At 40.6% G+C, this 144179-nt stretch overlaps 2 protein-coding genes across 5 annotated transcripts; one reads left to right on the top strand and one right to left on the bottom strand.

Moving 5' to 3' along the window:
* Positions 1 to 3760: 3760 nt before the first annotated feature.
* On the bottom strand, positions 3761 to 43650 carry SS18 (SS18 subunit of BAF chromatin remodeling complex). Of its 3 annotated transcripts, XM_072329308.1 has the most exons (11): positions 43469 to 43650; positions 40444 to 40520; positions 39206 to 39290; positions 26661 to 26814; positions 22543 to 22764; positions 14122 to 14289; positions 13281 to 13385; positions 11078 to 11170; positions 10230 to 10352; positions 7472 to 7605; positions 3761 to 5478 (listed from the first exon to the last, which is right to left on the bottom strand). In XM_072329308.1, exons 1-11 carry the CDS (start codon positions 43535 to 43537, stop codon positions 5452 to 5454), a joined length of 1257 nt encoding a protein of 418 aa, XP_072185409.1. In that variant the 5' UTR covers positions 43538 to 43650; the 3' UTR covers positions 3761 to 5451. The 3 variants fall into 3 exon arrangements, with proteins under 3 accessions (XP_072185409.1, XP_072185407.1, XP_072185408.1); XM_072329306.1 differs by lacking the exon at positions 11078 to 11170 and having other exon boundaries at positions 43469 to 43629; XM_072329307.1 differs by lacking the exons at positions 39206 to 39290; positions 40444 to 40520; positions 43469 to 43650 and adding an exon at positions 38750 to 38862.
* A 19876-nt stretch (positions 43651 to 63526) lies between these two features.
* On the top strand, positions 63527 to 135320 carry TAF4B (TATA-box binding protein associated factor 4b). 2 transcript variants are annotated; one of them, XM_072328904.1, is made up of 15 exons: positions 63527 to 64072; positions 78024 to 78172; positions 78891 to 78998; positions 83877 to 84044; positions 84144 to 84269; positions 86401 to 86490; positions 90600 to 91178; positions 95881 to 96016; positions 96551 to 96656; positions 102120 to 102289; positions 105147 to 105277; positions 110341 to 110466; positions 111416 to 111472; positions 122549 to 122668; positions 133469 to 135320. In XM_072328904.1, exons 1-15 carry the CDS (start codon positions 63802 to 63804, stop codon positions 133634 to 133636), a joined length of 2505 nt encoding a protein of 834 aa, XP_072185005.1. In that variant the 5' UTR covers positions 63527 to 63801; the 3' UTR covers positions 133637 to 135320. The 2 variants fall into 2 exon arrangements, with proteins under 2 accessions (XP_072185005.1, XP_072185004.1); XM_072328903.1 differs by having other exon boundaries at positions 102117 to 102289.
* Positions 135321 to 144179: the final 8859 nt, after the last annotated feature.

Genomic DNA, 144179 nt, shown 5'->3' with positions numbered 1-144179 from the left:
TGGTGTGTAAGGCAAACATTTTATCCAGTTGGAAACAGCCTTCGGAAGGAACTGATAGGTGGAGTCAGGTAAGTGCCAGCCCTGTCTGAAATGGTATTACTGCAAACGGGGGGGAAGAAGACAAAAAACAAATAGACACATGGATCATTAATCTTTGAGACTGACACCTTACCAACTTGCCAAGAAGCCATCTTAACAAGTAAGGCCATTAACAAGTATTTAGATAGAAACTCTGAGAACAGTGGCAGTTGTTTGTACTGTAGCCCTGTGGAAAAGTAGCGGGAAGGCTCTGGGGTGAGAAGTGCTATTGCTGGGGAAGTGCAAAAGAAGGCTACTGGACAAACATTCCTCACTTGACTTGAAGTCCGATGAAAAAACAGTTTGGATATTGAACAGAAAGAACTTAATTTCACAAAAACAACGCCGCAGCACATGGCATTTTTCTAAAAGCCTCTCTATCTGCTATGGGGATGTGTCAAGGTGCCAGCGCACTTCTGGCAAGGCCAACCGCAGCAGGTGATTAGAATTTATGCTGTGTAAAATTATCTTCTAGATGAAATGAAAATTACGAACCAAAATGGAAAAGCATTTACACGGCAATCCACCTATACCATTTGTTGAAAAAGTGTCAAGTCCAGCCAATGTAAGGCAGTGTTTTGTAGAATTCATCGACATAATGGCTCTGCCGTTCCAGCAGCTGCCTTTCCATTCTCAAGTCCTTCCCACTTGAAACCTAAAGTGTAAAATGCAAAGCCACCTACATGCTGAACTACCTTTGAAAAATGATTAAGAACACACAAAACAAATGATGCACGGAGCAATTTCCCACCAGCCTCTGACTGATGCTCAGTGAGTTCCTGACGAGCAGCACTCCCTTCCAGCAGCTCTCCCCAGTTTTATTGCTGACCACAATGCCATGTGGACTGGGACATCCTTTGCCCAGACTGGGTCAGCTGTGCTGGCTTTGTCCCCTCCCAGCCCCTCATGCACACCCAGCTCCTCTTCACAGCACAAGAAGCTGAAAAGTCCCTTAACGTGAACGTTAACTGAAGTATCAGTATGTTATCAACGTCATTCTCATCCTAGATCCAAAACTGAATCCTAGATCTAACTGAATAGCTAGCGATGCCTGCTACATGGCTTTGCAGAACATGGTTCTGAAAATTAAGACCAAAAGGAAACCAAATACACTCCCAACACTTATGGTGCAAGAGAAATTTCTTCTTAACTCCAGCATGCTGCTTCTTGCATAAAGCTTGCTACACTCTTTCCAAATGAACAGTTTCATCTGATCTAATGCAACTGTGCATGCTCTAATACATAAATAACTACACAATACTTACTTTGTGATCCTACTAAACTCCTAGCCTCAACACAGTAGACTGAATCTGCAGTTGTGCACACACAATTGTGTTCCTCAGTATTGATTTTGAGAGTGTTGCCTTTCGTTTTCACGTTCTCTGCACCCTTGCAAAAATCAAGACTGCTTATTAGAGCTCTGGTTTTCCAAAATGCTGAGTACAAAACACTCACTGCAGTATACTGAACTGAGATAGGCTGGTACTACCCACAGAATTTCTCCTGCCAGCTGAGTAACTACATATGATGAAGACAGCATTATTCCTCCCTAAGCCTACTGCGTTGTGTTTGTAAACATAGACATAAGTTCTGCAACAGCCCATTGCATTTCCTCAAAGTTTTAAGAGCTGAACAATTTAAGCTGTGCTATTTCCTGTGACACCTTCAGACATATTCTTTACTCCATTGCGCATGCGCATTCTTTTTTTCTTAATAAACAAACATCCAGTATACTGTTTATAAATAAAAACATTTATCATTTAGTATAATGCTTTACATAAATATATATTTAACTTAACGCTACCGTACCCAGTTATTTTTTCACCCTAGAAGGGTTGTTTGAATCATAGAATCACAGAATGGCCTGGATTGAAAAGGACCACAAAGATCATCTGCTTTCAGCCCCCAGTGTTATGTGCAGGGTCACCAACCACCAGACCAGGCTGCCCAGAGCCACATCCAGCCTGGCCTTGAATGCCTCCAGGGATGGGGCATCCACAGCCTCCTTGGGCAACCTGTTCCAGTGCATCACCACCCTCTGAGTGAAAAACTTCCTCCTAATATCTAAGTTAAACCTCCCCTGTCTTAGTGTAAAACCATTCCCCTTTGTCCTATCCCTATCCACCCTTGTAAACAGTCGTACCCCCTCCCATTTATACACTTCTTTCAAATATTGGAAGGTTACAATGAGGTCTCACCAGAGCCTCCTCTTCTCCAAGCTGAGTTTGGACTCATTTCACAGGATTTCACCTTTATTTTACAGTACAGCAGCTGTTGCCTGTGTAGGAACATCAGCTATTCTCATGGAATTTCTTCAGGGCTCCTGGCTGAATTCCACCTGGACTTGATGATGTAACAATTTCCCCTCATTTTGTAAATTCAAGCATTGGCTCCTCGTTTGGCCATTTATTCATTTAACCAAATGAAAGTATGTTTCAGCATCCTCTGCAGTGAGAACTGCAGAAATACAATATTTTTGCACCAGGTCCCTGCACTCCTTTATCAGTAATATTTTCTCTAGAGTTAATTACTTTAAGCATTTTGAACTAATCTGAGGAAGACTAAAGTAGGACTGTTTGCCGAGAGATTATTTGCGCTGCTTCACAAAGGAGCATGCTTGCTTCCTTACGTTAGAACACTGCAAAGTCAATTTCATTTTGAACCGCGAGCCGACTTCTCCCTATTCTGAGTCATTCACACCAGCAGAAAAGGAAATACAGTCACCCGAAAAAAAAATATGATGGCAAAGATCACAGCACTACGACGATTAGAGATCATTTAATTCATCAACCACTCCTCTTTACTCTTCGGACAGTTGTACTGTTTCTGTACACAGAAATGCTCTGTCAGTCTCTCACTTGGCTCTTACTTTCTACACTCTGTATGCAAAATGCCCAACGTAACACCTTTTTCATTAGTTTGCTATCGGTTGGATTTTATTTAATAAATAATAATTACTAAAACAAACCTCGTTATCTTGCTGTTTTTCGTCACCACGCTCCCGTTGTGCACTCCTGCTTTTTGTTGTTTAGGGAAAACTGTTTCTTTTTTAATATATAGCTTTGGTAGAAACGCTCACTTTTGAATGGAGCGACCTCCTCTTGAGTTGTTCTGCTGGCATAATATCAGAGGAATAAGGTAATTTTTGTCACCACCAATTAAAAAGTTTTACGAAACAGGACTGTTATAAAACAATTAAACCTTGCAAATGCAGTAGTCTCTAGGAGGGAAACCCTGGAGGAAATTCTGCTTATTAAAATTGCAATTTTAGTTTCCATTAAAAAGGAGAATAAGACAACAGAAGATGGGCTGGCAAGACAAATTATTTCTTAATGTCAGTCGAGCTTATTTCAAATGAGATAACGTATCTACACCAGGTTGGGTTCAACACATTGTTGCCTCCTCAACTCATTTATCTAATTCAGTCATCTTGATTATAGCCTCATGGACCTTCATTTTCAGAGGAAGAATTTCGTAACAAACAACCTACACAACACGCTGATTACTGAACAGTTAATTCTAATTAACTTGGCTATGGCAGGAGAATTTTGATCAAGTCCTAGAATGCAAATACAGCTCGGTTATCCTGGCCAGATTTCTATAAAATCAAAAACTCACAGCAGAGTCTCCAGATGAGACATCAGAGTGATGGGGATCTAATTTAAAGAAACAAATGAGAAAATTAAAATCACAAATAATTTATTCTTCCGTTAGAACTGATGGAGTACAGTTTTAAATAGCAACGAAGTACACAGTGGTGGAAAATTGGCACAGAACCTACAAGCATTTCATTCATAATAATGCTCCTCATGCTGTAACTGTTCAAACCTTGATGTGTATTTCATAACAACCAACTCTAAGAAAACTGCATTTCCCTTAAAGAATGATGAACAAAATGAAAACCTTGTTTTCTGTCTCTACTGTCAGAGATATCAGGAACATCTTTTTGTTTTTTTTTTCCCCTTTTCCCCGACTCAACATGATCTCCAATTGAAAAAAATAAGGGTTTATTCCTGGGCTAATCGTAACTTTCGTCTTTTCTATAAAATTCCCCAGGAATTCCTGAACGCATACATTCCTGCACAAAAGAATATTCATTTATTTATCCGATATACAGTTGCAGGACAGTCCCAAAACCAATTTTTTTGTGTACTATGCTACTGATCAAGGTGCTGCCTCTATCTTGCATGCAACACTATAAGCGTTAATGCAGTTCAAAACAAAATTTGGCATTGACCTCACCAACAGGTTTTTATTTTTTCTGTTATAAAACATCCCTTGGTCTCATGTTAACCAATAAGAAAAATTGACACGCACAAAAAATGCCCCCTTCTCTAAAGTTATTAATTCCCAGTTAGGAAAGTTTAGATAGGTTTTACAAAGTCTTCTAGGCTATTTTGATACATACAAATTATAAACTAAAGGTTAAAATACACTTATACAATACAGTCCTGTCCTCCGTATTCTTTTTCAAATTCTTTGCATATTTAAGCCAGGTAAAATTAACACTTGTCGTTTTCTTTGTTATTGCAATTATTAAGAGGGATTACAGCTCGCTTATGCAAAGCTGCGACAAAACACTTGAGAAATACAACCCAAACATTTATCCTGTTACCCAAAAAATGCTGCAGAAAATTGTCAAACTATGTTAGAAATAGTTTTTACAAAAATGCTTCACTCAGAAAAATTGGAAAGCTTAAAAAATTAATCTTTGCACAAGACTATATTATACCGTCCTCAATTATGTTCCCATTTAGATAACTGGGATTCTCATTCTTTGTACATGAACCTATCAGTGATGTACAATGCTCTTCATCTTTTTTCACTGTTACCTCTCTCGTACACCATTTTGAGACTTACAGAATCAAGCACTTATCATGACCCTACCCATTTTAACAGTAGATTTTTTTATCCTGTCCAGCGAGTAGTGTACTGTCTTGCATATTCACCACAATGAAAAACATAATATACAAAATATTGCTGCTGTAAAAAGTGTGCATATCCCGTTCCCCCTACAAAAAAAATCTGTGGAAAAAATATTAAATTCCCATAACCTTCATAAACATACAAAGCTGTTCGCACCTTTCAGTCTGTAACAGTCTATTTGATATACAGTTCTCAACTCACTGCAAATTGCTATGTCACGTATTTTCTGTCCAATATTGCCATCTAGAGTAGAGATGTGAAATCAGCTTCTGAGAACCTACAGTCTTTTAACAATTAACCCATGAAGACCGCATACTGTAAAACAGCCACAAGATTTTTTCCAAAGCCTAGATGGAATGGGAGGTTTTCATCTCAGGAAGATGTCCACAGTGTTGAGAAGACAATATGGCTGCTAATAGATATTGCCTACCGGAATGTGAATACTTTTCACTGTTGGTAATTTCCATATTGACCCTAAAAAGGAAATTCAAAATAGATAATTAGACCACAAGGTATATTTCCCTGTATTAAAAGCTCAAGTCAGAACATTTTCCAAACAAACTATATGTTGAAAGTTGAACACAAATGACAACAAATGGCAAGCCGAGTTGAATGAGTACAGAGCTTCATCTCAGTAAAAATCATTTGTGTTTTAATACAACATGGTATCGATTTAAAGCCAGCCAACAAACCTGATCAGAATGGTATGACTCTGAATACACTGCTGTGAAATTTGCAGGACACCACAAAAAACAAAAGACAGAAATTACTGCCCACCTGGACTTCAAAACCTAATTTAAAAATATAAGGTCACCTAAATTCAAGTAATTCAGGAATATAACCTGTTTTCAGTGACACTTAAAAGCACTCATCCATCCAAAATCACAGAAGAGTGATACACGTAGCTCAAAAACCAAGGAATCCTGGTGAACACAACTAGTAAGCTTATCTTACGAGAATCAATTATTACGTATATCCAATTGACAAAATTAGCCTATTCTCTCTACTTCTTTTCACAGAGCATCACATAATGAAGAGAAGGCAGAAGTGAAAGCTTCATTGCTACAAGCCTACCGTGATCCTTCACCATAGCATTCAAGGTTTGCAGAAACAAATACTGCACTAAGTGCAGTCTCAACACTATTTCATGTTAAGTACCATCACAACGTGGCAATACTTTCAATTTCATTTTTACGTTGCAATATCAGTTTTTTCCATTGTAACATACCAATCAGGGAGAAAAATCTGAACAGCTGCCAGAGGAGAACTTAAGCAGCAGAATTCCTCTGAGAATGGCTAGCACAGAAATGAAAAGAGGTCTTCTATAATTGAGTTTTCCTGTCAAACTTAGACTGCACAAACTGGAAGACTACAGCATACCTACCTGTGCCATAACCAAAGAGTATTCACGCAGCTAACACTTTACGTATGAGAGTTACTGTTTTAGTACATACTTAGTTTATCTTTTAAATAACCAGGAAAAGTAACTGCATCTCTCCACAACAACATTGCAAGAGTTTGCCTATTTCTTCTTCGTTGTCTTTTTCAGTTTCTGTATGGAGGGAGCCAGCTGTTCTCCATTAGAAATGCAAGTAATTGGGGTCAATCTCACCTCCAAAAGCAAGTTCTTAAGAATTCATTTCTTATTCTACTGACATATCAGCATTTTTTTAAACACTAAAATTTCAACCAGATCTTAAAATATATTTAGCTATCTCAATTTTATTTATGCCAAGGAAAATAATGCTGTATGTTTCAACGACATTTCTGAACTTTTCATATTGCAAAAATTGTATTTTTATAGTATGTTCTATAGGAATAAAATCAGTTTCATTCAACAATTTTTACAGGACTCCTCAAGTACAACTTCAGCCTAGTGTTTTGATGGGTTTTTATTGTTTGTTTTAATAGAGATAGGAAAAGAGATAGGAAAGAAGCAGGTAATCTTCAGGTTACTTCTTTCTCACGTATTCCTTCCCACTCTTTAGAGGAAACCTGCACAAAAATGGTTTCCTATCTCCCCACACAGCTCTACAAGTAAGAAGGACTTTAGTTGGATGCCAGAGTTGCTTCTACAGCTTCAAGGACTACCAGATTTGTGTTTGTGAGAGAATCAATTAAACAATTCAGCATGAGATTAAAAGATTTAGGAACCTCAACTTTCAGATTTGTCATTTCATATTCAACTACAAAACAGATCAACTTGAAATTTTCAAGGTCTGCAAACATTGTCTGGAGAGCCTTACTTTGCCAAACTGCATTAAACTTTGCAAGCTCAAAATAGGCTATCTAAGCACACTTCTAGACAAACATTTCTGGATAACTCTACTGTTAATAAAACTCTTAAGAACTGTGCACACATGTCAGAGACTACATCCTCAAATTCATTAGATAACATGTCACAAGAAACCAAAATTATCCAATGAATGTTTAAGAATCACAACTTTCTAACTGAGTGAAAGAATACCTGGTCATATCCATAAGGCCTCTGCTGTGGTGGCTGCGGTGGCCCAGGCTGTGTGGGTCTGTATCCCCCATACTGCTGGCCTTGTCCTTGTGGATAATTGGGATATTGAGGTCCGGGGCCACCCTGGGAAGGGCCTAGAGAATGTTAAAATGGAAAAAAGAAAGAAAAGGGAAAAAAAATAAGACCACATAAGAAATCAGGAAGAAAATGGTACAAGTACTAGGTTTCACAATTGTGAAAAGAAGTATCTCTACTGTGAAATCAGGTCTTCTGTCTAAAAGCATTATCAGTGACAATGTCTCTCTAATCCTAGAAAGCACCTTAGCTGACAATGTCTGTTGTGCTCCAACCATAGAAAATTTACAACTTTTTTTTTTTCCTAATTACCAATGGATGTAGTTCCACACATAAGGTCACAGAACAGAGAAAAAACAAGATGTGACAAACCATAAACAAGAGCACTTTCCATGACTTAGGGAGGCTCACTCTTCTGCTGTATTCTACTCCAGTTCACAACTTCATAATGTGAGGAGCAGCCAAATGAACAACTGCCTTTAGTGACTGGACTGTCTGAAGAGACCAGCAATGCTGTATTGCCAAAAAGTCAGTTCTCAAACCACAGGGGGCAATCATAAATGAGATGTCAGGAAAGCAAGTTACATGCATGAAATGTGTGATGTGACAACCAGTAATTGCTACTGTTGGAAGAAAAAAAGGCACCACCTACATCCCAATCCTCTGTCACCTTAACTTTACAGGAACAGGATAAAGTGGCTTCAGCCTCTTTTGGTTGTAAAAGGAAGCAGCTCTTTTGTCAAGACAAACTTTCTGTCACAGTTCACAGAGACCAAGCCAGTCAACCAATGGAAGCTGTATGTTACCACCATCGGGCACTGAAGACATCTTTCAAAGAAAATCAAACTCATCCCCTCCTACCTTGGTAGATATGATGTCCTGTGTATTTCAGAGATACAAGCTACTTCAACACTGCCTGCTAAAAACTGGCAGACTCGGGAAAAGCTGTAACTCTGGAGAAGCGTTTTAGAAAAAACAGGTGTTTTTTTTTTAAATCACAAAAAACAAGTTACTTTTTATCAATAAGATGACTCAGTACAAGAGAGGGCTAGATCAAGCTACAGGCACTGGGTATTAAAACCACATCAGCCTGTAACTCTTTTGGTAATTGTGGATCTACAAGACAGTCAGAAAGACGACCAAGCAAAGATGAGTTCCTTAGCATATTACCATTCTCCTCAGGCCTCAGATCTCCTTGAACTATACAGCTTCTGCTTTGAACAGTGGAACAAAACCTTAAAGATTGATAATAATGACTGAAATGCTGATTTATTTTTGCAAATTAGAAAGCAATTAAATATTAAATTGAGCAAGGCTACTATATCCTAAAAAGTGCTGTGTTCATCTGACAAATGAAGCCTGGCTTTTATTTATTCATGGTAATACTTTACGGTTGATTTCTAAATATTCAGTAATAAATTGTATAAAATGAAATGGAATCTGTTAATTTGGGGCTTCAATGTCTATTTTTACTTTAAAAAAAAAAAAAAGAAAAAAAGAAACTAAAAGAGCATGATTTTGGGGTTTACAAAAATAGCTCCCACAGACTTCTTTATCCCTTTGCTCTAGTATTTCTTAACCAAAATACTCAGAACATTAGATTTTATTTCTTTACTTAATCAGAATAGAGAGCTAGACAGACCTTCATTCTGTTCCTATATTAAGCTTAGCAGAATATAAGTACACAAACGTTATTTTAGAACTATAATTTTTTCCATAACATCCAAAAGAAGGAAATTTTCTAAATGTCAGCGGATCTTCCTTAAAATTGTTTCAATGTAACTGGATTTGGGGCAATCTTGGCATTTTTCTACACAGCAAAGAAGTCACCCATGGACTTCCATGCATTTCCACAATGCAGGAAGTCTTAGCATGTAAACCTACCAGAAAGCTAAAGTTAAAACATATGTAATCAAGATTTCAGAGATTGCTTCTTAGATGTTGCATCTCTTAAGATAAATATGTACAGCTTTACAATGTACAACAGTAAGCAAAACAAGAGCAATATTTTTAGTACTATCTGCTGACTTAAAGTTTTCACAAACAGTTCACAAAAATTACCTACTATTACTTTCAGTTTCCTGTTTGGGAGTTCTCCTTGAATCTAAAGAACTTGTGGCAGATTTCTCATTCTTGCTATACTTTACACAGTTTGCACCATCAGCGCAAGCATTTGCAAAACAAATCCTTAGAAAACATCATAGGTAATGCTGCTGGTCATTTCTTTACTTGTAGGTACAAGAATTTCAATTGAATGATTCATTTGTGTTGGATGAATTTTAAATAGGGGTTTTGTTTGTTTGTTGTTTTTAAAGATTTTGTTCTAAATGCCATGTCCAGAGTTGAAGTAGTGTAGGTGAATCTTCGCCAACTTCATGCCCTCTAGACTGTGTTCACCAAGGACACAGAACAGAGCAGAGCTTTTCTAGTTACAGACACTTTTGAAAACAGAATGTAGACATGGCTCAGCTTTCTGTGCAACCAGGTTGTCCAAGCTTGCCAACAGATCTACTTCCAAACAGATGCTGTTCTCTACACTTTCTTGTTTTGATCCATAGAAATTGAGAGCATACAACTTCCTTGCACAAGCCCGGTCTTTCAACCCGGTAAAACCAGGTCAGAATAACATATGAAGACCTCTTAGTGTTATCTCCAACTACTGCCTGCACTGTCAGGTTCTTACCATAACCCTGCTGTTGTCCAGGATACCCCTGTTGGCCTGGATATTGCTGCTGTTGTGGTGGGTAACCTTGCTGTTGAGGTGGTCCTTGATATGCATCTTGCTGCTGACCATACTGTGAATTTCCTGTAAGATGATTGCGAGAAAGAAGAAACAACTGAAGGTGCTTACTTGATTAAATATTTTTCCTTTTAAGATGCACAGCCAACAACACAAGAACAAAATGAAAATGCAATATTGATTTCAAAAACTGAACAAAACAAAGAAAACTCAAACCAAACAGAAGGAATTCGGCCAAACAAACTGCAGTTAAAGCCAATTTTGCAAAGTTGAACTGCAGCACTTTCAGCATCTCTGCCAAAGGAGCACTGCATTTACTGGAACGTCACAGTCATAAGATCATGACTATACTAAATAAAATAAAAAAGACAAAAATTAAGGACAGCTACAAGAGCACAGACTAGCTACACAAGATCAGCAAGCTGTTTCCTAACGGCACTATAATTATACAAAATATATACACACACAAAAAGATTTAGAACTGAACCAACAAATTTATGTTTAAATAAAAATTTCCATTGAGATTAAAAAAAAATAAAAAAAATCTCTGAAGTGTTTTAGTCATTTTACTGTTGTTAGAAATGGCAAATTATGGTTATATATTTTAGGTGTTTGCAAGAAATTACTCTGAATGCTTCGAGTTCCCTGCAATTCTCAAGACAGCCAGCAACTAGTATTCTACAAGAGCTTTGCATGGGTATAAGTTGTGTTGTGCAAGAATTTTGGTTCCCGTTGCGGGTGGGGGAGGAAAGGGAATGTATGTGCGTATGTGTGTGAAGGTATATAGATACCTCCTTCGTAGTAATGTTGTGAGGAATCCTCATAAGGCCTATCGTAGCCTTGTTCAGGATACGACGGTTGCTGATAACCGTAATCATTATGACCTACATCAATTCGACAAGAGACAGGAAGAAACGTTAATGGCCTCTGAGTGAAAACCCTAAGAATATTTCATTTCTCAGAAAAATGAAAAAAAAATTTCAACTGGATATACATGAAAAATATTTTTCAATTGTATTAGCCAAAGTTTTATTAATATGATTTTCTTTCATATTGAATTAACATGTGACAGGAAAAAAAAAAAAAGCTTAAAGCAGTAGTTTTAGCAACATCACAGCAAAGGATGATCTTAACCTTCTGATAATCCTTGTTGGGGGAAAAAAAGTACTTTATCTTTCACTCAAAAAAAAAAAAGCATTTAGGCCTTTCACATGTAAATAACCTGAATTAAATTAGAATGAACAAAGAAAGCAATTATCATACTTTGTCTAACACCTGTTCTGCTGATCTCCAATTCGAAAGCATATGCTAAAAGCAGTGTGAAATAGAACAAATAAAGCTCAGCGAAGTTATGGATTACAGTCTACATTAAATTTTGCTTTGAAGTGACAGAAAAATAATATTCCCAAGCTCGATTTTTCCCTACAAATGTAATTCCTACAAGCCTTAGTGAACTTTTCCTCCAGTCCTGAGTAGAATCATTACAAACAAACTTTTCTATTCAGAGACAGTAGGTATCTCCGTTTATGGAACCAATACATGCAGTAAGCACCCCACCTGTTTGCTGCTTTAAGAGTAAGTACATGTGACAGATGAAAAAAATACAAGAACATATCGCATTGCTACTCTGGTAAAGAAATGAAGCTGAAATTTTGTTTAAATTCTGAATAAAATGAGATCAGGTATCTACTATAGAAGAAAACAGTATAAAAATAAGTGGTCTTTGCAATTACTTCTGGAACTGTACAATACTTCATGGAGGTAACCTAATAAAATACACAATCATTAACACAAAGCTTATAATACAATCTCTAGGTCAAGAGAAGTGTGATAAAGAGACAGTAATAAAGAATGAATCTTTAGAAGGAATAATTCTCAGTGAATTCTTCTGTTCTGCCACAGATCTGTCAGTGATTATGTCCAATTGCCTTCACTATAGTAAATATACTCTAATCATTTAAAGGTCACATTTATAACATGGAAGTTCAAAAACAAAAGTTTAATAATGATGAGTTATTCCCACTGTAAAAGAGCTTTGCACATATGTATCCAAAAATAACACATGTAAACTTATATACGCATGGCTTATTGTATCTTAAAATCTATTCAATAGAAATGAAAATTCAGACAACTAACCTGTGCCCTTTTATTTGCAATGAGTAACAGCTCTGACAATTACACTGTTTAGCTTTGTGTATGTTTGTGAACTTCTTAAGAAAGCATTATACTGCACATACTATTCTCACTGCAGTCATGACTCAACGTTTTTGTTCTCCCAGTCTCTGTTCAGTCTAAAAACAGGTCAATTGCGACTTTTCTAACTTAGAACAGAAAACAATAGCCTTTAGCACTCTAAACTCCAAGAGGTAGGAGGACAGATTTATGCAATTCAAAGTGATGCCCTTGCCTTGAAAGCCCTGGGGGGTGGTAGGGGACTTCTTAAGAGGATTAACAGTTACAAGATCCTCAGGGCAGGGACCGTTCAGTACCTTTGCGAAAATTACACTGAAGGCCCATACCAAGAGCAACAAGAACACATTTGAGCGACATGACAACTATGCACTACGTTAAAAAAATATTTACAGAAAAACACATTTCTTAAGCAAGTTTATCCATTTCAGTAGAATCTTTATTAAAAGGATATCACCCCCTCTTTTATTTATAACGAAGCTATGATTTAATTCATCTCGATTGTATCAGACATACTAAAGATCCCTCCTTTCAGATATACCAATTACAGATTGTTCACTTTGAAATATTAAAACTGTTGTTATAGCTTCAAATGGGAGTATTATAAATTACATACTCTAAATTGTAAAATTAATTACATATTGTAACTAAAACTTTAAGAACAATTCTGAATTTGGAAGCTTTTGTAAATGTGAGGTATAATATTCCATTACTGCTCTTGCCCCATTCCCTAATTTTGGGCATATCTGCATTAATATTGGGCAGGTATAGAAAATGGGAAAGTCAACATTTATGAGAGATTACCATCAGGGTAATATTGCTGGTTCATGCCTTCTGGAGGACCTTGTCCACCATGACTGTATTGGTCCCCATAATAGTCTTCCTGGCCTGAGTACTGCTGTGGTGGGCCTGAAAAACCACAACCAGTCAATAGGTAAATAACTTGTTTTCTCTATTATAAAGCCTGCTATTTTCTGATTTTATTATGAGAAATATTTCTCAAATGTACTCCCCACCCACACTGTTGCATTTCGGACAACATATGTAATCTCTTTGACTTAAAAAACAACAAAAACATCTCTATATATTTTACACACACATACAAGCATACAGTTGTTTGGCTGCATCAGATTGAGTACATATATATATATATATATATCAAACTTCAGTTGTGAGATCATTTTGGGAACACATGTATAACAGCACCAAGTGTTAAAAACAAAGTTACTCTTTTTTAAAAGGACTGGGGGGAAGGATAAAAAAGGAAAAAAAGAAAAAAACAAGGCTGCAGAACACTGTTCCCTTTTTACAACTGAACAAATTCAGAATCAGGCAGGTACTTCACTCCTTTTCTATACCCATCATTTTAATATTGAAGCAGAATCTGCATCAGCACAAGATGCAGTGTTCTAGATACTTTCTGTCAGAAAGAACACAAAACAATAGAAACACTTGCATTCAAGTTTAACTGCGATACCACTAACCTGTTGCTACAAGAAACAAAAAAAAAGAGTCTGCAAACAAAGTCTGTAACTGGAACACCCAATGATTCCACTGAGATTTGGTGTAAGCAAGAAAACGATTCAAAATAGTTTTCAGGCTGGTTATTTAAAATCAATGTAAGAACACTGAAGTGAAGTCCTACCTTGCTGTGGCGGTCTGTACGGAGGAATCTGTCTCTGACCCATCATGTGATTGCCTTGGTTAACTTGGCCCATCATTCCCATAGGTGGTTGCTGTCCCTGGTAATGCTGGCCACCAGCCTGTGGCATGTTGTACTGCTGGGAAGGAGGCTGCTGGTGCATCATTGGACCTATAAAAGAAAAGTAACAAATATGTCTTCTGTAACTCCACCTTAAAAAGCAGATCAAAAAAGTCTCTACTTTCAGTTCTTTCATGCACATCGGTTGTTTCTGCACCTACGCAAATACACACAATGAATTCAGTAACCAAGCTATGAAAGAACTCGTACTACATAGGACTGCTTTCTAGACTTCTTTTTCTTTGAACCACAGATACAAATTTACTCATAAGCGAATAACTGAAATTTCCTTCATTCTTCTATGTTTGTTTAAAAAAAAAATCTGCAAAGAGAATGTAGATATACGTATATGTAGTTATAATACCTGATGATGAAACCTTGTCTAGTTGTGGAAACGTTATTTAACACTACAAACTCCTTGGGGCACAGTTTTAATATACCTTTAGCTGTTGTTATAGTCCATGAACAAACCACCTAGCTGTTATCACAAAATAAACAATTTTATTTAGCCTTTAAAGACAAACTACTTGCATAACTGAGTCAGACAATCATGCAACAGGCATTATGCAAAAAGACCCACAGGAATATATGCACTGACCACCACACAATAGTCTCACACAGCCTAGTACAAAAATCTTTCAGTACCAAGCTGCTGAATCGCGGAATCACCAAGGTTGGTAAAGACCTAAAAGATCATCCAGTCCAACCATTCACCTATTACCAAGAGCTCCCACTAAACCATGTCCCTCAACACAACATCCAAATGTTCCTTATGTCCAAATGTTCCTTTCTAAATTTCTATGAGCCACAGAAAGAACATGAATGATCAAGTACTGCCCATGTTTTAATCAACCAAGAAAACCTGGTTAAGGCTGAATGTGTAGTCACGTTAACCAGTAATGAAAACAGACAGCTTAAGAGTGACCCACTGACACAGTACAGCAATGAAATGATAACTGAGCCATTTCATTTGAATGTAGGTTATGCTGAAAAAACTTTTAATAAAGAATAGCTTCTTCACTTCCTCAGAAGAGTTATTTCAGCATTGAAATACGAGAAGAGCTGTGACAAGGAACTAAAGTTTTCAAACAATCTATTTTCACAATATGCCAACTGAAAAAACTAATACACTTTGTAAACAAAATTCATTTTGTAAAGGTAACTGCACAACTGTATGGGAGATTGGTAATCACAGCCTGAACCTCTGATTAATCAGCTGAGGCAAGTGTGGGGTCAGCTGTGGGAGCACAGGTGAGAGTGATGTAGCTGTGCTCCCGGAAGGGGTGGAGCTCGACTCCACCTCCTCTGAGACCTCATTTAAGGGCTGACCCTCACTGAGGTAGCATCTCTTGGAGATTGCTCTCCAGTGAGGACTGCCCCAGCTTCTTCAGCTAAGGCACCACCACTGGTGAGTTTCCCTTTGCTTATTACTTCTGTATGTTTGTTACCATCTTTGCTACCATCTGTATATTAACAACCAATACAACAACAAAGAGAAATTACACTCACTGAAAAAAAAACAAAACATCAGACTAGACCAACCACACCTTGTCTCCATTTCAAGAGGGGAAAAAAGCAGTCATCTACTTGCACTGTATGCTAGTTTCCACCACTGTGTTTCTCTTTCACTATTTCTGTTGTTAACACGGTGCTAAAGCACTACAAAGTTCTATGTAAGACTGAAGTGCTACAGAACAAGCTAGGTACAGTCAGTGCCAACAATGGACTTACAGATGGAACGGAATACGAAGTCACTTAGGTCCTCTCTGTGTGGGGGTACGAGAGAAAGTTAAACCAAATTAATGGTATGAATTCAAAGTGTGTTAAAGCCATTAAACGCCTGTGTGGAATTTCTCAGTTAGAAGTGAAGTGGCCTTAGTTCCATTAAGCTTCATTTTCCTCTGAAGACAAATACTGGCCACTCTTTAAATGATCTCGTTCTGCTTCTACTCTTCGGGGTGACAGTTTCCATGTTCTGATACTAAAGTTTTAAAAAAAGGTTTATATTTTGGTACTATAATTATTTTTCACTTAAAAATATGTTCCATTTTGATCTTCTGAACAATGAGGTAATTTAGATCATTCCGTTTCACTGCTTTTCTGTTTAGAGATACAGAGAAAAATGAGGCAGCCTTTAAAAAAACAAAAAGTTCTTGCCATAATATTCCTGGATCTCAAGAAAGCTTGTTAATTAACAATATTAATATTAGTCACAATACAATGTGATAAAATGTGTTGGGTCCCCACGGTGCAATGTAGAGGTTTTCTGTTTGCTTTTTAAATTAGAACTTCATTAACGCTTTGTAGAGCCACAATGAGAATTCACTGCCCTGTATCAGTCTGTGTGTTGTGTTAATAACTGAGTGCCTGGCTTCCTTCCAGTTCGGTTCACAACTCCCTCTCACTACGAAGATAACTAGGAGAACAACCATGGTCTCCATCATCTCACACACCAAAACAATTTTATGCAGAAGTTTTGAGGGGCGGGGGAACGTTGTATTTTCTTTTTCTTTTGAAAAGGCCTAAAATGAAGCTACATTTATTCATCTACAATGCTTATATGACAAAAAAGCCTGACTAAAAAGATACAAGAAAATAATAATATTGTAGGGCCAGGGAAGAATGTGGCTAATTTCAAAAACACCAAATGTAGATCTATATCATGCTTACAGAGTGAGTGAATGTATGAAGGAAGTCAAACAAAAGGTGGAAACTGAACTATTCCCTGTAAAATTTAATTTTAAAATGTTATCAAAAGTAGCTTACATTATCAGGCTGGTCTGATGGTTGGCAACCCTGCATGCAGCATGGGGGTTGAAACTAGATGATCACTACGGCCTTTTTCAACCCATCTGTGATTTTAAGATGCTGCTCAATTCAAATAGTCTTCTGCACCTACCAATAAAAAGCCTGTTCCTATTCCAGACACATTTCATCAGGACTGATTTACAAGAAAGAAAAGGTATGGCCACTTAAGTAAATATAGGCTGGTTCCAGATCTTTTTAAAAATCCACCTAATTTTGGGGCAACTTCCTGACAAGAAACTACCTATGGAATCCAACAACCTAGCTATCGGACACACAAAGCAAATGGAGGAAAAAAGAAAAGCAAACCAGAAGCGGGGCTCTAGCTAAACCTAATAAATTTGGGAAATGCACTGAGGTGAGGATGAATGAGCTGCTGAAAAGTTTAGCAATTTAAAATGTTTGCTTAGCCACATTTTCTGCTGAAATTCAGACAGCTGGTGGCAAATGTTACAAAAAGACAACAATAACTGCTAGCATAGCTGAAACTTCTGGAAGAGAAGCAGAGCAATGAGGAACCACACTCATATGGCTCTGCTGTTCCAATCCAACAGCTAAGGGAAAGGCTGGCTATAATAGGAAAGTAAAACAAGCTGTTGTTTCTCCAGTCTTCAAAACTATGTATGTTTTGTTGCTAAAAAAAGAGTCCCTTCTTATGGCACTTCACTGTGTGCACAGACATCAATTAAGCTACTGGATAGTCTCATTCAGAGTATTAGCAAAGCACACCATGCCAGGTGCTAAATCTCACTTTGGAGTCCACTACTGGACAAACAAAACGTAAACCTAGCAATGCAGCAGCCCTCAGCAACATTTTGTTTGTTGTCATTGTTTTCCTTAAGGATTAAAAATAAATAAATACAGTAAATACTTACTTTAGAATATACATGTTGATAATTCTTGCAAAATCTAGGTCAGGAACTCTATCAAAGGGTAAATTCAGCATCCATTTACCTCAAGATTCTTGATAAAGTCTAGTTTCTCAAAGGACTTCCAGGATATATAGTTTATGCTACTCCTAATATTGGGCTGCAATTAAAAGCAGTCAAAACTTCTCCACACTTGCTTTCTCCACAAAGTTTTTCTTAAACTGAAACATTATTTAAGGTGTCATTTAAGGAAAATAAAAAAGATAAAAATGTCATAAAAAAAAAATCCATTAGTTACCACTGTTGCCTTTCACATCTCTTAAGGAACAAATGTGATAGAACTGTGACATCTGTTTGTCTTTTATTTTTCATGACAGGAGAACTGCAGTGTCATCCACAGCTAGACATGCCACAAAGCCAGCTGTAGCACACCAGCACTTCAGAGTTTAGAAGCCATTTTCTTTTTCCTGAGTACGTTATATGTCCAAAACTTTGAGACTGTCCTGCTTACTTCATGGCACCTGTAAAGCTACTGTAAAGCAGTTCAGGTACTGAAATGAACAGACTTTGCTTCTGTGGGAATGAACACACAGCAAGAAATTCATAAAAGCTCCTCAGCATCACAAAAGAGTTTATCCTGATCTGTCATATCCTGAATATGTTTCTATTTCAGATAACACTGGATGTTCCCATCCTTCCATTCCTTTCACTCTATGGACAATTAAAGGAGATACAGGATTCCACACCAGCCTAGTCAGCTGTCTCTGTGATCTATTCATATCCGCTTGTAATTCAAAGAGCTCTAAAACCTGATGGAATGTTTCTAAATTCACATAAATGAAAATGTCATTCAAAAAATCCCAGTGTCAGACTACACAACTGGTCTTCTGCAAGTGACTGAGTCAACACAACATTCTCACATAGGGTTCAGCTGTTAAAAGGAAACAAGCCTTGCTCTCACACCCCAAGCAACGTATAATGCTCATTAAATAAGAACTGAGGGAGTCTGGCACTTGATTCAAGCTCTTCTTGCATGGGAACAGGATCTAGCAGGATGATCTGAGAAATAACACTGCAGAGACTGTCAAACTATTACTTTGTTGGTCCTTACTCTTAAAGCATTTGAGCTATGAATCTATGACTGTAGAAGATCTTTTCAATATAACTAGGAGGAATTTCCATATTTGTTTTGGGATTGTGCTTACACCTCCCTTCTGAAAAGTCAAAAACTGGCAAGAGTTAAAGAACTGCATTCAACTTAAGTCGCTTCCCATACAGAAGCGGACATGCATCTACAAAGAAGCAGCTTTTCCCTAGTCAATCAGCTCCCGTTGCCTCCTGTCCTTTCTGAAAAGGTAGCCAATATTCCACGCATATGTCCCAGGCTGATACAGCAGCTTTCCAATCAAGTCACCTGCAGAATCTTCCCTTAAAACGTTCTTCTTCTTACATCAAATATTTTTTGTGTGTTATAGTGCCATCTACTACTATATGATAGCAGCCTTTTTTCTACAAGTCCTGGCCTCATTCAGTAACAGTAGATATTATGCACTGAAAAGCCATTCAGTATATTGTTTCCTCCTAATTGTTCAGTGTGAGATGCCATGCCAATTCAAATACTGCTCCAAAGACAGAATTATTAATTTACTCATGGGCTTTCTTACAGTATTTGTAACTAAAATGCCTAAATCTTCATAATGAAAATACTTTCACAACACTCCTGTGAAATGAGATGCTATCAAAATCTCACCATCCAACTCAGTCCTAATCAAGAAATCAGAAGTTACAATCCACTTACTAACTTGCAGGGGAACTGACAGATTGCAGCTTGAACTGGTGATAGAGGCTGAAGAGGCGTGCCTGGCCCAGGGAGCACACTGCTTGCACCTGTGCTACCAATGTGATGAGAGAACGTGTGGACTCAGGCTGTGCTTGTATAAAAGCCAGCCACTGAAGGGAGAGTAGCTCTTGTACCTCGGATACTTCCTCAGAAAGAGTGCAGCATGGCTAGAGAAACCCTTCACCAGCTGAGTGAGTTTAACTCTTCTTTCTGCATACTGACTGACACGCAACTGTTGGCCTACCTGCAAATACTGTGCCAGCTGTCACCAAGAATCTACCAGAAGCGCTTCTGATTCTTTGTGAACAGAATGTACCTTTTGCTTTAATTGCATCCCAATGCAATTCCTAGCTGCTCATTCACTTAAATCAGAAGCCTGCAGTGAGTTCATTTGGCTAAGGCCCTGTGCTTAGCCAGACTAGACCTTGGCCACCTACTTTAATCTACAGCTATCTCACCACTCACAACAGACTCGCCTGCCATTCTTTCCCTCCTGCCTAGGAGCCATAAGAGGGAAAACACAAAAGTGCTTCCACTAATTTGCCACAAAAAATCTCACAACAAATAGAGTAGGAGATAGAGAAAAGGTGTTAAGTAAACTTGTCTGGGAATATTCCTGTATCAAAAAACTTACTACCAGTACATTACAAGCATGCACAGCTTCAGACGCAAGGGCATTTTCTCTGACTGATATTCGAAATTTTACTGATTTAGAGCAGTATTTTCATTGAAACAGAAAATTAAACTGCCTGATAAATTATGCTCCATTACTAATGAACCAGTTTCAAAGTCTTGTTCTAAAGCAAAGGGTTGGACTGGCTGATCGTTACAGGTCCCTTCCAACACAAACCAATTCATGGTTTACACACAAAATGCTCTACTTACTAATGTTTTTATGCAACGCTAATATTTTAAAGAATGCAGCTTTTCACCCCGCTGTCCTAAATGGCTCTCCGTTTCTGTGGAGCTTCCACAAAAATTACAGCCTTAAAGTATTTGTAAAAACCTGAGCCTAAACAGACAGAGGGACTTCCTGTGGCACGCACAGGCACTACTATCAGCTCATGTTCTAACAAGATATTTTGCTCTTCTTCTTGAACCTATCATTTGGTTAGACGTTGCTCTATTCCCCAAAGCCACTTCAGTACTATTATTTGTTCAGAACAAAAACCTTTTAAGTACTTTTCTGCTTAACTTCTAATGAGCAACTTACAAGTTTGATCGAGTACTGAAAATGCAACAGGGGAATATTACGAGGAAGTGTAAAGAATACAGTTTTGAGATGGAATAATCACTAGTCCAGAACTGTGAGATAGTCACACAAAGTAAGTTGTTTTCTGTGGAGCAACTTAGTTGATGGCTCCTTCACAAAAACAGCTGCATATTGATTGTCAGCTCTCTGCAACTAAGAAATTTTAACAGAATATGCAGGGCTTTTATTAAGCATCCTACAATGCTTACAAAATTACTCCACTGGGTACTGCATAAGATGCACAGGTAACCTGAGAGTTCTGAGAGTCAAAAATATTCACGCTTGTAATGATTTCCTCTGTGACATACCTACCTCTTTTTGATTTACTATTACAATTTAAGAAAAATGACAGTAAGAATGTGGGCAACAGAAGAATTATCAGACTTCCTGCTTTCACTACTGCTAAGAAAGCTTCAGAAATAGCTGGTTTATCTCGACTTATTTTTGGTTTCATATTATTTTCATCTTTCCTCTGATTTGAACCTCCCAGTGACGTAATGATCAAACAGATTGGTGCAAATTGCTCTGTTTATATACCTTGGAAACAAATGGCATCTATGTAACAAAGTGGAGCCTACATCTCCAATGAGATCGCATTGTGATAAGAACCTGTATCACTGGAGTATTATTTTGTTTTTCCTCCAAATGACTAGAAAGAGAATCTTAAAAGTAGGGGAAAATGTATTCTACAGCATCAGGAGACGAAACACCTCATGTCATACACTTGAGCTAATAAGTCTGAAAGAGGGAAAACACCACACAAAACCCAACTTGTTGTAAGCCTTGCTTCTGCAGTACATATTCTATTGGGTCATCTGCCTAGATGCAGTATAGAAACAAATGGACAGCTAAGCAGAAAATACTTCTGTTTTGCTGACTTGAAGACATTCATACAAATAAGCAGTATAAATACATTTTAATAATTCGGTCTGCTGTGACTCTAGTACAGTATTTTAATTCTGTGATGTCCTTGCACTTCACCAAGGACCATACTGTCAACAGTTCGTCCTATGTAAATATCCTAGATACAAAATTAGTGTTGAATTTTGCTATATACACAAGGACATCTTCTGAAAACAGAACCAGAAACAATCCTCTGCTCTCTACTGAATTTTATTTCTTACGACTAACAGACACTCTGAGCTAAAACAGCATGCAGGAAAGAACAAAGATTAATTAGGTACAAAAAATGTGAGGACTTCAATTTTTCAACTCACCCAAGAGACTCAAGAGCACAGATATATTTTTTATCAAGTCAAACAATAATAACAGTTAGAAGTGTAAAGTCTGGGAAAGTTAAACTGTAGTTCAAATTTACAAGCTATGGAAGCAGATTTAATCCCATCTTCTCACAAAACACCAGAAAACAGTGTCTGCAAACATAAAAATTCATCAGCACACAGGAGAATAGAGATGCAGAGCCCTACAAACATGGGACATGTGCGTTTAGGGAAGGAAATCGACAAGAAGAGTTCTGTTAAGAAAAATCTGAGTGAGAAGCTTCATTTTTGGCAGAAGAAAACAAGCACCTCATTTACCTTGGTTTGGTTGCATGTTCATGTTTGGTCTGGGACCATAGTTGCCCATTGGCTGTCCCTGGCTCATGGTCATCTGATTCTGCACTGGCATACTCTGTGAGGATGGCACTGAGTGATTATAGCCGCCCATCGACCCGTGGCTACTTGAAGGCATGTTCATGGAACTGTTTGTCATATTGAGTTGGTTAGGTCCAGGTCCTTGCATAGGCATATGGTTCGGTCCTTCAAAAAGAAAAGCAGGGGGAGAAAAAGGGTTCTATATTAAGCACTATGCAACAGACAAATACAGTCACATCAAATTACAAAACTAAAAAAAAAGGTATTAAATACAACATGCTTAAGGATGTTTATCCTCTTGCTCTTTTCAAGACATCTTCCTGAAATAAAGAAGCAAGCTTATTTTATCAAGGAAAGTGAAAAGAGTAATAAAGGTTTATTGCTCCTGCAAAAGAAGATAAGCAGAGATTGCTGAATTGTACAAAGACAGATCCACCACAAATGCAGGAAAGTCAGTAAATAGGACGATGACCATGACAGAGAACTACAGTTAGCAATACTGTCCATTCAGTACTTCCTGACTGCGCTACACAGAGGGGCAGGAGATATCGCTAACCACGTGATCACTGTGCTGAAGTAAAGCCAAGGTGAAAAAAAAGCTCCAAACTGTGATAACAAGCAACTATTACAGGACGGTGAGAAGACTTCTTCCTCTTTTTGTTTCCTAAGAAAATGAAGACTCGGGATTGGTGTCAGAAAGTAAGGGGGTGGAAGTGGTTTGGGTTTGTTGTTTGTTTTTTTACATTTCTTCTTAAAGGAAGAAATTGTCTAGAGCAGATACTAGAGAGCTCACCAAATACACAGTGGAATATGCTTTGAAAACCAGTAATATAAGAAGTGGAACAGGGAAGACAGAAAGAGAGAAGTTGTTAAGCACATAAACCAGCCCCTCAGGGAAATTATTTTACACTTAATGTCTAGGGGAGCATCAGAACAGAAGAAAGCACTCAAGAAACAGTGGGCAGAGGCAATATCAGGCACATGTATTTCTGAGATCAAAACCTGAAGTTTGTTAGTGTGAAGCGAGAGGAAAAGGACAGAGGTAAAGCTGAGATAATAGTATGGAAAAAACCTTGAAAATGAAAAATTAGAACACATTTGAGAAATAACTTTTTAATACAGTGTGCCGATATAATTCAGGAGGTTCTCCTGCATGTAAGGACACAACAGTTAATTTTTCTTAATGAAATATGAAGAACATGAAATGAGGAATATGAATGAATGGGACAAGAAGTGACTATCTGTGATTAAAGTAATTGCTTTCAATGCTTTACTTATTAGATTCTGTGTTAAACTAAAGTTAGTGGAGTAAGTATCTCACCTAACTAAAATTGAAGTTAACTCTCAAATGCTAATAAGACAACATCTCCATCCTGAGACTAAGCTGTAAGTGCATTTGAGACTACTTTTGTAGGAAGTGAAGAAGAATTTGGGAGAACTTGCTGGAGACATACAAGCACGTATTATTCAGGAAGGACACCTACCACAGCCAAGGTAAAGGTCAGAGCTGGTCTTATCTTTCAACTTTCTACTTGCCAAACAGGCTGAAGAAATCAGGGAGATAATCTGACAGCAGCAAAAACCTTTTTATCCAAATCCATGCACTACCCTTAATCTGAATCACAAATTCAAGGAATGCAATTCTTCGCACAAGATTATTGTTATTATTATTTTCAGATAACACCTATCATCTGTTACAGGTACAGGTGCATTGAATTCCACTACAGGCTGAAAAAGGCTTGTCTTGACCGTCTTCACCGCTAAGAGGATACAGACGCTTATCTGTCAGGGGAGGCAATTAAGGGTCTCAGCAGTACTTCAGGCTCTTTATTAGCCAGAACACAAATGTAAGAAAAATCACCCTTTGCCCTTTAGGTAATGGGAAAGGTCTGTGGCAGAACTTTTCAGCAGCTCGTGCACTGTTACTAGAGAGCTCTTTTAATCATCCCATCAGCCCTTCCACCCATACTTAGTCCTCTGGAAGCCCCTACTCAGATGAGGCCTACCAGAAATCCTTAGCTGGCAATTTTAAAAGCCTAAATTTTATTTCTTCCAGTCAACTTGTGATTTTTGACCCTGGATTCTCATGTCTTGCACTGAACTCCTTTAGGACAGACCATCTCTTCAGTTAAAGTTTTGTAACTGACTTCTATCATAAAGCGTCTTATGTAATTTTACACTAATTGCCCTATGAAGAGAAAGCGAATGTATACATTGAATAAATAATTGCAAATATGTGCCTACAAAAATACAGAAAGACTCACAGGCAAACTAGCAAACATTAAAGGAAAAACAACATGAAGATATCCACTTAATGAGATGATTCTCTTTCCCCTTCTCCAGAGTGTAACTAGGAAGCAATTTTAGCATGCCTTCCCAATATTAGAGATGCCCTCATCCTAAGCTGTTTATCTTCACATCCTCAGAGACGACCTTAAACACAGACGGGAAGGAACAGACATTCAAAAAAGGTATATGTTGGGAAGAAAGGCTAAATTAAAGCTTAGTTGGAAACTGTTTTTAAGCATTTGTCTAGGTGAATACCCAAACAAACCTATTTACCTTTCACATATCTTCATAAACACTCTTTTCTTATTCTATCTAATTACAAAATATGTGTGTTTAAGGAGTGACTTTCCTCCCCTGTGGCTCTGCAGTGAAGTCATTATGCTCACATTGTGACTTAGTAATCCTTCTCCTTGGAAAAGATCATTATAATAACAATAATATGATTACACTAGAGGGTCAAAGAGACTGATTTGTGAGAAGCAATGCTATTCTCCATGGGAGCTGATGGATCTTAGATGGATAGAAGACTCCTCAACCATAATATCTCTGCCCTACTTAAGGAGCTAGCATATATTGTTCTTTCTACTTCCAAGCACAAACAATGATCAACGCATATGATGAAACTGACTTCTCCTCTAGATCTTCTATTATTTACTTATTTCACAAGACTTTTTGATGCCACTGAGCTACTCTTTTCTGGAAAGCTGCCACTATCAGGTCAATTTTGTCAAGATTTGAATGCAAATTAGAAACCTTAGCTATCTTTATATTTTTAGCTACGGTTTCGCTGTGTTGATTGTCATGGAGCTTATCCTTGTGACCACTAAGAGGTGACTATACAAAGATCCTTTGATAGCAGTTTCCTTTCCAGGAAGAATCAATACCCTGAAGAGCTTTTGTATGAAAAGGGGTCCAGAACAAAAGCAATCCTGGGAATGTAATTTTAAGTTGAAAGCCAACTCTCACCGAAGAGGCAGTATGACTTTATGAGTGGATATTCTGGAAAACAGCCTCTCTATAAAGAAGCATGCTTTTACCAGGGCTCTCTCCTTTCTGAACTGACTGCTGAAGGGAATAGTTAGCCCAAAGCCAGTACTGGTAGGCATAATGTATAATTTTATCATCTTGTTTCATTGCTTTGTTTTTGACTTCTCAAGCATTTTCCTTTTTATTACAAAACAGGATGGCATAAAAAAGACTTAAAATTTATACCTAGAACAATAATCTGGAGGCTGTTTCTTTACAAATCCCTTACCATTCAATGTCTTCAATAATAAAGAACACAGAGGATTAGTGGCAACTAGTGACTTTCTGTACAAAAGTGATCTAATTATTTTTTTCCTCTTATATGTACGGAGTGAGTTTTGAATGTGGGTAAAATGTATCTATTTTATTATTATCTAATTATTTAGTTGTGATGATTTCACATTATCTTTTTATGGAAGGATTTGCATTCACTCAGCCACAGGCCAATACCTTTCCCCAGTAAGCCTTCTAAAGCCAGCTGTACTGCATGGTTTCAAACAGACTAAATTTAGCCAGTTCTGTTCATCAGAGGAATGCTGTGTGTCAGCTACATCAAAGCCCAAGGGCAGCCTGATAAACACTGAATACAGGTCACGTAGCTCTGTAGCTAACAAACTCTAAGAGAGCTCGTACTCGGGGGCATTCAAAGCAGTTTTGTCATCAACAATCTAGTATCCCCTGAGCCCCCATGTCGTTCCAGTTGCTAAGCAACGCTGGTGTTAATGTCTTAGAGGAGAAAAACTTACCAGGCATCTGGCCGTTCATCTGGTTCTGCATGTGTGGCGCAGGAGGGCCCCCACCTACCAGTCCATCTGAAGACATGTTGTGCGAGCGCGGGGGCGGAGGGGGGCCGCTCTGACTCATCCCTCCTGGACCCATAGGCATATTCTGTGTGGGTGGCTGGAAGGAGACAGTTTAGTCAAACAAGAGAAGCAGTTAGGCTGACAAATATATTATATGTACATATGGTAAGGCAGTTGCCTATATCGCTAAGCGGTGTATGAAAAAGCACTGAAAAGGATTTCTCGCTTTTTTCCGGTATGTTTAACTCAGTATTAATTTGGGCAAAACATTTAGTATTTCCATCAATTTTACATGAAGTATTGCAAGCGGACAGCACCACGGTACCTTTGAGCATTGCTTTAAAATAAATAAAAACCAAATCAATGCCTCATTAAAAAATTATATCAGAACAGCCTAAGACTGCTAGAATTACTCCCTCCCACACAAAGCTTTCCCTCAAAGCAGCGTTTGCTCAACAGACAAATAGCTCTCCAGTTATAATTCTCTCCTATCAACAATATGCTGCTGTTAACAGACCTTGCACCAGGACAAAGCAGGTACAACCAGAGATGAAAGCCTCTAAATGCTCATAGACGAGCAAAAATTTGCACCTGGGTGTGGTAAAATGTTTGAGATCTCTTCTCCTCTCTCCCCTGAAGCACTGAAGGCCTAGTTCATAATTTTGTGCCAAACACCCCCTACAGACTGGAAGCACATTAGTGCTGGCCTCCAAAGGTCCAGAGACAGCTGCCTAGAAAGGATGTTTTTGGCAAATTTCCTAATGAAATTGTGAGGAAAATAACTGAATAACCTTGAGAGTTCAAAGAGGGAGAGCAAGAAAAACAACAAATACAAGGGGGAATTTACTATTAGGTTCTACACTCGGCAACGCAAGGAGGCACAGAAACTGCCAGTAGGCAGTTTCGTTTTCCTATTAAAATCTCCTGTGAGACTGCACTATTCTCCTCATGCACCTTAGCCAAATGCTTCCAGGGGAATAAAAATTATCCGAGTCAGTGAAAACGTTGGCCTCTGGCTTTTGAGAACCCTATCTGAAAAGTTCATGCAAACTCCATCCTGTAAGATAACAATGGGTGTATTTTTCCACAATTCTCTCCACAGAAAGAACCCAGAGAGAGAACTAAGTCCTTACCTAGTACAGCCCCCCTCATTGCTAAACCTACTCATGAGGATGTTCATAATGACAAAGCATAATATGGTAAAAAGAGCAAGTCTTTATACTCGAGTGTAAAGCAGGACCTGTTTTTTGTCTTGGAAATGGCAGAACCTGCAGAAAGAGCATTAAGCAGGAGGAGTCAGAGTGCTCCGGTAACAGCAACAGGATGGAGGGAATAGTATGGAGCTGCATCAGGCGAAGGTAGGGTTGGAGGTTAGGAAAAGGTTCTGCACCTGGATGGCAGTGGGCACGGCCCTAAGCTGCTGGAGTTGAAGGAGCATTTGGACAGCACCTTCAGAACTATGATTTGAATTTCAAGTGGTCCTGTGTGGAGCCAGGGGTTGGCTCAATGACCTCGTGGGTCCCTTCCAACATGGGATTTTGTATGGCTCTAATACATATGGTTAACAGAGACACGTATTCACTTCTTGGAGACAGGAAAGGAGGGAACAACACTGATCACAGAAAGACTATTCTGACAAAGAGGAAGGAAGGATTTGAAGAAAAATGCAAGTAAGTACATAGGTTGCTCTGAAAGTAATGCCTGTTGTAATGTTGTAATGGAAACTACAACAACTACAAAGAGTGCAGTAACATTCTTGACCGAGCAAATTCTCAGCTACGAAACAGTTTTTCAGCAGTCACCACTAACAGTCCTGCTCTTTTGCCAGTGATGAACAAGACCCTGTATGCCTCGCTTGAAAAAATCTACACCAGTGGAGGTCACCCACTCTTTCATAGCTGCTATGGTGGCGTTGTTGCTAGGAAAATGTCACCCATGGGGCCTGGTGTTATTGTGTTGCAAGAGAAAGGCCTCTTCTCTGGCCCGACTCCATAGGTTTGAGCCTTCAGCTCAGAGTGATCAGAATTGATGGTTTGCTCGGGTTCCAGGAAATCCAGAAGGATTGCTCCTTTCCTATCCTGCAAGACATAGAACATCACTTTACAGACTTTGGGCTGCATCTTCAACCTTTTTCTTCAGTGGGGAATTCACATCTCATCACTCCATGGACTGCTGTTCTGACTCCAGCTTATAGTGGTGACACCACAACTCATCACTGGTAATGATGTGATCCAGAAAACAGTCAACTTCAGCCTTGGTTGAATAGGTCCTGACAAGCTTGCAGACAATGTTCTTTCTGTTCCTGTGTGAGTGTTCTTGGGACCCACCTGGCACAAACTTTCTAATATTCCAACTTTGCCACTGTTGTTTTCACCCAACTGAAGACGATGTTCAGCTCCATGTACAGGTCCTTGGCCATAATTCACCAGCTTATGTGGATGAATTGATCAAGACACTCTTCATTTCACGGTGTCACAGTTCTGCATGGCCATCTGCAACATGCTTTGTCTGGCTGCATGTCACTGACACCACTGCTGAAACACACCACCCACTCCTCACTGTACTCACATCTACTGTTTGGTTTCCATAAATGTTCAGCAAGCATCAACAAATATCAACAGGTGCCATTTTTTCTGTATGCAGGAATTCAGTGACACACTTTTGCTTCATACACCATTCTGTCAGCCATCTACGACAATGTAACAAAACGTAACAGAAGACTGTTGGGAAGGTTCAACCCCTACCAATCAACAATATCACCAGTATCAGCCTCTGATGCCACCAGCCAACATAATTAAATAAGAGGCATTACTTTTGGTGCAGCTCTCATAATTTATCTAGAGGAGCATCTGTGTATGCCAACAGCCTGAAGACCTGTGTGAATCCATCTGAGATTCTTGAAAATAATGTAAAGGAAAGGTCCAGTGTAACCATTCATTAATATAAACTATTGCATGAGATAACCAGAAAGTAGTGAACACTAAGCTCTTTGCATAAAAGGTAGCAGGACTGATTCTAGGAACCACAAATCCCTCAGATTTGTAAACCTTGCTCTCCAAGCTACACGTATATTGATGAAACCAGAGAATGACAGAATTTCAAGAATGGAAGAGGTGAGCTAGTAAACTGTCAATACAGAGAAGTTATGTTTTTTTACTCTATTCAAATTCTTCAAAAATAAAAATAAAAAACATTTAGTTGTATATGTAACAAAAGCTTCTTCATACAAGTTTTTTGACAAAGCCTTTAGGCTAAATGCTGTATGTGGGTATATGCTTTCAGTGATCAGAAAATACCCAATGAGAAGTAAAAAGGGAACACGCAAAGCTCAAAGAATAAAGAAACATACGGAGATCTCTTGAAAATACATTAAGCACCAGCATTTAAAGATGCTGCAATATTAACTGCTGAATATTAAGAAAGAAAGAATAAGTAGAATAGTGCCAGGTGAAATTCAGTTGGAAAAACAAGGAAGACAATTACACTGAATTTTGAACCATTTTTTCTTCCAAAAGAACATACACTGTAACTGATATGGGGGGGGAAAAAAGACAACTACCTGGAGAGATTTGAGGGACAAATATAGACAAATTTCATTAAAACCACTCAAAATACATAGATCTATTCTCTGATCATCTTCAGTACTTGATTTAGCAAAAATCGGGTATAAAACACTAGAAATAAAATGCCATGGCACTTGTGATAATAATACATGTTTGGCTCAGGGAGAGCAATCGCAGAGAGATACTATAAAAGCAAAAGGACTCCAAAGACAGGCAACCAGTGATTAAAGACTTTGAATTTCTTTTACCTGAAACAAATCAAAAACGACAGATTTTTATTTTTACAGGGAAAGGAAATGAACATAAGAGGATATGTCAGAAATACAATTTAATGTATGATCTACAGAAAAAGTAGATCATCCAATTTATGTTTTAACAACAAAGAAAACCCCAGGAGAACAGTCAATAAATTGAGGAATAACATTAAACATATGAGACACCATATAAATCACATAAACCTGAGGAATTCATCAACACAAGATATCGGAACAAGGTTTAAATAGGATTTGGAGATAATTACACATACATGTATGCGATAGAAACAAAGTTACATTATATATAATATTTTTAAAGGGTGTTGTAAGCTTTCATGTCAGGGTCATAAACCAATCACAACCTGATAGCAATTAAAAAGAAGTGTCTCCGGCAGATATAATTATTCCCCTGTGAAATTCCTCTACAGCATCTCTCCACTTGCCGCAGACAGAAAGAAAAAGAAGAAAAACTTGTTTTAGAATGGCAATTTCCCTGTTCCTCTCACAGTTTTTCCATGCTTTGAGAGGTAACAACACTTCCTTTAAATCATCTTTAATTAAAAGGAAGTAAACCTGGGTCACTAAGCTTTTTTTTTTTTTTTTTTTCTTAATTGATTGTCCCTGTAATATGCAGTAACCACGAGAAAGACCTTCTGAAGTACAAAATTAGCACAATATCCAAAAGCTAAATACTTGAATAAAAATAAGAAAACAAACTAACAAACAAAACTGTGAAAGCAAGTGACTCAACTTGAACCCTATACATTCAGTCACTTGGGTAAGAGCACATCCATGCGTCATTAGGTTGGAAGTACCAAAGGAAAGGCTACTTTCTTCATTCTTCTGAATAAGCGACAAAAAGGAATGAAAACTAAAACCTCCCCTAATTTTATTCCAACTATGAAGTAGAAAATGGTAAACATTTTACTATCAGTAAGAAGTAAATCAGAAAATTAGAAATAAGATAAGCATTAAACATAGCTTCACTTGCTAAACACTGATTTTTGGGTCATGTTCCCAAATACTGATTGCAATTTACAGCCACTATAAGCATCTATAATTTATCAGAGCATGACAGGAAGTTTAAACTATGTTGTCTAACTCTGGAAAGCTGAACTAGAGGAAGACTGAAATTGGCCTACAATTATAAGTTAAAGAAGAGAAACGAGAAAAATAAACACTGGACAGTTTTCAACAAACAAATCTTAGAAGTTACTTGAAAGCAAAAACCCCTAACAACAGTTAAACTGCTTTTTATTGACCATTTTCTTTTAGGCAATAAAATAAATCATAGAATCACAGAAAAGGACCACAATGATCACCTGGTTTCAACCCCCCCGCTATGTGCAGGGTTGCCAACCAACAGACCAGGCTGCCCAGAGCCACATCCAGCCTGGCCTTGAATGCCTCCAAGGATGGGGCATCCACAACCTCCTTGGGCAACCTGTTCCAGTGCGTCACCACCCTGTGTGGAAAAACATCCTCCTAATATCTAACCTAAACATCCCCTGTCTTAGTGTAAAACCATTCCCCTTTGTTCTATCACTATCCACCCTTGTAAACAGCCGTACCCCCTCCTGTCTATATGCTCTTTTCAAGTACTGGAAGGCCACAATGAGGTCTCCCCGGAGCCTTCTCTTCTCCAAGCTAAACAATCCAAGTTCCCTCAACCTTTCCTCATAGAAGAGGTGCTCCAGCCCACTTGCCAGTGGCCCTCCTCTCAACCCGCTCTAAGAGCTCTGCATCCTAAATCAAATGCAAGAAATCAAACAAAAATGTGTCATGGTGGAATTGTACATCTGGAACTTTTATCTATCATTTCTTTCCCACCCAATGCCAAAAATACCAGAGTTTTCTTACCACCAATAGTAGGCTGAAAGTTTTGATTATGTATCATAATGATGGAATACAAACTCAGTAGTCAAAAAACTTAAAGCAGTAAAAACGTACAAGTCAGGAAATACAATTCAGCATACGATGAAGCAAAGTATTGCTAATCAATACACACAGCAATAGATATTTAAAGGACACTACCACAAATTCAATTTTCTTGAAATTCTCTCAGAATAACAATTACAAGCTACATGCAGTGCCAACATAAAAGTCTTCTAATCTTTCTAAGAGAGGCTCTAACTCAGGATTTAATCGATCATCTTTGTTTTCAGCTCTCAAATACCATTTTCTGCAAAGCAAAATATCCTATCCCAGGAGGTACTCTGGCCTGCTAATATCACGTTGCTAATAGCACAGCACCTGTCCCAGCCTCAAATAACAGCACCCAGACTAGGAATAAGTAAACCATAGGCATTAACTCAGAGAACCTTCAGCTACTGGTACCAGACTGTAAGTAAGAGGTGCTCTGTAGCTCCCCCATAAAATGCTGTTTATATCAGAAGATTTCAGTTTCATAATCATTAATCTTCTGACTTTTTGGCTTTTAAGATGCTTTAAGACCCGGACCAATATTTACAGGTTTCACTCGTGTTTATTAACGTAGGGGAAAAATTCCATCAGTACTTCAGCTAGCAGGCTTTAAGAAAACTCAATTAAAGCACAAAGAATCCCGGTGAACCTGATGTAAGTTTCATTAAAGAAACAGCAAAGCTGTACAGTCAAAAGGACTTGCATCTGTACAAATAACATTGATATTACCAGTGTGCTTTGTGCCACTCTCAGCAAACTGTTCGGGGCTGAGACAGAAATGTATTGTACAAATATTGTACTGAAGGGAGGTAAATCACATCTTCAAGCACAAGAATTACATTTTAGAACATAACCTTAATCAAATTGGTCGTTGTGTTTCAGTGATTTCTACATCAGCCACAGAAGTTGTAGGCAGTGTCAGCAGTTTTCTGTGCACGGTACACTAGCTCCCCGTGTGGACACACTTGATTAGCAATACATGCAAAGTAGTTTGCAAAAGTTACAGCCATCCTCTTGTTTCAAGTTGCCTATGAATCCACCCATAACATGGTAACAGCCCAAAACCCCACATTCTAGTAAGAATTACTGTTAAGTGCTGGCAGCACTCCTTGCAGCTGGTCTCCATTTCCTAATACTAACTGATCAGTGTCGCTGACAGTCATTTACACAGTCCCGCAGTTAACGTGCACTAATTCAGAAAGAGAATATTCCAAATATTCCCCTTCCTCCAGCACTGGCTATGTCAGCTTAACCAGGTAAAGGGAAAAACCATGACACTTGTTCAACACCCAAACTTCTTTCTGACATTTAAAAGCCCCTCTGGAGTTAAACCATCTGGAAAAGTGGGTAAGATGAGGATCCACAATCTGAAAATTCTTTTAGAAACACATCACATATAATTCACTTTTGCTTAAGAAGGATGACCCTACTGGCCCCAAAAGATACAGAGCAACTTCCAGATTTGGTGTTGTTACAGAGGGTCAACAAACAAACCAGGTGAGGAACGGCTTACCAAACCTATGTTATAGGAAATTTGACCCTTTGGCCCTCAAGTTTTCTAACAAGTTAGTAATACTGATAGCTTTACAAGACTTCCTACTCATGAAGAGAAGTTTCTTAGTTGTATTCTTCCACGCACTTGAGTGAAACAAATAGAATAAAATCTGATTATTTGTAAAACTAATTATTTTGCCTAATATTCCACAATAACTTTTTTACATATGATGAACACGTAGGCAATCAGTGCTTGTGCAGGGGTAAAAACATCCAAAACCTCATACAAGCAAAATGGAAACTTGTGCTGGCCGTGGAACAAAGTCAATTAACGGATGCAGACACACTAGATCTCTATTGTAAGGGCTCATACAGTCAGATGACAGCACACTGTGTTTATAGCTGGTTGTTACAGTCATGCCTAAGAACTAGGCTATTAACAGCAAAAAAGAATTACATCCCATCTCTAACAGACCCGTAATACTGTATCACTTCAGGAAAAATCTCCTTCATCGTTCCACTGAAAGTGTTTAATCTCCAAAATCATTCAAATACAGGGACAATGCTGGACTACTGGAATTGTGGTACTTCAAAATAAATCTAAATGTCCCCAGTTTCTCATTTCTTAGTTACAAAGCCAGCCTAACTAGAGGCTACAGACATCATCAAAGGGGTCATACCACTCGCACCTTTGGCTCACAAAACAGAGTAAATATTTTTCTGAGAGTTACAAAAAGATTTAGATGAAGGAACAACGTTCTTTAAGGAAGCTGGAGGCACAAACAGGCTGCTATTACCAATTCAAGATTTCCACTATCTTGAAAACTTCTAGTAACTATACAGAACACAAACCTTAATTTATCTATGCCAAACAGAGCTGCTCTAGTTGCCTCTCGTTCAAAGAACAGCTGGGAAATGGTCCTCCTGTTTAAGTTACTCTAAAGTGAAACTTCACACCAAACAGAAGCATCTAAATTTCTTGTTTTAAAGAGCACAAACACTGACAGAAATCCTCCTTGGAGTTTATCTGCACAGTATAAAGTTGATAAATGCCACACTGTTCCCTTTTTCAGAGATTTTAGCTTGGTTACTATTCCGCTCATCACCCCCATCCAGGGTTTGTCTTTCAAAAATACATTCTAGAAATTACTGTATTTTTGAAAACTGTTTTTTTAAACATTTAATAGGAGTGATCTTGATCCAAAATTCATGCTTTACCTCCAACTAATAGCTCACTTGCTTCATGAGAGGAAACACTGAATCTTCCTTTTACACCCTGATGCCTATTACTTCAATTTACGGTTGAACCTGAGTTACTTGTGGACTTCCGAAACGCTCATCCAGAATAACATACCCTTACTGCTTTCAGCCTCTGTTTGGAAAATAATTTAACCCTGTCATTCTCTATATGAAGAATTAAGCCCAAAGTTCAAAGATTTATGCCAGTTGTGAATGTGAGGAAAGAAAACAGCACTAACAGATTTTCCACTATCATACGATAGAAACTAGACTGTCAATTTTATGGCCAGAATGAAGGATACTTTAACAAACAAACAAACCAGAGCACATACTCTGCAACTTCAGAGCCTTAGTAGTTCTTAGGTCTCCAAACTGTTTCTATAAGCTAATAATGTTCCAAGTACATTAGCTGCATGGACTGAATAGGTTAGGCTGTGGTTGGACTTGATGATCTTTGAGGTCTTTTCCAACCTGGGTAACTCTATGATTCTATGAATAGTACCTATTTGAAAAGTGCTGAAGTGTAGACTCCCATTCAGTCACCTGAACTCTTAACTACTAAAAAAACCCTCCCCTCACCAAAAAGCAAAAAACAACTGTTTTCCAATAAGAAAGTTCATGGTCCCTTCCACCCAAAGTCATTCTGTGAAGCATGAGGAAGAGTTTTAGTCAGTTGCTGGTAGTGTTACTTAATTTTTACCTCTTGATTCTGTTTCTTTGGAAGTAATCTGTGTTTCAGTTTTTGTTGACAATGTGTGTTTAAAAAGATCACCATTTTATCTTAGAACTATTTAGTAAAAATAACGGTTTGGACTGTGACAAGAAGGGAACTACATTATGAAAGACGGATGGAAGAATCACACAAGTCCTATTGGCAGCTTTATTTTTGAGAGAAATTTCTCAAGCAAGAAAAAAAAATGGCTTTATTAATTTTATTAATGAACTTCTCAATATTGTGATATCAGGAAAAAAATTTAATGAGACACATACATTTTCTTGTAACTCAAGCACTGTGTTTCCTTGCAAGCCACTTCACACGCAGAATTTAGTTTGCTAGGGGAGTTAATTCACTTTAGTAAGAAAGTTAGTACAAATTATTAGCCTTCATTTTCATCACAATCCTGAAGTACACACACACACACACACACACACACACACACATCAAGAGCTCTGTGTACTGGCTGAAGGCAAGAAGCAGTGCATAAGAGAAACTCCAAGAAACTTCTGTGTTTAAAAAGACAGAAAGTTCCCTCTCTAATAATTCTTGTAGATCTCTCTATCTGTGGTTATAAAAACCACTAACGTGCACACACGTGTAGGACTGAACTGCCCCTCTATTTCTTTCAGAGAAGTTATCATCATGAGTTGCTCTCTCATGAATTCCCTGTAAGAAGCAGTGGGACAGAAGAGAAAAAAGGCCTGAACAGGTAAGTCTAATTTCATTCAACAGTTGGCAATAACCTTTTAATGCCATTCTCCCAAGAAATCCTAAGAACTAAAACAAAGGTTGGAGAGAGAAAGATGTAGTTTTAGACATCATGTAGTTTCAGATTTCCTTTTATGCTACTGTTCCTGGGGGGGGGGGAGGGTTGGAAGTCCCAGTAATGACCTTTAATTGCATCTTTGTTCTCAGCAGTTCAAGGACACCAATATTTTGGTGCGACTTCCCTTGAAAATAGACCAAAAGAAACCAAAAACATCTGTATAGCAAAGAACACAAGACCAGCTCTTGTTGGGAAGCTTACCCAGTACGGTGATGACAAACAGATTTTCCACTGCTGTCGAAGGAAAGCACCTGTAAACTTAGTAAGATGCAACAAAAAGTTGCATCAACTGCAGACTTAGCCACCACTCCCATCCTGTTCAGAAGACGCTACACTGAGCAATGCCGCTATTGACACTGCTGTGGCTGGTCAACTCAAGATTAACCTCATAGCTCCTTTGTATTCTAGTGTGCAGGCAGCTCTCTTGTAACAGGAGTCATGCATCATAAATGTTGATTATTACAATATACAACTAAAACAAGAACTTTATTACGACATCAGAATGTCTTTCCAGCTCTCTTTACTCACAGCCTGCAATGCTTACTTCATCTACTACAACTCTTAAGCCCTCTTAAATTATATGAGAAGCTACTGCAACAGCAATACCATGACATTTTTATATTCTACTACTTAAAAGAGAAAAGGAGGTGTTCACACACATTATCTTGCTTCATATTTCATTGGTGTCAGCCACAAAACTTGAATTTTACTGACTGTTCAAATGCTGCCACAGAAGTGTGGTGAACTGAAATGTAACGCTTCATAAGCTTCCTTAGGTCTTAAGTGAAAAAACTAAATGAAGCAGGCTTTTAGAAGTTTATCTTGCAGTAAAATAGCAGTAACTCACACGTTCCCAAATTCTCCTGACTAAACCTCATTGGGAAGATAAATTAAAGAATGATTTTTTCCAAAACCTTCAACAAAAAAGTTGTTCTTATCTGATTAAGTTACCCCATTTCAAGCAAATCTTCAACAGTTTTACTTAGTAGGTGAAAGCGTCTACACTTCGCTAAGACTGAACATCGAAGTTTAACTGTGTATTACTTTGTATTCCCTGTCCAGTTATTCAAAGCAGAAAAAATGCTATGCTATTTTGTCATTGATGGAAAATATTCCTTACACTGAGGAGCAGAAATGCACTTCAGTCCTGGTCTGCAAAAACCTTTCATGGCCTTACCCTCACTTTTTTCTTAAGAAGAGAATGTCACCACATTCAACTATAAGAACAGGGCTGTGCACCAGGGACTAGAATAAGGTCAAATTCATTTCCACTTGTCATCAGAACCAGGATATGAATTAAGCCTCCAAGAACATATTAGCTGAGTAACATACACAGCCCTCTTAAAGGTTTACCTCCCTTCCCCCACAGCTACAAGCTTGGATTTATAAAGAGAAGCCTCCACAGGCACAACAGGTTGGACATAACGAAGCACCGTTTCTATAGTCCTCTAGGTACCAACTTGAAAAGATGCTTCGCTAGTAGCAATGATTGGAGAACACTTCTCCAGAGACCAAAGAAAAAGTAATTCAATTTCAGTTGGTAAGAACTAGTATCTAGGAATGGCTGTTTTATAGACATTCTTTTTAGCTTCATATTACAGAAATGAATCAAGACTATATTAATTCAAGAAAAGTCTTATGACTAAAAAACAAAAGAACTTCCTTGTGTTACTCGCAGTGAACTCCCAGAGCTTTCTGATTAACACATAACCACAGCCAGAGAGCAAGTTACTTTAATGCTCATTGTATCTTTCCTTGCCACTCTACAAACAGCGAAAATCGTGGAGAAATTGGTGGTATCTTTTGAAATGAAAAGTTCAGTGATACAGATTCAGAGAAAATACAGATTATTTTTTAAAAACAAGCAAGTATTATCCAACAAATGCTTCAATGCCAAAGCTATGCAGTGTTTCAAGATAAACCCACGCAATCTTATTTCTCGTTCATTAACACTATCCACAATGCATAGAGGTTGCTTTACGATAAAGGAGAGAAGGAAAGAATAAGAGACTCACCTAAAGTACCTCAAAGCTGATATTTACCCAACCCCATTCCATGAAGGCTGAAGAATGGATGATATTCCAGCAGAAAACAAGAAGTAAAACAAAACTAAACACCTCACTTTTCCCTGATGTAGGGGGAAAAAGAGAGTACTGTTGTAAGAGCTGACCAAGAGCCACACCAGGAGACTTCTTAGTTGAGAAAAAACAAAGTCATCTGTAAGCCAAGCCAGTCATCCTGCATGCACAGCATGTTTAATCCCAGAATATAAGCCTTCAGTTAAATAACTCAGATTGTGAGCATAACATAAGCAGTGAGCTAATGAGACTTATATGACATGAAGAGGCATTCCATCTTGTATTCACTGCATAGTAAATTGCAGACTGTTTGGACAGTTTCTCAAACATCTCCCCCACCCCGTGAATCCAAATTACACCTATTTCCTCAGTGTTATGCTAATTTGTACTTACTGCTGGTAGCAGAGACTGCATGTTCTGGTTGGAGTCAGCTATAGTAGCTAGATAAACCAAGTTTGTGTGTAGCATCTGCTGGTATCTACCAAAACGAACAAAGGAAAAGAAGCCTTAAGTCACAGTGACAATCCTGGAATTTATCTCTATACGTGTCAAGAAACAACTTCCAACAACTTACAAGAGTACTGTTCTTAAACATCCTGCATGCTTTCCTCACATCTCCCTACTGACCAACCTTTCCCAATTTCTCTGCCAGATCTGGCTTGCTTGTCCTATACAGTTTCTGTATTGCAAATTAAACCTAAAACATGGTGACCTCAACTGTTTCACTTCCTACCCCAAACAAAGTCACAAGGAGGCATTTAGAGTACGTCTGTATGATGTAATTTCCAACAGAAATACTAGGGAAAGACAGCTCTTTTTATAATGTCCCTATATGCAAGGTATCATATCAAAATGAATCATGATGAAGAACAGCGTAAACATTCCATCAGGACCCTGAGATCTGGATATTCACTGTTCAACTTTTTTTCTGCTGCAGAACCGAATTCCAGAGTATCAACATCCAGCCCAGAGTCAAAAGAACATTGTAAGCGGGAGCAGAGTAACTACAGGCTTGCATACAGCTTAATATAGTAACTGTGTGTTACACTCATATCAATAGAAGTAATCCCCTGAAACAAAAATACCTACCATTCGTCACCCCAGCTTTCCTCCCACATTACCAGCCTCTTAGAAAGGGCCTCAACAGCCACATTGTGATAACCCATCTGTCATCACATGGAGGAATATCTGTCCAGGTCCACAGCTGTCTCACCCTCCAGAAACTCCATTAGACAACAAGTTTACAGGGTATATTCTGGCAAGTCAAACTTAAGGTGGAGCCTGTTTTTCTCAGGAGAGTGGTAAACAGCAGAAATAATACATTGTTTCGAAAGGTCTAAGAAGAAAACTACCTCCTTTGCAAACTGTAATTACAACACAGAGGTAGATCTCTCAGTTACACAGTCCCCATTTTTCTGTCATTATGCTACCAACTTGTACTACTCAAGTTGCAATGTTTCAGTGATGGAAGTGATAGTTACACAGTGAAGAAAAAAATTAACCACGTTATTTGCAGCAATATTTTTCTACTGTTCTCAGAGTGGTTCTCCTTCAAAGTGAGCTAAATAAATCAACAACTGATCTAGATGGAAATCCACCCAGTCCACAGTAGATTTGGATTAATGCCTTACTGAGAGCATTCAGATGTCTTTCCTTTGTTTTGGTAGTCCATTATACACTGAATAAGATGGTTATTTTCATCCAGCATCTGAAACGATAAAGAAATCTGAGGTAAGTGTAACATTCTTTATGGGAAAAAATAACTGAAGGTAACTACAAGTCTTATTCTTAAAAGTTTCATTTCTTTTTTAAAACAAACAAGATTAACAAAATTTAAACAAAATTAGTAATCCAGAAAGCCCTTTTTTAACCAATTACTTACATCTTTCGCTCTCCCTCCTTAGTTTTATAGGTTTCAGTACGAAGGTTTTAAGTCACTATTATAACTACCTTTATGATGTTCCCTATTTAAATACCTCTGTTTTAACTATGAGAAGTTCATGGGAAGTTTTCTGAGATTCCACGTAATCTCAACCAAAGAACAAACTTGAAAACTTGGGGCATAAATTTTCCTTCTCCCTCTGAAGCCCACAATTCAATAATAAAAGGCATTATAACAGTTAACTGATAGAAACTGAGTTTAACATACAAGATTGTTTCAAGGAAATGCCTTGAAAAGTAAGGCCATACTTACATTACAAATGTTCTGTATAATTACATACTCTTTAAAGCGTGGTTTAACCAGCACAATAGACAATATTTCAGAAGCATTTGGGAATATGAACACATACTAATTACTTTTCTGGGGAAAATAAAGTTCTAAAACCATGGGAAACTGCAGGTCTCATAGACTTCTCTAGGAAGTTCATGAAATAAAGATGTTCTATGCTAACAAACAGGAAAAAATAAACAGCCTAGTTTCCCAAACTTACACATCCTCACACTCATGTCTTTATCTTAACCACTAATCTGCACTCTGGTCAGAGAAAAGTTCAGTAAAACCAAGGCAAATCTGAGCTACCAACCAAGTTACCCAAGTCTGCTCAGCTAAGTGGAAAATCTTACATCAATTTCTTGGTTTCCTCAGTGGAAAACTAGTTAAGATCCTTGCAAACTACCAAGTGTCACATCCTAGATCTGCACAATCTGCACATCTGGTCACCTCTTTCCTCCTCTTACAATTTGGGCGTGACGCTCAGCTGCTGAATTTCACAAAGCTAATACAATCTTAATGATCTTCGAGGCTCTTCCCTTCTGAACACCGAATCAAAACATCTCAAATCAGAACGTGGCTGAGATTAGCCAAGTTGATGATTCTACAAGCACAGCACAAGCACTATAATTACATCACTTCCATTTCCATAGGGATCCAACTTTAGCAAATTCTACCAGAAAAAACAAGACAACTTCTTTTTTAATCCTTTTGACTAATCCACCTCTACTACAAAGGTCATAAGCCTTAGAACCCTACGCAGTCCACTCAGGATTTACATCCAGATAAGAATAAAGCAAAGAGTTGATTCTTCCTAAATTCAAACTAGCAATTCACCAAAATACAGGAGGAACAATCAGTGAGAAATGGTTCTTGCATGAAATTGCTGGACCTGGAAACATCATCCTTAAGCAGGAACCACAGACAGAACCAAGTTTCTGAACTCCTGACACCATGCAAAACTACATTTGCAAACTCCTAAGAGGATCCTGAACACACTCCTACACTGGCATACTTCATATGTGCTAACATCAAGTGCTAAGGAAACCCAGTGGCCAAATTCAACAGAAAAAGAGAAGGAGGAAAAAGCAATCAGTATGATTTATATAGTACACAGAGTACTTGTAAGGGAAGCCTCGAATGAAGGACCTCCTCAAAAAGTCTCCAAGCATCAAGAGAAAGGCAGCATATACTTAAAGCATGTTAGCACCTGGGATGGTGATGTGCTGAACAAGCTGCCCATAGAAGCTGTGGAGCCCCATACCTGAAGGTGCTCAAGGCCAGGCTGGATGGGAGCCTGGGCAGCTGAGCTGCTGGGTGGCAGCCCAGCCCACAGCATGGGGTGGGACTGGGTGGGCTTTGAGGTCCCTTCCAATCTAAGCTAATCTACAATACAGGTAGAATTTGGAACTGCCAACGAGATGGTTGTTCTCTCCACTGCTGCCATACAGGCTGGACATCTTTAGGGAAAATAAATAAATAAATAAATAAAGCTAGGAAGAAAGCAGAGAAAAGCAAACAAGAAAGAATACCACTGTACGCTTGACAGGACTGAAAGCACTGTTTTATACAATTTTTTTTATCATGCTGCTGCTGCTGGAAAACCAGTTCTTTGAAGAAGTTACAGACACCTGCCATCATGAAGGCACCTCCAAGACTCCTGACAACTTACATGCGCCAGTTACAAAGATTCTCCAGCTTTAGCTATAGCAGAGTTCTGTCAATACACTAACATCAAATTACTAGCCTGACTACAGCACAAGAAAAACCTAATTATCTACATTCTCCTCACTTAGGTAAGTGACCTGCAGCCTGCAGGCAGCTTTCTACCCGGTGGGTATGCATTTCCCACCTTCACTTACGAAGCACAGACTGTTACAGTAACTGTGCAAGGTTACACTGAAGTCCCAGGTCTTCTATAACGCCCTGAGCTGCAAAACCCTCCCTGCTGACACCCACATTCTTTCTTAAGCCACAAGGTGATTGTATCTGACGAGCTCCCACACAAGGAGCTTGCCATCATTGAGTGGGAGAGATTCCAGAGCAAGAGTTGCAATGGTGAGAGCGAAGGCCTACGGTTAAGCTCCAAAGCACAGCGCTGAACTCTCTCATCTCCGCCAACACGGAATACCCAGGGTTAGTACACACCACAGGCACGCTTCCCTCTCTCTGCAGCCCTGTCACGGCCGCCAGCCATAGCGCTTCCCTTTAAGCTTCAGGGGAGGAGCAGAGCGGGAGAGGGCCATCTTTCGCAGCGGCCCCAGCACTCGCCCCGCGTAGGCCGAGCTCACAGCTACGCAGGGCCCAGCTCGTTTTCCATGACGGCCTCGCACAGCCCCCACAGCGCAACCAGGCCCGCAGTCCTCCATCGCACCAAGGCTTCAGCCTCGCTCCGCTCCACCCCGCCGTCCCCTCACGGCGCGAAGCCCCGAACCCTCCCTCACCTTCTGGATGGCGGCCGGCGTGATCTCGCCCTTCCCCCGCTGCCGGGGGGCCGCGAACGCCACCGACATGTCGCACCGCCAGCAGGGCCCAACCCGCTCCCGCCCGCTCACGCACACCCCGCGGTGGCGGGAGGCGGCCGCGATCCGGGAACAGAGCTGCGCGGGGGGCGGGGCGGCCGCCCAGCGGGACGGCCCATCCTGCTCCCGCCGGGGAAGCCTAAGTTGGGCCGCGAGCTCCTCCTCGCTTTTCAGCAGCAAGAAGGTAACCACGAGGGGGCCGAGCCCTTTCACAAGCTTAGCCGAAGCAGCGGCATCAAAAGCTCGTTGCGCCGTTAGAACGCGGCCGCCCCGCGCCACGCCGATCTCCTCATTCCCCCCTCTCTTTATCGCAACGTTGGTTCATTCCGACCCCGCTCTGCTCCGCGCCGGACGGGCAGCGAAGTGGTACAGCCAGTAGAGGGGGAGGTGGGAGCAGCGCGGCTCTCGCGTTACACGGAGCTGCGCCGCTCCCCGCTTGGCGGCTGTTGGTTGCGGCCGAGGCAGCCCGCTGTGCCGGTGGGGCGGGGAGCGGCTCCTCGGAGCGCTGCCTGAACTGGCAGGTGGAGACACGAGAAAAATAGAAAGTTGCATGGGAGCAGCTGGTACCGCCTGCACGCGGCTGCGCTGTGTGGGGGCTGAGCGCTCCTCGAGCTGGATCCTTTCCCAGCCCCGTTTGTACTTAACAGGGTTTTTTCCCCTGTCTCCCACACAGTTTACCGACGTCGTGGCTATCGTGCTTGTAGCGCAGCAGAAGCGAGGAGATGGACGAAACCTGTTTTGCTCAAGTTGATAGCCATCGCGGTGACTCATGGTTACCATCCCCTGCTCTTTGAGTGAACTCAGTCACAGCGGCTCTGATTAAAATGATGAGTTTTTTTTAAGTATCGCAAACAGTGAGGAATCCCTAGAATGAATCGCAGGGTTGGAAGGGACCCTAAAGCCTTCCCACGCCCAACCCATGCCGTGGGCAGGGCTGCCCCCCAACAGCTCAGCTGCCCAGGGCCCCATCCAACCTGGCCTTGAGTGCCTCCAGGGATGGGGCACCATAGCTTCTATGGGCAGCTGTGCCAGCGCCTCACCAACCTGAGTGAAAAACTTCCCCCTCACATCTAACCTAAATCTCCTCTCTTTGAGTTTAAAGCCATTTCTTTTGTCTTATTGTTATCAGACCACATAAAATGTCAGTCTCCCTCTTGCTTTCTTCAAGTACTGGAAGGCCACAATGAGGTCTCGCTAGAGCCTTCTGTTCTCCAAGCTAAACAAGCCAGCTCCCTCAACCTGTCTTCATAGGAGAGGTCCTCCTGCCCACTAGGAATGAAGAATGCAAGACAGCTGTAGAAAATGCTATGTCTTAGCTAGCTGCAAATAGAAAAACAAGGACTTCACTCTTTAGCAGAACTGTACGCATGGCTCTTGGGAACTGGTGAGGTGGGAGTGTGTCCCAAGGCAGCAGGCCCCTTCATTAACTGGACGGTAAGTGTTCTCATAAAATACACTAAGCACCAAGAACTCAGCAAAATGTTTTCCTGTGAGTATAGCTTATCTTGCTCTCATCCTCTGCTTACCCAGCTGCTGTCTGCAGAACGTTTTGCATAGAGGTATGTTGGTGATCACAGTATTGCAGAAAATAATGCTATGGTAATAATGGTAATAATGCTTCTATGGTAAATAGAAGTACTGCTTTGAAGATCTAAATGTTGCCCCATGTTCTATCGCATTTTCATCTTGATGATGAGTAGAGGAGAAAAAATAGGCTTATGAGATTCTACAGATGAGAAACCTGAAAATTAACGGAGTAACTGGCCATCGTATTTTGCAAAAATTGTCCAAATTAAATATGAAAAACTTATGAGTGCCTTCCTACTTCCACGCAAAACATGGGAGAATGGTGTATAGAATACAACTGATATGTGTGTAAAGTCATTCGTTCCTAATAATTAAAACCACATCTCTTTCCTAGTTTTGTCAGGCAGTTAAATTAAATCCATTTATTTCCCTTTTCTTTCTGTCGATTAATCATTCCTATTTTTAAAATGTTGGACTTCTGTATTCATAAATAGCCACAGATCTAAAGAAACACTGGAAAAAGACTCCACAGCTCTACTTTAAAAACAACATGTAAATAATGGCACAGATGCGTACAAGTAAGGAAATAGATAGCTGCAATGGAAATGTGCCACATGTCTCAGAACACATAAGCACAACAGGGTGTCTCTTTTATGACTTTCTTAATGCATTGCAATGTGCCTAGATATCAAAGGACATATGGTATATTTTCTCTTTAATTGCATATTTATTTGCTCTTGTGAGTTACTCACAACTTTAACATTATTTAATTGTAATTTAGATGCATAAATCTAGATCATCACCAAGAGCTTCAAATGCAAATACGTTTCAATCAGATCTTTCTTCCACTTCTGTTCTAAGTTTCATCAATGCATTTTGTGCAAAAAAAAAAAAAACCACTTTTCTTACTCTAGAAAGTATGATAGCTCTGGACTGTCTGCTAGTAGGATGGAAGGTTGAATTACAGCCTTTTTTTTGGGGGGGGCACATCAGGGTGTTTCTGTGTGTGTGTTTTATAACATCAGCCATACAATCAGATAACAGTTACAGCAAATCCCAAGTAAGCACTTTGTTTTGATAGATGAAGATAGAAGGTAGCAGGAGAAATAATTACTGTTGTTGGTTTGGTGTTCCTTTACCAACTGAACTTGCTGTCACCTCATGACTTTGGTGGGATTTCCTACATGCCCAGTCTCCATGGGCATTCATGTTGCTGCAAAATGGAGCTAGCGTCTGTCTGTTTAAATGGTCGAGTCTTAAAAATGATTTAGATCCTATTTGATAAGCAGTAATTTGTTATCAAAATGCACAGCAATATTAATGTGAGGTTAAATTATGGTTTTCTTGCTTCCAAAAAGGGATTGCACTAATGTAAAATTTGTCTTGAATTCTTTCAGCTTCTTGTTTCATACATTCAGTTTTGCCATTTGTATTTTGCACTGGCTATTGTATAGAATATTAATAAGAAGTAGCACCTCAAATGCAAGCCTCTACATATTGATGAAAAGCAGATTACTCAACCAGCATTGCACACGATAGTTATATTGGTGGCTCTGCCATGTTCCAGAGGGGCAATAACAAAACCACCAAAAATCAACATGGTGATAATTTTTTATTCTAGTGTCTGTCATTTTAGTCTGAAAATATAAATATTTAGAATAAGGGCGCTTGCATCATGTTCAGCAGTTGGCACTAATGGGAGTAAGTGCAGCAGCTGCATAGAGAAAATCTTTCTGTGTCCTGATTTTATTCTTCAAAAGGGAACCTCCAGCTAGTAGGAATGTACGCTATAAATAAGGAATAGCAGAACATGTAATTTAAGCCTCTTTGGAGTGGAAAATTCTTCAAGAATTCTTAGATGTTAATATTTTATTTTAGAACATGGCAGCGAAGTTCAATAGTTCCTGATTTCTTTGTTTATCAAATGTCAAAAGCAAAGCAGAAATGATAAACCTGAGATAATACTACCGAGCAGCAGTGAAGAGAGGATATCACTGTTCTTGAATATAACTTCATATTCTTATCTGTTTAAGGCAACTTTGACAGTTTGCAATGAATATATGTACTTTTCTGGAAATGCTTCTGGAGACTTTCACTTCTGCATCATCCTCAGACTTTTGAAGTCTCGTTAACGAAAAGGACAGAGGAGGAGTCTGTGCAGCTACAGGATAGTACTTCTGCCTTGTCATGGGAATTCTAATCAACCACTTGATGAAGGAATACAGAAAGATAATTATAGTTTTCTTTCTCCGAAGAAAGACTGATCTCATCACCTAATTAAGACCTCGCTCATTCCTGTTAGTTTCTCCAATACTGCCCAGGATGCCCTTGTTCTTTGCCAAAAGGGCATATTTCTGACTCACACTCACCTTGTCCACCTGGATCTCCACAATCTTTTCTGCTGGGCTGCTTTCCAGCCAGTTGGCCCCTAACGTGTACTGGTACATGTGGGTTTATTCTTACTGAGGTGAAGTACACTTCCCTTTGCTGGTGGCAGCAGTCACTCCTCTCAGTTAAGCAGTATTGGCCTTCATTCTGACCCCCGAGGGTGGTCACTACTAACTGTCCTGCTGGACTCCATACCACTGACAAGAACCTTACAAGCATGACAGTTCAGCTTATTTTCAGTACACGACACTCTATTCTTACCTAATCTGTACTTTATCCATTTGTCTATGAGGATGTTATGGGAGATACTGGCTGAAGTGTCCTAAAGGTTGAGATTAAAATAGCCAGTATTCTTCCCTCTTCTGCCAAGCCTGCTGTCTCTTCACAGAAGGCTATCAAGTGGGTTACTATGCAGTTTACTCTTCAGAAATCCATGCTGACTATTCCACATCACCATCTTGTCCTTAATATACTTAGAAATGGTTTCCAAGGTAATTTGTTCCATCACCTCCCCAGGGATCAAGGCGAGGATGAATGGCCTGTAGTCCCCTGGATCCTCCTTCTTGTCCTTCTTGATGACGGGTGCCTCTCACCAGGCCCCATGGACCTATGTAAGTTCATTTTGCTTAAATATTCCCTAATCTAATTGTCTTCCACCAAGTTGTCCTTGCTCCAGAATGTCCCACGAGTCTCTAAGAGTGGTGGTTTCTGAAAGCTGGTTTTAAGGATTGAGGCAGAGAACATACTGAATACTTCAGCTTTTATGCTGTCCATTCTCACAATGCTGCCACCCCATTCGGCACTGGCCTCACATTTTCCCCAGTCTTCCTTTTGCTGCTGATAAACCCATGAAGTCCTTCTTGTGCTTCACATCCCTCACCAGATTCAAGTCCAGATTTGCTTTGGCTTTCCTAACTCATTCCCTGCATACTCAGACAGCATGTATATTCTTCCAGGATTCCTCCTCTGTTCTTGCTTCAACTGTTTTTATATTTGAGTTCTATTAGGAATTCCTTGTTTATCTCTGCAGGCCTTCTTGCTCAGTCTCCTGCTTTAAAGGTAGGCCATTCCTGAGTTTGGAGGAGCTGGTCTTTGAAAATTGGCCATCTCTCATGGATCCTTCCTCTCTCTAGGACCACAGTGCAAATGTGAGACCTCTACCAACTGTCTGAAGAAGGCCTTTTACATATGATCATAGAATCATAGAACCATAGGATATCCCAAGTTGGAAGGGACCCAACTCCTGGCTCCACACAGGACCATCCAAAATTCAAATCATATTTGTCCATAGTCCAAACACCCCTTAAACCCCAACAGCTTGGGGCTGTGACCACTGCCCTAGGCAGCCTGTTCCATGCCTACCTCCCTCTGGTGAAGAAACTTTTCCTAACCCACACCTGACCCTCTCCTGATGCAGCTCCTAGCCTTTCTCTCAGGCCCTGTCACAATCACCAGAGAGCAGAGCTCAGCACTGCCCCTCTTCTCCTCTGGTGAGAAGCGGCAGGCCATGATATAGCCTCCCCTCAGCCTCCTCTGCTTGGGGCCAAGCAAACCCAGATACCTCAGCCACTCCTCATATACCTTGCCCTCTAGACCCTTCACCATCTGTGTAGCCCTCCTTTGGACACTGTCTAATAGTTTTATGTCCTTCCCATATTGTAATGCCTAAAACTGCACACAGTGCTCAAGGTGAGGCTGCACTGGTGCAGAGTAGAGCAGTGTGGTTGTACTTCTTCCCAATCGAGTACAGACACAGAACAAGTTCACCAGTGCTATTCTGCGCCACTTGTTGTCACTGAGGTGCTGTATAAGAGAAATGGCACCACTGGTTATTAACAGTGACAAGACTGTCTCTAATCTAGTTTTGGACAAATATAATTGAGTTGACTCCTCATCCATCCCAGGGCAGAGATCCATACTCCATTTCTGCTGTGGCCTCACGGAAACAGTATTTGTTTTTGTTCTCTTCTCTCCGCTCATTTTTTATATACTCTATATATTGCTCTTTAAATTATAGAAGAAAAATAACATTGCCATTTTAAAACTATGTTCTTTAACTTTATATATGTAAGATTTCTCAAAGTCACCGTATATTTTATCAGAAGCTCTTCAAGACTAATTCTTTTGGTAAATAAAAAGCAATAAATTATACCATGAAATACAAATCAGGGAATACAGTTTTATTTGTCCAAAAATAGATGACAGAGAAAATCTTGTCACTCTTAATAGCCAGCAGTGTAATTTCTCTTATACAGCACCTCAGTGACAACAAAACACAGCAAAGAAACTATATACTTAGATTCCTGTAAATAACATCTGTGAGTATTACTGTGCATGAAACCAATTTGGGAAAATATACACTAACTGAAATCTTGTTGTATTGAATGTACATTTGTGGTTCTCCACTTTTAATGCCTGGTATTCTTTCTGCTTGCTTGCTTTTTTTCTATTTTCCAAGTATTTTCAAGGATAGAATTATTATGACTGTTGATCCGTTGCAAGGTGAGGGTCTTTAACACTTCTTACACACACTGCATATATATTTCACTCTTAGCTTGAAATGAGAGATACAGAATATTCATATTTTATAATATTTTAGAAGAAACAGGCATATACTTATATCGAAGACATATTGCATCATTGTTTGTACCATGGTATTTGTCCTTCCAGAAATGTCCTGTTTCCCTTTGCCCCCATTTCTGTATTTCATATGTGTCTAGTCATTTAGTCTCCAGGACTATGTAAAGCACAGGACTCACTGAAGGCTAAATCTTATTTCCTTTGAAAGCTTACTCATTTATAGCTTTCTGTCCTGAGTAGTTCCATCATCAGCGGAAACAGAGTAGGTATGTATTTTCAAGAGTCAAAAAAGACTAAGATATTCTGAAATGTTTCCTTTACCTACTCCAAATTCCTAACATAGACTGTGCAGGAACAGGGAAGGGTAGTTTGACATGGTAACGTCTCCAATCTGTGTTACTCCTTCCATGAAGAAATTCTTCCTAACATCTAATCTGAACCTCCCTGGTGCAACTTGAGGTCATTTCCTCATATCCCAGTGAGGAAAAACTGTTTGGGTACTGCCCTGGTGTGCAAGGTGTACTCCTGCATGCCCAGGAGGACCTGCCTGCGTGCTCGCAGGAGCAGGCCCACCAAAAGGTGCTGGGAAGGAATAGGAAAAGCAAGTAGCACACACGGATAGATTTTGAGAAAGCAAAGGAAGGGACACTTATGTGCTATTTCAGTCATGCTTGAGACTTTCAGCTCAAAATCCTAGTTAAAAGCTGATCACTGACATCATTTCTTTTTTTCTTCATCCCATTGTCAGACCTGACAAAGCACCGCTCACAATTTCCTTTCCAAAATTTATAGATTGATATTTTCTAAGAAAAAAAAGTTTTATGAGAGGAAATACTAAAGTTCAAGTCAACTACTAAAAAAATACTTTATGCTCTTTATCAAGTTTATCTTCTGATCAGTTATTGAGCTGTTGACCCTAGCATCCCATCCATTAGTCCTAAGTTTCCAAAGCTGCAGTCCTCATGTTTTTTTTTTCTACCAACACACATGGAAGGAGCTTCTTATAAATGTCTGCAGTACGTTACTGTCTACCTTCAAAACTTTTCACCACAGAAATAACCACAAAACCAGGGACAGCGCTTAAGTTGCAATTTAGCATTATTCTGTAGCAAAGTGAACCTCACAGCTAGTCACTCTCAAGAGCCATGTTTTCCTACAGCTACTCTGCACTCACCTGTGGTCACATGTTCTCATTTTGCCTCCCGTGCCATCACTGTTACTCATGTGATCTTGTAATGAGATGGCTAAAAAAAGCTAAAATATCAGAAAAACAATTGCTTTTTTATATGAGTAGTTTTAGGCCTGCTGTATCTCATCAATTGGGAGCAGCTGAGTTTCGGCATCAAAGCAAGGGAAGACAATGACTGGGGCAGAAGAATTGAACAGAATTGCCCTTCTTTGTCAGCAATTAACTTTTAGATCAGCTTAGCCATGATTGCAGCTACAAACACCTAGTGCACTCAGAATACTGGTTATCACTTTGATCTGTGTTGTCTTGCTATCTCCCTGCAGCCACGTGTTTGTAACCATCTTATTTCCTTTAATTTCTACTGTGTAAGTGTTCAGGGGCTGCATCTGTATTGACTTTGTAAACCACAGCGTCTGCAACTTTGCAACTTTTTGCTGTGATGTTTACCACAATGTATTTTTTTCCCTTCCTAACAGATGCTAGACATGACTATTTATTGCTTGGTGAGGATGACACAGCCTTCACAGAACTGTATGTCTAGATAATTGTGAAAAGGCTTAGTATTGTAACACCTCAACGTAATGTAAGTTAATCTTGAAACTCAGAACAATGTCTTTAATGTAATAGTTTGGAATTTTAGTGCTGGATACAACTGTGTTGGATGCACACATGTCAACATCCTTCAGGAGAAAAGAATTGTAAGGAAAATGTATACACTTGATGATCACATCTGTTTGACCTTTGCAGGTATGTTTCCTGGTTTTATTACTCTGCAATATGTTCTGTTGCAGGTTTGGGGTATGAAAAACACTGCATTTGTGAAAAGCATTGTGATGATGGATGCAGTGGTTTGGGAGCTTGATATTAGGAAATCACAGAATCATGTCAGGGATTGGAAAGGACCTTGAGTTCCTACATAACAGAAGAGTTAGGGTTAGGGTTCTAAGAGAAGCAGAAGGATTCTTGTAAGACCTGTGCAAACTGTTTTGATCTTTAACATTTTTTGATCCTTTGTTACTTTTTTAAACCATCTTAGATGAGTCTGTCTGCACCTCATCTGTCTGTACAAGTCTGTTGGAGAATAGAAGCAGCTCTGGACTGGCTGCAACTGCAATAAGCAGACTGGGGTGGGGGGGAGGAAATTGGGGGTGGTGGTGGAGAAACTGGACACTGGAAATATCATCCACTGAGAATTTGAAGATAAGTATGGGATTGAATCTGTGTTGCTGTCCTCCTCTTCTGCCCTAGGAACTACTTATAGTCATTTCCCTCTCATTTATGAAACACCTGCACCATACGTGAAGTAATCCCTGTGAACGTTTCCCTCCCCAGATATTATATTTCTTCAGATGAGGACTGAATTTAGGGAAGGCTGCATGGAAGCTCAGCAAACTGATTAGCAAAGCTGCCTGGAGCATGCATCTCATCTCAAAGTAAGTTCCATGGGACCTCTAAACTGCCTGGTTGTAGCTAGTTGCTACTACAAGACAAAGGCTATGCTCTTCCACTGTCATAACTGAGGTGGTTTTGCTGCCTGGCTAAGGTATGGTAAGACAGGCTGGAAGCAAGACCAGGAAGGATAAGCCAAGAAGAAAAGTTTTCCATCAGGGTCTCACCCAGGCTGGGCAAGAGATAGATCATACACAGGGAACTTGTATAGCACTGACTTAGGTAGGCCTGCACTCTCATGCACATGGTGCCACTTTTTCCTTCTCTGTCAATTCTAAGATAGGTACTTGCATTTTCTCCCTGGTGCTGCCTCTGATGCTTCACTGATGAAAACTAACCTCAGGTTGTAAGAATAAATAAATAAATAAATAAATACATCAGTTATGAGTTGGGTCAACACCTGGATCTGGCCACAGATCAGCTTTTCCTGGCACAGAGAGAGAAGAAGGTGTAGTTAGGGACAGGAATTGGAGGAATTTCCTCTCTTGATAGTGATGTGGTCTTCGGTTGGCTGATACTGATCAAGCTACTCCCCTGGAAGGGTATTCTAAGGGACAGGAGTAATTGTCATCTGTTTATAAAAATTGGCTCAGCAAAATGAGCATTTTATTTTTTTTTTAATGTATGTTGTAATTTTGGAAACCAGGTATTTGCCTCACAAGCAGGCAGATTTGCAAAAGAATGGGAGGATGAAAAACTATACCAGTGAGTGGATAACTGAACCATACACCTTTTCAACTGGCTTTACTTTTAGGCAAACTAAAATGTGAAATTCTGCCTTGGGTTTTCTACAGTTGTTTGTAACTAAGAAGAATAAGGATGTACCTCAGCAACTCTCTTTTGTTATGTGCTGTAATGGTGCTACCAGCCCAGTTTCATGGTGCAGTGGTGTGGAAGGAGTGGTGCAGTATAAAAAACATGATGCGTGGTACAGTAGGGAGCCAGCTATTTTTTATGTGATTCTGGAGGGTCTAAGTCCATATTTAATTCCATAAGTGAAATTCCAGTAAATTTCAGAAAAACAACAACAAAACTTTTATGTTTATGAATTTTACTTCATGATTCTGAGAAATTTTATTTGCATGCCCTTTTAAATTTGTGTTTGTCTTCACCTGTATTGCTTTTTCAGCAGTTTCTGACTTAAAGAAACCTTCACAATAATTTGCTTGTTGAATTTCTTAACTAATGAAATAATCATTGTGATTTCTTTAGCATTATGCTTATGTTGTCGGCAAATGTTGGACTGGTGGTTTGTAGCATCATAAACTGTCTCAAAAGGAACCAGAAACACTGGAATACATCTCATACAGCATTGCAACTCTTGCAGGTATGCAGTTGGTCACTTTTAGTCTTCTGTGTAAAGGCTTCAGGTGATCCTTAGTGTTTGAATTGTCTTTACATGCCTTCTTTAAAAACTGTTTCTCACAAGAAAATACTAGCTGTTATCAGCTTTTTTTATTTTAAAGAGCACCGACAAACATATCTGTTCCTTGTGTATAAACATGGAGAGCTTTCTTGTGTAACCTGGAAATGATGATGCAGAGAGAAGAACACAAAAAAATACTGCTATATAAAAAAGCTAAGCTGAAACTGTAAACTTAAAAACAACAATAAAATCTCTTTCAGAAGAGAGCAGTGTGAACAGCCAAACTGAAATGAAAACTAATAGATACGTTAATCATTTCTAATGTTGAAGACCAGTGCAACACCTGTAGTGAGCTGATTGATTGCAGCCATCTGAGATACTTCTTTGAATCTGTTCACATCTGTGCCTGAGGTCCTGTTAAAGGATAACCTAATTAAGCCTTACTTTCTGTAGTCTCTGTGATTTTCAGAGGGAGTGGTTATCAATTCTACCTCTGTTATTCCTGTGTTACTTGAGTGGATTTGCTCAGCTGGAATGCTTTCTATGAACTAACCTCTGATTATCAAAAATAATCTCTTGGTATATGAGAAATTAATAGATCTGTGGTAAGCATCCATATTTAACGTTTTCAATTCTGTGTTTTTCTTGTATATTAGGCTAGCATCTTAATTTTATGGGGTGCCAATACTGGTCAGTGTCCTCATGGTTCCAGCCATAAGGCACTGGCTGTAGACCTTTGGGTATATCTGTCTTGATTGTGGATTTTGATAGCAGTGGGTGTCCTGGGTTGTACCATACAGATTTATCTAGTACCTAACAGTTTTGGAAGGTGTCAATATTATATATATATATTTTTTATAGAAACTTTTCTTTGTGGATGCTGAAAATTCTCGTGCAAACCGTATTTGAAGGGATGCAAAAGCAACTAAGACATTGCAAGAGGTTTTGTGCTAGTAGATCTTGAGTCATACCTTGCTCTTGATCATGGGTTTCTCAACTTAGTTAAGCAGGACTCCTTTGCATGTAGACTGCAAATGAAAAGATCTCCCTCTTGGAGGTGCAGCTGTGCCATTGGAAAGAATAGCGAGAAAGCTAATTTGGGTGGTTATACTCAGGTTTCTAGACCAACTAGAGGGAAACTCTTGAGTGTATTGATTATTCATGGTAGCAGTGTCCAAGAGTATGTATTTTATTAATTGTTGTTAAAGGAAGGCAGACTGAAGTAGTTTTGGAAGCACTCTGGCACTGAAGAAGTGGTTGCACCTGGCGACAGCCTGTACTTTGTGCTCAGATTATTTACCACTTTAATTTACTGGAGTAACTTCATGGCTGGCTTTGTGCCTACTGGCTGCTGAAGGCTCTTACAGTGCATGAGCTCATGGGGTTCATCTTCATTACTGAAGGAGACTGCCAAAGGCCAATTTCTGTCCCCAAGAGCATGCTTTTTTTACCAGGCTCTCCTTATCTCTGGAATCAACCATCTGTATTCTATCTAACTTTTCCTGACTGCAACTCAGGCATTGTCTAGGGAGGACTACTTAGGCTGAATGAGAGGATGCCATAGACTACTGTAGCAGTAGAGATAATCCAGCTTTAGTGTCTCGATCCATGGACTGATAAATTTTCTTGCATAGAAGACTGAAAGCTGCTGTAGCAGCAGATTGATCTCTCTACCACAGACAGAAGCAGCACCCACCTATTCAGAATGCCTTGGCTTAATTCTCTTGAACAGTATGGTATGGGTATCTTTTGCTCTTTGTAGGACAAGAGGTGGGAGAAAGATAGTCAACATATTTTAATACTGTCTGTCCTTTCTTGTGTGTAAAGTGGAAAATACTAATTCCTTCCCTCCCTCCTTCCCTCCCTCCTTCCCTCCCTCCTTCCCTCCCTCCTTCCCTCCCTCCTTCCCTCCCTCCTTCCCTCCCTCCTTCCCTCCCTCCTTCCCTCCCTCCTTCCCTCCCTCCTTCCCTCCCTCCTTCCCTCCCTCCTTCCCTCCCTCCTTCCCTCCCTCCTTCCCTCCCTCCTTCCTTCCTTCCTTCCCTATTGCGTGGTTGTTTTTATATATTTTATTTTCCCCAAGGTGAGTGTACAGTAGCAGAGCTAACTTACTGATGCAAGTGGTAGCATTTTTGTTTTACAATCTGTCATTTTGTACTGTGATGTGCCGATCACACCTTGCTTTTGGTTCTCTGTCCTGCTGGGAACATCCCGTAGTTTCTTTTTATTCTTTATTTTTTGCATCAGGGGTGTAGTTAATTGGATTACAGTGCATGTTCTTTGCTTGGTTCTCAAGAGCAAGAAAGCAGAGAAGTCCTTAGCCACCATCTGCTTTTCCCCTATTGTGTGGATTTCTTTCATCTCTAATGAACTCAGACCAAAACACAGAACACTGCTCTCATGAGCTACCATAATACTTCAAAGGAAGTCTCGCTGGACAAGAATTTTGGGACATAGAGATAGACATTAAATAGATCAAGGAATGAGCACCAGAAAAGCTAAGGATTTACAGAATCCAACAACCATCTTACTGATCACAGTGTTGTTAATGTGAAAAAGATCCACTTACTTGTTCCACTGTAAACAGTTCAAGGCACCATTCTCTCCGTTTCATTGTAAGTTGTGAAAATGTTGATGGAACCTCGATCGCAGGATTGGCAGTGGTGTGTTGGCAGTTGGGCAACAGTTGATTGATGAAGTAATGGTATGGGTAGAGATATCTGTAATCAGCTCTTCCATAAACTCAGATGAAACTTCTGCCCACCGTTTGATTTCCTTGTTAAAAACAAACCCTAATGCTGGGGTTTTACTATCTGTATGCTTTTTTATTATTTTAATTATTTGGTTTTATTCAACTTTAAAGAAGGGAAGACATCCTGTAGTGATCCTTGAATCACTACAAATATTTATTTATGAGGTATTGCAAGAAAAGGCAATGTTGTAAACATTAGAAACCAGCTTTGCACATCAAACTGCACAGACACGCTTCAAATCACCGAGAGCTCCAAAAGTATTTTATATGTCAGTAAAACTGAAAATAGTTTTAAATTCCTTTTGAGGAAAACCCAATTAACACTTTAAAAACCAGATATAAAGAAACCAACCGTGGCATTTGTAAAATCCTGAATACAGCTCTTCACTGGTTAATGAAGTCTTATACATCCTGCTTACTCAGAATGCTTTTCTCATAAGCAGAACTTGAGTTTACTCAACTGTTGTTTGTGGGACTGTGTTAAATAGTTTCAAAATGCCTGTCCTTCTCCTAGCTCTGCGTCAGAAGAAGTTTTAGCAAACACAAAATAGCTCGTGTACTCTATTTAACAAAAAAGATGCGTGGCATGAAAAAGTTGAGAACTGCTGTTCTGAAGGAGTATCTGGGAACATAATGTTGAAATGTTATGAGATTTTAAGTAGAAGTAGTGAGGGGAAATCTCTGGCAGAGAGGCAATTTATGAACTGTATATTGCATGGTGATGTTGAGAGAATCCCATTATGAAGTGTATACAAGTCTTTCTGAGATTGACTGCAGCAGGTAAATTTGTTCATGTTGTGGTGAGATACTGTCCTTTCTGTATTCCAAAGACCAATGTGATGCTAAATGGTATAAGAGTTTTTGGAAGAAGAAAGCTCATAAGGATACCATCAAAGACAGAAGTAAGTTATGTAAGTAATGTAGTACAATGCACGTGGTAAGTGCTTGAAGAAATGCTTGGATTTATTTCCGCTACAAAGTTGTAAAGTGCTTGGTTAAACCTACTTGGTTTAATGATTTCATTGTACGTTGTGCTGTGAAATGTGGTGGAAAATGACACTGAACTTCCTATACAAATGAGAAACCAACCACTTACAGGTATGTGTTAATGACTTTATAGGAAACAAGTATAAAACTTCATACAAAACCTTCTCATGGCAATTACTCCAGGTGACACCTGTGCATTCAGTCTGAAATATGAAATGTCTCCTAACATCTGGTGGTACAATGTTAGGTGACTTTTATAGTGCCTCTGTAGATTAATAGTGCTGGGAGCTTTAGTGATTGCTGCTGATTTGTAATAGAGTAAGACGCTGTTGGGAATGTTTCCTACAGGAATGAATGTAGGAAGGTGTATGGCAACGTGTTATTCTCATTGGTTATAACACATTATCATTACTTTGGAAAACGATGGAAGTACTAGGAATGTTTTATCCTGTAGTAATGTGTGTCGCAGCATTTCTGATATGCTGTGGTCATTTCATAGCTTCTGTTTCAATAACAAGTAGGAAATGTAGACTTTAAGATATGTACAAAAAATTAACATTAAAAATATCAGAATGTGTGTAGTTCGTTTTGGTGCTTCTTTATTATTGTATTTTATTTTTGGAACAGCTATATTTTCACTACTGACTACATTGTGTGACAAAAGGAGAATGCATAAAATGCTGAGCTATCTAGGACGTTACTGAGATACTAAACAAACTCATCAGTATCAAATGACCAAGTATTTTTGTAGCTTGTAATTATTTCTGCTGTGTCTTGAAGAACTCCCACTCTAGTCATGAGACGCGATAAATAAAATATTTTGACTGTTCAGGAGAAATGCATGTTGTCCTTTCAGCAAAGGAAGCTCATGGTACCTCAGGCCAAGTACTGCTAATGCCATCGGTGAGGCCACATGTGGAGTGCTGGATCCAGTTCTGGGCTCCCCGCTACAAAAGAGACATGGACATGAATGTAGGCCATACAAGTTCTGAAGGATCTGGAGCACCTATAATGTGAGGAGAGGCTTAGAAAGCTGAGGGTGTTCAGTGTGGAGGATAGGAGGCGTGGGGGATATTCTCATCAGTGTGTATATATGCTTGAAGGAAGGGTATGATGGGGATTGAGGCCAGGCTCTATTCAGTGATGCCCAGTGACAGAACAAGAATCAGTAGTCACAAACTGGAGCCCAGGAGGTTTGCTCCGAACACCTGAAACCACTTCTGTGGAGATGATGAAGAACTGGCAAAGGTTGTCCAGAGGCTGTGGAGTCTCCTCCTTGATGATCTTTGGAAGCTGCTGGGACATGGGCCTGAACATACTGCTCTGGGTGGCCCTGCTTGAGCAGGATCTCCAGAGATCCCTTCCAGATTCAGCCTGAGATTCTGTGATAGTAGTGCAAGTAATCAGAACATCTTTAAAACCATGTTAAGTGAGTGTGCTTTGAGACCTGCATTTCATCATACATTTGATCCTAAAACAATATGATAAGTGACTGTGACTTGGATGTTTAGGAAAATAGCATAGAGAAAGCGGGGAGAGGAGCAACAGTTAAATGACATCTGAACTTAGGACTGTTCATGCTGTTTCCATCTACAGCAACAGAATCCCAATCTCTGATTAAGGATGTAGGAGAACAATGCAATTTTGATTTATCTGTACCCAGAGTTCAGATATTAGCAGAGTAATTTGTTACAGTTTTTGCTGTAGCCTCATCAGCACTAGGATGCTCCTCAGTGAAATGGCTGCTGGTTTGCAGCATAACGCAGGGCTACATTTGCTTCACAGTGTTAATGATGGGAAGGAGATATAGTCCCATTTAGTCTCTCAGGTAACTCTTCTGTTGGCTGCAGGCAGTACCTTAATTTGCCATCATTTGATTCTCATATCAGAATCAAGAAAATCTGATTCTGATGGTTGGCGTCATTTTGAAATGCTTCACAAATATTTTTCAGCACTGTTTCTGCTATAGAACATAATTGAATAAATACAGCACAGTGCATTTAGTTGCTGAATAAACTGGCTTCTTAAGCTGAGCTCTGTGAGCTGCAGTTATGCTAATCCCAATGTGCTTGTTCACCCTATACAGTTGAGAGGCCTGCCTATTCTATTTTTTTCTTGCACGCGTTGTTTGCCACCAACATTTATTAACACGTTTTCTAGAAGCTGATGAAAACCACTTTCCCTCAGTGAATTCCTCTGGAAAGCAAGTGGCATCCTTTATGACCTTTTAATACAGCTATATAATACTTAAAATGTTATTTGCTTTAAAACCTTGCTTGTGAGATACATGTGCTTCCCTGACCATCCAACTTCATCAAGTCATGTCTTGTGGATCATGATGCTGCTTTGGGTTCCCCACACCAGCCAATGCACTTGCAGGTAAAGCTTATTTCTGTTTTGTATGGCTCATCTTCTGCCTAAGCTCTGTGCTCAGTAAAGCTCACGTGCTCTTTGTAACTCAGTATGGTCAAGCAAACTTCATAGCTCAGAATGATATACAAGTATAAGCCTAGTTCTTTTGTTCTACCTTCCTGCTGTACTTTTGAATGTTTTATGAGGTTTAAAGCTGCAGTGCACTGCACCTCACGGAACAAAGAGTTTGACTTATGTAAGTGTAATATTTGCTTTGGCATCTGTCAGCCTGAAGGTTCAAAAAGAAAAAGACATCTCTGCAGAAGATCATCAGTCAAGAAAAAAATAGGGCAGACTGTGACACCGACTATCAATTTTAAAAAGTCTACTGAAATCACTAACATAATGTAAAGTCATGGTTATTTAAGGATATTAAACATCCAGTCATAGTTTTACTTGTCCATTTTCATTAGTAAATAAGTTAACATTTGCAAAAGTTATCCCATTACTTAATCTTTTTGGTCTCATCTTCTACTCATTAATTTCCAGCTAAGTCATTCTCACTCTTCCCATTTTTACTTGGTGCGAAATTTTCTCTTCTCAGATTCCTAATAGTCTTATCTACAACATCTCACTTCTTTCAGCATCTTTCTTCCTAAAAAGCTCATCTCCTTCGTTAATACTAAACATGTTTCATGGTAAACCTAGATATGACCTTTTCATTTCTCCCATTAAAATCATCTGTTTTAACAAATGAAATGAAATGTTTGCAAGTATTTCTTTCCTTTGTTTTGCATTTACATGCTTAATTTAATTCTATAGTGATTCCAGGTCTGTCATTTAGGAAAGGCTTAAGGCAAATATTAAAAGTTTCTCATTGCAGTTGATTCACTGCTTGTACATAATTGATAATTTATCAATCAGAGGAAAAAATGAAACTTTTGTACAGAGGATTTACTGCCAGATTAAAAACACTGAAGCATATTAGATGGTTTTTATAGGGTTGTAGGAAACTATAACAAGGTATTTGATGTCAAAGTGCCTTCTAGTTTAAGGAGTTTATAAAAGTCCATTGTTTGAAGACTGAAAGCTTGCTGTCTGGGCAGGAATTTTGTGTTATTCAGTCCTTTAACATAATATACATTTTCCATTATGGAGAAAGAACACTTATTTCTTGTGTAGTTTCATAGAATAATAGATGCATCTACTTTGTTTGGAGAGGGTGCTTATGGCACTTCAACATAGCGCAGTATTATTTTATCATTATTATTTTTAATAATCTCTTAATTATTTTTAACCAGCTTTTGTGCATATTCTTTGACTTCAGCTTTTTCTTTTGGTCTCGTCCAAGTATGATTTCACTCCTGAGCACTCTTGTGGTGGTCTCAGGGATTCCTTCAGGAGATGAATGGCCCCAAGAAAAGAAAGCTTGGACTTAAGTAATGAGCCTACTCCATTCTTCCCTCAAGTCCCAGCAGAGTAGAACTTGTTCTGTGCACAGCATGCCTTTCTGTGCATCGTATTCCTTCTGTCACCAGTCACTATTGGTTTTGATTGCTGGAACAGAAATTTCTCCATCTTCTCTGGGCATCCTTCAGCGTGTGGGAAGTAACTCATGCCCTGTTTGTTACCTTAGGCATGCAACATAGGCCCATACGCATAAATAATTGTGATTTAATTTGCTTAGACTTGGAAGATCTGTAATGTGTGTGGAGACTGCCTCCTCCATGATGTACCCCATTGCCTCCTCTTCCTGAGTCCTCTTCATCCATCTTTGAAACTGTAACCATTCATAGAATCATTAAGGTTGGACCACCAAGATCATCTAGTCCAACCACGAATCGATCACCACCATGCCCACTGGCCATGTCCCTCAGTGCCACTTTCTGTCCTGTTCTTGAACACTTCCAGGGACAGTGACTTCACCGCCACCCTGGGCAGCCTTTTTCAATACCATACCACTCTTTCTGTGAAGATTTTTTTCTGAATATTCAACCTGAACCTTTCCTGGCACACCTTAATGACATTACCTCTTGTTCTATTGCTATTACCTGGGAGATGAGGTTGACACAACCTAATTTCAGGTAGCTGTAGAGAGCAACAAGGTCTTCCTGAGCCTCCTGTTCTCCAGAAGCTGCTTTGTTGCTGCTCCCTATGTGGGATTTTGGTCTGAGTTTCTTCTGGAAGAACAGGGGAATGGTTGAGGCCAGAGGAACGAGCTGTGGTGATGAGGGCAAGGAGATGCTGTGCTTAGACCCCAAATAGTTAAGATCCTGAAGGTAGGAATGTATGTATCTGGCCCCTTGTCTGACCTGATATGTTGCAAATAAAGGTGGTTACAGCTACCAGTGAAACTATGGTGCAGGTAGGGTAGGATGATCTTGAGGTGTGTAAATATCAAGGCATTTCCTCAGCCAGCCTCTCTGGTGTGTCTCTGTGCTGCTGCTGCTGCCTGTAGCAGTTCAGGAGAGTATGGCTTGACCTTGCTAGATGTGAAGCTGTGACCACGTGTTAGTAGTTCTGAGCGCTCTGTAGTGCTCTGTTCTGTTTCAGCATCTGCTGGCAGCATTTTAAAGCAGTAACACCATGAAATTAAACAAAGTTGTGAGTGGAAACGGTTGGAGAGTGTTTGTCTTCCTCCTGCAGCGGGATGAACTACGAGCAGCAGTACACGGAGCCATCTCTCAGGGCACAGAGGATGGTTTGTAGGCTTGTTTATTTGTTTTTTTGTATTCTATTCACGTTTCACATGATTTTCGTTGTATTTTTAAGGGATACATCTGAGCAACCAGTTCTAGTAGAGGAAAAATGTTGGAAAGGATGAGTAATGTGAGTTGAAACGAAACTTCCTTTTTTGCCTTTCTTGCTCACTGCTGCTCGTTGTGCTTTTTGTACTGCACACAAAGCCCTGACTTTTGCACTCACCTTGAGCAGGTGAGCAGTGCTCCTTCAGCTTTATGGGCATAGGCATGCTCCAGAACCCAGTGAAACAGCCCTAAAACAGCTGAAGGTCACGCCGACATCCCTGTGCAGAGCAGCACAACCTGCCGGCTGCCTTTTTGAGACAGACAACTTTCAGCGTGTGGCGGGAAGTGCGATTAAGGGCCGCGGTTGTTTCCCGAGGGCAGCCGTCAGCCTGTCCCCCTCTGCCGCTCCTCAGGCCGGGCGCAGAGATCGGAAGGGACGGCTCTGAGCTCCTGCTGGGGCCGGGCAGGTGGCAGCACGGGGCGCCCTGCTGAGGGCAGCAGGCAGCATCCCAAACCTCCCCCCCCACGGGATGCTTCCAGCCCCGCCCCGTGACGCGGCGCGGCCCGGCGCGCAGCCTGAGCGCCTGCGCGTCCTCCGCATGGCGCTATAAACACGGCGGGCGGCGGCCGGGCGCGGGCCCTGAGAGGCGCGGGGCAGGGCTGGGCTGGGCGCCGCCGCAGTAGGACGAGCCAGCGGCCCAGGCCCGCCCTCCGCCCGCCCTCTCTTCCCTCCCGCCGGCAGCAGAGGCCGGGCCCACGTGGGGCCGCTGAGCGGTAGGAGGCGGCGGGGTGACCATGTGTGTTGGGCGGCGTGCCGCCGGCTGGGGCAGCGCCTGAGCGCCGAGCGATGCTGCGGGGCGGCGCGGGGCCCTACGCGACCCGGCCGCCCCCTTCGCCTTCTCTTTCGCCTTCTCCTTCTCCATGAGTGCCCCGGCGGCGGCGGCGGCCCCCGTCAGGCTGATGCCCGGCGGGCACCCGGAGCAGCCGCCCGCCGGCTCTCCCGCCGGGGGCCCGGCCCCCGCGTGCGGCAGCCCCGCCGCCAAGGTGCCCGGCTGCCCGGCGCTCTCCGCTCCTTCTGCGGGGCCCCCGGCGGTGCGGGCGGCTGCTGCGGGGGGCCCGCGGCCAGTGGTGGTACCCAAGGGGCCGCCTACCGCCACCATCCAGCTGCCGGCCAACTTCCAGCTGCCCCCAGGTGAGTGCGTGCGTCGAGCCGCGGGGGTCCCACGCTTGTCCTCCCGCCTCGTCGCTCCTCGTGGGCGAATGGGAGCTCAGGCAGCTGGGTGAGACGGGGAAAGTTGGGATGAGTGCTCCGGGAGTTGAGAGCGGGTCGCTTTTCTGCCCTGCGAGGTGGGTGGGTGAGGCGAGGTGTTCGCCTGTCTTGCGGGACGTGGAGAGCACAGGCGGCTGGAGTCAGGCACTGATAGGGCTGCTCGCAGCGCCTGAGGCGGATGCGGGGTGGATGTGGAAGCCTTCGCAAAAGGCGACTTTTCACGTTCCACGTGAGCTGTTACAGTGGAGTTCTTTCTGCTGTGGTGGCTAACCAGGCCCCTGCGAGCCCTTCGTGGATCAAAGTATCGCTCTGTGTAAGGTGTGCAGTGAGAATGCTCCAAGTTCCTTCAAGCACACCTATGTGGGAAATAAGTTTATGGATGTACTTCAGAGCTGAACAGCAAAGAGAACACTGGTGCAGCACCCATACAGCAGTGGTAGCAATGACTTGGGATGTTACCAGGGACTGCCCAGGTGTTCCTACCTGCACTACGATGACCGATTCCACTACTCTTAGTCTACTGAGGTATGCAATTGCCTCAGTGCTATTATTGCTGCAGTTATTTTCTGCCAGGACAGCTCCTTTGTTGGAGCATCTTTCTCAGTTATTTCCAGGTAGGACGCTGCCTAAATGGAGGTCTGGCTATGTTCAGTCCTGCGCTGCTGCTGCATGCTTGCATTTCCTCATTTTCGTTTCTCTTTCAGTTTTCATTCTTTACTTTTTCCTCATCTTTTTCAAAGACACATGCCTCTTTAGGATTTGTCAATATAAGGGGAAAGAAAGTGTTTAATAAGTAAGTTTTGCTTTGGGTTTCCCAGCACTCATGTGTTCTTGTAATGTCTGGGTAAGTCAGCAGTCAGGGATGAGTCTAACTCCTTGCCAACTTTCCTCTGAAATGAAACAGGGTGAAAGCTGTTTGTTTCTTTATTATTTAATAGTTGGGACTACCCAATTTTCAGGTTATTTACCTATTTTGACCCTCTGCAGAGTGCTGGCATTCAGTTAAACATCTTCCCATGCTGGTGAAGGCATGTATGAGTAGCTTGTAGTCTAGGAAGTGCAACTTAGCAATACTTTTTCTTTCTTTTTTCTCTATTATAGCTTAGTATGGATATATGAAAGCATAGCGCTGGGTATAAACTAGCTGGTGTTGCGGCAGGAGGCAGTTGTAACAAAAGCGGTGTTACCCTTCTGTTGCATCATCTTGTTTTCCTTGCTCTTGGGAGAAAACTAAGATAGAAGACTTTGCGTTGAAGGTTCAGAGGTGCCGTTACTCTATAACATTTTGAACTAGAATTTAGTACTCCAAAAAGAACATCAGAGATGTTGGATTTCCCGTGAATCAGTGACTGTCTCCAGGGAATGTTTCAAAATGATCATCCTAAGGACAGTTTGAAAGATGTATTCTTGCTTGGTAACGTGTTCATGGTCTACCTTTGCCTTTATTACTCATTAAAAACTGAATTGATGTAAAAATCATCCAGGTGCTTAACCATAAAATGGTATAGCATTTGAACTGTAAGTGTTGGACTACTTAGAAAAGACAGTGGAATAAAATACTGAATCCTGAAGCTTGCAGAGTTTATTCCAAAGAAATGATAAAACCGAGCCATACAACCTAAAATGAGTTAGGTAGGGAGAATGCATCTGGCTTTAGAACAGGGGCATTCAACCTGCAGTACCTGTGAAAGCTGGTAAGAAAAATGCATGTGAAAAGTATGCTCTCTCTGCACTGCAGTTGGAGGCATTGGAAATGGCTTTTTTTAAGAAAAGGTGGGTGACAGCAGCACTCTTATCAGTCATTTTGCGGTACTTGTGAACTTGCAGTCTAGAGCAGTTTTGCTCTTTTAGAGTTCTAGATAGTTTCTGTTTGCAGGAAAGAAAGGTACCAAGGAACGCAGAACTTGACTCTGTTGTTTGGGGGGCAGAAAAAGTTCTTAAAAGTCATGGATTTAGGCTGTTCTTTCTTTTTCACCTTCTGCTTTTCCCTTCCTTGCCCAGAGTAAAACCAGGAGGTGGGAAAGGTAATGTCCGATGACCAGGTACTTCACTCCTCTGAGCTTGGATTATATTTCTGCCAAGTGCTACTTCACTTTCCCACAGAAGGTTGTTGAGCTTCATAAGTTCTGCATTGCATACAGAGCCCAGACTTGTTCATGACTAACAAGCATTTTTCATCATTTTCCTCTACAAAATGCAGGTCTGGGACTGAATAGCCAGACCAGTGCCATGTTCCTCTTTTGTCCTTCGAGTATCTCCTCTACCAGCAGTCATGAGGTGGGAGACCTTGTCTGCCTGCCTGTACTAAGTTTTCATCCAGGGACTGTTTCCCACACCTTCAACAGGCCAGGTTCTACTCTGAGGCTTTGGTTGTTGTGTTTTGCCCTTAAAATCTATTAGTTCTTAGACTGCATGGTGGGCCTGTCTCTTTCTAAATAGAAGGAATATCTATGATCATCAGCTACTGTCTTTGTTAACAAGAACACTTTTGCAGCATTTCAGAGTTTTGTAATTGATGAACTTGTCTATATGACTGGTGAAGACCAGGTAAGCACAATGAGTGCAGTGCTGCCAACAACATATGCTTCTGACCACAGCTCTGGGAGCTGCGTGATCTGTGCTGTTCCTCCCCAGACTGCAAATGTCTTATGTCATGGACCACATTCTTAACAAGGAATTGCACCTTTGGTTAACTTAAGTTTCCTACTGCAGGAGGAAATTGTTGGGCTGTGCTGTTAAAAGGAGGAAGTGGGTAAAGGTTTGGGAAGGAGTAGGAGTGGTGAGGTTTCTAGTAAACCTTGTTGCATTTCTGACTCTCCTTCATTATAGCTGAGTATTGCAAATACTGAAATACTAAATAGTGTTGAGTAATAAGAATGTTTTGAAGGGGCCATGTGAAATGTTCATAGCTCAGTTTAGTGTATTTGGGCCTGTCACTGGTTTGGGCAAGTGGGGAGTAGAGAAGTAGTGTGAGGACACCCTTTGATTTCCTTTTTTCTTAACTTTTCTTGAATGCAGTTCTGTGTCTGCGTGGATTTTACGCTGTCCCTCACATTGCATGCAGGTGTTGGAAGTCAGTCATACTTGCTTCTCTCCTGAGAGGACAACACATTGCCAGAGCTCAGCTGGCTGCTGAGCATCCTCTGTTGTTACCTCTGGACCTGCTTGCTGTGGGAGAGAGCTGATCTGCCTGGCTCTGGTTGGTGCTGATGGTCAGCCAGTACTGCTGGAGGTGTGTACTTCACACATCTGGGCTTATGTCCTGACTCTGCCTTACTTCAGGCTAGCATGCTGGTGTTAGCCTCAGCTGCTGCACTAAGGCTCCTCTCCATCTGCCTTGGAGGCAAAACAGTGACAGGTACAGGTCCTTGGCTCCTATTTGCAGCTCAGTTGTCTTCACTTGTGTATTTTGGCCTGTCCCTGGCAAGCTTTCCTCTGCCTGCAGCTTATCTGGGCTGATAGCGGGTAGCTGTTGAGAAGGCACAACTGAGTGTCGTGGCAGGAGGCAGGTGGACAGTGAAGCAGGCACCTGCAGGAACGAGGAGGGAGCTGAAGCAATGTCCCCATGTTTCTCCTAGTTGTGTGGGCTCTAAGGTTGTTTGTGTAGGTGAAGGCAGACAAACATCCACCTCTGCAGCTAGCGTTGTCTTTCCTGTACTGTACTCTGAATCGCCCTTGTTCCATTCTGGTGCTGTTTGAAAAGCTGTGTGAGGGTTTCCATGTTTTCATAGTTGGATCAGTCCTTTGCTTTGGAATAGAAGTGCTAATTTTTAACTTCTTATTTTATGTTCTGATTATTTAGGAAGTGGTCAGTCAAAATGTTCTTCCAGCACATCAGGAAACCAGTGACTTTGCTTCAAGGTCATGGATGTGGACAATTTCTTGAATTCTTAGCATAGAACTTGTTCTGTAGATGACCAGTAGGTGCTAAAAGATGCATTCATTCAACCTTTAATATCCCAGTGGTGTCCTCTGCTTAACAGGCTTACCTCTTCCTTAGATTGGCTCTCTTTAAAAGAGCCAGTGCCAGTCAGCTTTCCTGAGGAGGGATCGTCAAAGCTGTGGCAGACTTGAGGAACTAATTCCAATGTAACAGATTGTGAGTAGAAGTCTTCCATTGCAACCAGTAGAAATTTCAACTGCTCTGTAGGATTTGATTTGACTTTCATGACTGAATGTGTCTAGCAAAACAATGCCTTCATATCATTAAACTGCCCTATGGGAATTGGGATTTAAATCTTGGCAGTAGATTTAAAGGTAATTTCTAGATTTACGGTTTTCACATAAAAGCAGATGCGCTCTGAATACTGAAGCTCTGAAATACAACTCTTAGTAAAATGAGTGTTTTAGGCTGTTCCGAATTACACAGAATTACAGTTGTTGATTGGTGAATGTTTAACTTTTTATTTTAATCCCTAAAAAATGTGAGCCTAACTTCTATTGATTTTGCAGTACTTAAACGACCCTTTAGGTTATGGCAGCAAAAATAGCATCATCCATGCATAAATGGGTGAAAAAATACTAAAGATAATTCGGTATTACTTTCTCAAAGACTGATAAAGTAGATAAGCTTTGAGTTGCTTATATTGAGCAGTTTGAAATAATAGCCTTCTTTAAGTTCTCTTGCAGAACCAAGTATTTACTATGCCATGTGGTGGAAATCTGTGGTTTCCTCATTGAGTAGAAATGCATCTTAGAGATACTTATGCAAAGCTTGTGAAAATACCACAAGAGAGGCAGGTAATCTATTTGTTATTCGGATTGTGATGATTAAGTCCTGCCATTTCTGTCACCTTAAGAATGGCAGATCTTTTGTACCAGTATCTCAGGAAATTACTCTGTAATCAAGACTGAAGTAGAGAAAACACAATGGCAGATAGACAGTCTTTGTTACTAATGAGCAAATCTAGTTTCTGTTAAGCCTGAAGAACTCACGATGCTCACTGTTCTTGCTGAGTAACTTTGTGGAGCAGATGGATGTTATGATGGCACTTGGTTTTCATAGCTCATGGTTGCAGGCTTCTTCTAGTGCACAGTTCCAGTTTGTTGGAGGCAGAAGAGATGGATTTGTTAGTATTAGCTATTCCTAGGGAAGTTTCTTGTGTGGGATATTCAGGCAGAATTGAAAGGTGGGTGATGCAGTATCCTTTGGTTGGCCCGCCTCCTGAAGGCTTTCACCTGCAGCTTGCCAAGTGGCAGATGCCAGATAGTTGAAGTGGAGACAGAGACCACAGGAAGCCAAATCTGTCTGACTGTTTGATGGTGTACTACTAGGGAATCTTTGTGTTGAAGGAGTTAAGTGTATTCATAGCATCATTAAGACTGGAAAAGACCACCAAGATCATCTAGTCCAACCATTGACTCATGTCTGTGACTGCTCTAAAGCGTGTCACTCAGTGTGATATCTACGCTTTTCTTGAAAACCTACAGGGACAGTGACTTCACCACCCCCCTGAGCAGCCTGTTCCAATCCCTCACCGCTCTTTCTTAGAAGAAATTTGTCATAATGTCCAATTCATACCTACCCTGGCACAATGTAAAGCCATTACTTCTCGTCCTATTGTTGTTACCTGGGTGAAGAGGCTGACTCCCACCTCATTAAAACCTCCTTTCAGGGAGTTGTAGTGATAATGTCTCCCCCAAGCTCCCCAAGCTTCCTTTTCTTCAGACTGAACCATTCCAGTTCCCTCAGCTGCTCCCCGTAAGACTTGTGCACCAGATCCATCACATCTCCATTGCCCTTCTTCAGAACACCCTTATGTAACTTCTCATTACTGTTGAAATACCACAGGGTTCATTACGGTTTCTATAGTGTCTGCATAGAGAGGGGTTAATACTTCTGTGAAAGTTCTGCTGTCTTCCACAAGAATTTTTGTTTGCTCCATCCTGTTTAGGAGAAGGGCAATAATCAGTGTTAAAACTCAATGTTAAGTCCCTTGCTTACTGAAATTTATGAAAATCTATCCAAAAGAGGGGTGAGTTTGTGCTGTTATTGGAAATCAAGTGGAATTCAACCTGCTGCTGCTGTTCTCTGTGTGAACTCCCAAGAAAACAAAAGTCTCGTTGTAAAGCTAATCTGGTTTAATTGAGTTAATTCTCCTCTTAGTTAAAGGAGGTGGGGATCTGGAGGGGGATGATACTGCCTTGTATTCGGACTCTGTAGTGGTGCCAGGTCAGTTTTTGTTTTTTCACCATCTCTTAGTTTAAAATTAAGTTTTTATAATTAAACATTGTATAGGTTTCTTGTTTCTTTGTAACATCTTCTCTTTAAGAGTGTTCTGGAAATGCTAAGTGCCATGGTACTGGTCCTTACCAAGCTGTGTGCTGCAGTGTGTCAGACTTCAAACTTGAGATTTAAATAATTTCAGTAAAGACTAGGACTTCAGGGTAAGCTACAAGTGGTGTGTGGTGTATGGATTCAGTACTTTTTTGTAGCAGCAGTTCTTTTGAAAGCAAGGAAATGCCACTTGAGCTCCTTTGAGGTACTATTTCACTGCTATCAGCTGAGACCTCTGCGAATACACAAAACTCCTTCATGAGGTAACTTGGGTCCATTAGAACTCAAAGTCAGATTATTTTATCTATAGACAATCCTAGAACTGTCTGATTTCTCTGACAGGCAAGAAACCAAGCCTTGTGTAGTAAAGTTGCAAGCCACAAAGATAAGATGTGGAAAAGCTGGTGGGAAATCATAGGATGATCCCAGGAGCTGAAAGACATGGCTCAAGGACGTGAGCTAGATGTTCTCACGATATCAGATAAGACTGCCTAGTAGAATGCAGAGTTGGCTTGGAATCCCACGTGCTTGCCCATAATAAAACCAGAAACTCTTGGGATTCTAGTGTAATAAATACGCTTTGAATTTGAACAGAAACAGTAGTGTCATCTTGGAACTAGGCCCAGAAAACATCTATGATCTGTCAGTTATTTACGGCCTCTCCAAGATTCAACACAATATCCAGATTTTCTCCAGTGTTTGATATGGACATTTCTTGTTCGCTATAAATAAAGGTGCTATACCTTGCAGATGGGGTGGTTATGTTTTTGTATAGAATTTTTACTGTAACTCTGTAAAATAGCACGGATGATCATATATTTTCAAATAATGAAGTTCTAATTTTGCGAGCAGTGTAGGAAAACCATTAATGGGCCTGTACTTTGTGAAAAGGCGTAAATGCTGGGGGGGGTGAGGAGAGGGTGGGACTGCTAGTCTGTGACACAGAGATATCTTTCTGGACACAAAAAATGCATTAGTGAGCAGCTAGCATCCAGCAGTTTGGATAAGACTTACTCGGTAAGCTGTGTCTGAAACTTGGCTTCAGATATTTGCATTTTTTAGTGTTTTGTTGCATTAGAAGTTGTAGGCCAGAGTGTTGTGGTTTAACCTTGCAGGTGGCTGGCTCATCACCACAGGGAGGGAGAGAACTGAAAGAAGAAACATCCACCAAAGTAGAACTCATGGGTTGAGATAAAACTACTTACTAAGTTAGGAAAAGGAAAATAGTTATGTCTATATATATATATGAATGTATATAACAAGCGATGCACAAGTAACTGCTCACTACCCCCTGACTGATGCCCAGCTGGCCCCTTGAGCTCTGAAAGAGGAAGCAATGAATTCCCACCCCCCTCAAAACTTGTTCTGCTCGATGTCATATGGAATAGAATATCCAATTGGCCAGTTTAAGTCAGCTGTTCTAATTCTGTTCCCTTGGGCCCTTCACTGTGAATGGCCTTGCCTTTGTACAACACTGTTTAGCAGGCGATTGCAAGCACCTGTGTTATCAACTTTGTTTTTCTTCTAGAACCAAAACAGCATCGTATCAGACATCCTGAAGAAACCAATTCTGTCACAGCTGAAATGAAGACAGAGTTCACAAGTTCATGTTGTGTTGTTTGTGCAGTGGGTAAAGATGCAATCAACTCATTTAAAGCATCTGTGGGATATGGCATTTCCTTGCACCCTTGTGTTTTATCAAGCCTATCTCTGTTCTTGTGTAGCATAAACACAAATTAAAATTATTCCCTTTGGATGCTTTTCTTGACGTGGAGATCCACGTGCCTCTGTGCAAAACAATGCATCTTGAATTAGAAGTAAATGTTGGGCATCTCAAGCTGGTACTGCAAAATCCATGCAATAGTCACAGTTCCTGAGTCAGTGGCACAAACACCTATTATTATACAAACATCCCTGGAGCAGAGAAACCATGCAAAGGATATCTTCTGGGGTAGGTAATTATTGAATTTGCAAAATGGCACATAAGGAGAATAACTTCTTTAGGGTTTGTGTATGTGGTGAGTGATTCTGGTTGCTGCCATACAAGTGCTGGTTATGGGTTGATTGTGGTTGAATTCCTCTTGCATCTACTGACATCATCTTCCACAGGCAGGTAATGATTGTCTCATGCAGTGAAATGCTTTATGAATGTAGTCTACTACAAGCAAGTCAGTTTGCTCCATGTAGTGCAGACAAGCCCTCTGTCCTGATTGCCCGGGAACCCTTAAGAGATATCACAAGAAATTCCCAAGCAGGAGATATTTGTGGCTACCCAGAAGATCAGTTGTCCAAATGCAATTGTATTGGCTTTGGAATAGAAGACAGCATTCATCTCTGTGGTCTAGGTGCTAAACATAGCGGCTAAACCTCTGTGGTTGCATCATTTTAAGACAGTGGGAAGTTGCATTTGTAATTGATGTTGTGTCCAGACTGGGGCTGTCTTTAATAACGAGTGTTTTAGATCTGTCTTATTCCTGAAATCTGTAACTTTTAACCTTGTTTCAAAACAAACAACCATTGTTTCAAAGCAGCTCTGGGACCTTGTATTCTCTTAAATGAGTAGGACCTGATTTAGTTTGTTCTTGCTTGTGTTTTATTTAGGAAGCAGGAGTGAAAGGTATGATTTCCTAAGTAGGAGACTGCTTTTCACTTTCTTATGTTGCTCTGCAGTCTACTATTGCAAAGCAGTTCTAAAGAGCTGTTGTGCTAAGCAGTTCTGTTGGAAATCATGTAATCAAAGCGGCAATTCAACGTGACAGTTTAAGCTTCAAATGTATCAACATATGGTGCATCTCCACAGGAGCACACCTGCTAGCTAGCGCATCTCAGGTATGTGCAAACTCCTTTTGGATGTTCTCCTTCGGAAGTGGCCTTGACAGAAATTGAACAGTGAAAGTTGCCCTTGTGGGCTGCTTTTAACATTCAGTGTTGTGCAGTGCCCAGGGGAAGTCCTGGGCTTTGATTGGTGGCACAACTTAATGTTTACTTCCAATAGTGCAGTTTTCTTGACACTATTCCCTGAAGCCCATGCAGGTGATGTTAGCGTGAAACAAATCTCTGTCTTAATTTCATGGTGTGTTGTCTACATATCTGGTAACATTTTGCCTCTAATGTCTGGTTATAATGAAGAGATACTCATCCCTCAACTTCCTCTGGTGCCTGGATGCTGCTCCTTCCACTAACCTATGTTTGTTCCATTTTTTTTATTCCCAGCTTGTATGGTAAGCACAGCCATGGCTTAGAAAACTCAGATTCTAATCTGGTTTAGAAAAAGCTTGGTTTCTTTGGTAGGTAGGATTGGCAAAGCATAAACTTACAGCTGAGTTGTCTTGTATTTGAAGCAGCAAATGGGAATTTAATAGACAGTCTTTGATTTTCCATAGCACAAGCTGCTGTTGTGAGTAGTGACTGCCCAGCCCTGGTCTGAGTGGTGCTGTGCACCCTTTCTAAAGGCTGAGCTCCTGAGGCTTCTCTAAAGGAGAAGGCAGGTCACTGAGGACACAGGGTAGAGCTGTCAGGGAGACTTCAGTGTGAGAACCTATAGCGTGGTTCTTCCTGGTTAGCCTCAAAGGAAGCTGAGCTGGGTCTTGGTTGTCAGTTCCTTCCCTCTTGGCTTTCCTACAGGGCTGCATCTGGAGACAAGTGTGTAGGGAGCAAAAGGATTACTTGAAGTATCTAGTTTCATTTCAGATGGCTTTGCTGTCAGTTAAGGTAAAGAAGTAGCATTCCAGTAAGTAAACTTCCTTGCCAGTGCTGCCCTAAAGAGGGCACCTTTGGTGTCAGAAAGATGCATGGCAGTATTCTGTAACTGTTTGATGTCCTGGTTGGAGACTGTGGGTATCTTTTCAAATGTTAAAGTTGTGCATAGTGCTCTTGACTGGAACTTCATTTTCAACTCTTCAGATATTTTATTCCCTGTTGTTCCTGTGGGATTGCAATGTACTGTGTGACTGCAAGACCTGGTCTGTGTAGTTTGGCAAAAATTGGATTCCAGTGAATGTGAAAACAACTCCTGATAAGCAGTAATTTTTTTTTTTTGTCTGTTTTTATTTTTTGAGTGTTGAAGACTGGATTGTTGCACTTATCTCCTTTCTAGTTCTGATGGTAATACCTCAGTAGCTGTGCAAGTCTATAGTGAGCTTTCTATTGAGAACCCCAAGGATTCTACTACCTACTGTTCTTTCGTTTTGCACTTGTGCAGTGCATGAATCTTTGAGTTCTGTGCCATTTTCTTCTGGGAGAAGATACCTCTTAGGTTATGTCTGAGAACCTTCGTTATTAACTTCAGCATTAGGTCGTTTCTTTTGTTTCAAGATAGAAAGGAAGTATCCAAAGGCTGTGAGGCTTTTTTTGTTTGAAGCCATGTAAAAGTATAATTCTGGACACAACCAGAAATGGAAACCTTTCAGATGATCCATTTGTTGGTTTACTGTCAGTTCCTAACGTCGGGTTGTAAGCACTAGAACTGTGTTTGAGGCTTTAAAGTGGTGTATTATGGCTTTTCATAACACAGACTGTAATAGTGGAAGTTTCAAATTTGTCTTCATTTATTTTCTAGTACCAGCCATTTATAGTGTTACACCTGCAAGGACAATAGTAGCAGATTACCATCACATAGGGCTTGTTGGTTTTGGAGTTCTAGTTTCACAAGTTACCGCTAAAAGCTGTTAACATGAAGAGGCTACCACTGTGTAAAAATCCTGCTGAATTGTACAGATATAGCAGAATTTAAGTTTGTTCTAAGTGGAAAGGTTCCTGTTATGCCAGAGAGGCTTACAGGACTGGAGTGACTTTGGGTGACTTCTGCTATGGATGCTGTCACCCAGAATAAACTTAAGGTTTTTTTAACAGTTTTGATGAAGCATGGATGTCCTCTTGTAAACTAATTCTGCTACTAGGTAGATAGTTGCCTTGTGTTTCAGTGCATGATGCTGATGGAGTACTTGACTGTCGCAATGAAACGTGCTACTGGGAGCTGTCAGTATTTATGGTGGGGAGGGTTTTTTGTGTGCTTTTGTTTTTTTGTAATTGCTCAATAATTTGCTTATAAGCTGTATCGTATTTGCATAAGCTTGCTGCCAGTGTTGCTCTTGTGTTAATTTCTTGTCAAGTGGAGCCTGCTGGAAGCATTCCCCATTGCGGTGACTGGAGGAAAGAGTACTCTTCAGGCATGACTTTCATTTCTGGTGGAGCTTAACTGAAGCTTCACACCAGTTGTGCAAAAAATAACCGTACAACTGAGCTAACCGTGGTAATTATCCTGTTGTATGCAGTGCGATTCAGAGATGTAGAATCTGTGCTTCTGTCAGTTTTGCTTAAAAACAAATGATAAAATACCCAAATATGTAAAAACAAAGAACATAATATGTTCCAAATCTCAAAAGGAATTAAACATATAGATACCTTCTTAAGGAGTAGAACTAGCAGTGGCATTGTTAAGTAAGCTGAGAGAGGGAGAACCTTAAAACTAGTAGAAGTAATACTTCTACAGTCCTGGATATAGACCGAGTGCAGGGAGAAATGCTCTTGCTGTCAAAATGTGTGCATTGTCAGCTTTCTCTCTTCCCCTGGAATCTGCATAAACGTGTAACGTGAACGAGGACAAATGCACTTTTTCTGACTGATGAGAAATTGCATGCTATGAATCACTGTTTAAATGAGATAGTGTGGAAAAGAAAACTGAAAATCAGGTATGTCTTCTGTGATTCCAGGCATTCATGGATTAAATTAAAACATCCATCTGTACCGAAATGTAACTATAGTCAAGATTTCAGTGGAGCAGGAGAAAGCTGAGTTGTCAGATGGAACAAGTGTTTTTCTGGATATGCAACTGTCTTGTGAATCTGCCCTGGCAAGGTTGGTTGAGAATGGGGGGAAATCATTCTAGATGCTGCTCTTGCAGTCTTAGTTTATGTGTTACTTAAGTAGCAATATGTTTTCTTTACAGAATGTTATGCAAAGTTGTTTTTTGTTGCCTTGCAGTTTCCTCTTATGCTTTTGGTTGTGGAGGATGAAAAGCTGCTCCTAAGCATGTAGCTGTGCTTGTTGGCTTTTTGGCACTTGGTGCTTTAACTGTGCTATTTATTTTAACTCAGGCAAAAGAGAAGTTTTAGGTTGTATTGTATGGTGTATTTTGACTTCTTTCAACAAATCAGGTAGTGAAAAGATTATTCTCTTGATACAGAGTTGTTATGCACCAGATAAGATCATAAGCATGCATAGAATATATGGGATTCTTCAGATATTGGCTAGTCCTGTGAGAAAATTCACAGAATTAGAGAATTGTAGGAGTTGGAAGGGATGGGATCAACCCCCATCTCTGCTAAGCAGGTTCCCTGGAGTTCTGTGCAATCCTCAAAGGAAAAAAATAAGTTTAAATACTCTTATTTACTCTTATTTATTTACTCGGATGTACTTATGTACTGGGAAGTGTGAGCAAAAACTGTGTGGGGCAATGGTGGTAGCTGCTGCTAAAGGTAAGAGGAGGCGATGTGCCAGCAAAAACAAGCTGCTCTGTAGGTCCTATGAAGGTTCTGCAGCAGTTGTGGCCAGGAATCCATCTGGCTTTTTGTAGTTGTGACCCTGATGAAAGATCTGGATTTTCAAGAGTCCAGCCCTTCTAAGGACTGACAGGGAGGGGTGGGAAGGGGGCATTGGTAGCTAAGCGACTTCCAAATGCAGAGTGCATGACACTATGTTGTAGCATATGATAGTATTCCTTAGAGTACTTTTAATCGAAAGGTTTAGCGAAAAATACTTCTGTTTGTTAAATTATTGGTCATTATTACTGACAGGCTGAGAGAAAGTTGGTAGGCTCAGTTGTGCTCTGTTGGTGTTGCTGTGGGCTTAGAAGGAAAAATGATCACCAATGAAACAAAGCAGGAGAGTCTACTTTTTTATCAGAACCCTCCTGTTTGGTTGTAAACAACTTTGATTAAATCCGTAAATTTGAATGTTTATGGACAGATCCTTGATAGAGGGACATCTTCAAATGCGTGAATAGCCTTAGCTTTCATTGGGGACCACTGCCTTCTGTTTAAGGGGATGGCCTTGATGTAGGCAATTTAACTGGCATTATTTGGGCTCTAGTTTTCAATACAGGCTTCCTTTAAACTGCGTCTTCACCTGTAAGTGTGCACCTAAATGTTCAGAAAGTCAAAATGTGTAGAAGCAGCCAACTCTGATAGTGGTGATGCATTTTTGCAGGCTGGAGAACTGTTTGAAGGGTGTGTACTGTGAAAGTAATTCCAGAAGGTCTGTGTGGTGGTGGGGAGGAATGGCTTATCTTTTTTTTTTTTTTGTTCTATTCCCATATTTGTTTTTACTCAAGTGATGGCTTGATTTGCAATTAGTCATGTAAAGTTTTGACATGACTGGTCAAGTTTGTCATTTGATGTTAGGAGTTTTTTTCTGTCATAAAATGCAGAGTAAAACTATTGTAGGCTTTTAGCTCATACTTTTTGGGCAGCTGTTCCTTGGAGTAAGAAACTAAATATTACATTTGCTTATCAAGATGGTCTGTCTACTTCTTCCACAGAAACAGCAAAGCCGTAGCATCCCTTAATTTTTAACAGTCTGGATGTTTTTCTTCAACAGGAACTGTTCTTATCAGAAGCAGTAATGGTCAACTGATGCTAGTATCTCAACAAGCAATAGCACGAGCACAGCCTCAACCACAAAATAACACAAGTGTACGACTGTCTGTACCTACCAGCACACCTGCAGTCAGAATATGTGCTGTACAGGTAAGTTCCCTCATGGGTTTAGTTTGTATGTTAACATGGTCAAAGCAGGGGTTGCAAATAAGCTGTTAAGGGTTAACTATGCATTTGAATGTTTTCTGAGCAGCATGGTTGGTGTGTTTTGTACATAAACATCACTGTGACTACTTTCTGTCTTTCAAACTGCTAACTGTTACATTTGGTGTAGTACAACTTAAAGAATTTCTCTCTTGTAAGAAAGATGTTTTGTGTTGTTTTTCTTTTAAACCAGCTGCTACCTAAATGGTCACTGACAGGATACTTCTCTGAAGCAAAAGGAAGCTGAGAACCTTTCCCTTGTTCCCCTGGATGATGTTCCTTCTCATTCCCTATACTCTGCTTGCTTTTTGCTTTCATTTTTTATAATGGAAAGTGAGGGCTGATCCAAAAAAGAGGCATCTACTTAATACTCACAACATCCTCATCCTTTAATCATTTTATTTTGATTAGGTATTGTGGCTAACTGTCCTTGAATATTTTCTCACATATAAAACCAGTAGGCAGATAGCTTTGTTGAAGAGTATTCCAAGAATATGGGTTGTATGAATGTTACTTGTCTTGTTATTTTATGAGCAGGTATCTTGGTTTATATCAAACAAGAACAAATCCAAACTTCAGGGTCTGTTTTGTTACTGGCTTGTCTGACAAATGTTCTCTGCATGTATATGATTACTGTTATTACTTTCTTTTTTTTCTTTTTAAGAACTCTGGCACCCAGTTAATAAAGAAAGCAGTACCTACTCCTTTGAAAACATTATCTCAAACAACAATTGCTGTGACTTCTACTGTTCAGTCACCTGCTGTTATACAGGTAGGTGGCAAGATTCATTGTACAATGAAAAAAGTGGTGGAGAGAACTGAAGAAAATGTAGATGAGTTCTTGTTATTTCTAACTTTGATCTGGATTTCACTAAGCTGATAACTTTTGCTCTTTAATTATGCTTCTGCCAGTATGTGTCAGGTCATCTTCCCTCACTGCAGTAGAAAGTGCTTGCACAGTGGCGGTGAACAATGTGTAAAATATGAAGAACCATTTTCAATGCATTTGTGCTCTCTGACTCTGAGCTCCTCCAAGCTCCAACTGAAGCTTTTCTGGGCAATGGAGACTTCCTAATGCTCTTGTGTTTGGGTTCCCTGATTATTAAGGCAGGGGAGAAAATATACTTAAGATGGTGCTGAGGGGAAAATGAGCTGTTTGTAGCAGTCAGTTTTTCTTTGTCCCCCCATGTTTGAGGTTTTGAGTTTCCTTTTTCTCATTATAGGCTGAAGGAAGGTCATAGCTGAAGACCTCTGTTCTCCAAGTGAATTAAGGGAACAGATTCCAAAAATATGACTGTAGATGTACAGTTATTGGAAATGTCTTGCTGTTTTTATACTGTATATTTTCGTCTTGTTTCTCTTTAGTGGAGAGAAATGCTGTAGGACTGCTCTGGTGAGACCATTGGTACTTGTAGAGTATGAGACTTATAGATCCACTTCTTTCTCTGTTCCGGGGGACCACAGATCTGGATGTATGTGTGCGCACGTGTGATGAAAAGAAAACTGCTTCTTTCTTTTCTGTTCTCCCTGTAGGCTGGAGGAAAAATTGGAGAGATTTGGCTTCTACTTGCCTCTTTTCTTTTTGTGACTAAGCTGACTGAGCTGTAGTAGTTGACCAAGCATTCAGAAAATGAGGAGAGAAAAAAAAAATCCAAGCTGGATGTATGTTCTTGACCTTGAGTGTTCGAAAGATGGAGAGATAAGTTTGATGACAACAGTAACTAATAGTCTGACTTACAGATTTGACCTCCTGCTGTTCTTCTGTATTAGTAACAGAAAACTACCCACAGCTCTGTGATATTTTCTCTTCCTTCTCACTATAGGTGGATAATATTGGAATTGATGGGGAAACCCGGAGACCTCTTCTAATACGTTTTCTTTTTTACTTAGAATGAAACCAATGTATGCTTTGTGTCTGTCAAGAATAATAGTGGGTATTTCTGACCTACTTTTATTTTGGAATACTAGCTTGCAAACTATGTGTTTGTGATCTCTACGCAAAGGTCTTTTGAATGTAAAAGCAAGAGTCATTTGCTGTACTACCCTTACGCTTCAGGGAAGAGATAAAGATTTTTTCCATTAGATGGGTGAAGCTGCATATGTCTTCACCATGTAATATGAATGAATGTTGAGGATTATGATGCTATTAACTAATTTTCACTTACATTTGTCTTTGAAAAGGTTCTTCTGTACTTGGTTCATCTTTGATGTAATCAGTTCCACTTGTGATCTTGTGAGGTGTTTAAAGAGGTAGATAGTATTTTTGGCAATAAAGTTTGTAGAAACTTGAGCACTTCTAATTGTGTTGAGCTTGATTTAGGCTGCAGGAGGGATGACAAGGAAAAGTTAATAATGCTGTTTTGTTTGGAATGGTTTTCTCAGAGCCTGTTTAAGCACAGTGTTGCAAAACGCTCTGTACGTGTCCCTTTTATTTTAGTGTAAATAAGTGCAGTATGGATGCGCGCTATTATATGGCCACTTCAGTGTTAGTTCTAGGGCAACCAAAAGGAAAAGGTCTGACGAGGGAGACTTCATGTATGGCTACAAGAACTGCCTGTGGAAAGAAAGAAAAAGAGCCCTTGAGCCTGGGTTCCTTGGTGGCAGTGTTGTTCAGAAGTTCTAAAAGAACTTGCTGGTGTTAGCCTTAGTTGTTTTTTGAGGTCTAGAAGGGGAATGTGGGTGTACAAGTTCTCACAAAAAGTGGGAAACGGTGGAGATGAAATCGTACTTGCCTTCATTTATCTCTTATCCCATTTGAAGTATATAACCTATCGTACACTGCAAAACTCTGTCTGCTCGCTGACTCCAGGACTGTTCTCATCTACAGAGATATTTATTTGTTTTGATTCCTGAATGTTTGAGCTCAGAGTTTGTACAAAATACCTACACGTTTTAATTTTTTTTTTTTCCTTCTTCCCAGATGGAATAACATAGTTGCAAAGTATCTAATTAGCGTCATGCTGGGGCACTTTCATTTAGATGCAGAACACTTCTCTTGAAATGACTTCAAAATATGCAGGATTAATGCCATTTGTGTGTGTGTGTGTGTGTGTGTGTGTGTGTGTGTGTGTGTGTGTGTGTGAGAGAGAGAGAGAGAGAGAGAGAGAGATTGTTTCTCTGTTGCTCAAAGTGAGAATGAGAATTGTCAGTAGTGTAAAAAGGCTGAGGGCAGATGACAGAAGTTAATTCCCGTATACTTGTCTTCATGGGAAAAGGGTCCGACAGACTTCCTGTTGTTCCCTCCCTCAGCTGATAAAATACTGTTCTGGACCTGATGTGTAAACACGCTGGAATTTGCAAGAGAGCAGCTCCAGCAAACCTCATGTTTTCAGTTTTTAAAAGCCCAGGGCATTGCAGCTTGACAGTTCTGTACTTTGTCCCCTTCTGTCTTCCTCCCTTCCATCTGTTTGTGGGATTCTCATGCCCAGTTTGCCTCCCTGTGGTCTTAGAGCTGTTGAGCTTCATCCTTGGAAGAGGCAGTGGTGGTGGCAAAGATCCTGCAGAGAGCTATTAAAGTGTTACCAACGGTGGGAGTCCAAGCTGGAAAGCTTTCTGGTAGCTGCCTGCTTCTTTCATATCAAGCTGGCAGCACTTTGTGGGGGAGCAGGATACACCCAGGAAAAAAAAAAAAGAAAAGAATTAACAAAAATGCCACTGTTTTGCTCTAGTTTTAATCATTTTCTCACTAATTTCCTCTGTCCTGAAATATTTAAAAACACATTGATATTCTACCTGTTCTGATTTATTTATTTATTTAAAATTGATGAGGTAAGTTGGGTTCTTACGTTACCTTCTTATGATTAATGATCAATTAGCAGTGTGACTGCTGAACGAAATTGATGTTTAAATGTGTTGACACTCAGTGAAAGCAGCTGTGTTGGGCAGATCTGAAACATGAATTTGACCTACAAAGCAGCCTTTCTTTTGAGACTTTTGGGGAAGGGCTGGAGGAAAAAACAATACCTAACTACAAGCTTCAAATGCTAAACTGAAACTTTCACTTAGTTCTGTATTCTGTGGCTTCAATCAGTGGCTTTTTAGTAGGCAACTTGACAAAATTAAAGAAGTGGGGGTTTTTACAGGCCAAATCTTAGTTGTGTTCTGTTGTATTAGAAGAATGGTGTGGTTGGTCGTTTCTTTTTTTTCTAATTAGACCCGAAATAGAAATACTTGTGCTTAGTAGGTTTTCTTTGGCAACTAGTATTTTTCAGCCTAGTTTGCAAATCATAGAATCATAGAATTACTCAGGTTGGAAAAGACCTTGAAGATCATCAAGTCCAACCGCAGCCTAACCAGTACCCCATCTCTTAAAAAACAACCACAAAACAATACTACAACAACAAACCTCTGCTAAATCATATCCCTGAGTACCACGTCCAAACGGCTCTTAAACACCTCCAGGGATGGCGATTCAACCACCTCCTTGGGGAGCCCATTCCAGTACCTAACCACCCTTTCTGTAAAGAAGTTCTTTCTAATATCCAACCTAAACTTGCCCTGGCGCAACTTGAGGCCATTTCCCCTCGTCCTGTCACAAGTCAGTAGTGAGAAGAGACCTGCCCCACTCTCACTGTAAGAACCTTTCAGGTACTGGAAGACGGCAATAAGGTCTCCCCTCAGCCTCCTCTTCCTCAGACTAAACAGCCCCAGCTTCCTTAGCCTCTCCTCATAGGGCTGATTCTCCAAGTCCTTAACGAGCCTCGTTGCCCTTCTCTGGACCTGCTCCAGTACCTCCATGTCCTTCTTGTGCTGAGGTGCCCAAAACTGGACACAGTACTCGAGGTGAGGCCTCACCAATGCTGAGTACAGGGGCAGGATGACTTCCTTAGTCCTGCTCACCACACCATTCCTGATACAAGCCAGGAGAAAAAAGGGGAAAGGCAAAGGGGAAAGGCATTTGTGTTCACAACTTTCATGCTACTGGAGCTTCTCAAGCTGTTGATAGATTTAGAAATTGGAAAAGGGGGTGAAATTCTTATACGTGTGTTTTGACAGGGTTTGAGTCTGGATGAATTTGAGACATATTGACATTGGTGCCCATGAGGAAAAAACAGGAAGAACTTCTTAGGTGCTTTTGTTCATCTGGTTTTTGTTGAAGCGTCTTTCCAAAATGGCCACAAGACATTTTTCATCTTGTACCTTTGTGGTAGGAAACATAAGGAATATTGCAAATGGGAGAGGAGCTGCAGAGGAAGGAAGGAATATATATAATCACCTGAAGTTGTATTTATCTTCAGAATAGGTGTCACTTGGCTTAGTATGAAATTGATTAGTTTTAAACTGTAGTAGCCTGACAAAGTTTGGACTTGGGTTTTATTGAACTGCATGTTTCTTCTTGACTACTTTACCTTCTTCTTCACTTGAAGTTACAGGCAGTTTCTTTAATATTGTTAAGCCTTTGTCCTCCCTTACCACCCACTGACTTAAAAACAAGTTAGATATGGAGGTTCTGTGACTTGGAATATTAGTCGCTCAAAGGAAAAAAACAATAATGAAACTTCTGAAAACAAAGATAAGATTTATTTGTTTATCTTTTAAGTAGTAATCTTGAGTGAGGAGGGAGGATGCTACTTAATGTATAGCAGAATGCAGCATGTGTTAGTTGTGTTAGTCTTCGGTTTAAAAAGTGTTAATTTCTTTTTCTTTTCAGCCAGCAGCTGCAACAGCTAGTGTTACTGCAGTTACTGCTGTAAAGCCTTTGAGTACTGGAACACCTGTAAAACTTCCAGTTACAGGACCACCTGCACAATCCATCTCCCAAAAGGCAATCTCTGTGAAAGCAGAGGGCACAACGGTAGCACAGACCAGCGCTTCTACAGTAAGGAAAAAAAGTTTTTAATTAAAAATTAACATTCTCTGCATTCATCAGAGGTTGGAGAGCCATCTTGACATCTAACAGTCTTTATTCCCACCATAGGAGATGCTAGAGAATGTGAAGAAATGCAAGAATTTCCTTGCTACGCTTATAAAATTGGCATCTGGTAGTGGACCTCAAGCCACTGAGATGGGGCAGAATGTGAAGAATCTGGTGCAAAATCTATTGGTGAGACTGCTTTTCTTTTTAAAGTGAAGTCTGATGTTTACATACTGATTTTAATGTTGACTTCATCATTTTGTTCCTTGTTTTTCTACCTGTGTTGGTTTGACTTGTGTTGGTTTGTTGTTTTTTAAATAGCTCAAGACTTGGATTTATGGCAGAATACATCAGATTCTCCAAAGTATTACATTATAGCATGCATTTTGACTGAATTCCGTATTGTAATTTTCCCTCACTTTCCTATTTCATTTTATGCGCACAGGTAACTGTGACAACAGGAAGAGTTTTTTGTTTTTATGTATTTTTTGGGTCTGAGCTATTCTGTGTTGGTGAAGTTTTAAGTTCTCAGTAGCAAGAGTTTTACTGTGGTGATTGTAGTTCAGTGCTGAGTCTGTATTACTGTTTTATGCCAGGACGGAGCTGAGTTGCACATTGATGGTGAAGCTCTGTTGAAATGAATGGGAAATTATCTATGTCTTTAGACAGTGGGATGGAGAAAATAATGTGATGGCTTGCCAGCCTATTTCCTTGCCCTGTGCTGTACCCCAGCAGATCTGGACTTCATTGGTAATGGTTTCTCCTGCTACTCCTTTTCTTGGCATTTGACCACTACTGTGGTTCTGTCATTCCACTTTAGCAGATGGATATGTGCTGGTAGAGGGAGATGGCTTTGCAAGTGGTATCAAAGGGATTTCTTAGTCTGGAAAAGCATAGTGTAGTAAGAGGTGTAATTTGAGAGAACAGGTTGTTTTAAGATGCAGCCTTGCAAAAATCTTTGATTTCTCTTCTACCACTGCCTTTTTTTTTCTTTTTTTGTCTCTGTTGGAGTGTATACTACAGTTCCATTGGAGCGTACTAGAATTAATCCTTGTTGTGCTTACAGTGCTTTTTATAAAGAACAGTAATTACCAGCCATTAATAAATTGTTTAACTGTGCATTTGTTTGCTTTTTGCAGTATTTTTAAAATGCTGTTTTTCTGTTATTCACTATGTATGTATGGTGTGAATGCAGAATAAATTAATGTTTCATATGCATGAGGGAAACACGTAAGCAGCAGCTGTGAAGTAAAGTGGTCCTTAAGGCAGCATTTCATGGAGTGGGTGTCAAGAGCCTTAATGTGCACTGAGATGTGCTGTACCAGATCCTTGCAATTGTATCAGTAGGACTTTAGTGACCTGTATCCACAGCCAGACAGGCAGTAGATACAAGAACTGAGCTGCTTGAAGTTCTGTTCTTCTGTGAATACGTGGTCCTTAAGCCCCCTCCTCTGACCTCGTAGTTGTTCTGTAGGAGGATGGGGGTAAAAGGCATCGTTTCTCTGCTGACTTCTCTGGTTGGCAAGAGGACCTCTCTGCTTTCTGTCTTTTGTACCTTCCTGAAGAAGGGAAAGGTCTCACCTGGCAGGATGAGCTGCATGCCACTTCCTCTTGGAAGTGTTCCCCCCTTGTTGGAGCACTGATGCATAAGGGGGTCACAGGAGTCTGCTGCAGCTTCCTAACCCTCTGAAGCTGCTGAAATAGGCGTCTGTGGCAGGGAAGAGTAAGGAGCATTGAGGAGACTGATCAAGAGGACTATTACCGTAATGGTATACAGAAGTGATGTTCTGATGTTTCTCTTTATTCAGAAAGAAAGTATTAAGTATTGTGCTTTATTATGCTTTCGTGAGCATTAGACTGCAGTCATTTTACAATATCTATCAAGTTATCTTTTGTCTTCATTCTGTATAAATTTTGATCCTCACTCAGATAAACTACCTTTATAGCAGTAAGTACTCCTGATGGATTTTACATATTTCTGCATAAAAGATGTACTCCAAAGGATTGACGTTACTTATAAATTTGTTTCTTCTAGTTCACTTTAGTGAATGTTTGAACAGATATTCTCATGTGAATTAGCAGTTGGAGTGTCTGTAGGTGAACAAAGGAACTTAATTTTCTAATACTGTATCTAGATTATAACATCAGTCTATCCTAAAATGCTTTCTTTAAATGTACAGGAGGAAAGAAGTATTTGAGTACTGAAATTGAACAACATCATTATAATGTAAACTTCAGTGAATTGTTGATATACCTGGAAAAAAAAAAAAAAAAAGATCCATACCTATGAATTACTGTTGCAGTTTTACTTTCCTTTTAGGAAGCAAAGATTGAACCAGAAGAATTTACAAAGAAACTGTACGTAGAACTCAAGTCTTCTCCACAGCCGTATTTAGTTCCTTTTCTCAAGGTAAGTGTCTGATTGTGGTTTTAAAGTATTTAGTTGGAAGGGGGGGGGAGTGGGAGGACCAGAAGAATTTTTTTAATTGCTTTCAAATTGTTATTTCCTCCAATCAGTTGAGGAAATGGTGCTTGACTTAGCTAATGCTTTGTGACTACTGCACTTGGAAAGATAAAGGTTTTTGAGGGGGACTTCAGAAGAATTACCTTCAGCTGTATTCTCAGGTTGGAGAGTTATAACTCTCCAGAAACTACTGGAGGCAAATCTTTTGGAAGCTGATACATCTTACAGTAGAGCAGTTACACTAAGTTGTCCTTTTACTTGCTCAGCAAAGCTGTAGTTGTTTTGAATTCTAATACAGAAGAGTGACAACAGAAGCTGTTTTGTGGTATTTAAGCAAACAGTATTCAGTACAGGCACAATGGTGAATCAAGGAAGAATAGTTAAGTGGTAAAGGTGGAAGTTTGCTGGACTTTTTCTGCTTTCTTAATATTTGACAGTGCATACAAAAAAGATTGGTAATGTACTTTGGGTGACTAGTACTGATCTGTTCAAGTATGGGATGAGTATTTCTATTATAGTGGCAGCCTTCAAATGCTTGGATAGTAAGATTGCTAGACTAGAAGACTAGTGGAAGCTAGTAGAACAGTTGGAAGGAGTCCAGAGGAAGGCCATGAGGATGATCAAATGGCTGGAGCACCACTCATAGGAAAAAAGGCTAAGTGAGCTGGGTTTGTTCATTCTTGAGAAGGCTCCAGGGAGGCCTCATGGCCTTCGAGTACTTAAAGAGAGCTTATAAACAGGAGGAAGACTGACTTATTACATAGATAGATGGTGAGATAGATGCAGAGAGCACCTCTCTGCATCTGTCACCATAGATAGATGCAGAGAGCACCTCTCTGCATCTGTCACCATAGATGCAGAGAGGTGCTGGCACAGCTGCCCAGAGAAGCTGTGGTGCCCCATCCCTGGAGGTGCCCCAGGTTGGATGGGGCCCTGGGCAGCTGGGTTGTTGTGGCAGCCCTGTCCACAGCATGGGGTGGGACTGGGTGAACTTTGGGGTCCCTTCCAACCTAAGTCAATCTATGATTCCTAAGATCTCCTTGAGAGCAGCCCTGCAGAGAAGGGCCTGGGGGTCCTGGTGGATGAGAAGCTGGATATGTGCTGGCAATGTGTGCTTGCAGCCTGGAAGGCCTACTGTGCTCTGGGCTGCATTAAAAAAGGGGTGACTAACAGGGAGAGAGAGATGATTGCCCCCCTCTACTTGGCACTTGTGAGGCTCCATCTGGATTACTGAGTCCAGGCCTGGAGCACCCAGTACAAGGACGTGGAGCTCTTGGAGTGGATCCAGAGGAGGACTACTAAGATGGTCAGAGGACTGGAGCACCTCTCCTGTGAGGAAAGGCTGAGGGAACTGGGATTGTTTAGCTTGGAAAAGAGAAGGCTCTGGGGAGGGAGACCTCACTGCGGCCTTCCAGTACTTGAAGGGAGCATATAAACAGGAGGGGGCACAGCTGTTTACAAGGGCGGATAGTGATAGGACAAGGGGAAATGGTTTCAAACTGGGACAGGGGAGGTTTAGGTTAGATATAAGGAGGAAGTTTTTCACACAGAGGTTGGTGATGCACTGAAACAGGTTCCCCATGGAGGCTGTGGATGCCCCATCCCTGGAGGCATTCAAGGCCAGGCTGGATGTGGCTCTGAGCAGCCTGGTCTGGTGGTTGGTGACCACGCATATGGCAGGGGGGTTGAAAACAGATGATCTTTGTGGTCATTTTCAACCAGAACATTCTGTGGTTCTCTGCTAGATTTAATAACATTGGTTTTAGTCTTTAAATTCTGTCTAAATTCCTGGTATTTTTTAAATGCCCTTCTAAAAACTCAAGGGAAAAAAAAAAAAAAAAAAAGCAGGTCTTCCTGCACCCTATTTTGTTATTATGACATATTGTGGTTCAGAGTTTTTCATGTTAACTTTCTAGAATAATATGTGCAACAACTGCAGCACAGAGTGCTCTGTTACTTTTGGACAGCTTTATCCTGGCTGCAGAATGACCAGGCTGTGCATGCAAGGTCAGCACAACTAACAAAGCTTTTCTTTGAGCTCTTGTAGCTGCCAGGGCAAGTTTGGCTTCATAAGTAGTGTGACTGCCTTCTGCAGGGTCTTGGCTAAGAATCCCTGCTCGACATGTGCTGAGTTCCCAGGGCAGTGTGGAGGAATCTCAGTATCACTGCAGAGCTCCAGCCTGCATTTGGCACACCCAGAACTCAAACTGGAGGTAGCAAGCTCCCTGGGCATAGCTCATGCCTAGGAACCAAGGAGTTGCTGCATTGCATTTGCTAACACTTCTACAACCCTTTAAGTTCTTCGGGCATTTGTTAGTTTACACATAGCTCTGTCCTCATGTGTTGATGTAAATGCTTATCCCAAGTTAATAAGCTGTCCCACAATGTAGGGGACAGATCAGTTTGGTGTAAGGACCTCAGAGTGGTTCCATGGAACTAAAATTGACCTATGTCAGGCCTGGGATGGTGTCACACAGAACTGCTGTGTGCTGTCAGGTATCACATAGGCTTTTCTGCTTTTGGCTGTGTCCTCACCCCTGTAATCCATAATGAGATACTCTGTACCAGTTGTTTACTATGTTAACAATGAAATACTGTGACCTCAGCAGCACTGTTCAAGCACTATCGTGGTTGAATTTAGCTGACTTTGTAGCATTACCCCGTTGATTTTTTCTGACACACCTTAAGGCTGTGTAGCCAGCACAGACCAGGCTTGCTTGGCACATACTGTAGGCAGCTGCTATGGGAATGAGTGCCAAATGGCAGCTGACTTCACAGGCACTTCTCTTCACTGCTGGCCTTGTTTGGGGGGAAACACTTGTGTCTCAAGTCTTGGAAGAAATTTGATAAGTGTTGTTGCCAACTCACTTTAGCTAGTAAAGTGGAATTTTAGGTAAGGTTCTCTGTAGAGTTGTCCCTTATCTTTTGGACTGCAGCTTTTGATGCTGCTATTGCATGTATTTTTGTTTCGCTCATTCCAACAGGTTGAAAAGAATATTGGCTTTGGCCGCAGTGCCACCTTTGATGTTCATATCTGTGCTGGATGCTTTTGGTGAATAAACTGCATCAGGGACACAAGGAAAGTTAAGCAGTTCTTTAAAAGATGAGGAAGCAAACATTAAGGATAGGAGTGCAGTAGAAAGCCCAGATGTACAAACAATTTGCTCACTCAGTGTATTAGCAAGACATCACGTTCCTATTGTATGAAGCCCAGAGCAACAGCACTGTGCTGGAGACATGCAAACTTCAAAAAATTGTCAGGGGAAAAAAGTTTTTGTGCGAATATACTGGTAGCTGCAGGAATGATTTCCCCTGATTCTGAGCCATAACAGATTGTAAATAGTCAAGGAGAAAATCTATGGAGGGCATGAAGATTATTCTGTCCATTAACCTTCTCAAACATAGCTGTACTAAAAATGAGATGTTGCCAGATATCTTTACTAATGTTCTCCTGTTGCAGAAAACTTAGCTGGCTTAAGCTCTGCTGCTGCAGCTATTCAGACATTAGTAAAGTGGTATCCCCCCCTAGCGTAGATACAGCTGTATTGGTATACAAGTGCTCGTATCTTCAGGACTTGCTTCTGATCTGATTGGATAATTTGTAGCTCTCTGTTGGAGAAGCTAAATGGAATAAACACAGCTGTTATGATATAGCAGACTGGTTTTTTGGCAAAACGAAAATTGTTGAGGTAGTAGAATAGTTCAACTGGTCTTATTCTGGAGCATAAATTCCACACTAAAACTTTCTAAATGAAAGGAACATAGAGACAAATGTCTCCAATAGATAGTGTTTGTACCAGGTACTGAAGACACAGTGACTGTTTTCTTTGTTCAACCTACATTGGTGATTCTTAACTAAAATCTATATCATTTCAAGAGCACTTGCGTTTTTTCTATGAATTCTAGCAAAATATTTTGTTTGGAATAACCAGATTATTTCCAGATGCTAAGAAATTGAATTGAAATGTGAGGGTTCAGTTGCTAATGTAATGTTTAGTATCGTTGAAGACTTTTCTGGTGTTATTACTGTTGTTTTTTTCCTTTTTGTCTTCTAGAAAAGCATGCTTGCCTTACGGCAGCTAATGCCAAATGCTCAGAGTTTTATCCAGCAGTGTATGCAGCAGCCTGCTCCAACCCAAGAAGCTGTCTCAACTTGTACCTCTGCAATAACTCCTTCCACAGCAGTGGCAACCTCACCTGTAGCAACCAATTCTCTTCCCGTTATAAAACCAGTGGCTGCCTCCACAACAGTCACAGCCACTACTGTTATAAAACCAGTCCTTTCCAGTGCATCAGTGACAGCCTCTCTGCAGGCTATGAAAACTGTTCCTGCTTCTGCAGTGGTGACGGCCTCTCTTCGTCCTGCACCTTCTGTTCTCACCACAACAATATCGACATCAGGGCTCACTGCTATCCAAACTGTAAAGCCAGTCTTCACCTCTGCAGTAGCAACGTCATCTCTCCAGTCTGTAAAGCCAGTGCTTGTCTCTACAGTAGCATCCTCAGCAGCAGCCCCTCTCCAGCCTTTGAAACCTGTCATGGGCACCCCCATCAGTATTAAAATCACACAGCCCAACTCCATCGTTACACAGCCAGTGGCTACTACTCAGCAGGTGGTTAAAGTGAAACAGTTGGTAAGATGAATTTCTCTCCTGTAACTGGGCTTCTTTGATTTGACTCTTAATATTTTGTCAGAGTGAAACCAATTTGCATCTTAGAGGTGTTCTTTTATCATGTGAAACTATACGGTCATGAGTTAAGCAGTTATGTGATAGTAGTGGATGTTGTGCAGTTGCTGAAAAGGTCAATCTAAAGCCAGACTGTGAGGTCTTTTGCAAGATGTACTGACCACCGTTCCACCAGACTGAGCATCCAGATTGAAATGTGAGAGAACATGTGTTTGGACTCCTGGCGTGCTTGCAGCTGTGCTAGCTTGGTATATGAAAGTAAAGGCAGGAAATGCTTGTGTCAGAAAAAGAAATTGATGATGGGGTCCTTTATGTTAATTACTATCAGATGCCTTGTGTGGGCTGTGGCTCTGCTGATCCCCAAGGATTCCAGTCTCCCTACCTTTATAGACCCTGCTCTGCACACTTTTCAGGACTAGATGACTTGATGATATGTAGTGAAAGGTATGTACTATCTCAAGGAGCTTTTCAGAGAATTTCTGACCTCCAGATTTACTAAGATATGTTAATCATAATGTTGTCCAAAGTTAACTTTTTTTTCTATTGGGCCTCAATATGTAATTCCTCCTCAGTTCCTCAATTGAGGAAATAAACTCATTTCCAGGAGGAATAAACATTCTTGGCATTCTTACAAATGCTAATTATAAATACCAGAAAATGTGGATCCACTTCTATATATCCAACAGAGCAGTGTTGTGAAATGTTAGGTTTTGAGGCAGTGAGTATGCTGTGTAAGTGGTCTAGCTGCATGGAATATTGGGAGAATAGTCTTCTTTTGGCAGATAACTCTTCACGTATAGGACTTCCTTGTAAAAATACATTCCTTCAAAGGGGAAATATTATACTTGCTCTGAATCTAAATTTGCTTACTACAGGTGTAGTAGTATAGTACTGTGTGAATTTCCATTGTAGTTTGATTATTGTATATATTTAATTTAACAGTATTCAGATTCGCTGAATTATTTTGTATTTGTTTTCTTCCTTTCAAAGTGTGTAAGGAAGATGTGGTATAAGCATTATTCTGAGAGCTTATTCTACCAGATTTTCACGTCTTCAGACTTAATTAAGAACAAAAAACACTGAACTGTACAGGGGAGGATCCTTTTTATGAATGCCTTTTTTTAAAAGCTAAGCAGTTATGTATGCACTAACAATCTTGGATAGTCGTAGCTGGAGCCAAATTGGAAAAAGAATTGTGGTACCTTTATTGTCTTCAAGGACTAAATTGGAAATTCCAGCCAGAAGAAAATGAGAGCTTCTTAGGCTGTACAAAGGCTGGAGAGCATTTGTTGGCTCCATGGCAAGCCATGTAATTCAGGGGAAAGATTGACCATCTGTACAAATAGATGAGGAAACGTAACTCTGCGCTGGGGAGTCAAGATGCTTTGTGAATACAATTCCATTGAACTCATGAAATGACTTCTGCCTCCTTCAGTACTGCGTGGCATCCTTAATGCAATTGCTTTTCTTTACTCTGTGTTATAAACACTGACTTACATATAAAGTATATTTTAGTCTAGTTTGGGTAGATCCCAAGCACAGCGGTCAAAATAATTTCCCTTCAAGAATGATGTTTAATTTTGGTCTTAAATGTAGTTGAAGGGCTTAGTTGACCACCGGCAGCTCAGCCAAATCAGGATGTTGGTGTTTGCTCAAGCAGCCAGTTAGCACAAGGAGCAAGTTGGTGGAAGTGGTTGCATCTTCTAGGACTTCCATGATGCCTTGTCTTTTAAAAGGAAGAGGGTCTGCCTGCTCCCTCAAGAAAACAAACCAGGATCTTGCCTCCCAAAAGAGGAGGGTCCTGCTGCCAACTGAAAGGAAGCACGTGCCAGCTGTGCAAATCTGTCCATACAGTGCTGCCAGCAATTTTTTTCCTTTCTAGCCCTCAGGGTTGTCTGATGCCATACATTCTCTCTGCATGTCCGTTTCTAATTTGTTTTTCTCGTGCTCAAGAAATGTTAAGGAAGCATCTTCTGTGCTTTCATGTGCCAGCTCTGTTCTAACATCACTGATGCTTCAGATTTCAACCCTGCAGTGGTTTCCTGTTACGACTGTGGTGGCAGTGATGCAGCATGCAGCTCTTTCTTTTCTGGAGCGTGATTGACGCAACTCTGTGTTTGTATGGTGGATTCCAAGGGGTCAGCTCTTATGGGCTGCTGTTGGGATCAGATTGTGTATCTGTGCTGTGTTCCCAGCGGCTGCACGCTCTGCAGGATACCCTCCCTGTGACTTCTTTCCTTAATGTGAACTAATTTAAGTGCATTTGCTTGAAAAGACTTTGCACCTGAGAAATAGTGTTTCTTTCAATAGCATTGCTTTGTCTTGCTAAAACATGGTAAATCGAAGTTTGTTACCAGCCGCTGTCTTCTAATGGTAAGAACACTTATATGAAACTACAGCTTAATGCATTCAGAGCAAGAGTTTCATGGTGCAGTCCCCACAGCCACCAGTAAGGTGTGCTCACTTGGCACTGCTGGTGGCTCAAGCCACTCAGGTCTCTCTCAGGCAGCTGTTTCTGAGCTGCCAGCTGGATGTTGCATTGCACTTTAAGTGTTGCTTGTTCTTTATTCTGATGTCTCTGTCAACTTCCATAAGGCATACTAACCTGAAGAAAAGAGACAGGAACTCTTTTTCTTATAGATACCTCTTATTGCAGAATTTTATTTTCTGGCATTAGATCCTTCTTGAAATTTCTAGTATTGTTGCCTTTTGTTTGGTCCAAGGACTTTCAGCTTTTGCTAGCCTAGCACCTAGAATGGCAGATAGAAGCAGCTTTACTGCCAGTACATCCTTTCTTGTTGATCTAGTCTCATCAGTCACTTGATTTATTTTTCCAGTCTCCACCTAGGCTATTGATTTAACGTTGCCCATCTGTTCTTTTGTCTGCCACACCTTAATTTCGAATGCTTATGCTTCCTCCTGTGCTGTTTCAGTTTTTTGTATGCTGAAGATGAAGCACCATGCTCACTGACAGTAGGGAAGATCTCTAGGTGCCTGTCAGTATGGACGCTGGCAGATCCTGTGAGTAGTCTGTCTGAGCTGCTTGGTCGTTCAGTAATCATCTGAACATATAAACTGTGCTCTTAACGTGTTTGACTTCCAGTGTAAAGAAGCTGGATCTTTTCTGAAAAGATCAAATCGTGTCTTGGTTAAAAACAAATAGAAGCAAAACATTAGTGTGTGTACTTGTTTGTGATGAAGTGCTGTGAGACCTTGTCCACAATCAGTGCCTGTATTCCTATGGTTGTTTCGTCTGCATTAAGACGTAGAGGAATATGCATCTTGTGTTTTTTTTTTTTTTCCTCAAGAATGCTGTTTTCTTTGTCTAGTTTTTAAACACCACCTTCAGCTCAGTTGTTCTACATTACCACTGTTTTGTCAATTCACAGTGCTATAAGCAGTGGAGGAGTTGGGGGGAGCGTACCTTGACATCTGCAGATGCAGAGCACGTCTTTTTGTGAACATGTGGTTCTTGTGCTCATGGTGTTCACTGATTAAATTTGAAGTTAGTTGGCAGAAGGAGACAGCCTGATTTCTATGTGCAATAAGTGTCAGTTCTTTACATTTAACTCTAAACTTGTGTAGTTTATTTAAATACAAGCACTGTTTGAGCATTCTTTAGGCTTTCTGAGATTAGACTTAAAAAGCGGAGAATGTATTTTCTTAACCGTTTTTCTGTTGGCTTCGTGCCTCTAACCCCAGTTAGGATTCAATCTGAAGATGGTAATTTTGGTAACTTTTAATCCTTGGTGAAAAGGTCTTTCTGCAACTTGTAATTAAGAGCTTTTGCAGAAGATATATATATCAAAGCTGCAGTCCACGTTCAGCTAGCTAGGAGCCTTAAAAATGAAGCTTTGGGAATATCACTATTGCTTTCTTGCATTTTAATGGTTACCTCTGAAGAGGAAGAATTAGTATTTACAGGCTGTGCCTTTAAGTCTGTGTTGTGATGACATCCTGCTGTCAGGTTGTGTTTCTTTCAAGAGCCTTCTTTAAACAATGTTATCAGCCCTTCATACCCTTCAGCAGTGTAAGGTTGTTTCTGCACAGAGGCTCTACTCAGTACAGGTGTTGCTAGTTAGTACTTCATGTTCCATCTAACTGGTGCATTCCATGTACTTTTGCTTAACACTTCAAAACTTGGCATCTCAATTTTGAATCGACCTTGCAGCCCCAGAAATGCATTAGTAGCTTCATAGTGTGCACTCTTCACTACAGGGAAAGAATTTCATGCGAGGCTTCTGTTTGTTTTGGTGATTTTTAATTTTTGTGAAACCAGATGTGTGTGATACCTACCGTTTTGAGCTTGTTGGCGGACAGTCTTGATATTCAGTTGGTAGCCTGTTAAGAACTACTTAGGAAAGCTTTTTAGTGTAGCAGACTGTGGAACTCAGCAAAGTTTTCCTGATATAGCTACAGAGAATAGGAATGAAACTCCTGTTAGAGCTTGCTGAATAAGCTTCAAGCTCAACGCTAGTCATTAAGATATTTTGTTTCTTGACTTTAAAGTTGAATGTAGCTTTTCCTTTGGGCATGCTGTTTGTTATAAACTGAGAGCTTCTGACAGAATGAACGTGTTGATATTATCTAGCTCTCTGTATATTTGTTTCACTCTTCTCACTCTTCATATTGGTTATTCCACTTGCAGGTAGTCCAGCAACCATCAGGAACCATTGTAAAGCAAGTATCCACACTTCCACAGTCCTCAACACTGACTCTTCAGACACCTGTTGAGAAGAGGATGCCGCTGAATACGCTTGTTCAAGCAAACCAATTTCCTGCTGGTATGGAGAAGGGAGAATACTACTGAGGTGTAAAAACAACTATGGGCTGTTGGTAGATTGCAAGGAAATAAGATGTTGTACATTGGAACATTGAGTTCTGTTTTAGGAATCCTGTTGATAAGCTCAGCACCACGGCCACTTCTGTTGCCTGTTAAGAACATGTCACTCCATAGCAATTTACTTTTTAAAATACTGTGATTGAAGTCCTTGCAATAAACTTTCTTTGAACTGTTGTGACCTTGAGAGCAGCTTCAAGAGACTTCTTCCTTCAGCAGATCCAGGTTGATGCATAATATAAGTTTTTGTCACAGCCAGCAAGTTTTCATTTAAACCTCTCACTAATCAGCAGAGAGGAGGGTGTTTGAGAGTGTAGGACTTTTGACCTTACAGAACATGTAGAATGTAACATTTTAGAGTGTCTGGTTTCCTAATTGTTATTGAATCTGTAGTACCTTTCTTAGAAATATGAACTGATAAACAGCATTAAAAGGCATTTTGCTTTCTTACTGTGGCATGTTCTTTGTTTTGTTTTAGGCTCTGTTCTGAAGCAAGTTACCCTGCCAGGAAATAAAATTCTGTCGCTTCAAGCATCTCCTGTTCAGAAAACTAAAATAAAAGAGAATGGAACAACATCCTTCAGGTAAAAATAAACAATGTAGTTTACTATAGGAAGGAACAAAAGAAACAGCACATACAGAGGATGGAACAGAGCCCGGATAAAAGTGGCTTTCTTTAGAGACTTACAATTGGTGTTTTCATTATATATTATAAATTGTCAAAGAGGAATCTAAAAACTCAGACCTTGTAGTAGATCTTATTCCTAATACAGGAAAACTGTCTCAGTGACTTAGGCTTTTCATTATGTTATTTCAATTGTGTAATTACACAAACAGTGCATATCAGTATTTATCAGTTTTTCATTTGTAGAGGGAGGCATATTGATCTTGATCCTGTGAGTACCACTAACTAATGTAAAGTTACCCTGTATGAAAAGCTCTCCGTAGTATTAAGTCAGTTATAACTACTACTTTTTACAGATAGCATTGAGCTGTAATTTGGACAGACTGGCAACCTGTTTAAAGCTGTGTGCTGTGTTACTATATCTTTTATTAGCTCTTCTTACAAGCTTGTTCCTATATGTAGAGGTGAAACACTTTGACTACACCTCTAATTGTGGCTTCTGGCATGTTCTCTAGGCTTTCAGATTTGAAGAATTCTTAAAGCTTCTAGTTCTGATAACTGATTAACTTTTAAAAAGGAAAAATGATATATATTTTTTTTGTAGCTCTAAAATCTAATGCTGAAATAGAAGTGCAGGCTGCCATAATTATGCATTATTAACCTTAAGACCTTAAGGCAAACTTGAAGTTAGTCTTCCAGACAAAAAGAGCCTGTCCCCCATCTACTTGAGACATGATATTTCTAACTAATGATAAGATCCCCTCTTTGCCTTCTCTAGGCTAAACATTCCCATGTCTCTCAACCTTTTTTCTTAAGGGAGATATTCCTTCATCATCTTCATAATCCAGTGGACTGTCTCTAGAAGATCTCTTTCATTCTTGAACCTGGGAGCCCAGAACTGGATGCAGTTCTCCAGATATGGCTTCAGAGTTACATTTTTGATTGCTAGAGATGAGAATGGGAAGGGGTGATTTTCTTGTTTCAATTTTGAAGACAGTTCCTAGAAAAATGAAGATTTCAGCATCACTGTGCATCACTTGTGCATCACTGGCAGCTGATTGTCCTATGGAATGAGCTGTAAGGAGCAGTCTTCTTTAAAAGCAAACATCAGGAGTTTTATGAATTGTTCTGCTTTTCTGGTAAAGTATCAGGGAATGGCTTAGGTTGGGAAGGGTGCTCAACGATCAAGTTCCAACTCTCCTGCTACAGCCAGGGTTGCCAACTTCTAGGTCAAGCACTAGATCAGATTTTCCAGGACTCCATCCAACCTGGCTTTTATCAGCTCCTGGGTTGGGGCATCCACAACCTTCCTGGGCAATCTGTTCCAGCACCTTACCACTCTCAGTACATCACAGAATTGTAGGGGTTAGAAAGGACCTCCAGAGATCGAGTCCAACCCCCCTGCCAAAGCAGGTTTCCTACACCAGGTTGCATAGGTAGACATCCAGCCTGTTCCAGTGCTCCATCACCCTCACCATAAAGAAGTTCTTGCGCACATTTGTTTGGAACTTTCTATGCTCCAGTTTCTGGCCATTTTCCCTTGTCCTGTCTCCACACACTGCTGAGAAGAGTCTGGCCTCGCCACTTTGTCCCCCACACCTCAGATATTTATAGGCCTGGATCAGGTCCCCTCTCAGTCTTCTTTTCCCAAGGCTAAACAGACCCAGTTCACTCAGCCTTTCTTCATAGAGGAGATGCTCCAGGCCCTTCACCATCTTTGTGGCCCTCTGGTGGATTCTTTCCAAGAGATCCCTGTCTGTTTTGTACTGAGGAGCCCAGAACTGGACACAGTATTCCAGATGAGGACTTACCAGGGCAGAGTAGAGGGGGAGGATCACCTCCCTTGACCTGCTGGACACTCTTTTTAATGCACCCCAGAATGCCATTGGCCTTTTTGGCCATGAAGGCACACTGCTGGCTTGTGGCCAACCTGTCATCCACCAGGTCACCCAGGTCCCTCTCTGCTCCTCTCCAGCAGGTCATCTCCCAGCCTGTACTGATGCATGCAATTATTCCTCCCTAGGTGCAAGACTCTACGCTTGCTTTTGTTAAACCTTATCCCCCTGACATCTCATCTAAATCTCCCTTCTGTTAGTTTAAAACCATTCTCCTTTATCCTGTTACTACCCATATAAAAAGTTGATTTCCTTCATGTTTATAAATTACCTTTAAGTATTGCAGCCTGTTTCTATAGGAGAGGTGTTACATCCCTTTGATCATTTTCATGGCTCTCCTATTGATGCTCTCCAAAAGCTCGGTATCTTTCCTTTGTTGGGGGCCCCAGACTTGGACATAGTACTCCAACTGGGGCCTCATGAGTACAAAGTAGAGGGGGACAGTTACCTCCCTCGCTCTTATAGCTACCCCTCTTCAGATGGAACCCGGGATACCATTGGCCTTCCAGGCTGAAAGCACACACTGCTGACTCGTTACATTTTCAATCAGTCAGAACCTCTAAGTCCTTCTCAGCAGGGTTACTCCCAAGGAGTTCTTCCAGTTTGTATACATACCTGGGATTACCTTGACCTAAGTGCAAAACTTTGCCCTTTGCTTTGTTGAACAACAAAACAAATACATACCTGGGGAAAAAAATAAGGTGCATATTCGCTTCTTAAAGTACTTGTGCATTTCTTGCATCTTGTTGTATTTGTTATTTTCAAAAATGGATACAGGTGATTTGAGAGTTTAGATTGGGAGGTTCCAGAAATCAGAACTGCTGGTTAAGTCAGGTAGCAGAGTGGTAAAATCTAGACAGCTGCTCCTCCTGCCAATGGTCATCAGGAGTGCTGGTGATTCTTGCTCTGCTGGAATTGTTCTGTCCCCTGTAGTTGTTGTAGTGCAAAGAAGTTTGGGTTAAGTAATACTTCCGTAGTTTTCACTTTTACTATTAAAACAAAACGAGTAAGTAGAAAATGGATTGTGAAGAAAACAAGTGCATTGTTCAAACACCAGAGGGTGCCACAGACTTACTTTTCAGCCACTACAGCCAAGTTTGTAAACGAGGTACATCTGCATTGCTTGAGCATCTTTTTCCAGTTGAGTATTCAATTTGAATGTCAAATATGACTCCATACAGGGTAACATTTACTGTTTGTCCCCACAACTTTAATCACTGGAGATTTGTAACAGCTAGGAGGGTGTTTCTTGTTGATTTCTGGCTGTGATATGAGCAAATGCAAAAAAAGCATTAATGGCTGTGGTAAAGATGATGGACTTTGTGGAGGTTTTGCTGAAGATGAAAGCAAGTCAGCATCTAACCAAACACCTCCATGTATGTTCTGGAATATTTTTCATTTATCACTTTAATTGAATGGTTTTAAGAGTTCTTTCTGAATACGTGATACCATGCTTAAAATGGTTGAGTTTTGTTAAAGTTACAAGGAATAATGAACAATAAAGAGTGCAGACTTCACTTGGCTTCTGAAAATTATGTTATTTGCTAGTGAGCACTATTGCTAGGGAAATTTTCTGGTGCATTCTTTGAGTTAAGTAAAATAAGTGCAGTGGTGTTTTTCTAAATGCAAAAGAATCTTTCATTAAAGATAGGGACTTAGTGCAGTCTTAAGTCTGGTGGTGAAGAAGCCAGAATTGGTCTTCAAAACCAGTATGGGTACAGATGGCTACTTTTGTATGAGTCCTCATATGTTTGCACTCATAAGAGAGATTGCATTGGAAATATAGAAGAAAATAGTAACTTGATATTGTGTGCTGAAACAAAATTACAGCTATTAAGTTTACTTGTTGCTTTCTTGGGTATTTGGAGTGTGTAGCCAGATTGAAAACTGAAATGGTACGATAGATTACGTGTGCTACAAGCATCCTAATGTAGACTTCATAAACAGGAATCCTTTTCTTAGTGTGATGAATCTGAGGCACAAGCCTAGTCAGGAAGCTATGTCTAGTTAAGACTTAATGAATGAAACTGATTTGAGAATCAGTTGGTCTCCTTTTCCCTAAACAAATTATGTAGAAGCTGTCTGGCACGCAAGTACACAAATAAAAGGCAGGAAGGGTAGGAGATGGCTGGATTCATTTCCTAGCCACGCTCCTCTTCATAATATTGCAGGAGAAATCTTGTACCATGGAATGCTAAAAGGAAAAGTCTATAGTTTAAGGAAAAACAAACATCAGCACTTGTATCTTTTTGAGCATCACTCAAACCTATCTCATTTTCCAATAGTTTATACCTATTGGTAATCAGAAAACAGCCTTCAAGAAATCAAATTTCATCTAGGAATAGGAAGTTTCTGACCTGCTCCTGGTTCAAGAGTTATTTAGGCCGTACAGTGCTTTCTGAAGGTGAGCTTCATCAGAGAACACCTTTGCAAAGACTCCTTTTTCCCAGATCAAAAGACGTTCAAATTGAGTGTTTCCAACAGCTTATCTGAATTAATACTGCAGGCTTCTATTCTGGATTGGTCCTAAACCCTCAAAGCGAACATTATAGCCTTTGTCACGGTGTCAGGCAAAAAGGCTTTCTCTTTATGATCTAAAGCTTTCTGAAAATAACTTGGATTGTTTCATTGCAAAACTTCTCCAAAAATTTCACATATGAGATTTATGAAGTATTTTAGCTTACAAGATCAATCTTAACGCTGAAACATGCAGACTATTTGCTTAATGTGAGCTTTACCGTGATGGCAGGGAGCTGTAGCTTTGCTAGCTCAAAACATGCCACAGTTGGATTTTTATTTTGAGCTTCTACAACAGAATCCAGCTTACAAGGGAATGCTGAGAACTAGAGCTCCGCCACTGTTCTTCAGAAGCGTGGAATTCTCCACACCAAATGCAGACGTGCTGTACAGTAGGGCTGATTTGTTGAGCATGATCTGGGTTGGTTGCAGCATACAGGCAAGAAGGGAACTCAGAAAAAAGAAGTAGAAATCCACTTCATGCTAATACACTTTTCCTGCGATCTTCAGTGTGTAGGACAGGCATCTATGTTAGAAAGTTGCCTTGCTTATAGTTTAATGCATCAATATTTAACTTTATTCTGCACTTATTGCTATTCAGAGAATTGGATTTTTATAACAAATTTCAATTAACTTGTGACTTTAAATTAGTAACAACAAGAGGAACCTTGACTTCTGAATACCAAAACTAATAAATACCACTGCTGTAAGATCAGTGGTGGAGGTGGGGAATCTGATGGGAATTTAAAACCCTCGTTTACCTCAGCCCTTTGTTTTCAAGGTTGTTCAAAATTTAAGTTTCTTCTAAGGAATTTGCATACATAGCAACTGAGTCAGTCAAACTAATGTTTGAGAAACTTGAATGAATTGTGAGGGCTTGTTACGAGGCACCAAAAACTTGTAGAATAGAGGTAGCATCTGAAATATATGAACATACTTGTTTATAGAATGGGCCTTTTCTTTGTATCCATTTTAAATGAAGCATAAAATGTTTTATTTCTCTTTAGTAGAGATGAAGATGACATAAATGATGTGACTTCCATGGCTGGAGTCAACATTAATGAAGAGAGTGCATGCATTCTGGCAACTAATTCAGAGCTCGTTGGTACTGCGATTCGCTCTTGTGCAGATGAACCTTTTCTGTTTCCAGAAGCACTTCGGAAGAAGATTTTGAGCATCGGTACGAACAAAACATGTAATTAATATGTGTAGATGTTGTGTGTCATTGTCTTTTTCATGAGCCAGCCTCTTATCTTTGAGGGAGTCAGAACTCTAAAATCTGTCAACTTCATTCATGTGTTTATGCTGTATTATACTGACTCCTTCTAGTAAAGAAGTAATCTTTCAATTTTTATTTATGTAGAAGTAGGCTGAAGTGCAATAGGGAAGAAGACAAACTGGTGCCACTTTTACGTATAAAAAGTTAGCTACTACTACTCTTACATTTAATGGAGCACATAAAAAACATAAAGGTATTAATTTCACATGCTGAAGTATGCTTTTTTATTCCTGCATCTCCTACTTTGCTTTATAAACATTTTCATTCCTTTGCCTGTTGGGGTGTATATATTCTGCTGACCGAGGTTGCAGATCCTGCCTTTGTGGTTAGGAAGAAATTTCATGCTGCTGATAGAATCATAGAATTGCTCAGGTTGGAAGAGACCTCAAAGATCATCAAGTCCAACCTCAACCTAACCATACTACCCTAACTCTAACAACCCATCACTGAATCATGTGCCTGAGCACCACATCTAGGCAGTTTTTAAACACACTCAGGGTTGGTGACTCAACCATCTATAAGCAAAGCAGGCCTTTGCTTATCACTCCCTCTATGGAAAACTCTTTCATTGGTTTTATACAAAAAAGAGATGTTAGTTATCTGTCTGTATGAGTGGATAATATTGTGGAATGTATGTCAAATGTGACAGAAAAGGGTTGTTTTTGGTTTGCTTTTTGTTTTAATATGTATCAATTTAACTGTTTTGCTGAAACTAACTAGACATTGTTTGGCAAGATATGTCAAGGCAGGGAGCGGAAGCATGCATTTGTATAGCACCACGTTGTTGTTTAAAGCAAACTGGATATTTTTCAATGCCTTGCTCCTGTTCTCTGCTTGGTAGCTTGCCATTCTGTAACAGTGAGTTTTGCAGCTCAGCATCTATAATATAAAGCCCCCAGTTTATACGTGCAGCCATGATTTTGTTGGAGTGGTCATGTTATATGGTCACAAAGTCTTCCTAATTCTATGTGCAACTTATTCCCAGTCCAAGCAATGCAACTAGCTTGTGAAAAGCATGTATCTTGCAAATTCTATATGCTACCTTCATGCACTCCACACTCCATGTAATCCACACTGGCAAAGATATGTCATTTGAACTACATAGGGTATGTGGTTCAGTGAAGGCAGTACTGTGTTACTAATTGAAAGGGGGAAATATATGTTGGAACTGGAGCATAGAAGCTTTTCTCATAATTTAGTAGAAGGTTATCTAGTTTTCCAGGAAATAGAGTTAAGAAAAAATAGATCTCTAAAAAAACACACATCATTACTTGTACAACTGTTCTGCAGTGTTCAGACAATTTAATTGAAGATGGAAAACATACATATGACTCTTTCAAGGCTTCCATGGTAGCTTTTGCACATTTATGATGTGAGTTATTACTAATGAGAAATGTTTTGATAGTGAGGGAAGGAATACTGTCACGGAGTACAACAACTTAGAAAATAAACACTTTTGTTCCTTGACTGAAAGCCCTCTTCTGTTCAGGAAGTGTGTGTGGAGGGTAGTTTTGAGGTTTGGAGGAATTTAATTCTGGTCTTAAACTGAAGTTTAATGTATCCTGATTGACTAGTGGTAAATTATGAAGGAAGCATTAAAAGGTGCTTGAGCAAAATGAGCTTTGCACTCAAATGAAATACAGTCTAATATTTACCCTCTGAATTCAAACAGGGAGAACATTTTGATCGTAGTCTGGGAAAACACTGTAGATTCTCCCTGTCGTGCTACTCTAACTGAAAATGTATAATAAAGGCAGATGAAATAGGTGATTAGTTTTTTACAGTGTACTGTTTATCCATTCTTAACACTCCACTTGGCAATAAATACCAAAGTGGATTTTGAATGCATACTATGTATTGCATCATAAAGTCTTAACAGCTATTGTAAATGCTATGAGGGGCAAGGAAAAGAGCTTCTGGTAGGTACTGTGCAGAAGGTGTGTGACACCACTGTCAGCCTCAGCCACAAGAAAGTGCTTTCCAGGTGTCCTGATGGATTGTGTTGCTCCAGCTGCATTGTGTAAACCACAGGCATGCTGCTCCATCACAGCCTGCAGGAAGGTGTGGAGGTGACATCTTACCCTAAGCATGGGGTCCAGGCAGCCTTAGAAGCAGCAGCTGAAATGCAGAGGAACAGCAGTACTTGAGGGGTGTCATCCAGAGGGAATGGGTTGAAGGCATGATGACCCCAGTTGGTCTAGACCTTTGTTTTTAATGCTTCTACCTTGGGATAGTCGGGTTGGTCAGCCACAGGCTTGTTGGTCTAGGTCTGTGAGAGGAAGCTTGGGTCTCATATGCTAGGAGAGCACTGCAAAAAACTTTCCCTATTCATTGAATAAATGTGATGAGTTGTTAACAAGCACGGTGTCAAGCAGGGCAAAATGTAATTCTCTATTTTTTTTAATTACTGAAATTAACAGAATATGGCACTAATTTCTACAGCTACCGCATCTTCCCATCCCTGAACATGAAGCTTGATTTGTGTTCTTATTAACTTCGTCCTATAAATGACCTTGCAAGGAGAGTGATTCTAGAGGCTAAGTGAAACAATGTCTATATTTTCTGAAGCTCCAGGCTAAGTTTTATTAATGTAGTGTCTAAGATCTTTGAAGTTGTGACTTTACCAGGAAAATCATAATCTCCAAACCTTTATTCATAATGGGTATGACTTCCAGGGGGAACAGAATACCTGCTGTGCTAATTATTTCAATTATCAGCTACTACTAAAACACGTAATGGATTTTCTCTGCTTCCACAGGTAAAAGGCATGACATTATGGAACTTAACTCTGATGTTGTGAACTTGATCTCCCATGCTACACAGGAGAGATTACGAGGGCTCCTAGAAAAACTAACTGTAATTGCTCAGCACAGAGTATCAACCCATAAGGTAAAGGAAATCATTAAGCAAGTTTTCTGCCAAAGTTTCCCTGCTTCGCCGCCTTGAAGCTAAACTTCTTCCAAGTATAGGTACATCGTATGCAATGTGTGATTTTTTTTTCAGTAGGCTGATTTTGTTTTAACTGTTTATACCCTCTAACTATTCCTTATACTTTCCATTCAATTTGCTAGATAAGCACTCTTAAAACCAAACGTAAATGCATCTCTAGTTTTCTATAGAAATGGTGGCTGTCCTCTAAAAATCTCCCTTTTACATGGTAAACATAAAGCTGTTGGCGGTTGGATTGATTTAGGCGCTTGCATTTGCTTATAGCATTTACTGTTGGTGGAACCATTGTACTGTCTCAGCAAAAGGCCTTGAGAATTTGAGTTTTTTATTTTCAGGGTTCCATGTGAGTAGAGACCCTTTGATGTTAATATTAGGAATTTTTGTACCTCCAGTGCTACTTAAACCCTCCTCCCTGTGGTATCAACTTCACTGAGTATGAAGGAGGTGGGATATCATTGAGCCAGTTTTTGTGGTGTTTGTGTGGTACAAATAGGAAGCAATAACTTACTAGTGATCACTAGCACTTTGAGACTTCTCCTTCTAAACAAAGGTACAAATCCTTTTCAAGTATCAAACCAGAACTTTATTTCAGTAAAACAAGGACAATCAACTGACAGGATAGGACTTATTTTTTAATAGAATGCTTTTTGTGGGCTTCTAAACAGGAGAGAAGCAATATTAAAGAGCACGAACTATTTGAAAACGTCCAAGTGTTTATAATGATGCCCAGAGCAGCTGGAGCATGCCATTTCTTGCCAGCCAAGTTTTTAAAAATTCAATGCAGAAGATGTGAACAGTTTCTATTAGAAGACTTTGTTCTGTGTTGTCTCCAAAGTAGGTGATCCAGTATATCTGTGAGCTGAAGTGAGGTGGAAGCTGAAGTCCTGAGGGGCTCTGGTAGGATTCAGTGCCTTGTAAACACCAAAGGTGGCAAGAGGGTGTTTTTGGACAGTGGGCTTGGAGAGGCTGACTTTCCTCAATGAAAACAAAGGGAAAGCTGGTAGGTTTGGTCTGGTTGAATTGCCAGAAGCAAAGATAAGATTGTATGACTGCAATAAACTTCTTCTCAAAAATAAATAAAAAAAAGAGACAGGAAAAAGCTGTACTGGTCATAATAATCTTAGAGGCAGAGGTGCCCTTTATCAATAGGAAGATGGTATTAAACTGCAGGTGAATGCCCTGGAAGATTGCATTTGTGATTATTGTCACATGATTAATGTTGCAAGTATGCTGACAGGCTTTTAGGAATCTGCATTCAAGAGCTGAACACTTCAGGGTCTTAGAGCACTGCTATGTATTTATATAGGCCTGTGTTCCATCTCCCCCAGTGCTTGCCACTACTATTTTTTGTCCCTCTAGGGTATTGGCTCTGATGTGAACTCCATGCAGTTCAGAAAATCGTCCAAGCACTAGATGAGGATTGGATAGTTGCCCCACAAGGCTTCTTATTGGCATATTTTCATTAGAAATAGAGAGTATCATGAGAGATGTGGTGGGATCAAGGCAACTATACTAGAGTAGAAGTTGTTGCAAAAGTTAGTAATTCATGAGTTAATACCAAGGAGACCTTTTCTATTGTGTTAGGCTCTTGCCTAGCAGTTTCCATCTGATGGCTAGCCCTTCAAAGAGGTTTGGCAGGGTAAAGGGTTTGTATCACAGCTTACTACTGTGCAGACTTTCCCACTTCTGTCATTTTTGCTTTTAAAAAAAAAAAGAAAAAAAGAAAAAGCCACACGCTTAATTGTAATTGGAAGTTACTAATTTAATTAGTATTGAACTGTCATGGTGATCTCTATCCAAAGCAGGAAGTAGCCTTTTAAACTGCTGTAAGCTGATGTCTGTTCTGCAGCTCTTATTGCAGTTCCTTGAGAAAGGCCTAGTAGGACAATAAAGACAATCCGCTAAATAGTTCCATTCCTCGACTCCTTCTCTTCTGTGATCTGGAGAGCTGCTGAGGTTTGAGTGTGCCTGTGACATCACATGATAGCCAAGACCAGAATTAACAGTGACAGCTAAACTATGAAGTGATTAAAAATGTTTTTGTTGTGGATTGGGTTTAGCACAATACCAGACAACTGTTCTGTTTCCTGTATTTGGAGCTATGGACTCCTGGCTTTGAGAGTTGTATGTTATTGTGAGCATGGCTTAATGACAACACTGCCTAGTGTGAGGTATCAATGAAGTATGGCAGCTAAGACCATCCTCTCAGTATGGCAATATCATGTTGCAGCTCTGTTAGTTAAAGGGGTTAGGTAAACTCTGCTGTAAGTGCTCCTAGATATGAAAAATGTCAGCATTCCCTTTCTTCTTTCCCTTGCTCCTTGCCCACCTCTAACCCAGCAAACTGCAGAGGGAAGTAACTCCTGAGAGGTTAAGAGACTCTTCTGCTCTTAATTTGGTTTAGGTGAAGCTGAAGCTCAGTTCCCGCAGAGTAGCTGATCCTTTGTAACCTCTTGAGTCCATAGTCTGTCCTCAGCAAGGCTTTTCAACATGAATTTAATTGTTCAGCTCTTGGAGGAGAACTGTTCTGTATGGGATTCTTCCAGCTACACTGCTAGAGGACTGAGTAGAATGTTGTTTCCACACACGTGTTTTTTTTTCTGTGCCTCTTGACATACAATACATTCTTGGTAATAAACTGGAAATACCTTAGATATCAAATTCATTTGAAAGTACATGACAGTGTAGAAAGAAGCTTGCAAATTGTGAACAAGATGTACAGCTTTCCTTTTAATTTGTTGTTGGATGTTCTCACATATTTCAGACATGCTCTGTATTGTGGTTACTTGCATTACATGTCACTAACTTAAATCCTCTGATTCTCTTCCTAATTACAACCTGTGTGTAACGTCAGTTTTTGCAGGGATCATGCTACTGTAGCTGGGGTCTTTCTGGCCTTATGTGAAGAAATTACCCATTTATATGAACAAAAACTAATCCAGCTTGCTTTCTCATAACAGTAGTGGTTAAAAGTTATTCGCAGGTACCCGGTGAAGCATTTTCTGTCTAAGCAGTTACTGTGCTAACAGATGACAGAGAGCAAGTTAGTAGAGTAGAAAGGACAAAATATAACTGCAGGTTCTTAAGAGACTTTAGACGTCTTAAGCATCTGTTATTGAATAAAAAATTGTGTTAAATAAATAAATTTTCCAGTTCTTGTCCCATATAGGTTTATGATACTGCATTGGGGTGCTTCTTGTTGGGTGGCTTGCATCACTAATTGGCATCAAGTCTTTGATGTGACTTTAAAAAATGTAATTATCTAACCCTGGCTTTCCGCATTCTAGAATGAAACATCTCTAAACTTTGAAAAATAATCTTCTGGTAATATGTCTTTCTTTTTTGTCCCGTTAAAAGGATTGTAGTATGGTGGTGGATTATAAACTACTGCTCCAAAACAAATTGTGTTTGTGCTGAGGCTGACTCATGAAGTGTGTGTTTTGTGGGGAAGCAGTAAAAAGTTGAGAGCAGTAACAAGAAGGAAGAGAAAAGCTTGTCAGACTGTTTTGCAGAACCACAGACTCTTCTTGAGAAGGACAAAGTCTCCTTAGTTGCAACACATGGTGTGGTCTGAGCCGCAGTTGGTGATACGTGACAATGTGGTGGCTCACTGAAAAGAATGAACTGAATACAAGAAGAGGGATTGATTTCATGCTTTGTCTGAATTGTGAGAATTAAGTTTGGAAGACAGCAGTGCCTCACAATGTGACTTTTACTTTTCTTCCAGCTTTTAAAAGTATATGAGTGTGGGAAGAAGGGTCTGAGTATACTGTGTCTGAAAATGGAGTACTTGAAAATTGGAGTCACTGATAATTTATATATGTAAAATATACCCTTCCTTAAAATATACCTGTAAAATATCCTGTGCTTGTTCCATCAGAATTGTATGTCAGGGTTGCTTCATTTAAGTGTGAGATTGGATGGTGTATAAAGATGGATCACCGAAGATGCATGTGTTTGGCTGGTAAAAGCCTAAATATAAATTTATCAGGAAAAGAGAATATCACAAAACAACAGAGACAGAAGACTCTAGGATGTACGTTAGAGTTGTTCAAATAAGTATCTTGTTTTGCTTGGTGTCCTTTGTCCAAGGTATATATTTTGGTAGCACACGTGGAAGAACAGAAGCAGTTAAAGTCTAGATTTTCATGACTGACAACATTTTAAATCTTCCCTTTTGTAGTTCTTCCGTTCAAGACAAACTAAGTCACTTAGTCTTTCCAAAGGGGGGGAAAAATGATAAGAAAAACAAAACTACTGATGGCTGTCTTTTTATGTCTATGTACGTACTAAAGTGACTGTAGTCTTGTTTCAATGCATACGTGTCCAGTTAGTGTTACAACCAGTGAATGGTATTCATTGACTCAGCTTTGAGCTGGGCATTGGACCGGGTGACATCTACAGATCGCCTTTCAACATAAACTATTCCGTGATTTGAAAGCATTCCCCTGGTGCAGAAGTATCTATTTCTGGAGCTACAATAAATGATATATAATCACCTCACATCCCCCACCCACAAAATTAATATAGCCAGTTCTATTCCCCACCAGGCAAGGCTGGATTAAATGGCAAAAACTTCAAAAGTTTGGGTCTTGTGTTTTTCTTTCTTTCACTGTTTTAAATGGGAAAGGATATGATGATCTGTTACTTCTCAGTTCTGCTCTTTTTCCTCTTAATAATCTATCCAGAAGACAAATCTTGTTTGTTTACTAGTTATGAAATTTATAATAGCCTTTCATACAGGCTACAATTCTAGTATTGTTATAGTCAATAGTGGAATGAGGTGTTGATTTTTGTCAGTTGCTCCATAACCTCTTACAAGTCACAGATCCAAAGAAGCATGCTGCGGTGGAGAAGGGATACGTAAATGGCTACGTACCACCTGAAGTCTTTCTAAAACATCTGACATTGCTCAGCTTGAGAAAGCAGCATTCTTTTCAGGCTGTTTCCATTTACTAGCTCTAGCTGTGTATAAAAAAGCCCTAACAAAATTCTCTTTTCAGGGGAGTGATACATACATTGTATCAAGTGACACCAGAGCACAGCTAAAATTTCTTGAGAAGCTTGATCACCTAGAAAAGCAAAGGAAGGATGAAGAGGAACGTGAAATGTTGCTACGAGCAGCCAAGGTGAGAACATCATTTCTTGCTTTTCAGTGCTGACACACTGTCCTTGTAACTAGTCTTTAATGTTTAAGATAGCTCAGACCATACAAAAAAGGGTTTTAGGCTTTTTACATTCTTCCAAAATCATAGTGGTTCTTTCATATAAGTGGTAGGGTGAGCTCTTCTTTTGGTTATTCCTTCTGGAGAAAATGAAATAAATGAAATGAATGAAATGAAAAAGCAGTATTTGCATAGCCATAAACTTCACTTAATGCTCAGTTTTGGGTTCAAAAATGCCATGTTCTTCTCCATACTTGGAATTTGGTGAGATTTGATGCCCTGCCAGGTATATTTGTTTTCTGTAGTTAGATCAGAGTGCAACTTTCAGCTGGTACCCTTGCATCTGAGAATCAGAACAGAATGAATATCTTTCCCACTTCCCTCCCCTCAAAAGCAGAAAAGAAAACAAACAAACAAAAAAAACCCCAACAAATCAGTAGATGTTGCACAATCAGATGAGACTCGATCCTCTCCTATTCTGTTGTTTTGTTTTTGAGCTGAGTTCTGGATCCCCTTGGGTGGAAATGTAATCCAGACTGGAAAGAATCGAGTTGTACTTGCAGAAGTACAGAATTATGACTCCTTTTCTTTCCTGCACTTCCTGTCCTTTGTAAGTGTCTGCTGCTGACATGAACAGCATCATGCCTAGACTGGACCTGACTGACAGCGTTAGCATCATTTTCAGTTTAATCTTGCTTCAGGCTAGAGCAGAGGCAGCCAGCCCAGATGGGGGGGGGGGGGGGGGGTTATTTGTGTGGAGGGGGAGGGGAGCCAGTCTGGATTGAGGCATTCTCCCCTGGAGCAAAATCTTTCAATCACAAGAGAAAATTGTCATTTATTAAATATTTAACGTATGCTGTGGTGTTTGGATGCTAGCAATTCCTATTCGATCTTTTTCTTCTTCCTTTGGTAGAGCCGTTCCAATAAAGAAGATCCAGAGCATCTGCGTTTAAAGCAGAAAGTGAAAGAGGTAGGTCTTTCAAGTTACCATGCTTGCCTTTGTGTGCTGAGAGAAGGTTGGCAGCCCTGTCCTGGCAATTAGGTCAGGGTTTATTTTGCTGTTGCATACCATTTGCAGAGGCCTTGGGGAAGGACAGGAACTGCTACAGGCAAGGGCAGTGCTTTAAACGAGGTCAATGAGTTATGAGCTCTCTTTTAACGTTTTATTTTCGTAGTTCTAGTCTTGTTTAGAAATGGCTCTTTGTAAACTACAGCGGTGCACTTGGTAGGAATATGATGTGGGATTAGGAAAAAAAAAAAAAGAAAAGAAACTTTGCGATTTAGCATCTGGGACTGTACAATAGGCTACATTTTTCCAGGGTAATTGTTCGTTTTGTAAATCTGATACTGCTTATAATTCTTTGGCTGGGAGGCGGTACTGGGATTTAGTTTTAAATGGAAAACGCCTCTGGCTTTTAATTTTCTGGGCCCAGCAGTTTTCTGTTCTGGAATGGAGCCCTTGTTTCACACAGTTCATGTTTAGCTGCAGGGGTTTTAGTTTATAGCTTAGACTGGTTAAGCTTTTACTCCCAGAGGCCTCTGCATAGCAACTGTAGAAATCAACAAATAAGTTCATTTATGTCTGCAGCCTCCTCTCAGTAGCTGACTTTTTACATTTCCCAATATCCATTTCCTGACTTTTCTAGCCTGAGAGAAAAAAGCTCCACTAATTGGAGCTTATTTTAATTGAGCCTTAATATTGGATCTCACTGGAGTTGCCCCCAGAGCTACTGGGAACAGAATGAAATGAAAGTACCTAAGGTTGAAGATGTGTGTGTATGTGTGTGTGAAATTTTTCACTTGACCTACAGATTCTTTTCCCTGCTGAATAAATCATCAAGCCTGTTCACATTTCTGATTAAGGATCTGACAGCAGATGATAATAAAGACAATTGAGGTGTGAGACGTGTGATACAGAGCTGAAGAAATTGGTTTCTATAGTTACTTGACTGATTTCATGCAATTTTTAAGGATCTTTGTGCTAAATGAGTGTGATTTTCTGAGCAACCTTTTTCCTTAACTGTGCCTCTTGAACTATGAAATTTGTTGTTGCTTAACATTGCAGCACTTGGCTCCTAGGTGCCAGGAGCAGCAGCAGGTTATTTATGAATGCTTTAAAGGCCCTTATTGTTTGGATTAATGTAGGAGCTGAGGCAAAACAAATGGAAATCCAGTAAAATAGTATTAGAGTCAATGCTCGGGATTTGCAGCAAAGTAGAAGAAATTTGTAAAATGAGAGGAGAGAAAACGTGCTTTTCAATCTATCTTTTAATTCCTTTTTCCTCCTTACAACTCCTTCTTCATGCTTACCGAATAATCTGCGAGTACAGAAGTTGCCTCAAAGCCCTTTCCAGTTTGCCTCATTGCCACCAGGTTCAACAATCAGTGGGTAAATGCTGATTTGTCTTGTCTTGTGGGTGGCCTTGCTTCAGCATCATCTGATTGCTTTTATAGGTTTTTTAACCTCTGCAAACCTGCATTTTAGCAATCAGTTTGTGCAACTGCTTTTCTCTTTGCCTCTGAACAATAGCATACAGGGTCTTGAAAAATCTTCCACGACTCAGACACTTAGAAGAAGGGAATTTAAGACTGTGTTTTGGTTCTCATAGGTATATAAAAAAAGTAGCCAACAGAGTGAAGAGGACTGCTTGATTATAAAGTTCTCTAGTTCATATCCTTTCTTACATGTTATATCCTGTGCTAGATTAATACAGCCTTAATCATGCTTGTCCAGCATTTTTGTTTTCAGACTTGACACTTTATTGATGGTTTGGGGATGCATGGTCAGCTCACTTTTGTATGAAAATGCAAGTGCAAGTAGGTCTGGAATAAGAATGGAATTGAAATTAATGAACATCCTAAGCCTGAAACTAGCGTAGGATGTGCTGGGATGGAAGCCTGAAAAGGCTCACCATTGTCATTCTTACTGGTCAAGCTTTGAGTGTAGCCTGCTCCTAGCAAACCAAAGGTAGGAATTGCAATTCCTCTGTCAGCTGGAATCGAATCCCTTCCAGGCAATTCTGGTTGAGTATTCTCTAGAAAGGGTAATCTAATTGTCCCCTTGTAGGTTTTAAAGAATGAATGTGGGTCTTCCTTCCTCAAAACTATCTTCTGTATGTTAATGGTGACCTGCTGGGAGTAGAAAAAGGGTGTGAGGTAATGGCAATGGACATTCTGGGTGTTTTCTAATGCCATGTTTCCCAAAATGTAGGGTGTATATTGTAACAATGAATACTTTTAAATCCAGGATGTGCTGTCATCCAGTAGCTGGGGGCAGCTTCTTGAAATTGCTGGAAGTGCATCCAGAGACTTGGCAGTGGATTCTTTTATCTAAAAGGCTATACATAATTGCCGTGACCTTCTTGTCCCTTTTCGCGTGACCTGTTACCTAAAACTTCCCTTATGCTAAGTCATTTGTTTTGCTATATTCTTTGTCTACAGAGCTGGCTATGAGTTAAGTCTTTGACTTCCCCCTTTCACCTGTTTCAGCAAATTTTAATAGCTACAGAAAGGGCACATTCTTTCTGAGACAGCTGCTGGGCTTGCCTGAAGCTGTTGCTTTATCTACTCAAGAATTTCGTCCTTGCTCACCTCATAGGCCAGCTCTTTGTATAACAGCATTTCCAAAGCCTGGATAAATTGCTCCTGCTTTTCATTCACCTTTAGCTGCAACTCCAAAGTGAGAGGGATGCAGTCCTTGCTGTCCCTGATGCTTGTACTTTTAAATTTAATATTTTCAGGTGCTGTCTGATACTTCACGTTCTACTTCCAACTATACTTCTAGTCATAAACAATATTGATGCAACTCTTGTAGCTGTATTTATGGCTTATTTCTAGCCTCCTTTCTTTTTCTTAAAGCAGACTGCTTAAGTTAAGTGTAGGATGCTATCAAGTTAGCATGCAAGCTGTATGCATAGTACATCAAAGAAGACCTGTAAAAATGGCAGTATGCATCAGTGTACTGTGAATTTAAATGCAAACTGATCTTTTGTTCTTCTGTGTCATCTTGAAAAGTGAGTCTGTTTGTAGTGCAGCTGTAGAAAGTTTAAGGGGGGAAAGTGGGCAAGCCATTAGGATTTTGTGTGTGCAGGAGTGCTTCTTTAGGATAAGCAGGTGAACGAGCATCATTCTGATAGCATCTTTATTTAATCCATGACAGCAGCCTTTAACTCTGTTCTTACCTTGACGCACCCTGCATTGAAAAAGGGGAGCAGTTGCATCTTAAACAAGGGGAAGAGCTTGTGGAATACCGCCTTAATTACAAACAGCAAACCTGGTTGCTCCCTCCCTTGCTGTTCTGACAACTTTGTATTCTAAGGACTGCACAGGTCTTTCTAGTTCTTTGTTCCTGCAAGTTGTTATGATTTTGATGCAGATGGTAAAATATGGCAGTAGATGAGATACGGAGAAAATTCAGTGCCTTTATCGTTAACTGTTTTGGAGGAAAAGATTGAACGATCCTTTTCTGTAAAGGCAAACCCCACAGAAAACACTGAAGTCATCATGATTCCAGTGCATTCCTGGGTGTTATCTAATGGCTTGAAATACTGTTGTTCTGTATTATATTTTTTCAAAAATCTCTTTTTTTTTCCTGTTTCATGTGTCCATCCTAACTCTTTCCCCACACGTTCTCAAATAACTCTTAACTCAGTTCTTCTCCCTGCCATCTCAAGCTCTCAATTTTAAAGCTATTGAATTGTTTCCTTTCCTACCCACAACTCTTCTGCTTTTTCTATATTTAGTCTTCTGGATCTAATGGCTGGAATTCTGTAAGACCACTCTTGTGGCAGAGGAAAGATCTTCAGTTTCCTTTCCAATGCAAAAAAGCAAATAAGATATCATTGCCATAAATGGGGTTTTCATGAGCTTTCAGTGACTTCCTGAGAGCTTTGGCTTAATTGCCTGATCTATATAGTCTTTATTTTTCTGTGGTGTTTCTTACCTGCTTCCATAGTATTTGAAAAAACACAATTACAATGTTTACAACATTGAACAGGCATAGTTGGTTGGCTGGTTTTCTTGTTTTTGTTTTTGTTTTTTTTTATGGCCCTGCAGGGTAGTCCTACAAATAAGAAAGGTCATCATCTGAGAATTAGTGTGTGATGAGTCCTCTAGAATGGTAGAAATGGAAGTCCCTCCAAATATTACATTATTAAATGAACTGAAAAGTGAACCAAATCCCTATTTATGTGATAATTATCCAAGTATTCTGAAGAAGGATAAGAAAAGAGCAGCTGAGGTACTATTAAGAACATTTTAAAACCAGCTGTCTGGGAGGTAATAGCAAGCATTTTTATCTTCTGAAAAACAAACCCTCCTCACCCTAACACTCCATTAAATATGTTTTGGAGTTAAGTAACCTTTTCACAGTTTCTTCAAGAGACTGTAATGGACATGTAATTGACTGAAAGTATGAGTTAGATTTAGAAACTCTTAACAGAGGAAATGTTAGGACTACAGATAGGGACAAAAATATGGCAACGGAGAGCTGGATATTTCTGCGCCAAGGGTGTTTGTGGAGTGCATGGTGAGATAGAGAAATCTGCATGTGGGAAAGATGTCTTAGACATTCTTTAGCTTTGAGTCCCTAAGTGAGTGAATACACAGCATCACACCTGGCTGAAAATCATTCAAGGTGTTGTGAGTTCGTAAGGGCTGTCATTGGTTTTAAAGTTATGGCTTGCAAGGGCTATCCACAGTCCTGTTATAGAATCACAGAATCATCAAGAACATCCAGTCCAGCTGCCCATCTACCACCAATATTTCCCCACTAAGCCACGACCCTAAGTATGAAGTCTGCAGGTTTCTTGAATACCTCCAGAGTTGGCGAGTCCATCGCCTCCCTGGGCAGCCCATTCCAGTGCCTGGCCCCTCTCCTGGAGAAGAAATTTTCCCTAACATCCAACCTGAATCTCCCCTGGTGCAACTTGAGGCCATTCCCTCTCATCCTGTTGCTAGTTATATGGGAGAAGAGGCTGACCCTCACCTTACCACAGCTTCTTTTGACATAATTGCAGAGAGTAAGATCTCCCCTGAGCCTCCTCTTCTCCAGACTAAATAGTCCCAGTTCCCTTAGCTGCTCCCCATCAGACTTGTGCTTCAGACCTCTCACTGTTTTATTGCCCTTCTGTGGACATGCTTAAGAGCCTCAATGTCTGTCTTGTAGTGGGGTAGCCAAAACTGAGCACAGCGCTTGAGATGTGGCCTCACCAGGGCTGAGTACAGAGGGATGATTGTTCCCCTGCTTCTGCTGGCAACACTATTTCTGATACAAGTCAAGATGCCATTGGCCTTGGCCATCTGGACACGCTGCTGGCTAATGTTCAGCCAAGTATGGATCTTTTGTCTATCTCTTTTGTTGTGATATTGTGGGTCTGCTGGCAATGATCATCACTCTTCTCACAAGTAGCATCAAAAATGGTGAAAACTATGGGGTAGCTGATAGCTTTGGTGGGGTGCTGTAGCCTTTTCTTGGCCTCACAATAAAAGTAGCCTCAACTGTATCCAACAACACACAGAACTTGGTGCTCTCTTACTGCTGGATGCTAGACATGTGAACTTCTTTGGGCCTCTAAGACAAACTGATGGGGTGCAGAGGCTGAGCATACCCCAGTTGTTGTAGAGAACACAGAAATACATAAATATTTGTTAGAAAGCTAGTAAAATGAATTGTACAATCCAAACCTGAGAAATTCTTATCAAGAATGGACAAAATTAGGGTGTAGTCACTTCTTAATTCCTGGATTTTTTTTTTCTTTAAATCTTTATTTAAATCTGTAGGTACCTAGCTATTATTTATGTGTTAGAAAATGTCAGTATCAACTGAAGGAGAAACAAAACTTTTCAGTTGTTCTCTTTTTTTCTTCCCCTAACCTGTGGTAGATTTCTGCATGGTGGCGTTGCTAAAATTTTCTGTTATTTTCCAAAACATTTTGCAGCCTTTAGGGTATAAATATTTAAGGCACCTGGTCTTGGGGTCGCAGCTGTTTTGGGGCCTGTTTTGCCACTGAAGCATCTATGTGGAATATTAACTCTAAAGAAATCTACAGTATTTGGTACTACTCTGTAAGTCAGGCTGCATATCAACCCAGTAGACGTTATTCTGCCTTTCTACTTTTAAGTTACAACAGAGGGAAAAGTCAGTAGAAACTAATTGTATGGCTAATTAAAACAGTTTGAAAGGAAGCAATTACAAGAAGAGAAATTGCATTATAGGCAAGAGGAGAGAGGATAGTAAATGTTTAAGTATGCTGCCTTCAAATGTCAGTTTTCTTCAAAGAATGCCCCGTATGAGAACTCTTCTATTCAGCAGCATTCAACCTGTAGGGCAGAACATTTTGTATAGGAAAGGTAGAGGCTGGAGGCAGTAATGCTCATTGAGCTTTATGACAACTAGTGTGAGAGGCTCAGAACCAAGAATGGATTTTTAAGGTTTATTTTTCATTTTTTTGTCACAAGTTCTTTAAAATGCTTAAAGGGAGTGCCAGAAATTGGGAAGATTTCTTCCAAAGACAATGAAAGGGGAGAAGTAACTGAGAACAACAGGAAGATTGAAAAGCATTTGATGGGGGACATAGTGAAAGATCAGTTGAAAAGAGGGGTTGGAAAAAAGAATGGATAAAAAAGTGAGAATTTATTTCAGAGCATTATGTGCCCCACCTTAGAGAATTAAGGTGTTTAAAACTTGTAGTAAGGGGCAATAATATATACACATGTAGGTGTTTGGCTGCAAGCTAGTTAGAAGGAAATATTGTCATTTGGTGACAGATGCTTTGACTTATCTGTAATATTTTAATATTAATCGATTTATTGTTTAGTTTCTTCATTGTGGAAACTGGAAGAATTTGGGTCTTATACCTCTTCTGTATGCCTGTAGCCCTTACTCTTTTTCCCCTCTGCAAGTCTTACACAAATTCTTGTTCATCTGCTGTAATGCTTTTATTACTCCTGATGTACTTATTGCTGGGTAGCACACATAACCCTTAGGCATACATTAACTTGTCTTCAGCCTTCCCTGCTTTCCTTTCCTGCCAGTTCTTCTGTTACTTTAAATATTTTATTTCATCTGTCCCATACTCTGTCAGTCTACAGCGTTGCATGTGGAGACATCCTAGTCCTTTCTCTTATCTTGATATTGAAACCAGTGTCTTCTAGATACACTTTTTAGTCTCTTCCCTTCTATCAGTTAAAACCCAATTCAGAATTGCAGTGTTTAACTTTCCATCTCAGTGTATTTCCTACTACTTTTGTGTATCAGAACTCCTGCAGATGTAAGCAGTAGCATGAATTTCTTGAGCTGCCTGTCAACTGCCAGCACTGTGCTGGATGACTGCTATCTGTTTGGCTCCTCTTTAACCTCAGACCTGTTACTGACAATATACAGAGTAAATGTTTCATGCACTTTTTCTTCTGTGAAAGCAGCTTATACCAAATACTGGAATCGTGTTCTGCTTTGTGACTGAACACAAGCATTTTTATTACTCCTTTTCAAAAGTGGAGATGCATTTGGGAAGGTAGCTCTCCTTTTTCTTTACTTGATATTAGTCACTTGCTGCCATTTGCTTCATGGATTAATTGTTATGAATGAGTTTACTTTATTTCTAGTAGAGAATACTTTCTCTTTCCTTCTGTTGTGCTTAAGGGATTCTTCGTTGCAGGTTTAGGGAAAGCTTTACTAGATTTACATGGCTTGAATTATTGGAGCTTTGATAGTGTGAACAATCATGTGTCATGTACTTTTTAGCTCAGAAGGCTTAAAAGCAACACGTAGTATCAACTTTAAAAAGTCTCAACGCTTCATCCCAAGTGCTTCTTGTTGTCAGCTTAAAATTTAATTGTGAATATTAAAATGCCACCAAAGATGTCATTGATGTAACAGTAAAAATAGATCTTGCATATTTTCTGAAATGTGGATACGAGGCGTCGTGATTACAATTTCTGTGAGAAGAAAAAGCAATATTTTTCCCAGTAGAGGATTGAGTGAAGAACAGAGAGGTCAATTTGAAAACCTTTCATTTTGTGTGATTACAGCCATGCTGCAAATGCTGTTTCAGTATAAGGGAGGCCTTTAAAACATACCTTACTTCTTGATTTGTGCTGCAGGTCAGATTAGCTAAAATGGTTATTGTGTCACCCTAGAGATTCCTGCTTGCTGCAAGACCAGACTTTAAACCCTATTTTTATTATTAAAAAGGCCAGCAGCAACAAAGACTATTTTACAAGTTCTGAGACGTTTTCATAGCAATTTGATCTTTATATACAGGTTTTTAGAACTCTTTGTACTGTAACTCTTTGTGTATGTAAAAATCAGAAAAGAGGGGGAGCAGGAGCGCTCATCTGCCTCTCGCCTGGAGCTTGTCCCCTCTTCACTCCGATCCTGAGGAATGAATTTGGGATGGAGCATGTATTTGACTCCATCATGGCAGAACAGCAGCATCTGTCAGTAGATGAAGTAGGTTGGATTGAGGGGGAAACCTGCTAGTTGTGGGTCAGCATCTGACAGGTTCACCCTGCCCCTCATTATACGCTTCTGTCTTGAAGACATAAAAATAATCTGTTTTCAAGATATAAGTATGAATGTGACAGTTTCTATTTATATCCTATTTTATTCAGAGATATTGATATTATTAAAAAAAAAAAAAAAAAAAAAAAAAAGCAGCCCCAAGATGAGAAACAATGCTAGATGTATTTGCTTTGTATTTCAGTGTGGTGTATATGCTAGTCTTAATGCCTTTTACGTATTGCAGTGATCTTTCTTCCTTAATTTGTGTGCTATGAATATGCCAGTTAAAAAAGATTTGACTCGGCCTGGTTGCCTAATTTTTCCTAATTTTGCTTAGGAAAATGCAACAGTAGCTAGCCAGTCAGTATCCTCAGCTGTCCCTTGATGCTATCTTCACCATTTCCATATCCCCATCCTTTAGCTGCTCTCACAATGGTTGGACATTAACACTACACTTCTAAAGTGAACAGAACTTGTTGAAATGATGGCTTTGCTGGCTTTGCTGTAATTTGGATGATTGCCTGTATCCGTGACTGGGAATCTGTTGAGTACAATATGAAATTGAATGTTTAAATTTGTTTGTCTTAACTATGATCTCAAAAAGAAACCCAAGATGTCAAGAATGCAACAAGACTGCAGTTTCCTTGTTTGTTTGTTTTGCTCTGAAGCATTTGTCTGATTCTGACTGATTTGAATGATCTGACTGGTTATGGGGTGGAAAAGTTACTGTAGGAACAGATTAATTGTGTGTTTGTGTTTCCAGCATCATCTTGGGAACTGCTTGGTGAAAGATCCATTAGCTCTGAAACATTTTGTACAGTTAGGCCAGCTGGAGGTAGCCTTGGACAACAGTGGAGCACTAGCGCTTCTCAAGTTTAAGGGATACGTAAAACCTTACAGGCTATAAAAGCATTCTTGTAAACAAAGCAGTGTAACTTGAAGAAAGAAAATGCTTTGAGGGAAAGATATTAAGCGCACAGAACTACGTTAATCCTGATGAATAAACTTGTAAATGCTTACACTGAGTAGAAGAGCAAGAATAGCATGTGGTAAGTGAGTGATGGTATCTAATGTTGCAGAAGTACTGCTACTTTTCTGTAAGCAAAAGCTTAAGTGCAAGCAGTGTACTTCAGGCTTAATAAGTGAAATAACTGTACTGACTGAACGAGGAATTCCAGTTAATTTTTTAATGACTGGGGGGGGAGAAAGGGAGGAGGACTGGATAATTTGCTGCCATGCTGTGGATGTATGTTACGTTCTAAAAACACGTGCACGCACATGCATGCAGAGAACTCCGATCCAAACAGATTTTATAAGTTCTGAGAGCAGGGAGAGTGGAACTATTGCAGTTGCATGTCAGACAATCCAAAGACTGGCATCAAACGCTTGAGAGTTCTCAAGAGTTCTCTTCTATTGAGATTTGTGATGAAGGACAAACTCAGCCTGATGAAATAGAGAAGTTGTGTTTTCTTCAGGTAGAGTGCTCCCTTCTGTCCGTGATCCCAGCTGGACAGCTGAAGCATCTGAAAGCGACGTAGCTGTATTAGCAAAGGGGCAATCCAAGCTAGCAAGTCTGTCAACAGGCTTGACTGGGCTGAGCTCTGAAACAGCTGGCATCTATTGAACAGAGCAAAATAGTACGTATCTTGAAGTGTGGACATATGCCTTTCTTCTTCCTTCTTCCTTCTCTGTTCTAGAGGCTATTTTCTATCCTCAGACATGTAAAAGAAAAGGAAGTCTTGCCTTGTTACTTGAGGTTCATAAAAATATTGCTGAAGAGATATGCTGGCTATTTGATCTGACTTTAAATAAATAATCCCATCCTAAGTGTATCTAAGTCAGGCAGAGGTTGTCTCTAAGAATGTCTTTGCATTGAGGGATTTTGGAGGTGAGTGAAAACCAAATATATGCCAATACATCTATGTCTCTAAGTTGCATGATATGTTTGGAGATTCAGATATTATCGGGGTGGGCAGGGGAAAACATCAGTGAACTGAAAGCATCTTGTTTAGCTGGATAATGCGATATTTCAGAGTGGCTGTATGAAGTTTATGGTTGGTTGGAGTAAATCAGCTTGAAGAATTTTAGTGTCTTACAGTTGTGAATTGAGATTGGGTACTAGGCATATTCTTAATCCATAGAGCTCAGTAACTTCAATTTATAATACTAATGCATACATTACTTCTGATGAAATGTTCTTTGCTAATCAGCAACGGTTTCTGATGTAAGAAACCAGTGGAGAGGCTCCCGTTGTGACTCCGTGGATATTACAGTGCAGTCTCCATAAAAAACATTATTTATGCATTGATGCCTCTGAAGACTGTTAATATTTCAAGAACAGCTTATTGGAATTTGTCAAGAGTGTCCAGAAAGAAAGGAAATGATGCTGTCAAGTATGTTGTTGCACAAAGCATTACAGAACTGTCTGAAACCATGATTTAAAAAAAAAAAAAACACAAACAACAAAATAAACAACAAAAAACGACCTAGCCTTTTGGGATACTGTGTACTGTATTTAATGTCGGTGTTTTCTTTTTGAATTAGATGCAACAGTTGGAATTAGCACAAATGCAACAAAGAGAAGCTAACCTTACAGCTTTGGCAGCCATTGGACCAAGGAAAAAGAGACCATTGGATTCATCAAATGCTGGATCTGGGACAGAGGTACTGAGATGATTTGCAATGAATTGCATGATGGTGTTGTGTCTTTATATTGAACAATTTTCGTTCTTCACTGTAGGAAAAAATTCCTACAGGGAAAAGGAACTTTCTTTTTACAAAATGACTGGTTACCTACAGTAAGGAAACCAGTCCGTGTGTTAAGATACTTGCAAGGATTACTTGTGGTAAATTTGATGGGCATGTTTGTGTTATATGAAGAGCTACGAAGAATATTGTGTGTTGACTGAATCAAGTAGTGGCTCGGAGTAACTTCTGTAGTAGTCTTCCATGGCAACTAGTTGTCATTGCTTACCAGTTGAAATCATGGTAGTTTTGGGTGGCTTTTTGAAATGAATGTGGAATTTGATTGTGTACTTCATTCTATGGGCAATGCATAGGGACTCTTTTTAACTGCGCTCTGCGTTTGCCTTGGCTGAATCACAAAAAAACAAACCACCAAAAATAAATAAATACATAAAGCTAGACCGTTCTCTTCCTGCAGTGAGTCAGATCTCTTTTTCTGTCTCATCCAGCACTTTAAAAATGCCTTGAAGGTGCTTTTAGCAGACCTTGGTCTGAACGTATCTCTTAATGTTCTGCTGGAGATTAACTGTTTCCAACACCTGGAAACAGTTAATGAGACTGCTGAAGTTCTTTCCAAGACGACTGACAGCCTGCTTCTGTTAGACATCATCATTTTGGCTGGAAACAGGAGAAGGGTATTGCCAGCTGTGATTCAAATGTTGCCAGGTTTGCCATTCTTTCTCATGGAGCCTCAATGCTGCATAAGTGAATGGCTGCTTGGCCTGTGACCTAAGCACAATGAGCAGAAGCCCCAGGAAGTAACTTGTGGTAGAAACGGTGCTTTTTCTTTCTGATAAACCTTGAGGCTTCTTTTTTCTATTTGTATCCTCAGAAGCTTAAATATGTTCTTGAATGAAAATACTCTCCCATTTTTTATATGTTGGAATCTGGGAAGACCTTGTATGAATCTCAACTGATATTTGCAACATAACTTGAGACAGCAGGGGTATCTGGGCTGTAGGTTTCCTTTCAACCTGACAAAAGACCTCTCTAAAGGGGTAGGATAAACTTTTTTTATTATTATTATTTTTTCTGTTGCCCTGTTATGGAGTCACACCCATTAGTCTTTAAAGGTTTGCTATTTATTCCATGTAAAGTGAAGTAATCAGTGTCTAAATATGCTACAGAAAGCAACATGCTAAGCTTTTGAGTAGCTGCTCTTTACTTCTCTCCTGTTTTTTAATGCACATTCTCATGGAGCTGGAATCACAGATTTTTTTTTATATAATACCCCTGGAAAGATTTGGAAAAAAAGAGTTCAAAATGAGAACTTTTTTCCCTTCCTTTTCTCTTTTTTCCCAAGCTTTTATCAAATAACTTTTCCTCTTCTTCTTAGTGGTTTCCTACGATTATTGCCAGATTTGTTTCTGAATATTTAACAAGTCTGCCTGTTGGGTGCCTTTCAGTTATTTCTCATCAGCTGCAGTATATTGGTTTTATTAAAAGCTTTACAGAATTGTGCCAAAATGAGATGGAAAAGTGTTGGTATTATAAGCTGGCAATCTGTTATTTACATGGTCATTTTTAAAAAGAACCTGCAAACTGTGCCTAAAACTCACCATAGCCATTATCACAAATGTATCTGCTATTCTTAAGATTGCCTTACTAGTTGTTGAGTTGTAAGGGAAAAAGGGGAAAGAAATTCTGCTAATGAAGCTACTTTTGTTCTTGCTTGCATTCCAATGCCTAGAACTTAAGCTTCATGCTACTATAAGTAATTCTCTGATTCTCTGCAGGATTTTCTTTTTCTATGAAATTATGCAGGATGACAAACTTGTGAAGGCACTTTATACTTAAGTGTTTAAGTGTCCCAATATATCCAAACAAGATTTATAAAAGGCTTAAGACTTCTCATGTAGAATAAAAAATGGTTTAGACAAACACTATATTTCAAGAAGCAGAACGTTTGTAATACATTCATGATAACATGGCAAAACATTCTGAGCAGTAAACAACATTCCATTCTTCAGAGATGAAAGGAGGTCTTTGAAACTGAAAGCAAGTACAATATGGCCTTAGGCTGATACACATTTGGGCATCTTTAAAATCATCTTTTCGGGCAACCTGTCTGAGAATAATTTAAACAGGCAGGATGTACTTTCTCATTTCAAATTGCAAATACAGACAGCTTCACTCACAAATAATATTAAATGTCAGAACTTCCCGACTGTGCAATGTCAAAAAGTAAATCTGTGCATAATACTCCTGTGACCATTTTTTAAGCCTAGTATCTTGGCAGACAGGCGCGATGGAAGGAATTATTCCTGAATATGAGTGATTCTTTGATAGTATTGAATGAAATCACTGATGTGTTTTTTTTTAACAGTCTTCTTCAACTTGCCTTATGTTCTTTGTACAGAATCTGTAGCTCTTAAGTCTCTGTTACAGCAAAGTTGTGCATTCAGCTTTTTTAATCATTGCCTACTGTAGTAATTAAAGGAAATGAATTCTTTCAAGCTGTTATTGATGTAAACTGAAGCCCTGGGGTATTTGGAGAGACAGGGAAGAAATAATCGGTTACACTATTGAAAAAGTGAAATACTGTAAGCATATTTCTTATGTACATTTCTCCTGTACCAAAATGTTACAGATACTGAAAGAGTACAGCTTAATGGACTTGACTGGAATTGGTTTTGGTACCTTCTGTTGTAGTGTAAGTGCAAAGGGTGTAGAACAGCACTTGGTTTAAAAGACTGTTTCTCCACAAATGAATGTGTTTTTTGAGATGGTTCCTTGGCTCTGAGTATCTGCTTCTTCCACACTCAACCACCTGGCTTTGTACCTCTTCTGGAAAGTGTTTTTCCTGGGATATTTGAGCCCCCAATTACTAGTTATTCACAACATCTTATTCTCTTAAGTTATGATTTCTTTACTTAAGTAGACCTGCTATGGATTATTTTAATTCTGGACCTAAAATGTGATGGATCACAGGCACATGCTTTACATTAAAAACCTGCTTACAAGCAGGCATATCATCTTGCAGAGTGGCAGGTAACAAATGAACATAAATCCTGCCCAGATGCTCCTGCCCAGAGGATTTTTTCCTCAACTCATTTGGGCCTAAAAGCATCATAAAAGTGGTAAACTGTATCTTACCCTGTTTATTTATTGCTTACGCATTGCTGCACTTGAAATGGTAATAGGGGCAAATCCACAAAGATCACAAAATTAAAAAGTCAGGTCCAGGAAAAAAACCAAAACAATATATTGGAAATTCTGTAGTTTTCTTGTTTCAAACACTAGTTGGGGCAGTTTTACACGTTAATTTTATTTTGCACGTTGACTTTATTGCAACTTGACGCTTGGATAGTATTGTTCAGAAACAGCAATTTCAGAAGATCGTGGTAAGAAAATCTGTCTGTTGTGGTAACTGGTGCTACTTGTATTTCAGAAGTGGTGATATCTTCATCTCTCATTCTGGTCCTTATTCTCGGTACAAAAGTGTGGGAGAGTCTTTTAGATTTGATTCATGTTTGTTTTGGGGTTGGTGTATTTGTTGCTCCTTTATCCTTCTCCATCTTGGGGGCATGTGGGGAATACTAATGAAGAGTAGGAAGACTTAAGATGTAACTTATATTGAAGAAAGGGAGACCGCTTCTTGTAAAAACAAAGCCACAGATTTATTTGCCTGATCTCAAGTGCCGTTTCATGGCTTCCTTACTGGTTAGTAACATACACTTTAATGTGTTCAATATTGAGAAACAGTCAAGATTATTTTTTATTTAATTTTGCTGCATTTCTGATGTCAAAGCCTTTCTGAAAATGGTTTTGTCTAGTTCTCATTGTAACCGCAGCCTTAGAAGTTTGAAAACCCACCCAGATTACTTCCTTTTTGTTTTTCCTGAGGAATCAGGCTGCAGTTCTGAGTCTGGAAACTATTGATTTTTTTTTTCCTTCAACTGAAAGTGTTACAGTTCCCATCTTGTCTTCCATCGTGAACTAAGAGCAGTGTTTTTGTGCACTATCATGCAGTAGGGAAGAAAAAGAGCTATTTTTTGAAAGAGACTGAATGTTACTCTTCTGATCAGCACGAAAAGAACTGTGGTTGGACCATTCTTTTACTTTATATAGTATAACTCTATTGGATGCCTGCATGTCAGTATAACTTTTTTAGGAGAGTGTTTTTTTCCTCATCTGTTTTCAAGCTTCATGATAATACAGTGGCCATTTGGAAGCATTGAGGTTTGCCTTGCCACAGAGTGCTGTTGCACTGTATTCTTCATTTGCCTTCTCCCAGGCTGGTCACGTTGGGATATTGCTGCAGAAGCAAATGGTGCAGGTGAAATCTTGGGGTCAGTGTATAGCTGTTCAAATATATTCTCTCTGTAAAACACCTAGCTCTTGTCAACAAGCATAAAATAACGTACTTCGGGGGGTGATGCACATCTTCCAATATTGCAGGGCACAACTAAGTTGGCATTTTCCTTCTGGAAGAAAATTTGGCAAGAAGAAACAGGAGAAATACATCTTTTGTGCTGGTTATTGTTCCATTTTTAATATTGAATGCGTGTGGAGAAAGCAAGCTTGTCGTCTCCTCTTTTAGGGCAACCTCTGTGCCACATCCAATCAGTGTTAGCAGAACTTAAATTTACCCTGCTTGTTTTACAGATTAGGATGCCAGTATGCATGTGGATCAAACATATTCTGTAAATGGTGCATATTTAAGCTTTGGAGATACTCTTTGGGCTGACCTAGGAAGAGAAAAGCCATTGAGCAACAAGTCCTTTCCTGCAAAATGAAGGAACACCAAATGACTGAGGAAGGGAAAGTTTGTTTTCCCACAGTGTGACAATCAAATTACTGTGTTGGTTTGTTTGCTTTTTTATTTTTTTAATGTTTGGGAAAAGCATGTGTGGTAGTCAAGGGAGGGGTCATGTGGCTTTACACTATTAGAAGTGATAGCTTTAGAAGTTACCGCCACCTTTCTGACTTCCTGAGAGTACACAATAGCATAATTCATCTTCTTTGATATTTGACTGTGATTTCATTGTGACTGTGCCTGAATGTGAACTAAATTTGGCTCTGCAGTGAAGAAGGATGAGTTTGCTGCCCTGTCTGTATCTGAGGGGTATAGAGAGGCTTTTGACTGCTTTTTGGTATTGGTACATGGTAATCTTATAAGGTATTTTCTTAAAAGCTATAGCAATTGGATCTAAAATCAATCACTATACCTAGACTACCTATACCTAGACTACTTGATGTAAGTAGGTCTTCAGATCCAGGCTACAAAATCACTTTCTATTCTTGAGAGGTTTTCTTCTTCCTCTTGGTGAGTGTCTCTCTGTGTCAGTCTCTCTCTCCCTTCTCTGTCCTAGCCTGTTTTGAGACTTAAGTCTAAAGCAATACAGGAGAATTTTTCGTTTTTTTTCTACTTTGCATATGCATAACATACATGGATTTTTTTGATTTTGGTTTCTAGTTCTTAATTCAAGCTGTTGGATGACTGAAGAGCCTACAGAGTAGTCATACCTTTGGGGAAGGTATTGGAAAAGATGCTGAAGCTATACTACTTAGATCTTGCAGCGCAGATATGCGTGCAAACCCCTATCAGCTATGGAGTTTCAATCTGAGCTCTGAATTTCCTGGCTGCTGTCAGTCTAGGCCATACATACACTTGATGTGAATTTTTTCCCCCTGTAAATAGGCCAAAATATTCCTGACTGCCATTCATGCATTTCAGAACCACAGTTCATCGGCCCACGTTGTGCTTTCTCCGTGCTAGATAGGAACTTAATTCTTCTTATGTGAGAAAGATATCTGCAATTTAAATGACTAATTGCATTGTAGCTTTAGGCTGAACATATTGGTAACGCAGAAATGTTGATGACATGTGAAGGGTCAAGAGATTTATAATTTAGTTGACAATACATTGCTTAAAAAGATGTGGCAAAGAGCCAGAAAATTTCAGCTTAATAATTGTCTATTAACTAACATGACATATTTGTATAGTATTCATTACCTCCAGGTACAGATTAAGCATCTGATGTAGCCACACGAATTGACATGCGTACATGAATCTTGGGCATAATAGTGAATAAACTGACGTTGCATTCACAGTAATTTGCTTCAATATGTAAAGCATGTTGTTGTCTACATATGAAAGGACTTGTAGGAATGTTGCAATGAAATCTGAGGAAAGCGCGTAGTTGGATAGCGTTCTCTGTTGTATAGATCTGACAGCTTGGTGAGGCTTCTTTGTAGACTACAGATAACATCATAAATATACATGTTTGTTTTCAGCTGTATGCGAAACAGTCGGGAAACAGAGATCTGAGCCTTTCAGACGTCAGCTTGATCTGTCCTAATGGTCTATGAGATTTAAATGTCAACACGTATGAAAAACAGCAACAACAAAAACAACATCTTAAAACATAAATCATTTTTATAAACACTGAGTAGCGTAGTATTTTAGCATTGAGAGTGTGGGTATATTTCTAGTAGACTGCAAGGCTTGACAGAATAGGCAGAATCAGTATGCTGGTTTGCCACCAAAGTATTAACTACTTTTGCTTTGACTAAATTGATTCTAGCCTAAATTATGCTCTTATTTGTATAATCAGCATTTCCACAATTCTGACAGGGTGCCTTTCTTGTTGAGATCCAAAAAAAGTGAGCACTTCATGTGTTTATGGCTTTTTTTTAACCTCCTGTTCCCTTCTATGAGACAGGAGACTGATGTGCAGGACGCACTGTCTGTCACAGAACTCAGTGTGGCCACAAGTGACAGAGCTGGGGATTGAACCTGAATTAGAGTAGTTGCTCTGGCTGCTGTTTGTACCACCTTCCAACAGTGAATCTGCTACAAACAGCTGTAACTTCTCAGTGTTTGCAGATGCCATTAAAAACTGTCTTCTGACTGTTTCCTTTTTTTAGTGATGTTCTTGTAATCCACGGCAGAGCTGCACTGGTATCTTACTCTCTTGGCAACTTAGCTTTGAGGCCTAAAAGTATTTATTTCTCACCAAAAATTAAAAGGAGAGCTTATGACTCTTAACATCTGACTGAAGTTTGCTGCCTTAAAGTGCACCTCTGTGAAACCATGCTGAGAGCTGAAAGTTCAGAATGCATTTGATGTGAAACCATTAAATTTGGGAAGGGAATGTGTTCTCTGCCAGGTGAGCTCACTGAGCAGGTTGGTGGAAGGCAGGGTTCTGCTGACCTTTGAGTGTTGCTTTAAGTCCTGCGTAATAGCTCTGAACAGCTCTGGTATTCCTGCCAGTGCTTAAGATGCAGGTTTTTATATCATGTGTTCTCCAAGTACACTGGAGACTAAGAATTAGGAGTATGATGGTGGCTCAGGTAAAGGAAGAGTCTTGTCTTGTAGCCTTACTGTGACTCTGTAACAAATTCGCTTTTGCCTTTGAAAAGAGAATCAATATTTAATTCTTCGTCTGGCCACTGGAGAGAGCTCTAAAGATCTTAAAGTTGTGTTTCAGGAGCAGCCTCCTGACAACAGGAGCTGCAAAACAGGTATGGAACTGCTGCAGGAGCTCCACAGTATTTTCTGTTGCCACAGTCAGTAAAAGTAACTGATCTCTGTTAGGAGTATACAAAAGGCCATGGGGATCACAAAAGCACGTTGCTCTGACAGTGCTGCTGATTTGATCGGACTCTGAGGGTATGTGAAGCACAGAGCTGCAGCCTGTGTAGCCTTGTGATGCTGGTTTTAAGCCAGCTGCCTTGCATGCTGTCGGAGGTGGTTTCCAGTAGCTCAGAGCCCAGTTGCTGCAGTACCTTCCTTAACTCACAGATGGGGTCTGTAAGCTATACTAAAGCTGCAGCATTGCTGCTGATACCCTGTTGGGCAGGCAGTACCTGTGCTGGGTAATTCCCCTACTTGTTTGCTTACTGAGGTACTGATAGTAAAAAGCCTTATTTTTCAGTTCTTTTCAGAAAACGATGACAAAGGTGTCTGAGGGTAGACAGAAGATGTGCTGTGAACAGCCTCCCAAACTAACAAGACATTTTTTTTTCTACTTTTTTTTTTGCACATCAATTTGCTGCCCCACTGGAGGGAACATAATAGAGATATCTGGGGGTAAGGTACAGACTGGTGTTGTTCTAACATGAATACTGATGTCTGAAAAGCAGCATCAGGGAGCTTCTGTTCAAGAAGAGGTATATGAAATGCAAAGATAAGGGCTGCTGGTACCTGTCTAAGGAAGGATGGGGTTGACCTGCTACGCAGCAGGAACTTGCCCAAGAGCAGGCTTCTGGGAACAGAGCCGCAGAGGGCCCTTCCATGAAGTATATCTCCATCAGCTGGAGAGCTCAGAGTGCGACACTCGTTGAGCTCTTTGATACTGAAGCATGTGTGTGAGGGTTCACTGCAGCATGCAGACAACATAACTTCAAGTGTTTTTACTTCTAGTTCCTTAAATGTTTTATTACAAACAGACAGGTACTATATCACAATATGCTGTTTGTTCCAGTGTTCAAAACCCATAAAAGACCCGTGCTTCCATGCAGCTGTGAAAGGCAGCTAGTTAGTGCTCATCCCCATGTAAACTGTTCAGAGACGTGCAGGAGGTTTTGTGTAGGGATGAGTTCCCTGACCATATGAAGCCTGTTTGCAGTCCAGTCTGAGCTGGAATGATCTATGCTGTGTGACTACTTTGATTTTATACCGTCCTGCACTTTGACAGAGGGGTCTTTTAACATGGATGTGGCAGTCATTGGTTTAGATATGTTCAGTAGCTAGCTGAAGAGCCTCTGAAATGCTGTACTCGGCTCTGATAGACCTGTGTGATGCTGGGTGAAACTGAGGAATATGAACTGTCTGTCTTAGCAAACAGAAGTCCAGTATAAGCTTTGGCCTCGGAAGTGACTTTACTGCAAAACATCCGTCTGTGTCCCTGCATTGGGCACGATGGGTAGGAATATAGGCATAAACAAATCCACAGTTCTGTCTCAAGCATGGGCAGCTTCTCTGTTTTAACAGCTTGCTGCTCTGATAGCTTCCAAAGCAGACTCGGAGATCTGTGATGTCTGCCTTCTTTTCGTTAGGAAGGAAACTGCATTGAGGTGGCTTTGGTTTGCATCTTTCTAAAGGTAAGTCTCCTAGTCTAATGACTGTTTAGAGAGAAAATACTTTCCCCTCCGTAAAGTTCTTTGAATTACAAAGGACATTACTGTTGGGTTCCTGCAAACCCTTGGGGTTTGTTTCATTTATAACGTTGCCTCAGGCCTTCTGCCGCATCCTGTTGGACTGACCTCCTTTTCAACCCGTGCTGGCAGCTGCATTGCAGAGCTATCTTTTCCCTAGATCCTTCGGGGCTGTCATATGACAAACTTGAACTGTGACCCCCTTGTGTCTTACCAGGACAGCAGTGCCCTCTCTGTGCTATGTGGCCAGCAGTCTTCCCCACACACGCATTTGTTCCAAGCCATTTAACAAACTGAAAGTTTCAAATGATGGCATTTCATAGTGTTTAATAGTATCGACTGTAAAGCAAATGAAATGGTGCTGAATACCCTGCATGCTGCTAGTAAGAAATACAGCTTCCATTTCTGCAATATGCCCTGGGTTTTCTGTGGACAGTATGTGCTCTCTGGTGAATCATTTTTTTCTTTTTCTTTTCTTCTTCTTTTTTAAATAAATTTCAGTGTTTTCCTCCTAACAACAGTAGCATTCACTGCTATAGATAGTTCACCACTGGTATTTGTATCTAACACATGGGTTTTTAAACCGGATTTCCCTAAGCAAAGTGGGCAAAGTCATTTTGCTGAAGTCTTACAGAGAGTGTTAGGGTAAGAATTGATATAGTTAGCACAGCATCCAAGCAACACCATCTCCAAGTGGTGTTGATGCTGGCAGGCATTGCCGTGCTGAAGTTACAGAGACTGAGCACTCGTATTTGTACAAATTGCATTCATTACCAAGAACCCTCCAGTAGTGATAAGAGACTGGCTGTGTAGCATAGATTGGCTCTAAGATAAGTAGCCAGTCTACTGTGCAGCTCATGGTAATCTTCTTCCTCCCCACTCCTAATAATGAATCTTAGGACATTTTGGAATGCATGGAGGTTGCTCATTCCAATAGCCTGAATGTACAACTACTAAACATCATCATCTCCACGCCAGTTGTGCTTTCATAACCAAGTGAGGCTGCTGTCTGAAATGTCTAGGCTTGGATACAGAACTCTGAATGCGCGGATGCTTTGACCATGTGTATGTCTTGCTTTTGTAAAGGACATTTGACAGGTGACGGCCAGGGTAAGAGTTTCTCCTGGCCATGTTTCAAGGCCGATGCCCATTGAAGTGATGGTTTTCTTTAAGAAGAGATGTAAACATCTGGAGTTCTTGCAACTAGGGGCACAGCACAGGGCTCTACACAGGAGCAGTGGTAGTACCACCTTTGTTGTGAGCTTGTGGTGAGAAAGCACAGCTGTTCAGCATGACTTCAGTGAAACGGCAGTTACTTATCTTACAATAATGTAGTTTAAGGATAAAAAGAATATATATATATTTTTTTTTTTGGAAGAATTTTTTCATTGCTTTGACTGGAGTAAACCATTAACTGGTATGTGTTTGCTTTGTCTTTTGAACTATCTAATGTACCAAGGGCATCTGGATTTCAGGTTTGTAACAAGTAAAGCTGAATATCAGCAGGTTACTTCTATGCAAGTAGGCAGTACAACCCAACCAGTTTGAATTAAAAACTTGTATTGACATGAAATGTTAATGCTTTTTCTCTTTTCTTTTCCCTTCTACTCTTAGGGTTTGAACAGCAATGGAATTGCTCCTGGGTCATCGAATTTTAGCCTTACAAAACAGCTTCTTCGTCCAAGAATAACTCGTGTCTGTCTCAGGGACTTGATATTCTGCATGGAACAAGAGAGGGAGATGAAGCATTCTCTAACCTTGTACCGTGCTCTTCTGAAGTGATTTGAATTTCACATTTCAACTTGCTGTCTACTGCCAAAGAAAACACTGAAGCATTGTTGCACTGTCTTGAAATTCCAATTTCTGGAAAATGATCCGTTGTAAGGATAACTCTTGTTTACAGATAAACATTTTTATTAAATGCCTAACTTAGCACCGGTAGGGTTTTTAATAATGTTTGGCTTAAACCAGTCTGTAAACCAGTGAAAACACTGAGCTGTACACACAAGCCCCTGACTACCTTGCATTTATGTGTCTTGCAGGCTCTGAGGGCTCTATATGTGTACCTAGTTTATGTATGTTACTTGCTTCAGTACTCCAGAATCTGCAACATCTGTTTGTAGTGCCTTCTTCTAATCCAGCTTCATCTAGGGGGCAAGTAACTCTTTAAAGGCACTGCACAGCATGACAGTTGTATTTATTCATGAACCAGCAGTCAGTCAACATGCTAATGTATTGCCTGTTTGTCTCAACAAATCTCCTTAAATCAGATGTCCTTAAAATGTCTGGGTTTAGAATTACTACTGAATGCTACTTTGTGGAGCAAAGTAGCTAACAGAAGGAGTGAGGGACGCTTCCTCTTCCCCACATCACTTCAAGTGTCCCCTTCCCCTTTCTGGAAAGTGATTGAAGGAAGATGAACCAATTGGTCATTCTTATGGGTAAAGTACATCGAGCAGGGTAGGTAGGGCGTACTTTGATGTTTGGGGAAATCTGGAGTTACTGAACTTGAATACAGGGATTAAAGAAGCCTGAAGATTAAGGGTAAAAAGAAGAAACTGATCTCTTGCCTTTTTCTTTATGTAGATAACAACAGCAACAAAAATAGCAATGGATTTAAGCATAGATTTAGAAAGAAATGAACCAAAACCTGCGCTTACTGCAAAGAAAGGGAAAACTTGAGATATATTAAATATTCTGAAACTTTACAGCTAGAGACTCTTAAGGAGAAGCATAGTGTCTGCAGAGCACAGGATTCGCTGCTTTGTTGAGAATACTGATTTAGTTGTCTGCTTAATGTTTATCATACCCTAATGCGGTATAATGGGGAAACTTTTCAAGTAGAAAATAGTTTAGTCAGTTGCCTTGTTTCCATTCAGTAAGGAGGATGACTCCAGATTACTAAGACTGCTAGAATAGATTCAAAGATTTTCTGCTCTGCTGGTAAGAATTGCCTTGTGGTAGGAGGGAAACCCTTCTCCCCAGCCTCTGGTCACTTTGGCTCCCATGACACGGTGCTGCATAGCATGGCTGCTTCCCAGGACGAGTGGGAAAGGCACTGATATGTTGAATGGCTTCCTGCTAAAATTTCTTTCAAGGAACAAGCTTCCTATGGCTATTTGGCATGCTACTTTAAAACCTAAAGTGATAAACACCCTCTACCATCAGAACCACTGCGTATAGTTACCAAATTCAGTAAGTTTTGAGTCAGGTTTTTTTTTGTGTGTGTGTGTTGAAACAGTAGTAAAGAAATCTAGCAAATGAATGCTGTAAATTATTTATATATGTATATATTGCATATATATATATATATATAAGAAAAGCAGTACTTTGACTAAGCTATAGTTTGCGAGATATTGATAGCATCAGGCAAAATTGTTTTGTATAATTAAATGCTTAGCTTTACTTTTTATGTAAAGTGCAGCATTTTCCATATTTGTGTACTGTATCTTATTGATCAGATGTTTAAAATTATTTTAAATACTGCATTAAAGCAATTATTTTATTAAAAATAACAAATAGCTAACTTTGTTTCTTTCCTAGCATGAGAAATTCAGCGTCTGAAGCTGTCATCACCGTGACTAATGACATGGTTCTGAGAATGAGCCCCAGCTATCTGCCCATCACCGTGATTGGCACTGTTCCCCAACTTGAAGTGTTAGTGATAAGCATCTGTTTTCTAAGGTTTTTAAACAGAACTGGGTGACAGAGCAAAAAATTACTTGAAGGCAAGTGGATGGGGAGGGGGAGGCAGAGAGTAAAAGCAACCCCTCAATTTGTCCAGCTTCCCCTGTCAGTCAGCACAAAGCTGTTTGTTTTTATCAGCTGTACAGAAGTACTTAGCACATGTTCTGGGAAGTAGAAACACAGGAAGCTTCTCAGACCTCAGCAATGCGCAATGGAAGCATTGTCCGAAGTTGTTTTTGAAGCAACTCGCAATTAATTAAGTGCAGGTAGGAGAACACAGATGAGCATCTGCATATGGGCCTGCCTGTTCTTCAAACCGATGAGATGTTTAAAATAAAAGGTATTAAAGAAAATAAATTACATGATAAATAGATAGGTTTAATAAACTTTAAAAGATAATTGAATGTTTTTATTGCCTGCTTGCAACGCAGAATTACATGTTTTCATTACTGCTGTCGCAGCAAGGTGTCTCTGTTTAGAACTTGAGGAGGAAGAGCAGGCATTTTCCAAATGTTTTTCAGCAGTTTCAGGCCTGATTTCAGACAGAAAGAGCCCAGGCCTTGGTGAAGGTGCAAAGGCTAAAACTACTTGTCTTCTTCCTGAGGCTCCAGCCCATGTCTCATTCAGGCTCACCTTTACTACTGAGAAAAGCAAATGACTTCTGCTTAGCCACACCAGGAGTGAAAGGAAGGATGACCGTGGGATTACCTTCCCCTTTTTCCCAGACTCACCAGCATTTGTGGACTGTTCTTTACACAATAAAGGCTCGTTTATGAGAAGATGAAGATGAACCCCAACATTGTTCTCCTATGCTTCTCAGTTGCTGGGGTCCTTGTGTTCCAGCCTCAGCACTTAGCAGCAGAGCTACTCATGCCATGGATGCTGCAGTGGATCTTAAAGCTTACTCCAGGCACTTCTTGCTGTCCAGATGGTCTGTTAGTGTAGTGCCTCTTTCTGATGCACCAAGCTGTCCAAGGAACTATCCATGGCATTCAAGTATTTTGCCTTCAGAGAAAACAGTATATCCAGTTGTGTGGGGGAAAGCTGTTGTTGCTGGCTCTTGATTAATACCATTTTAACTTTGTACTACACTGCATTTTCTAAGTTACATGGGGACAAAAGGGGTCTTGCACTCTTTCTCACGCTGTTGCTTTTTTCCTTTATTGCCATTTTTGAGTCTTAATGCTGAATCCACTTGCCAGCACTTTGCACTGTCTTTTGACTCCAGATCTCCCCCTGGGAAGGACTTGCTGAAGCACACAAGCGCGCCCTGCAGCCTTGTTCTAGGTTTAATGAGGAAGGTAGCAGGGGCCCAGGAGACTGCTAGATGATTCCTTGAAGCCATCGTGCTCTCTTGGACACTGACATGAGTAGCTTTAGGCTACCGTTTGCATCAAGTTGTTCTAGGCCTGCTCTCTTGTAGGCACCTGTGTCCTGCCATGTGAGCGCACTTTGCCTGGAAAATATGCTGTCAGCTGCTCTTCAGGTTTATCTGTTTGCTGTGTTCTCTTTGCTTTTCATTTGTGATCGCTGGGATTAAGAAGGAAAGGCAAAAGCAAATGAGGATGTCCTAAAGGGGGTAGACTGCCCAAGTGATTGCACTTGCTCTCAGTAACTTTTCAAAGAGCTGCTGGGTTTCAGAGGCCAAGCACTGTACATATTTACCTCTGTATGTACCACGCTCGATGTCTGCACATCATCTGAGATTGTTATCCACAGACTCGGGGTTGAAGACTGCAGCTCTGGAGGTTACTGGAATCCAGAGTGAAGGCTTCACTCAGATGGGCACAAACGTAGTAGGAAGCCTGTAGAGCTTATCGTACCTTAGCTTTTGTCATTTCTGGCACTAGCTTATTTTCACCAGTCTGTCCCACTCAATCCAGTAGGAAGGCTGTCTTCCATGCCATTGAGTCACAAGGCTTGTGTTTCACTTCATGCAGGCCTTTGCAAGCTAGCTAAGCACCCCTCTGAGGCTTTTATTTAGAAAGCATAGGCAAGACACTCAGATTTTTCCTTCCAAGATAGATCAGTCATCATTCCTAGTGCCTTTTCTGCTATAGGCATGGACTGATAGTTCCTTTCCTGGTGTCTGTAACTATTCTTGCATGTTAGTTGCTAACTGAGTGGCCCTGTCCCTTCTCAGGATCCTCTGTTTCACAGCTCCCATTACCTCTTCTCCTATCACAACATGCCTCCACAAGAAGTTCCTTTCCATCTTTCCTCTAAGCATTAAAAGTCTGCAATCAAGTCTCCTCAGAGCCTTCTTTTCATTCTCACAGGAAGTTTGTGTTTCACAGCGGCCAAGGTTTCTACCGATACACCTTGCCATATTCAAGGGTTTTCTACAGGTTCTTGCAGCTGTAGGTCTTTCTAACCTTTTACAAGACGTTTCCTTGGCACGTATCTTTCTTCAGGGCCAGGTTGGATGGGGCCCTGGGCAACCTGATCGAGTATTAGATGTGAAAGTTGGAGGCCCTGCCTGTTGCGGGGGGGGTTGGATATTCGTGATCATTGAGGTCCCTTCCAACCTGGGCCATTCTGAGATTCATGCTGACAACCCCACCTGAGGGTACCTGACGCTCATCTGTTCTCTTTACCACACCACAGAGCTGGTCTCTGTGTGCAGCACCAACACTACAAATTCATCCTCCTCTCAGCAGCTCAGCGTTTTCCTTTGAGAGTTACAATAATCGGTAAACGATTTATTCTCTCTGCCAGATCACAGAGAACGTTATTCCAAAACCAGGTTGAGATGAAAGCCTGTCTTTCAAAGAAATGCACCACTTCTTCTAAGGTCTGAGTTGTGACAGCTCCCGGATGTGAAACTCCAGCAACAGGGAGTGCAAAACTGTGCAGAGAATGAAGACTCCCTTGAAGAGCTGATAAGCTGGAGTGCCAAGAGGGAAGGTAGGAAAAGGAGAACGTGATTGAGAACAGAGCTCTCTTTTCTCTCCACAACTCTGACGATACATTTACATGCTTTCTGGCATAGGCTTTTTTTTCCTAGTAACAGAAATCACATAAAACTGCCCTTCTAGAAGATCCATGCGGGTAGGTGGGAATGTGTACGCAGGCTATATTTTTAATGAAGCAGACTCATTGGATAATTACTACTTGGGAAGAAATCCTTAAATTGTTACTTCCCGTTCAAGGTGGTTTTTCACTCCGTGTTTCCCCAAATTTGGAGAAATCCTCTGTAATCCTATCATTGCACTTTGAAGGAATAGCATGAAAGGTGACCACCAGCTTCAACCCACCGCTGTATTCCAGGCACACAGCTGTAGTGCTGCCAGACCTGGGGGAATGTGTTGTTTCCATGGGAATCAGTGGCCTGTCTGATGCTGAGGGTGAGGCTGGGATGAGTAGATACGGCATGGCCTGTTCAATATCTCAAAGCTGGAGCGGTTTGTACTGACGCAGAAACAAACATGGAAGAAGGCTTACAGCCCATCTACCTAACATCGAGCTGACACAGTCATCAGGGTTGCAATACCTCTTGTCAGGGCTGGGGCTGTAATTTACTGCGCTCTGCCTTTCACCAGCTGGCTCATTAGTCCTTTGCAACACAGCGGGAAGGTGGTGCAAACTCCAATGGGTCTCGTCTCAGAGAGCTCTCGGAGCTTTTCCTTCTCACTTGAAAGTTTCAACCTTCTTTATTACTGAGAAAAAAAAAATAAAAATAAAAATGGAAAGTGACCCAAGCTTCAGGTACAAAAGGCAAATATGAAAAGTGAATGTGCCTTTGAAATTCCTCGCTTCTTAGAGACTGCTGGTGAGTGATGCCCTGCAGCTGGAGAGGACGGCTCCAGAAAGAGATCCCCTTGAGTGTTTAATCAGCCCTTCTCACTAGTCTGCTGTAGGATGCCGAAACAGAAATCAGCGTTTCTAGTTTTTTTTCCCATGCCATAAAGAAGAACCTGTGGGAAGGTTCTGGCGGTGTCCTTACACAAAACCAGGATATCCAGTAATTAGTGAGAGATACCTCCGGGGCAAGCTCAAATTTTGCAACACTTCCCAAGGCAGGGAAAATGCCCTGGGCTAGGGCAGTCTTGGGAAGAGAGTGAGTCAGGAAGCTGCTTTTTTTTCTTTCTTTAAAGTCTCTATACGCTCCATCGAGACAAAACTTAAGAAGACTTTGCCAGGATCCAATTCTTCTACACCTCGCTACACCTGGGTGAGGCTCCTTCAGCTTCTGGGGTACATGACTGCTCTTTCAGGCTTTTTCTCTGTCACGGGCTGAAGTTTTTGCAGTTCTGTGCACAAACAACTCTTCATGCTGTCACACATCTGGATTGTGGGGTCACGGTTCTCTACGTCAGACCTGTCGTCCTCCATGCAGACAGAAACAGTGAGCACTTGGACATCCTCCATGTGTGTTGAAATGATCCAACAGAACTAAAAGAGGGTTCAGTTACTTCCTCTTCTGGTGATCTTTGTTAACTGTTAGGCAATGTCACGCTTTCCCTCTTGAGAGCTCACAGATCTGTGATGGGATGCCTGGAGATCCTTGGGAGCACTGGCTGCAATGGTCTGTGCCGTCACTGCAGTGCCCCCACCCTCTGGCCCTACTGAGGTGTCAGGGACACGGACTGCCCTTTCCCTGGAGGACAACAGAGATGGAGCAGTTTTCCTCTCCTAGACCCCTCTTGGGATCAAAAGCAAAGAGGAGGAAGGCTGTCCCACACAGCTGTAGCTATTTTAAGCTGTTAAGATGTTCTCTCTTGGATGTCTCCTTCGAGATGTGCTTTGCTGTACTGCCAACAAAAACTTGCTGTTGTTAGGCTTCTGCAGCATTGCAACGAACGCGGGAAGAAGGAAACGCTTCTCAGCAGTCCCACAACCTACATCCCTGCATCTGGGATTTCCCTGCAGGTAGTTTTGGTAATTCCCCCTCCCACTATGCCACACGTTGGGGATCTCCTTGGTGCATAGCTGAGTCCCAAGCCCTCCAACAAAGCTACATTTTGCAGTACCTCCCACACCACTGGGGCTGATGGCAATTTGATGCTGCTCATTTCCTGCAAGCTCTGGGTATCATGGAGGGGCTCCCTTGGCTCTCTGACTGCACTCTTCTTTCCAAGCAGGCAGGGGTGCCTCTCACAGGGAACTGAAAACAGCTTCCACTCCCCAGGGCGTGGAGCTCTCCTTGCTCTCTGCCTGCAGCAGGCTGCCCATGGGAAGCGAGTGGCACACTGCAGAAGCTCTGTGTAATTAATGTTGTTTCTCTGCATGAAGGTAGCACTTACTTATTCCCTGATTGATATCTGTGCTGATAAATATATAGGTCCAACAACAACTGGATAAAAAAAGATTTCAGTGGAACCACAGAATGGTTTGAGTTGGGAGGGACCTCAAAGCCCACCCAGTCCCACCCTGTGCCTTGTGCAGGGCTGCCCCCCAGCAGCTCAGCTGCCCAGGGCCCCATCCAACCTGGCCTTGAGCGCCTCCAGGGATGGGGCACCACAGCTTCTATGGGCAGCTGTGCCAGCACCTCATCACCTCTGAGTAAAGAATTTCCTCCTCATGCTTAATCAACCCACCTTCTTGTAGTTTAAATGCATTATCCCTTGTCCTGTCACTACACTCCCTGATAAAAGCTCCCTCCTCATCTTTCCTGGAGGACCCTTTATGAAGATTACTTTAAGTCTTCCCAGAGAAACCCCAAATCCTTCAGCCTTAAAAAAACAGGATGTTTTGCTCCTTGACCAAATACAGATCTCAAACTCATGCTCAGCCCCTAAACACAGCCACCTTGCTTTGTGACTCCAGGGAGGCCCTTAGTTCCATCCCATAGGCCCTGGCTGGAGCTGGGGAAGGGGCTGTTTGTGTTGTTCAGTGAGTGGACTTACTTAATGGATGGATTCTGCTGTCGGTTACAACTCCTGGAGCCCCCTGAGAAGTTTGTTTCCTGTATATGGGAGTGAAAAAGCAAAAAGTAAGAATGCCTCTGGGGAAAATAAGGGGTTGGGAAACGGCTCTAAATGCGAGCGCAGGATTGCCAAACCCACACGTTCAAAAAGCATGAATCAGATCTCCAGGAATTACAAGACTGGTGGTCTAAATTTCAAGTATGAAATCTGGGCAGTTTCTGAAGGGTATTTCCCTCCTTGTTTTCAGTGCTCTGGGGTTAGCTGGTGGCAAGGCTCACAGGAACCCGTCCTCCTTGACAACAGACATTTGTCCCCACCTCTCAGTGCCCCCAGCCTGCATGGCCGCCATGCTCCCTGTCCCTGCTCCTCCCCCTGCTGCCCTGTGGCTGAGACCAGGTAGATGGGTGGTAAGGAACTGGGGTCTCTAGTTTAGACCCATGGAGCTAAATGAGACAAAGCCATCTCTTGGAGTAATTCAAACGCTTGCACAGTCTGTGTCATACAACCAAAACAGCACTCCTTTACGTAGGAAGAGCTGCTGACGTTTTGGAAGGGCGTGAATGACTAGAAATTGCCCTAGGAAGCCTTATGCCAAGACTAACGTGCCAAGCTGCAGGCTGCGACAACCTCTTCCTCCTCCTCCTCAAGAATGAGGGAGCACCACAGCCTTGTTTCTGGATGACGGCAACTTTTGGCCATACGTTCCATCACACCCCAGCCATCCCTTTCTGCTCTAGAGTGAGCACACCACAAGACACCACTGAAGGTATTTTGTCTGGGAGAACACATTAACACCCCTTTTCCCTAAAGTCACCCTGAAAAACACTAACCAGCAAAGGAGCACTCCCCTGGTGCCTAGGCTGAAACCTCCCCACCTGCTGGAGCCCAAGCCCCCAGTTGACAAGCAGCCCCCACCCACACCTCCAAATATGGCTGCGCTGCCAGGAGGCAGCAGCTTCCTCCCTCCGCTGCCTCATTTGAGGGCCTCCAGATGTATCGCTGATCTAAACTGCTGTTGCCCAACTCAGCTTTGCAGAGTCAGCTTTGCTGCAAGTCCTTTCTCGTCCGCCTTTCTGGAGTCCCTCAGCCACTGCCAGCGCCATGGTTGGTCCTCACAGGGTTCTCTTGGTTTCAGGTCAGCTGCTCAGCTCCAGCTGTGCACAACGCAGGACACACAAAGTGACCTCTTGGGAGATAACTCCCCGTGCAGTACTATGAGGTGCACCAAGTCAACACATGGCAGTGTTACCTCCGGGCACTGCACCGATGTGTTCTGCTTCAGTCTCTCTCACCCTGTGGTGTTGCTCCCTTGTCACTCATGCCTCAGCTCACAGTTACATGAGCAACCCCACAGGGCCTCATTGGTGTGAAGCGTGGGGAAATCCCCGTCTGTGTGGCTCCTCCCGAGCTCCCCAGGCAGGCAAATTACCCATCACTGGGAGAGCATTCTGCAGCTAGAAGGAATTGCATGCAAATAGGCAGAGCAGCCACAGAGTTCCAGCTCTCCCAGCCCTGCTCAGACTGTCTGCAGCCGCTGTGCACCTGCTCCACTGAAGGGTGGAGCTGCCATGGGTAAAACCTCACTGGGCTTTCTCCATCAAAGCTTTGAAGCATTTGTAGAGCCGCCCATGGAGGAGGAATGTGGATGACTTCCAAGCCGATGGGCAGAGACAACAACCAGTGGGCAGCGAAACCGCTAACACCTCACAGCAGTGGTAGCTGTTGCAATGGCAGCTGATGAACTGGTTGGCTTCTAGGGTAGGGATGACTCAAAGCCAGTTGATGTTACCTGGCGAGCCGTCATGCCGGGCTCACCAGGGCCTAACTCAGAAATGTCTGCTCCCTTCATTGGGTGAAATGAAGAAAGTCCTTTGGTTTCTGTGGATGAGCTGAGTTAATCCATTCTTGCCCTAGGCTGGAGGTCATGCCAGTAGCATTGCACACTCCCTCCTGCTGCTCAACAAACTGGTGTGGGAGTATCCTGGCCCAGAGGACCAAGCACATTAGCCTTTCCTGTACGTGAAAGTCTCTATGAAAGAAGAGGTGAGAATAGTGCACAGATACACAGCCAGCAGTGCCTTGTAAACAGCCCACTTGCCTCTGTCTGGTAGATACTCTCATTTGCCTATATGAAAATGCATCTCTGCTTCCACACTCACTAGCAGGAGACACACCATGTGTGTAGCACAGAAGCAGCATGCATGGTGAGCTCAGAGCGTGCAAAGATCCAAGGAAATGCACAGCCACAGCCCAGGGGGCAGCCCCAAACACACCCAGAGAAGCTCTTGCTCTGCTCCTCCCAGTCCCTTGCATACCACACCTATCTGAGGGGAGACAGGCTGGCAGAGCCCTTTCAGTGCTCACTGGGATCATGCTCGCTATCTCAGCCTGCACTCTTGGTTGGATCAAGGTGATGAAACATTTAGCTTCAGTGCAGTGTCTGCAGAGCGGGAAGTTTAGCCTTCTCTTCTATCCATAGCCGGCCACTGTGGCCCTCTGCTGCTTTCTACCACAGAGCAGCCCGTGTGGGACGTGCTTTCTGGCAGACCTGCCATTTTGGCTCTCAGAATGTCAGTCTGTGAGTGGTGAGTGAACAACTTTACTCATCTTAAGCTCTCCATCAAGTTCTTCAGTGTGTGCAGGCTCTGGAAGAGCTGTTTATGTGAAGCAACGCCTATCTGGTTTTGCTACGTGTGCCATCAGCCTCTCCTCCTTTGAAGGATGGGGATTTCCCACCCTCCACTGCTAACATCCATCACACAGGGCTG

This window comes from Excalfactoria chinensis, chromosome 2, assembly GCF_039878825.1.
Source record: "Excalfactoria chinensis isolate bCotChi1 chromosome 2, bCotChi1.hap2, whole genome shotgun sequence".
Classification (NCBI taxonomy): domain Eukaryota; kingdom Metazoa; phylum Chordata; class Aves; order Galliformes; family Phasianidae; genus Excalfactoria; species Excalfactoria chinensis.
Note: the sequence above shows the minus strand (reverse complement) of the source record. Positions and strands in the feature narration are given on the sequence as shown.

Bases quoted from the DNA above. Each gene is read 5' to 3' on its own strand.
- SS18 (XM_072329308.1), bottom strand. From the start codon at position 43,537: ATGTCGGTGGCGTTCGCGGCCCCCCGGCAGCGGGGGAAGGGCGAGATC. The intron at 22,765-26,660 runs GTAAGTTTTTCT...TTCTTTTTGAAG, and splicing joins GATGAACGGCCAGATGCCTG to GACCGAACCATATGCCTATG. The intron at 11,171-13,280 runs GTAATCTCTCAT...GAATTGATGTAG, and splicing joins CCAGCAATATTACCCTGATG to GTCATAATGATTACGGTTAT.
- TAF4B (XM_072328903.1), top strand. From the start codon at position 63,802: ATGAGTGCCCCGGCGGCGGCGGCGGCCCCCGTCAGGCTGATGCCCGGC. The intron at 78,173-78,890 runs GTAAGTTCCCTC...TTTCTTTTTAAG, and splicing joins TCAGAATATGTGCTGTACAG to AACTCTGGCACCCAGTTAAT. The intron at 84,045-84,143 runs GTAAGGAAAAAA...TTCCCACCATAG, and splicing joins CACAGACCAGCGCTTCTACA to GAGATGCTAGAGAATGTGAA.